Source organism: Vicugna pacos, chromosome 17 (genome assembly GCF_048564905.1).
Source record: "Vicugna pacos chromosome 17, VicPac4, whole genome shotgun sequence".
Classification (NCBI taxonomy): Eukaryota; Metazoa; Chordata; class Mammalia; order Artiodactyla; family Camelidae; genus Vicugna; species Vicugna pacos.
In genome coordinates this window covers 52751421-52892744 of record NC_133003.1, presented here as the reverse complement: position 1 = coordinate 52892744, position 141324 = coordinate 52751421, and the positions used below count along the sequence as shown (strand labels likewise).

The 141324-nt window shown below is 49.5% G+C and overlaps 4 protein-coding genes and 1 pseudogene across 8 annotated transcripts; 3 read left to right on the top strand and 2 right to left on the bottom strand.

The window, feature by feature from the left end:
- Nucleotides 1–37285: 37285 nt before the first annotated feature.
- CHCHD4 (coiled-coil-helix-coiled-coil-helix domain containing 4) lies at nt 37286–45641 on the bottom strand. The gene is made up of 3 exons (XM_072941938.1): nt 45403–45641; nt 39100–39198; nt 37286–38342 (listed from the first exon to the last, which is right to left on the bottom strand). The coding sequence occupies exons 1-3, from the start codon at nt 45422–45424 to the stop codon at nt 38047–38049; spliced, it is 417 nt and encodes a 138-aa protein (XP_072798039.1). The 5' UTR covers nt 45425–45641; the 3' UTR covers nt 37286–38046.
- Nucleotides 45642–45732: 91 nt separating this feature from the next.
- TMEM43 (transmembrane protein 43) lies at nt 45733–60649 on the top strand. 2 transcript variants are annotated; one of them, XM_072941935.1, is made up of 12 exons: nt 45733–45946; nt 50007–50156; nt 50847–50981; nt 51418–51512; nt 52273–52322; nt 52584–52653; nt 53408–53499; nt 54358–54479; nt 54675–54749; nt 55107–55208; nt 56830–56947; nt 58881–60649. In XM_072941935.1, the coding sequence occupies exons 1-12, from the start codon at nt 45935–45937 to the stop codon at nt 59081–59083; spliced, it is 1224 nt and encodes a 407-aa protein (XP_072798036.1). In that variant the 5' UTR covers nt 45733–45934; the 3' UTR covers nt 59084–60649. The 2 variants fall into 2 exon arrangements, with proteins under 2 accessions (XP_072798036.1, XP_072798038.1); XM_072941937.1 differs by having other exon boundaries at nt 45736–45946; nt 53429–53499.
- A 1075-nt stretch (nt 60650–61724) lies between these two features.
- On the bottom strand, nt 61725–91688 carry XPC (XPC complex subunit, DNA damage recognition and repair factor). 4 transcript variants are annotated; one of them, XM_072941931.1, is made up of 17 exons: nt 91550–91688; nt 84196–84391; nt 82436–82540; nt 82207–82325; nt 79692–79815; nt 78680–78764; nt 77589–77746; nt 77057–77177; nt 71998–72087; nt 70354–71196; nt 69166–69326; nt 66834–66915; nt 64568–64702; nt 64324–64493; nt 63732–63825; nt 63259–63348; nt 61725–62540 (listed from the first exon to the last, which is right to left on the bottom strand). In XM_072941931.1, the coding sequence occupies exons 1-17, from the start codon at nt 91650–91652 to the stop codon at nt 62325–62327; spliced, it is 2892 nt and encodes a 963-aa protein (XP_072798032.1). In that variant the 5' UTR covers nt 91653–91688; the 3' UTR covers nt 61725–62324. The 4 variants fall into 4 exon arrangements, with proteins under 4 accessions (XP_072798032.1, XP_072798034.1, XP_072798033.1 ...); XM_072941933.1 differs by lacking the exon at nt 91550–91688 and adding an exon at nt 91418–91546; XM_072941932.1 differs by lacking the exon at nt 82436–82540.
- Nucleotides 91689–91827: 139 nt separating this feature from the next.
- LSM3 (LSM3 homolog, U6 small nuclear RNA and mRNA degradation associated) lies at nt 91828–101530 on the top strand. The gene is made up of 4 exons (XM_006206772.4): nt 91828–91958; nt 94146–94256; nt 96456–96551; nt 101125–101530. The coding sequence occupies exons 1-4, from the start codon at nt 91938–91940 to the stop codon at nt 101203–101205; spliced, it is 309 nt and encodes a 102-aa protein (XP_006206834.1). The 5' UTR covers nt 91828–91937; the 3' UTR covers nt 101206–101530.
- A 22250-nt stretch (nt 101531–123780) lies between these two features.
- On the top strand, nt 123781–124122 carry LOC140686532 (large ribosomal subunit protein eL33 pseudogene; annotated as a pseudogene).
- The last annotated feature ends 17202 nt before the right edge of the window (nt 124123–141324 follow it).

Here is a 141324-nt window from a genome sequence, read left to right as displayed (position 1 = left end):
TTGAGGATATGCCGGAACCCATCTCATTAGAAGGAAAATTTGAAACAAAATATGTTCATCTGCTCTGATCTCTACGCTTGGGTTTTGATTTTTTCCCAAACTATATCTTATCATGAATTTATTATGAGATAAATGTGAACTAATCTTCTCTTCTGTTACTAAAATACAAAGAAGAGGATAATAAATTAAAGTAAAAACTGTTAAGCAAGTAAGCCAGACTGCTTTTTTGTCATTAGTGGGTCGATCGTGGAAACCAGCTTTCCCGTAGGACTGTTTGGGTTGCCCAGTAATGACCATTTAGTATTTGTGGTAAAGCACCTCTAGGGGGGTTCCTGTGTCTTTACAGATTTAACGCAATCCCTATCAAATTACCCAGAACATTTTTTACAGGACTAGAGCAAACGATCCTAAGATTTATATGGGATCACAAAAGACCCAGAATTGCCAAAGCAATATTGAAGAAAAAGAACGAAGCTGGAGAAATAACCCTCCCAGACTTCAGACAGCACTACAGAGCTACAGTAATCTAAACGGTGTGGTACTGGTATAAAAACAGACATAAGGTCAATGGAATAGAATAGAGAGCCCAGAAATAAACCCACAGACCTGGGGTCAACTAATCTTCGACAAAGGAGGCAAGAGTATACAATGGAGAAAAGACAGTCTCTTCAGCAAGTGGTGCTGGGAAAGCTACATCCTGTTTAATAGCATAATGATTGCTTTATCAAATTATCAAGTTCTGGTATTATTTCAGTTTTTACAAAGGAAATTGAATCATTAAAGTTATTATATAGCATAATGCTGAAGCAATACAGAATGCACACATCATCAAGATCTCTCACAGTTTTTTTCTGCAGTACTTTACTTGTGTGCTGTGAGTCTGAGAATTCTGTTCCTCATGCATATAACTTAGTATTATTTTTCTAGGTGACAAGCAAATGAAATGTCATTCTCAAAAATTCCCTGGATTAAGATAAACTATATAGGGGTACCAAAATCTAAAATTGCAGATTATTACAAAACCTAATTTCTGTAAAAATTGAAGAGGAAAAAATTGTTTCCAAAACTACAGATATTGGAATAACCATAAATGTAATATAAACATGACATATATTAAAGAAATTTTTAAAAGGCATGAAAATTCTAGACATGAAATGAAATTTTTAGAAATTGAAATTTAAAACTGCTGTCCACTTCTAGTCCAGTGGAACCCATTCTTTTGTTAATTATAGCTAAAATATTTGGACAAGGTTTTGTTCAGAACTGCTTGAGGACTCTGAAAAGTAAACAAAAAAAGGCCCGTTGTAGAAGAAGTCAAAACTTGGGGACGCATCCTACATAGGTGTCAATTTTTCATTTCTTTTCTGACATGGACTTTTAAAAATCTCATGAATTTACGTGGCAGTGATAATAGAAATCATACACTTCTGGCCAGAGGAAACAGGGTAAGGGGGCTTTGCAGGTCAGAGACTGTTGGAGGGAACCCCAGGGGGAAGACGAACAGAGAGGGCCTTTCTAGTTCTGTGTGTGCCCTGCACAAGTCTCAGCCTAACCCCAGACACATACTGGACAGATCTAAACCAACGTAGCTGAAATTGGAACAAACAGAAGATGAAACAACTTTTAGTTTGCCTTATAAAACTCAGCATTCTCCAGAGGATTGTAACAAGTCTAAAAGCAGCAAAATATTCACAGCAAATGTCCAAGATACAATTTAAAATTACTCATATAAAGAACCAGGAAAACTTGACCAATACTAAGGGATAGTAAATACACAGAAGCAAAACCCAAGATAATACAGATATTGAAATTATAGACTCAAAGAAGCTCTTATGAATATATGTATTATATATTTATTTATATTATAAATATTTATAATATAATACATTTCTAATATAGACTACAAGTGTGACCCATAAGGTAAGAAAAATACACTAAAAGTGAATGAAGATATAGGATTTCTCAGTAGAGAAACAGAAATTATAAAAAATAACTATATGGAAAATTTAGAACTGAAATATTTTATTAATTGAATTGAAAGATTCCTTGATAGTCTCAGTAGTGACTGGAGATGACAAAATAATCAGCTAACTTGATGACAGACCAGTAGAGAAAAAGAGAAAATAGGTGGAAAGAAATGGACAGAGTGTCAAGGTCCTGCCAGACAATTTCAAAAGATCTAAAGTATAAATAATTGGTGTCATGAGAAGAGAGGAGCAAGAAGGGAGAAAAAATAATTGAAAAAAGAAAGTAGCCAAAAAACTAAACAATTGTGACAAAAAATGTAGATTTATCAGTTTGGAAGTTCAACAAATTCCAAGTAGAATAAATTCAAAGAAAACCATGCCTCAACAGATCATAATAAAACTAGTGAAACCCAAGGATATAAATATCTTGGAAGCATCTGGAGACAGAGTATACATGAAATGTGAGAAAACAATGATTTGAATAACATGGGTTTTCAGTAGTGACAGTGGATGTCAGAATGCAGTGAAAACATCTTTAAAGTGCTATAAGGAAAAAAAAAAACCTGTTAACCCAGAATTTTGTATCCAGCAAAATTATCCTCAACTGAAGTAAAACTTAAATAAGCATTTGCAAGCATGTGTACTCTACAAGATATGCTAAATGAAGTGTTTCATTCTGAAAACATAAAGAAAACATGGATCTTCAGAACTTAATGGATAACACAGAAATGGTAAATGTATGGGTAACTAGAAAACACTACTTTTACCCCTTCTTAGATTTTTCTTTAAAATACACATGCAGATTATTACAAAACCTAATTTCTGTAAAAATTAAAGAGGAAAAAATTGTCTCCAAAACTACAGATATTGGAATAACCACAAATGTAACCCCATTTTTTGATTTTTGCTCTTATTGTTTGTGCTTTTGGTGTCATATCCGAAAAATTGCCAAGATCAATGTTGAGGAATTTCTTCCCTATGTTTCCTTCTAGGAGTTTTATAGTATCAGGTCTTATATTTTAGTCTTTGCCCACTTCAAGATAATTTTTATGAGTGCTGTAAAATAGAGGTGCAATTTCATTGTTCTTCATGAATTTATCCAGTTTTCCCAAAACCATTTGTTGGAGAGACTAGCCCTTCTCCATTGAATGCTTTTGGTTCCCTTGTTGAGTATTAGTTGACTGTATTAGCAGGCAATTCATTTAATTCTGGGCTCTCTATTCTATTCCATTGATCTGTTTCTTTTTTGTGCAATGCTGCTTTAATTATTATAGCTTTGTCATATAGTTTGAAATCAGGAACGTGATACCTTTGGCTTTGTTTTTTTCCCCCCTCAGAATTGCTTTGGCTATTTGAGGTTTTTTGTCACTCAATACAAATTTTAGGATTTGTTTTCTGTGAGAATGCCATTAAAATTTTGATGGGAATTACATTGACTCTACAGATGGTTTTGAGTAGTGTGGTCATTTCAGTAATGTTAATTCTTCTGCTCCATGAACATCGGATGTCTTTCCATTTGTTTGTCTTCTATTTCTTTCAACCAAGTGTTGAAACAAAGTGTTTTTTTCACTGTACAGACCTTTCACTTCCTTGGTTAAATTCATTCCTAAGTATTTTATTGTTTTTCATGCTATTGTGAATGAGGTAGTTTTCTTTACTTCTTTTTTAGGTATTTCATAATTAGTGCGTAGAAATGTAACTCATTTCTATATGTTGATTTTATTCCTGCAACTTTACTGAAGTTATTGATTAGCTCTTACAGTTTTTGGTGGAGTTTGGGATTTTCCATATACAAAATTATATTATCTGCAAATAGCAACAGTTTTACTTCTTACCTTCTGATTTTGATGCCTTTTCTTTCTTTGTCTTGCCTATTGCTCTTGCTAGGACTTCCAGTACTACGCTGAATAACAGTGGTGAGGGTGGGTATTCTTGTCTTGTTCCTAATATTAGAGCAAAAGCTTTCGATTTTTCTCCTTTAAGTATAATGTTGGTTGTGAGTTTGTCACATATGGTCTTTATTATGTTGAGGTATGTTCCTTCTATACCCAGTCTTTGAGGGTTTTTAGTCATGACAGATGTTGTATTTTGTCCAGATGGCTTTTCTGCAACGATTGAGATAACTATGTGATCTTTAGCTTTCATGTGATTACCATGGTATATTACATTTACCGATTTTCATGTGATGAACTATTCTTGCATTCCAGGGATAAACCCCACTTGGTCATGGTGTGTAATACCTTTAATGTATTCTTCAATCCAGCTTGCTAATATTCTTTTTGAGAATTTTTGCATCTTTTTCATCAGGGATATTGGTCTATAGTTTTCTTTTCTTTTGTTGTTCTTATCTGGCTTTCTTCAGGGAGTGGTGGCCTATATATAGGAAATCCCAAAGTGTCTATCAAAAAATTATTAGGACTAATAAATGAATTCACTAGATTACAGGATGCAAGATTAATAGACAGAAATCTGTTGCTTTCCTATACACTAATAGTGACTATCAGAAAGAGAAAGCAAGAAAATAATTTCATTTAAAATTACATCAAAAAAATAAAACCACCTAGGAATAAACTTAACCAAAGAGTTGAAAAAACTATACCATGGAAACCATGAAACACTGATGAAAGACACTGCAGATGATACAAAGAAGTATAAAGATATCCCGTGTTCATGGACTGGAAGGATTAATATCATTAAAATGTTCATACTACCCAGAGGAATCTACAGATTTAATGCAGTCACTATAAAAATATCCTTGACAGGGGAGTGATAGTCTCTAAGGCACTAGGCTGCTGAGACTCCCCTTTGCCTGGCAAAGCAGTAAAGTTGTTCTTTTTTGATTCCTCCCCCACCCCCACCCCACACCAAAAAATCCCTATGATATTTTTCACAAACCTAGAACAAATAATCCTAAAATTTATATGGAACCACAGAAGACCCCAAGTGGCCAAAGTTATCCTGAGAAAAAAAGAACAAAACTGGAGGTAAAACCCTCCCAGACCTCAGACTATGCACAAAGCTACAGTAGTCAAAACAGCATGGCACTGGCACAAAAATAGACACATAGATCAGTGGAACAGGATAGAGAGCCCAGAAATAATCCCACACACTGTGGTCAATTAGTCTATAACAAAGGAGCCGAAAGAATATACAATGGGGTTAAGACAGTCTCTTCAATAAGTGGTGCTGGGAAACCTGGACAGCTACATGTAGAAGAATGAAATTAGAACGTTTTCTCACACCGTATACAAAAATAAACTCAATGTGCATTAAAGGATTTTACAATATGCTTACGTAGGATTATTCCAGGAATGCAAGGGTGATTTAACATTTGGAAATCAATCAATGTAGTACCCCACGCTGGTAGAATGAAGGGTTAAATCATATGATTGTCTCAATTGATGCAGAAAGTGCGCTTGACAAAAGCCTCTATCCTTTTAGAATGAGAGCACTTAACGAACTAGGACGAGAGAACTTCCTCCCCCTGGTAAAGCTCATCTGCGAAAAACTCACAGCTCACATTGTATCTAATGGTGAAAACGGAAAGCTTTGCCCCTAGTATCATGAACAAGACAAGGGTATACATTCTTGCATCTTCCATTCAGCATTACGATTGAAGTGGTAGTCAGGACAAATAAGCAAGAAAAAGAAATACATATATAGCCTGACTGGAAAGGAAGAAGTTATACTACCTTCATTTGTAGGTGAAATGATTTCGAATGTAGAAAATCCTAAATATTCTAAAATTTAAACTCTTAGAGCTAATAAATGAATTCAGCAAAATTGGAGGACACAAAATCAATGTAAAAAAATCTGTATTTCTGTACGCCAGTACTGAAAAATCTGAAAATAAAATCAAGAGAACAATTCCATTAACAACAGCATCAAAAAGAACAAAATGCTTAGGAATAAATTTAATTAAACAGGTACAAGACTGTACACTGAAAACACTGCTGAAAGGAACTAAAGAAGATTTAAATAACCAGAAACGCATTCCACGTTCATGAATTGGACGGATTAATATTGTCAGGATGGCTATATTCTCTCAAACTGATCTATCTCTTCAATGCAAACACTATCAAAATTCCAACTTCACTTTTTTTGCATAATTGGAATAGATGATCCTGAAATTCGTACGGAAATTCAAGGGACCCTGAATTGTCCAAATAATTTTGAAAAAGAAAAAGTTGGATCAATCACACTTTCCAATTTCAAACTTATTACAAAACTGCAGTAATAAAAGACAGTGTGGTCAAGAGACGGAATTGCTGGGGCCAAGAATAAAAACATCTGTAAGTTTGGTCAATAGGCCAAATTCATATTAACTTTTAATTTAAAAAATTTAACAATAACAAGAAAGATACACATGCCTTCAAAATGAAAAAATAAAAAAATCATCACCAGAATGGCACTGGTATAAGGAAAGACTTACAGATCAATGAAATAAAATTGAAAGTCCAGAGGTTAATCCATACACTGATGGCCAATTGACTTTCAGTGAGGGATTTAAGACCATTTACATGGAAAATAGTATTATTTTCAACAAATAATGCTGAGACAACAGATAGCTACATACAAAAGCATTAAGTGAGCCATGATCTCACACCATATACAAAAAGTAAGTCAAAATGGATCAAAGAGTTCAATGTAAAACCTAAAGCAATAAAATTCTTAGGAAAAAAACATCTGGGTAAAATTTCTTGACCTTGTATTTGTCAGTAGATTTTAAGATGTGACATCAAAGACACAAGCAAAAAAAAAATAGATAAATTGGGCTTCATCAAAATTAAAAACTTTCATGCATCAAAGGACACTATCAAGAAAGTAAATAGCCCACACAGTAAGAGAAAATATTTTAAAAATATATATCTAAGGGTCTAACATTCAGATATATAAAGAAGTCTTAAACTCAACATAGAAGTAAAATAACCCAGTTAAAAATGAGAAAACGATTTGAATAGACATACTCCTAGAGAAAACAGAAAAATAACCAGTATTACATGAAAAGATTTTCAACAGCTTAGAGAGATTAGAGCCTTCATAGGTTACTGTTAGGAATGTAAATGGTTCAATTGATGTGGAAAATAGTCTGCCAGTTCCTCAAATATACAAACACAGAGTTAATTTATGACCCAACATTTGTACTCATAGGCACATATTCAAGAGAATCCAGAACACATGCCACATGAAAATTGTACATGAATTATTCCTAGAGCATTATTTACGATGACCAAAAAGTCGAACCCACCCTAATGTCCATTAGCTGATGAATGGATCAATAAAATGTGGTATATCCATTTGATGGCTGTACTAGTTTGGTCTGGGTGCCTTAAACAACAGAAGTGTGTTTCCTCGCAGTTCCAGGGGCTGGACGTCCAAGGCCCAAGGATCGGCAGGTGTGGTACCTTGTGAGGCCTTTCTTCTTGCCCTGGACACGGTCCTCACACGGCACCGTCTCTGTGTGTGCGCCCCTGGTTTCTCTCTGTGTGCCCAATCTCTTCTCACAAAGACACCAGTCAGATGGGAAAGGACCACTCAAATGGCCTCATTTTACCTAATTTCCTCTTCAAAGGCTCTGTCTCCAAATACGGCCACATTCTGAGGTACTAGGGTTTAGGACTTCAGCATATGAATTTGGCGGGGGGACACAATTCAGTTCATACAATGGAATTTTATGTAACTATAAAAATATTTCAATAATGATACCTGGGAAAACATAGATCAACCTAACAGTATTATACTGAAATGAAAGAAGCCAGACACAAAGGCCATATATTGCATGACTCCATTTATATGAAATGCTCAGAATCAGCAAATCCAGAGAGACGGAATATCAGTTAGTGGTTGCTAGGGCAGGAGGGGCAGGGGATGGGGACGAGTGCTGCGTTCCTCTTTGGCGTGACGAAAATGTTCTGGAGTTACATAGCGCGAGTGCTTGTGCGGCCTTGTGCGACTTACTTCACACAGACGGTGATGTCTCTCCAGGGCTCTGAAGCCCGGCTGGGAAATGCGCGTTAGAAAGTTCGGGGTGAAGTACTCATTGTTTCTATGGATTGCAGGCTTGAGATTGTTTATCTCAGTGGAAAAAAAAAACAGATCTTAAAAACTGGGAAATAGATGGTAAAGCTGGTCATCTCAAATTTCATCATCTAATAATCAAGGGTGTAGGAATTAAGTATTTTCAGTTTACCTGAAGTTCGGTAGTTCGGTAAGCATGCATCTCTAAGTGAAAGCAGAAGTGTTCCGGTGTCATGGGCTTGGCGTGATGTTCAGGAAACCATAGGTGGCGGGTATAACTGGCTTAAAACCACTAGAAAATTATTTTTCTCGTGAAGAAATATCCACAGTAGATTCAGGAAAAGGTAATCTCTGTTAGAAATACCAATCAAAAAAAGGGAATCAATTTGGTCTATTCACTAGTACCAGATACCCGACTGAAACATAATTACCGCCCTCTTTGATTTGGGTTTGCTCCCATGGAATGTCCAATAGGAACAGCAAAAGACAGGACTCTGATCATTTAGCTGTCTGCAAGCATTATGAATCACACAACCAAATTTAGATACGTTAGACTTGCATACTTACATATTTGTTTATGTGTTTATATTTGTGTTGCTTTGTGTTTACAGTAAAACACACCAGAATTTTTAAGAGTAGGTCAAACAGAATGGACATCTTATCCTTGTATTCACCCTCATGATTACCCTTAGACTTCATGCCCACCATTGAGGAAACCGGGGAACAGAAGAAAAACTGTTTGCTTTCGGCAGGATGGTCTAGGTGTACTGTCCACAAATGAATCCTTAGGGACGCTTGGTGCTGAGCTGGTCCTCAGCTTGCCGAAGGCCCCAGACAGGGTATCTTCCCTTCAGCCGCAAGAGAGAGCAAAGCTGCCCTCAGAAAGGATGTTTAGTACTCAATATAGTGATGGAAATCGCAGGGAAAATACATTGGAAGAACATTCCCAAGCAGGTAGCACTGGGGAGGCCACATCGTGAGAGTAAGTGTATAATCATTAGTTAGATAAAAACAAACACAAAAGCAAAAAACACACGTTTGAGTGGAGAGTCAGAGTTACTGAACAGAAATCTGAGCGTTTATTTTGAGGTTTAACTGCCAGGAGGTGTTGGCGCTAGGGGAAGAGTGCGATACCAGTAAGATGCTCCTCAGCAGCCTCATCGCTAAGTGTCTTGCTGCTTCGCAGGGTGGTCGTCCTGCAGACCCTGTGCACACCCCGTTATTAATTCACCTGCTGTGTTAGTTTATGCATGTGGATACAGTTACTGTCCACTCCCATTTACCCCGAAGGACGCCCCTGAGCCTTTTTCCAGGGCAGCTCTACTGCTAATGCTCTCTCTCAGTTGCTTTTTTTAACCTGAAAATATCTGAATTTCTCCCCTTTAAAAAAATAAACTATTTTTTAAAAATTGGGGGGAGGTAGGTAGGCTGGTTTGTTTGTTTATTATTTATTTTAATGGAGGTACTGGGGATTGAACCCAGGACCTCGTGCGTGCTAAGCAGGCATTCTACCCTGAGCTATATAACCTGCCCCCCTAACAATTTCTTCCTCTTGTTTAAGGACAGTTTATTTTTTTGAATGACAGTCTACCTGGATATGGAATTCTTGGCTGGTATTTTTTCTCTTTCATTACTTTGAATATGTCCAAGTTATGCCTCTGGAATCAGAGGTTTCTGATGAGAAATCACCTCTTCACCATAATAAGTATCCTTTGTATGTGGTGAGCTGCTTCTCTCTTGTGCCTTCATATTTTGTCCAGCTATACTGAGATATGATCAACAAATTCAAGTTGTATATATTTAGGTTGTACAACATGATTTTTAAGGTGTGCAATATGATGATTTAATTTACACATACACTGTGAGATGATAACCAGAATCAAGTTAATTAGCTCATCCACCGCCTCACATTGCTAACATTTTTGTGTGGGGTGAAAACACTTAACATCTAGTCTCTCTATTACCTCACACCTGTCAGGATGGCTATTATTGAAAAAGGCAAGAAATAGCCAGTGTTGGCAAGCATGCGGAGAAAAGGGAATCCTTGTATGCCTTTGGTGGGAATGTAAATTGGTACAGCCATTATGGAAAAACAGTATGGAGGTTCCCCCTCAAAGTTAAATATAGAACCACCATATGATTCAGCAATCCCAATTCTGGGTACATAAGGAAATGAAATCAGTATCTTAAAAAGATATTTGCACCTCCATGTTCATTGCAGTGTTATTCACAATAGCCAAGGTTTTTTGGGGTTTTTTTGGGGGTTTTTTTGTATTTGTATTTGTATTTGAAATGTTTGGCTATGATGTCTTGGACTGAATCTCTTTGATTTCTTTTATTTTAAACTACTTTGAGTTCCTTGAGCTTCTTAGTTGTGTGAATTAATGGTTTTCACCAAATTTGGGAAATTTAGTCCATTACTTCTTGAATTTTCTTCCTGCCACTTTACTCCCACCTCTTTTGGAGGGACGCCCGTTATGCATGTGTTGGTGTACTGGCTGGTGCCCCACAGGCCTCTCAGGGTCTATTCATTCTTTTTCTTTTTTTCTCTCTGTTCCTCACACTGAATAACCTCAATTTATCTATCATTATGTTTGCTGACTCTGCTTCCTGTGAAATATGATGTTCATTCTCCCAAGTTAATTTTTCTTTTCAGTGAGGAAAATTTTTGTCTCCAGAATTCCCATTGGTTCAGTGTTTTGTTTTCTAGCTTTCTTGTTTTAACAGCTTTAATATAAGTGATATACAAAGAACTGTACATATTTAATATGTACAACTTGAGGAATTTAAATATTTTCACTCACGATACTATCACCACAATCAAGGTATCTATGTATATCCAAAATCACCCACAATTTCCTTGTGTCCCTTTGTTTTTGTTTTGTTTTCTTGTGAGAAGAACACTTAACATGAGATCTGCCTTTTTAACTAATCTTGACATTTACAATACCGTATTTTTAACCACAGGTACTGTGTTGTTCAGCAAATCTCTAGAGCTTATTAATTTAGCATAACTGTAGCATTATACCCCATTTTCCCAACCCCCAGCCCCTGGCAACCACTATTAATTCTCTGCTTCTATGAATTTGACTACTTTGATAATTGATATGAGCAACATCATGCGCATTTGTCCTTCTGTGTCTGTTCCATTGGTCTGTGTGTCTGCTTTTATGCCAACATCATGCTTTTTTTTTTTTTAATGGAGGTACTAGGGATTGAACCTAGGACCTTGTGCATGCTATGCATGCATTCTACCACTGAGCTATACCCACCCCCTTATACTTTTTAAATTACTGTTGCTTTGTGATGTATTTTGAAATCTGGAAGGCTGATTGCTCTGGCTTTGTTATTCTTTCTCATGTTTGCTTTAGTTATTCTGGATTTTTTGCAGTTCTATGAACCTTCAGATTGTTTTTCCATTTTTGTAAAAAATGCCACTAGGATTCTGATAGGGATTGCATTGAATCTGGAGATCCCTTTAGGTAGTATGATATTATTTCTTATGATATTATTTCTTCCAGTCCATGAGCACATGATGTCCTTCTGTTTATTTGTGTCTCCTTTAATTACTTTCAACAATGATTTGTATGTTTTAATATACAAATCTTTTGTGTCCTTGGTTAAGATTATTCTTAAGTATTTTATTCTCTATGATGCTATTGTAAAGTGGGTTTGATTTCTCAATTTCCTATTCACATAGTTTGTTGTTAGGTTTAAAAATGCAACTGATTTTTGTATGTTGGTTTTGAATTCTGTGACTTTGCTGAATTTATTTATTAGTTCTAACAGCTTTCCTGTGGACCTTTAGAGTCTTCTACATATAGGATCATGTCATCTTCAATATCATAGGTAATTTTACTTCTTCTTTACAGCTTAGGTATCTTTTATTTCTTTTTCTTGCCCAATTGCTCTGGCTAGAACTTTCAGTATTATAATAAATAGAAATGGTGAGAATGGGCATCCTTGTCTGTTTCTAGTCTTAGAAAGCATTCCACTTTGCACCGCTGAATATGATGTTAGCTATGGGCTTGTCCTGTAAGGCCTTTATTATGTTGTAATGCATTCCTCCTGTGTGTAGTTTGTTGAGCACGTTATCATGAAAGGATGTTGCATTTTGTCAAATGCTTTCTATACATCTATTGAGATGATCATTGATTTTTATCCTTCACTCTGTGAAGTCATTTATCACATTTGTTTATTTCTGTATGTCGAATCATCCTGCATCCCAGGAATAATCCCACTGGATCATGGTGTATGATCGTCTTAATGTTCTGAAGAACTCAGTTTCCTAGTATTTTGTTGAGGATTTTTGCATCTAGTTCATCAGAGAGTTTAGCCTGTAAATTTTTTTTTCTTGCAGTGTCTTTGTCTAACTTCAGTATCAGGGTAATAGTGCCCTCATGAAATGAGTTTGGAAGTATTCCCCTTCAATTTTTTGCAATTGGTCTTTTTCTTTCTTGATATTATCTATTTGGGGAGTAATATTCTTACTTTTGTTTGATTTTTAAATGTGATGTCATTTAGTTCTTTATCTGTATTTAAAATAGCAGATTTAAAGTCTTTGTCTAGTAAGTCCAATATCTGTACTTTCTCAGAGACTATTTCTCTTGGTTGCTTTCTTTTTTCCTGCAAATGGGTCATACCTTGAAGTTTTTATTTTTTCTTTGTGTCTCGTATTTATTGTTGAAAATGGATAATTTAAATAATAAAATGTGGCAGTCCTAGAAATTGAATTCTCCCCACCACCAGAAATATTTTTCACTTTTGCTTGTTTTTTATTTTCTTTTTTACTGGATTTTCTAATCTGGTAATGTTTGTTTTCTTTGTCATTTGTGACACCTGTAATCTCTGTTAGTTAACTTAGTGACCAGTTATGTTTGAATGGAGGTTATGTTGAATTTCCTAGTTTTTACCAGGTGGCTGTGTGTGCATGTTGGGGTGTGTTTGCAACCCTTATCCTTGCAAAGTTGACAGCTCCTGCTAGAGCTGACAACACTTCTCTTCCAGCCTGAAAAATGGCTTAAGGTCCGTCAGAGGTAAGAGTTTGTGAACCACTCAGGTCTCTTCTGAACATGTGCACAGACCCGGGTGCACACACTTTCCTACGTGTGAGAGTGGCCTTCTGGACACCTATGATATGTTGGAGCTTTTAAAAGCCACTACAGCCATTTCATACCACAGCTTTTTTTTTTTTTTAACTTTTGGTTATTGTTTGCCCCAAATTTTGTCCACTGGTTCAGGAAGCTTCTAAGTGAAACCATTGTCTCTAAATCCTTTTGACAAACGCCCCTTAGAGAAAGTCTCTTCTCGTTGGAAGAGCTCTGAGTCAGGCCACGTAAAAGCAGCTTTGTGGGTGGAGTTTTTTGGGGACCCACCGGACAGGTTAAACATCAGCAATTCTCTGAGAATGAGGTTCTGATGGAGCTCCCGCGCTGTGCTGCCCTCCCCAGATTACCGTGGTTTCGGGCTGTTGGTTTCAGGGCCATCTCAGGCCTAGGAAGTGGGTTTGGGACGAAAGAAAATGAAAACTCCGTGAAGCTTTCTGTTCTTACTGAGATACAGCCGTTTTTCTTGAACAAATGTTCTTCGGATTATTAAAACCTCTGATTAACTTCCAAAGATTTGCATAAGTTTATTTTGATAGCGTTTGCTGCTTTTCTCATTGCTTTTATGGAGGGGGATAGTTTCCAGAGGTCTTTTTTTGCACGTTGTCTAATCTCACTCCTTCTCTAGCATCTTGCCAAATATTCTTGATCTGGGTCAGAATATAACCTGAGTGACAGCATATGAACTTGCACTAGGATACTTCATTTGTTGTGAATATCGTGCACCTCAAAACAGCCATCTGTGTGAATGATAATGCCTTTTCCTCTCCTAAATTCTCTGAGGGTAGGTGTTGATTTGTGACTCCTGGCAACTTATAAGTCTCGGTTCAGGTCCCCAGCTCACAACCTGGTTGTCTCGTCGTGTGTAACTTTCGATCATCATGCAAATAGTTTCCCATTTGGTGTGTCCCACTATGCTTCCCAAATAATCAATTCTTGTGATGTGTGTTATATAACTCTAAATTATAAATAGACTCCATTACAGGATGCTTTGGGACTGGTTTTTTTTTTTTAAATAACATCCCAAGAACTTTTAAAAGCTCAGTAAAATCAGAAGAAAGGGAATGTCATCCTTACTTCTGGAAGAATGGTTTCAGAGTAGAATCCAACCGGCCTGTGTCAAGTCCATTCCATCTGCTTACTATGGCCAGGGCAGTGGAGAGCTTCTATTGTCCAGAACTGTGTAATGTGCTATCATCTCTGCTAATGGCTGGGCAACTTCAGCAGGAAACAACCAAAGAAACAAATTACCCATCAGAAAGACGGGTGCTAGGAAAACTGAGAAACCATCCTGGGAGACAGAAACAAAATAGGAGCTAATCCACCCAGTGCCACTGCACAACATTTCATCAAAAGAATACCAGTATATTTAGCCCTAAAGCTGCCTGATGGATCATGACATACAGTGCCCTGATTACGCCTCCTAAATCACGGTGAAATAATCGTAAGAATTCTCGTTTACACAAAAATGGGATATATGAAGGATCCCGTATGATTTCACACGTGTGGAGAAAAGCTGAAGAATTGCTTTAGAGTCTATTTCCTTTAGTATTTGAGGAGTCACCGGAGTGGCCCTTCTTGTGTAGACAAGTATGATTCAAACATGATTTCCCCGCCCTAGACAGCGTGATAGGTCACAAGGGTGTTAATGACTACAGACATGACATCAGGTCACTTGGAATGCACAGACCTGGAAACAGAGGACCGTTTCTGCATGAGGCGGGCACAGTAAGAAATACAACACTACTACAGGGAGGAAACGCCATGGAAATACATCATGATGGCCAGTGTTGTGCTGCAATCAGCTGACCGGGAATGAACTCGAATCTTCGAGGGTAAACACTCTGAATACAGAGACCTTTAGACAATCTGATCTTGAACAGCTCTTAATGTTTTATTTTTCAAAATTTTTAATAGCATGGGCACTAGATAGGAAGACAACTGAGCCATTGTAAAGAGGGTTTTAAGTGGGAAAATTAATATACGCAGGAAAATAAATGTCTACACACCTGGTTAGACTAAACGCAGATCGCTGTAGGCTTCTTAAAGAGCACCATAAACCGACAAGCGCCTGTAAGCGGTGCGGCTCAGCCTAGGCTGTGTCAGCTGAGAGCCACCTCACAGGTGAGCTCTCGGCTTTCCCTGATCGGAAGTATGAAAATCGTGTCATCTCAAATAAGGATATGCTTAAGTTATCTATTCTGAATTTGTCAACATGTATCAAAGTAAATAGGCTTAACAGAAACAGCATACCTCCATAGAATTTAATTAACTGAGCATTTCATATATGCCACAAATACCCACTGGGAAGCCAGTGAAGTCCCTCATCTTGAGAAGTGACCATCATTGAATAGTGCAACAGTTAGCATCTTTCCCAACATGATTTTAAGAACTTGATTATTCGTTTTTCAGTGCTGATCAGCACCAGGGGACTGACGGTGGCATAACCATTGTTCACCAGAATCTGGGCAAGGAGACGAGCTGGGTCACTGAACCACACCGTCCTCAAGGTGGAGGTCATGCAGTCCATGAGGTACATGACCGCAAAGAAACCCATGGGCAGCAGGACAGCCTGGGTGGCCGCTGGTTCTGGGGACGCTTTTGGAGAAAGCTTGGTGCTGCGACGGTGTCAGGTCTGCCTCTTATGTCTGCACGAGAGGCTCACCACGTACCCACTGGAGAGGGTCATGAGCCCTGTAAGGGAGTCATCCTGGGAGGTCATCACTGTGACAAATATACGCTTGAGGAAGAGCTTTGGGGCCAAAGAGAGCAGGAATCAGTGACAAGTGGAAGACAGGCCCAGGTCGTGTTGCGGGCGGCAGTGAAGGTTAAGAAGCGAGCACTAGTGAGCGCACTGAGGACGCACAGGGAGAGAGAGCAACACAGGGTCTGAGCAGAGGATCTGTGCTTGAACTTTGCCAGACAGGAGCTGCTGGGGCTGAGGCCGACGGCCTGGAGGACACTGAGCAGGCAGGTGGTACACATGGACAGGCCCCGCGTCAGCCTGTTCAGGTAGAGAACTGATTTACACTTGAAGTCATTGCAAACATGCCTGTAGTGATGAAACCCATGGTGATCAGCTTGACTGTATGGATTAGGGCCAGCTGAGCGACCGTCAGGTCCGTGGGCTTGGGGCGGTGCCCGAGGAGGAAGGTGAGGACCTGGAAGAGGAGAAGGACGGTGTTGGCTGACACCCCGAAGCCAACTTCAGGGGAAAAGGCGCTTCTCATGGCGGTAATACCAGGAAGTTTGTTTTCATCCATGTTGAAGCCTAGAGTAAGTAGCCAAGGAGGCACACAAGAAAACGATCTGTGTCACAGTATTAGCTTCACCAGTCGCAGGCAGCACTCTTGCTGCCATCAAAACACGTGGGTTAACCCCCATGCCTTTTTTAACCCTTTGATCCTCAAGTCTACCTTGACATCCCCTGGAAGCATCCCCTGTCTCTCCCTCGACTAGCTACGTCCCAGCTGTGGTCGGGTCACGTGCATCAAGGCTGGGCTTCCCACAGTGTGAGAAGTTGCCATATATCATAGAAAGCGTTTTCTGATTCTTAACCTGTCTTTTAGTTTTTCCAAGGGTAAGTGCAAGGCTTACTCACTCTTGTGTCTGTATCCAGTTGATAAAGCCCTGAATGTTAGTGAGAGCTCTGTGACTCTGGGTGGACCCTACTGAGGAGGATGTCAGAAAAACAGGGGTAAGACCCTCCCCAACAATGAGTACCAGCCGGGCAGCCTCGCACATGACTGCTGTTTCAGTACCCCCGTCGTTCTGCGTTTCTGACTGCCGGACGAATGTTCTTAACACGTAACAGCCCAAATGGTGGTAAGTGGGGGCTCTGAGGCCGGCCTGCTTCCATTTGCATCTGTGACTTGATTAGCCAGTTCCTAACAGGGTGACTCTGAGCGGTCAGCACATCTGAGCCCCACTTAACTCCTCTGTAAAACACGCACTGTCACGTTAGCCTACAGAGCGTGTGAAAATATTAAACTATAAATAGCAAGCACAGAAGCGCTTCTGGCACATGATGCTCTCCATTGAAACATTAGCAGTTATCTTTATGATGATGTTAGTTCTTTGTACATACGATACGAGACACGATAAGTCAGTTCCGTTACGGATTTCTTAACTGCATTCCTGCCGAAGGAGAGAGGAGAAATAACTTCCAAAATAGTTGTCATTTAACCGCCTCTGTTCATAGGACTCTAATGAGATTTTAGGTCTTTTCCCTGAATCACCAAAGATAATGATTTGACTCACATACTTAAATTCTCCTGCAAGGAAACGAAACTCGTTTAACTGAGCAGAGTCAAGTTATTGATCACGAGCTGTGATACATTCAGAATTTCTTTCCTCTCCATTCTGAGCCATGTGATAACATATAGTGATTATAACCACACTTTAATTCGTTTGGGGTCATTTCTTTTTAAGGTTTTAATAGAAGACAGGTGCCCACCCCCATCCTAAAGGACAGTTTTCATAGATGTCCAGAATGTCATGTCTCCTTCAGGGGAGCAGTGATGTTTCGCCAAGTCATGAGCCCAGGTGTAAAATTTTAACAGAAAGTTTTGTGAAGAACTACACATGGACTAATTCCCTATGGAAATCCAGTGTGCGCCTTAATCCACGCCTTAAAAAATAGGAGGTACAGGATCTGGGTCCCAACACAGATCCTCACAGATTTATCGTCTGAAAACCAAGGATCTGAGACTACGTTGTCTTCATAGCTGCTTAGAGCATCATGGTTCTATGATGTAAAGGACTGAGGAGGTGGGAAATGGTGAGCAGCTGTGACCATGACATGGCAGCTGTGACTTGAGAGCATACGTGGATATTTGGTTTAAAAACATCTGGAAAATTGCTGTGAGCTACCACAAGATCTTGTATGTATTTCCCTGTGCTATACAGTATAATCTTGTTTATCTATTCTGCATATGCCTGTCAGTATCGACAAATTTTGAACTCCCAGTCTGTCCCTTCCCACCCTTGGCAACCTCAAGTTTGTATTCTATGTCTATGAGTCTGTTTCTGTTTTGTATTTATGTTCATTTTTTTTTTTTAGATTCCACATATGAGCGATCTCATATGGTATTTTTCTTTCTCTTTCTGACTTACTTCACTTAGAATGACATTCTCCAGGAGCATCCATGTTGCTGCAAATGGTGTTATGTTGTTGGGTTTTGTGGCTGAGTAGTATTCCATCATATAAATATACCACATCTTCTTTATCCAGTCACCTGTTGATGGACATTTAGGCTGTTTCCATATCTTGGCTATTTTAAATAGTGCTGCTATGAACATTGGGGTACAGGTGTCATTTTGAAGCAGGGTTCCTTCTGGATATATGCCCAGGAGCGGGATTCCTGGGTCACATGGTAAGTCTATTCCTAGTCTTTTGAGGAATCTCCATACTGTTTTCCACAGTGGCTGCACCAAACCACATTCCCACCAGCAGTGTAGGAGGGTCCCCTTTTCTCCACAGCCTCTCCAGCATTTGTCATTTGTGGACTTTTGAATGATGGTCATTCTGGCTGGTGTGAGGTGATACCTCATCGTAGTTTTGATTTGCATTTCTCTGATAATTAGTGATACTGAGCATTTTTTCATGATTTTCTGAAATGAAAATTCCAGGGTGGCATTAGAAATAGTTCATCTTTTTTTGAAAGTGTTGACCAAGTGAAGTAAAACAATTTTCTCCATGTGTATATTCAGAGTAGCTGGAATTTCTCCCTTAATAAGCCCAGGAGAAATAACAGAAAAATATGAATTTAATTGACCAGCCATCCCCAACCTTTAGGGATTACACACTTTCATTAAGCACATACCCTACAAGGACTGCTTTGTCTCCTGTGGGCTTATAAATGGCACATACCTATTTCTGGACATCTATTTCTTATACACTGATAATGTTTTAAAATAAGTATTAAATAAAAAATAACTAGATAATTAAATAGATATACAGTAATATTTTAAAGCTAACATTTTAAAATGAGATCACTTAAAATTCTAATCAACTCCACTTCAATAAAATTGTTTTAAAAAAATTCTATCATTGCCTTCTCTCAAGTTATTTCTGTGAAATAGGAGCTTGCTTTAATTCAGTTTTAAAAGCTGAGACTTAGAAACACACAGCAATGGAAAACTGGTCAAGTCGCATGTTTTAACCATTTTTAGATTGAAGCATAGGATTAACCTTATTTCCAGCATCGTTTAGAGGACTGAGGTCCTCCACGTGTAAATGTGTAAGGAGAGCGGGAGTGTGCAGACGCCACGCAGTGGCAAGAATATTCAGGGAATCACGGCCTGGGTGGATGATTGCCCCACAAGCAGTGGAAAGTCTTACTTTTCTCAAGGGTGAGCTCCACGGTAGATGAGGAACACGTTACCCTGCTTTCGCAGAGCAGTAGTCAAGGAAGGTGACACCAGCCGCGTGTCCACGAGCACCCACTGCATTTGCTTCCCTGGTGAGCCAGGAGAGACAGCGGGAATGCTGACCCTAATCGGCCAGCTGTCTCCAGGTTTTGCGGCTCACAGCAACTGTATCACTAAGACACAGACCCTGAATGTCCATGTTCTATCATTTATGAATTTAAAATGTGAAGGCGTCACGGAGGCCACTTCTGTGCTGATACGTTATTTTTATTAGGAAACGCAGTCTGGGGAACGTGAACGTTTTATAAACATGTCTGGCAGGTGTGGGAAGCAGGCTGTGGGTACCAAAGGGGAAAGGACGAGCAGCGGGTGTCAGTCACGGGCCGGGGGTTCGCCCACACACTCCTACACACAGAACAGACAAACAAGACGGACCTGCTACAGAGCACAGGGAACTATGTTCAACTTCTTGTAATAGCCTATGAGGAAAAGGAACATGAAAAATGTATGTAGAAGCATGTGCATGTATCACTGAATCCCTTTGCTGTACACCTGAAAGTAACATTGTAAATCAACCACACTTCAGTTAGAAATTTTTTTTAAACACAGGCTAAATAAATGCTATGAGTATGTCCGCTCTCAGCCTTGCTTTGCCACACTCACCGCCTGAAGGGCACGCCGCTGGGTGTCAGAAGAGAATGATCCAGGTGGACCTTCCTCAGCTCAGGCTCTGAGGAGTGTTTGATGCTGAGATGTACCTGGCTCGCCTGATGCACCAACCTCCACGTGTCATTTTACACACTGGAGAAAGCAAGCTATGCTCCGAGAGACCTGAGTTCTGCACCTAGTGAGATAAATCACAGAGATAGGAACACGCAGGAGGGTCCTGAGCCAGGCCATGTCTGGCGAGGCCGCACTGCGAAAGGGGTAGGAAAGGTGAGTGAGGCGTTAAGAAGTACTTACAAAGAGTAAGAAGTGTCCAGCAGAAATGTGAGATTCTTGCTGAAAATCTGCCTCCGGGAGCTCTTCTGGTTAACAGTGAAGCCTGTGTCCTCCAAGAGCAGCGCAGTGAAGACTCCCTCAACACTCTGACCGAGGAAGCATCCACTTGAGACACTAGGTCCTTGATAATTCCCCAAATCCTGGATAATCTTGTGATGTGTGCTGTCGTTCGATGGACCGCAAACTAGTGAAGATGCCTGAGGTCAACGCACTTGAGCCAGTGGTCAGAAGAGAAGGGGAGAGAGAAACAAGAGCGGAAACCCCCACCCCAGGCCCCAGTGCAGTGTGGGCGCTCGTGGCCTTGTGGGTGCGACAGATGACAGGGCGAGGGGGAGCGAGGGACTCTTACGGCCGTCTTCTCGTCTGCAACAAGAACAGAGCAGGGCACACCTCTGAGCCGAGAGGAGTGTAAACAGCACGGTTTCTGCCCACCACTTAGGGACGTGAAAGAGCGCATTTGGTTTGTGACTGTAGGGCAGGTCAACTTCACCATCGTTTTCACCCCCAGCATCCTTTGCCATAAATGAACGTAGAAAGAGACCACGAGGATCTGGGAGGCGACACTGGCCACGGGTTTGGGCTGTGGGTGCACCGGCAGCGCTGCACCAGGCCCTGCTGGAGGACCCGGGGCAGAGCGGTGGAGGAGCACTGGCACATCCGGGGAAGGCAGGCCGTCACCACCCCGCTGCCGGGCTGTGCCCTGAGGTGCCCGTGAAGCGCGCGAACTCCAGGAGGACGAGGGAGGAAACTGAGGGGCACTGGGCAGCGGGTGGGAGCTGCTTCCCAGCACCAAGTGAGACTCACTCGCTGCTGGAGCCTGAAAGGACGTGTAGGGCCACTCAGGACCCTCACTTGCCCGTAAGGAGTTTTTACTGCCAAGTGTTGCAGATCGATTTCAGGAAAACTCAGCAGAACAAAAGGTGTTTTTCCGAAGTATATAAACCAGAAGCCCTGGAGGCTCTTCATCCGGAATCTAAACTGTCACACTGGGAAACCCAACAGTCCCGGATGGGAATCTGTTGGCCAGTCAACCCACTAATGAAATAAGAGCAAAGTCTAGCTTTCTTTCAAAACAGTTTTTACTTTTTTTTTTCAATCCTATTCTTTGTTTCTTAGTAACAAGAAAATATGATTAATTCACATTTGTCTGTTCACGGTAAGTGCATAACATACAGGCTGAGAAACATATTCTAAAACCTACACATGGGCCACAGGCAGTTCACCTGGTCCTAAATCCTCCCCCTCACTAAATGGGTCCCGGCAGATCTATTACCAATAAAAGGGGAAAGGGTGTTTTACAAGAAGTAGTACACAGAAGATAATACATGGACACAAATATTCTGTCTCCTTGCCAAATGCCATGAGATTATACTCTTACGTCCTCCGTGCCAGGCAGAAAAATCACTCCCTTTGTTTTGTTGTTTTTAATGTAAGCGCAGCTTCGTTATCACTGTCCCCTTGTAAAACTTCCTGTTAGAGCACCGGCTTAAGTGCTGACATCATTAATGTGAAACTTGTGAAATTAAAGCTGTGGTGAGAAGAGTCTTCATTACTGTTAGATATTTTTTGGAATGTGAGGTTAAACTCCGTTGTAAGGTGATGCTATGAACAAAAAAACCTCATTTCCTTGTAAACAATTATGAATTACTAGTTTGTATTAATTTTTTAATTACACAAACTACTGGAAGGCACTTTAAAGTTAGTATTCTAATTGTTTTTCGAAGTTGAAACAAGCAGACTTGAGCATATTTCATGAAAACTTAGAATTAAATGAATCTGATGAATATGAGTCGGGGTATGAGTTACTGAAGCTTTAGGCCTAACATGACTAGATGAGAATATGTCCTTAAGAACAGATACAGCAAGTAAATGAACTTCATTTTATTCAGAGAAATAAATGTGAGCCTAAAATCAATTATTTCATATAAAAATCACCTAATTTTTATGAGTTGCCAAATTAGATGATGACTATATTAAGAAAATATCCCCATTGCGTTCTAGAAAACAACTCTCCTTTGAGCTGAGAAGGATTAACCTCCTTCAAGGTTAGATCTGAATGGCTAATCTGAGGATACAAAAGCCTCGGAATTAGACCCAACCGCCTTCCTGCTGAGGACCCGGCCGCACACGATGCTAAGTGTGCGGAGTAAAGGGCGCCTCCTGACCCGGCGGGCGGGCGGTGGTCTGTGCCCCTGAGAAGAGCCCCCGCAGTGTTAAGGCAAGGAGGTCATCAGCTCATCTCTCTGCAGGCCTGTAATTTTAGCGTCTGCAGGAAGGTGACAAGCTCCGCCTGGGGACAACAGAACCACAGCGTCCCCAGTGGAACAGTTCACCTGTCTCTTTACTCTGTTCTCTCTGGGAAAATAACAATCTGGGAAGAGCTGAGCTCCAGGCTCTTCCACTGGCTCCCTCGCTCCGTCTGTGCGGAGGGGCAGAAGGGGCACGTCTCCGTGGAAAACACCAAGTTCTCTCATTTGATCCTTAGATCAGCTCAGTGCAACCCCATTTCAGACTTTACAACGTCACTCTCTGGGGTGTGAGATCCCCGAAGCCTCCCATCAGCTGACAGCGGGTCTGCGTGTCCTCTCTCTGCAGGGTGTGACGGACGCCTGCATCCCTGGGTCGATTCTCAGGTGGAAGGTGTGGTTTCCAGGCGTTACTGGTTTTGTAGGCCATGATTTCTGGCCTCACAGGTTACATGCTAAATAACATATAAAAATAGCCCTTACGGCCACAGGTGAAGACTACAAAATCCTGTTAAAGCCGACTTCGTTTCGTTTCTCAGGAATCCCTAATGTGGCCCAAAATATGATATAAACATGTCTCCCCTGCGTGTTGATGCCCCCAGACCCTTTCTGAGACGGAGGACCCGTCTCTGACCGAGCTGCGAGTCTTGCATTCTGGGACTGAGGTGCTGAGAAATCCAGACCCTGAGCCCTGCAGGGAAACAAGCCCATCATGATGGCCCAGTGTGGGGCTGGCCAAAAGGATTTCTGGCAACAGAGGAACCTCAGGCTTCAAATGTCAGCAGCCTATGAAAGAAAAAATGTTTCTCACTTTGATGCTGAGCAACTCTCAACTTCAGTTTTTATTAAATTCATTAGGAAAGGAACCAGAAAGGAGACAAGAATTTCTGCCCATTCAAAGAATTAGAGATCGGTCGATTATACCACAGTTAAAAAAAAAAAGAGAGTTAATTGTGGGTTTATATGCAGTTGTGAAAAATAGTAAAGAAGGACCCTACGAACCCTTTATCCAGATCCCCCCAGGGTAACATCAGGCAGACTACAGGACAGCATCACAAGCAGTGTACTGCCGCTGACACAGTCAAGACTTAAAACATTTCCATCATCACACTTACCTTGTGGCCCATGCACTCCTTACCCCTTGAGAACCACTTATCTGTTCTCCATTTCTCAAATTTTCTCATTTCAAGAACATTATATAAAGAGAATCATACAGTATGTTACCTTTTGAGACTGGCTGTCTCCACTCAGCATAATTTTCTGGAGATTCATACAAGTTGTTCCATGTATCAGTTTGTTCACCCCTTTTCACTGCTGAGTAGTATTCCAAACTGTGAACATACCACAGTTTGTTTCACCATTCACCTTTTAAATCACATCTTGGTTGTTTCAGTTTGGGAATATTGCAAACAAAGGTGTTATAAATACTTACATACAGATTTTTGTGTGGATCGATTTTTATATTACACTGGAATAAATAGCCAGGAGTGCAATTTCTGGTTCTATAGTGGTCTTTTAGTTGTATGTTTAATTTCTTTTAAAACTGCCAAATTATTTTCAAGAGTGGCTGTAATATTTTATATTTCCACCAGTAATGAACAGTGATTCCGTTTTTCTACATCCTTATCAGCATTTGGCATTGTCGCTAGTTTTTAGTTTAGCCACTGTGAGAAATATGTAATACCATCTCGTTGTGGTTTTAATTAGCACTTCCCTAATAGCCAGTGATGCTGAACATCTTTGCATGTGCTAATTTGCCATCTGTACATCCTCTTCAGCAGTAGGTCTTTTCATGTCTTTTGTCCATTTTCAACTTAGATTTTTAAATTGTTTTTGCTGTTGAGTTTTTAGAGTTTGTTATGTGTTCTAGATATTAGTCTTTCATTGAACATGCAGTTTCCCACTCAGCAGCTTGTCTTTTCATCCTCTGAATAGTATCTTTCACAGAGCAAAAGTGGTTTTTCTCTATTTTGTCTGTCTCTAATCTTCATTATTTCCTTTCTTCTGTGAGATTTGGGTTTGGTTTCCTCTTACTTTCAAATTCCTTATTGTATAAAGTTAGGTTACTAATCTGAGATCTATCTTTCTTTAAATGTAGGCTTTGAAGCTGTAAATTTCTCTGCTTTCTGTGCATCCCACAAGTTTTGTCTTCTCGACTTCCGTTTTCATTCACGTCAAAGTATTTTCCAACATCCCTTGTGATTTCTTCTTTGACCCATTGGCTTTTTAGGAGTGTGCCTAATTTCCACGTGTGTTAGTTTTCTAGTTTCCCTTCTCTCACTGATTTCTAGCTTCATTCCATTATGGCAGGTAACGAAACCTTGCATGACCTTGGCTAAGCTGGAATCTCCAGTGGCTGGTCAGATTATTTCAAAGAACAGAGTGGACTGCTGTGGTTTCCATAATGGCTTTTCTCTTTAATAATGAAAATATATCAGCTAATCACTATAATCAATCTCCTGTATCTTCTGGAAGAAGATAAATTAAAGCTCGATCTAAAGCCTCCACTGGGTCAAGGTAACCCCTTCGGCAAGCACGCTTCACAGAGGCTGCGTCACACCACACGTGGAGGCCTCCAGCTGCGGCTGCCCGCGCCCCGGGGCTGGGGTTGGTCTGCTGGGTGGGCCGGTCTGCAGCCAGCTGGCCGTGCGCCTTCTGCTGCCTGAGTGCCCCGGTTCTGCAGTTTCCCCTACACATTTCAGCTAGTCGTTTTGGCCCCGTTTTGGCCCCAAAGCTGAAGTACTTCTCTCATGAGGGACTCCCAAGTGGCCACTAGATGGCACTGGTTTTTTAACAGCTTTCCCTTGATAGCAATGACTGGTTATCCTGAAGCACGTTTCACTCTGAAAAGGTAAAATGAGTATCTAATAGTTCCCTTTAAGTATTAATTTTAAATATAAATATAAAGCTTTTAAAATAATTAAAATTATTAATTTTAAATATAAAAATGTAATATTCACATGTAATTATGACTAACTTCCTTTCTTTCATGTCTTTTTGTGGATATTATTTTAATATGGACCTCAGAAAATATATATTCAATGTTGATTCGACAAATTCTAGTCATTTTCCTTAGGATATTCACATTTCCCCAGATCAGGCCCTTTAATCTATCTTTACATCCTTTTGAGACAATCCCATTAGTGTTTGGATGTCTTTCTTTTTGGCACAGAATGTCCCAGTCCAGTCTGTGTATTTCTTGCTCAGAACCAGGGAATTTGGAAACCAAAATCTGGACAAATTAACACAGAGCTTTTGGTGAATAGAATAAAATTGCTAAATTGAAAAAAAAACCTGGCTGTGAGATTCTGCTCACTGATGTTGGGGTGCTTTTAGCTATTTCCAGTGGACAGAACTAAGAAATAGACATAGTATGTATTTCAGAAACACATGGAAGTGTCAGGTGTGCAGTGCTACAGCTCAGCCTCATATGCACTACAAAGTGGCCACCACAAGCCTGGCTGCCATCCGTCCCCAGACACATGACCCTTCACACGTTTCACCCGTCTGCACCCCTCTGTAACCACTAACCTGTCCTCGGTATCTGTGAGTTTGTTTTCTTTTGCTTGTTGGTTTTGTCTTTTAGATTCCAAATATGAGTGAAGTTGGAACCATGGGTTAAATCCATTTCACCTGCCTTCAACTAATCAAGGTCGCTTTAAGACTTGGCATGTCCTCCAAGCACGTACACGTTTGCCCGAGTTGTTTTCTAGGAGCTCGGAGCTAGCTGCAGTTAGTTCGAGCTGAGCTGGTTAAGACTGGTTAAGACGGGACCACCAACCCTCCAACCGCGCCTGCATGAGTGTCTGCTCAGTGACCTCCTGCGCGTGCAGAGACTTACCGCGTAGTCACACCTGCGCAGAACCACGATGATCACACCTTTCTCCAATCACCGTTCCCCTTGCTCCCCACACCTCAGGCTGCCCTGATTCTTTATTCCTTATCCCATAAATACCCCGAGCCCCTCCCCTTTGGGGAGGTTGATTTGACATTTGCTCTGCTCACTGGCTGTCTTGCAAATAGACCCTTGCTTTGCTGCAAACCTCAGTGTCTCAGCATTTTGACTTGCTGTGTGTCGGGCAAACCTGGTTAGCTGACAAAATCATACGGTATTTGTCTTTCTCTCTATGACTTATTTAGCATAATACTACTTCAAGGTCCATCTGTGTTTTTGCAAATGGCAGGATTTCATTCTTTTTATGGCTGAATAGTATTTCATTATATATATACCAAATATTTCCAAAACAATCTTGGGAAAGAAATACATTTTTAAATGTGTTTTCATTCACATACAGCGGTGCATGGCTTTGAGACTGCTGTATTTTATACCCAGCCCCATCAGCTTGGGGCCAATGTGAGGAAACTTGGACAGTTTTCCATGATGGGCACCTGAGGAACAGCCCAGGCTCGTTTGTCATGGACATTGAGAACCACACACAAAAAAGTTTTCATCCAGATGTTGCTTGTTTACTATTTTCTGAGAATGAAAAAAGTATTTTTCTTTTACTTTGGGGACTCTCTCTTTCCCGATGACATGACAGGTACTATCAGACTTTAGATGCAACAGCAAAATTATTGGTCTAGGGAGGGCGGAGCTAAAGGCGTCTTTCCATGTAATGACATGGGGTGGTAGCCTCAACTCAAATGCGCTGATTCACGGCAGAGACCCAGCTGGTAAGGGTCTCTTGATTTTTCAGATCTGGAAAATCTGAGTGGAAGCGGAAGTGGAGGAGGCTCTAAATTCTGACTTCCACTGAATCATCCCCAGGACACAGGTATTGACCTCTGATGTGCTGTGGAACTTATTTCAGCTTTCATAGCATTATTATTAGTGACTCTCATCTGAGATGAGTGACTCTTCTTGAATAACGACTCACATAAGTAAAATTATTTTTAAAATCCAGAAATTCCTAGGCTTACGTTCATTTCTGTGACTTAAAGCTTTTCTCGTATCCTGTTTGGGTAATTCTCAAGCTCAGAGATACACCTGAAATACTAAAAAAATCTATTAATCTGATTTTTAGCAGGTCAAATAAAATGTCTAGCATGTATTTACATGAAACTGATATTGCTTTCCTGTAAAATGTTCGTGGCTACTTTATCTCAGCATGGCTGTCTTCCTTCTCACTATCACAGAGGTATTCTTTTAAACTTAGGTACATTTTATGCTTTTTAAAACATTCTAGGATGGAAGGAGACACTAAAACAGTAGAACAAGTTTAAATTTCTGATAAAGTAAAACACGGTGTTTTTCATGGCTTGGCAGAGGGATGTTGTTACAGATAACCACAGGGCCCCGTTTATCTGACTGACTACGGTTGGCATCTCCTCACACAGGGTAATTTTTTCCCTTGAAATCTGACATAGACCTGGAATCACCATCTTCTCTCAGCCAGCCTGTTAACTTTAGAGTTATTCTTTACTAACTCATAATCGTGGAGGAGAGGAAATAGGATTTAATTCCAGATATTTTAAAAAAATCTTTTGTTATATTAAATTTATTAAAGCCTCAAGAGCTAAGAAGTTTCTTTGTTGTAGCTTCACTGAATATTATGCGATAAACAAGGGAAGTTCATAATAATTTAGAGAAGCCTATTGGATCTCTTGATCAATAATATTTTATCTTCTAGAGGACTTCTCACTGCTCCTTCCCCCCACATTGCCAGTGATGATGCTCTCATTGAGAACTTTCTTCTCAGGATATTTGCCAAGGAGAGTTTTAATCCAGTCATTGAATTATCACAGATTTCAAATTTGGTGCATATATATATGTATGTATGTATATATAGTAAGTTATGCGTGTTCTCCCTCTTACTTGGAGGGTAGTACTGAACTCTGCATACACATACATACCTATGATGAAGCTGAATTTATAAACTAGACACGGTGAGAGCATCTGATTTGCCAGCATCACTGCTCTTGCACCTCGGGGCCGTCGTTCAGTGGAGTGAGGGTTCTTTGAACACAGCACTGCATGGGATCTGATAGCGGAGACTGAGTGACGCCGGCAGCTCCCCAGCACGGACGTGCTGGACACAGGGATGATTCACATTCCAGGCAAGAGGGCGCGGGACGGCGCAAGCTTCTATCACGCTGCTGGGAGCAGTACACACTTTAAAGCTTACCAATGAGTTGTTTATTTCTGGAATTTGTCATTTAATAGTTTTGGACTGAAGTTGATGGGGGTAGTAAGTAAAACAGCAGAAAGCAAAACCCCAGGTAAGGGGGGGGGGTGTCACTGTAAGGGTGTCATCGTCACGGAGACTTCCCTTCCTGGTCTCAAACATCCAGGAGCCTGGATGATGGGTTGAAGGAGCCCTGAAGGCTGGGCTCCTGGGCGCTGAGTGTCTCTCAGGGCGTGAGTGGACCCTTTACAAGGAATGCCCTTCAGATGGTGGCCCCGTGACCGAGGGGACGTCCGGCCCTCCCTATTCGTGTTGGAGCACCCCCTCGCCCTCTCGGTGATGTGTGGGCAGCTGCAGCTGCGAGCAGAGCGTGATCGGTTGAATTTGGCCCTGTCACCAGCACCCGGATGATAGGTCTTTAAGTACTCGGTTTTCCTGGAAACAGACTGCTTCATTCACTTGTTATAGAATGTGTGGGTGACCTGTTCCCTTCTGCTGTCTGCTGAGAGGCAGAAGGACTGGCCAGTTGTTTGATAAAAGTCCCACCTGTTCTTTGCTATAAGAACGTCCTCACACGGACGTTTGGGTCTCCAGCTATATTTAGCACTGTCTTTACCATACAGCTCCCCGTTTCCCACCTCCCAACTCCGCAGTACCATTTCCATGTTCCTGCTTCTTCACAAAACACATGTAAATGCCTCCGGGTAGTAAACTTCCCAGAAGCAAGGACGAGTGTTACCTGCATTCAGCTTTATTTGTTTAACCCAAAGATGTCTCGTGGCTTTTTAAAATATAAAGATACATTCCCTAAAAGAGTTTGGCAGACAAAAGCATCACACTTGCTACAAACAGAAGCATCCTTCTCGGGCACGTGGCATTCGTTTTTCCCACAGAAGGGACACTCGGTCTCAGCTGTGCCCGATGTCTGTGTCCCTCTTAGCAGTGTTGACGGTGGGTCCGTGAGCATCACATCAAGGACACGGGCTCTCGGTATCTCTGGCGTCCCTTGGAAATGAGGAGTGTACTGACAAAGGTGGAGCTCTAATAGATACTTAGAATCCTTTATTTCATCATTCTGACTTCACACAGAGGTTCTAGGGGGAAGAACGAGCACTTTCACGGGATGATAAGGATCCAAAACCTTTCACACACACATTACATTACGTTCAAGAGATTGAGTGAAATGCGCGAATTCAGTCGGTGCCCCTTGGGCGTGATTCTTAACCTGTAGTCCAGATCTCTGGATACATGTTAAAGATTTTAATGGAGGGAGACGAGGGCGTGGGGTCCTCCTCCTGACCGGCACAGGGTCTCTCGGGCGCGAGTGGGCTCCTGTGGGAGACGCTGCAGGTGAGGAACGCCGGCAGCATTGACGCGGTGGAGGCGCTCTCTCTAATCCACAGGTCTGAGAGAAAGCCGGATGGTGACACGCGGCACCTCTTCCGGATAATTGAGAAGGAGTCCCTGTCAGGTGTCTCCCTGTTTCCCTGGAACGGGTTGTGAATGTGGGAAACACCCAGAGCTACCTCCTGGGGAAACTGGAAAATCAAAGAAGCTAGACTACTGTGGGCGTCCGAAGGTGGAAGCCTGACCTTTCCTCTCTTGGCTAAGAAATCCCCAGTGCACGCTGCTCACTCTCTAGCCAAAGTTAGGTGGTGAAAAGTAATCAATAAAAACACTTCTGCAGCGTGCCACGTGTCAGGCATTTTCTAAAAGTCTTGCGAGTATTTACCTCGGCATTCCTCCACACGTACGATGCTGGAGGTCATGTTATCCCCCTTCTCAGGAGGCTAACTGAGACCAGAGTGCTCCCAGCTAGTGAGGGGTGGACTCTGGGTTTAGACAGAGGCTCTGTGGATCGCGGTGCAGACTGTGAAGTCCCCCATGATTCTGCCGTCCACAAAGACAACACAAGCATGGATGGTCCTGTTGGGATTGTTCAACCGAAGATTCTTGTGGCCAGTTTTTACATCAACCGGCTTTAGTGAACAGTTGGTCCAGGTGCTGCGGATCCAAAGGCAAACCAGCAGCTTCTCCGAGGAGCTTGCGGGGTGTGTGTGGGGGCTGGAAAAGTAAGCCAAAGCTCCCCGTTGGGGATTTCACAGCCCAGGTTGGCGTGTGCGCCGGAGGCGAGCGCAGGGGCTGCAGGCTCCCGGGGAAGGTGTGGTGCGAGCGCCACCGCGAGGCGGAGGGGAGACGCGCACAGTGCTTCCCTTGGAGCAGGAGTGATTAGCAGAAAGGAACGCCGAATCCGAGGAAGTCATGTTAGTACGTGGAGTTGTTCTGGTTAAAATAATGATCATGGAGACCGAAAACGGTGATGTGATGGCTAGAAGCCTGTCAGATCCCCACACACCTCGTCCTGGCGGCCGAGAGCCTGGAGGGGCCGCGTGACTCTGAGCACCGCTGCTGGCTGGCGCTGCACCTGCCACCGACCCCAAACTGCAGCCGAGTGGTGGGCGGACCGCGGGATGAGAAGCTGTTTCCGACCGCGTGAATTTGTATCCTTGTGAACATTTTTCCTTTAGAATTTTTTTGTTTTTAAATTTTCAATGAGGCTCTGAAGTGGTAAGATTTCGTTGTTTGTATATTTGCAAATACTCTTGGGTTTCCCAACCTCCACCCCTCGGTTTAATTGTATGTAGATTCTATTGCGAGCTCCCAAATACAATGACCCCTCTGCCTTTTGAAGGTAGTCTCAGTCTGTTTTCTGCAGTCTCATTTGCTGATGAGAGATCCACTGTCTCTCTCTCTCTTTTTCTTTCTTTCTTTCTTTCTTTCTTTCTTTCTTTCTTTCTTTCTTTCTTTCTTTCTTTCTTTCTTTCTTTCTTTCTTTCTTTTCTTTCTTTCTTTTCTTTCTTTCTTTCTTTCTTTCTTTCTTTCTTTCTTTCTTTCTTTCTTTCTTTCTTTCTTTCTTTCTTTCTTTCTTTCTTTCTTTCTTTCTTTCTTTCTTTCTTTCTTTCTTTCTCTTTCTTTTACTGTTAACTCGTTTTCAGCAAAGTTTCTTTCCCTGGTAACTAAGGATATTTCTTATCCTTGACTTTATTTTTTTAAACATTTTTTATTGAGTTATAGTCATTTTACAATGTTGTGTCAAATTCCAGTGTAGAGCACAAATTTTCAGTTATACATGAACATATATATATTCATTGTCACATTCCTTTCTCTGTGAGCTACCATAAGATCTTGTATATATTTCCCTGTGCTATACAGTATAATCTTGTCTATCTATTCTACAATTTTGAAATCCCAGTCTATCTCTTCCCACCATCCCCCCCCCCCCCGGCAACCACAAGTCTGTATTCTGTGAGTCTATTTCTGTTCTGTATTTATGCTTTTTTTTGGTTTTGTTTTTTTGTTTGTTTGTTTTCTTTAGATTCCACATATAAGCGATCTCATATGGTATTTTTCCTTCTCTTTCTGGCTTACTTCACTTAGAATGACATTCTCCAGGAGCATCCATGTTGCTGCAAATGGTGTTATGTTGTTGGGTTTTATGGCTGAGTAGTATTCCATTGTATAAATATACCACAAAACTTCTTTATCCAGTCACCTGTTGATGGACATTTAGGCTGTTTCCATGTCTTGGCTATTGTAAATAGTGCTGCTATGAACATTGGGGTGCAGGTGTCATTTTGAAGCAGGGTTCCTTCTGGATATATGCCCAGGAGTGGGATTCCTGGGTCATATGGTAAGTCTATTCCTAGTCTTTTGAGGAATCTCCATACTGTTTTCCACAGTGGCTGCACCAAACCACATTCCCACCAGCAGTGTAGGAGGGTTCCCCTTTCTCCACAGCCTCTCCAGCATTTGTCATTTGTGGACTTTTGAATGATGGCCATTCTGACTGGTGTGAGGTGATACCTCATCATCGTTTTGATTTGCATTTCTCTGATAATTAGTGATATTGAGCATTTTTTCATGTGCCTATTGATCATTTGTATTTCTTGGAGAATTGCTTGTTTAGGTTTTTTTGCCCATTTTTAGATTGGGTTGGTTTATTTTTTCTTATTAAGTTGTATGAGCTGCTTATATATTTTGGAGATCAAGCCTTTGTTGGTTTCATTTGTAAAAATTTTCTCCCATTCCGTAGGTTGTCTTTTTGTTTTACTTGTGGTTTCCTTTGCTGTGCAGAAGCTTATAAGTTTAATAGGTCCCATTTGTTTATTCTTGCTTTTATTTCTATTGCTTGGGTTGACTGCCCTAGGAGAACATTTTTGAGATGTATGTCAGATAATGTTTTGCTTATATTTTCTTCTAGGAGGTTTATTGTATCTTGTCTTATGCTTAAGTCTTTGATCCATTTTGAGTTTATTTTTGTATATGGTGTAAGGGAGTCTTCTAGCTTCATTGATTTACATGCTACTGTTCAGTCTTCCCAGAACCATTTTCTGAAGAGACTGTCTTTATTCCATTGTATATTCTTGCCTCCTTTGTCGAAGATTAGTTGACCAAAAGTTTGTGGGTTCATTTCTGGGCTCTCTATTCTGTTCCATTGGTCCATATGTCTGTTTTTGTACCAATACCATGCTGTCTTGATGACTGTAGCTCTATAGTATTGTCTGAAGTCTGGGAGAGTTCTCCAGCCTCTTTCTTTTTTTTCAGTAATTCTTTGGCAATTCTAGGTCTTTTGTGGTTCCATATAAATTTTATTATGATTTGTTCTAGTTCTGTGAAATATGTCCTGGTAATTGGATAGGGATTACATTAAATCTGTAGATTGCCTTGGGCAGTGTGACCATTTTAACAATATTGATTCTTCCAATCCAGGAGCATGGGATATCTTTCCATTTTTTAAATTCTTCTTTAATTTCCTTCATCAACGGTTTATAGTTTTCTGTGTATAATTCTTTCACCACCTTGGTTAGATTTATTCCTAGGTATTTTATTACTTTGGGTGCTATTTTAAAGGGGATTGTTTCTTTACTTTCCTTTTCTGTTGATGCATCATTAGTGTAAAGAAATGCAACTGATCTTTGAATGTTAATCTTGTAACCTGTTACCTTGCTGAATTCTTCAATCAGTTCTAGTAGTTTTTGTGTGGACCTTTTAGGGTTTTCTATGTATTGTAACATATCATCGGCATATAGTGACACTTTTACCTCTTCTTTTCCAATTTGGATCCCTTTTATTTCTCTCTCTTGCCTAATTGCTGTGGCTAGGCCTTCCAAGACTATGTCGAATAGAAGTGGTGATAGTGGGCAGCCTTGTCTTGTCCCAGATTTTAGTGGGAAGCTGTCCTTGACTTTATCTGTGGCTTCTCTCCTTGCACACAACTTCTACCTGAGGACAAAGTCTGTCTTCCTTTCTGAGCAATTCTCAGCAATTGCCTCTGGATGTTTCTCCCAATTATTTTGCTCTACTCTGTTTTGGGTTTGTATTAGACTTACTCTGAAGTTGCCCAATTTATTTTCAATATCTAATAGTTGTTCTTAGAAATAATCTATTCAAGACCTTTGTCTGTTTTTCAGTTGAGGTGTTGTAAGAGTTCTTCATGTATTCTGAATACTACACCCTTATCAGGTATATGGTTTGCAAAGATTTTCTTCCATTTTGTAGATTGCCTTTCACCTGATATCCATTGATGCACAAAAGTTTTAAATTTTGATGAAGTCCAGTTTATTTATTTTTTTCCTTTCATTGCTCGTGCTTTGTTATGAATCTATTACCAAATTTCTTACTTTTGTGTACATTACTGCTTCCTTTATCTACTTGACATATTTATTTAGAGAGGAATTTGAGGCTACTCTGTTGCATTTCACCTGATGATTGCCTTAGTTTTGACGCTGGCAAACTCATCTTCGATGGAGGTTTTTTGTAGTGCTTCTCCCTGCGTCATCAGTTTCCTTTCTGCAGTCACTTAGACCGCGGGTCTCCAGGCTAGCAAGGGGTCTTAGGCAGGTGCCTGAGAGCTCCGATGTAGTTAGAAAATCCGAGGTGGTACAGATCCAGTCCAGGAGTCAGAGGGTGGGAATTTTGTTTAAGCTTTATGCCATTTGCAACAAACATTAAGCTCTGAGGGGGAGAGTGTACCTCAAGTGGTGGAGTGCATACTTGGCACACACAAGCTCCTGGGTTCAATCCCCGGTGCCTCCCCCCAAAATAAATAAATAAGTGAACCTAATTACCTCCCTCCACCAAAACAAACAAACAAAATATTAAGCTCTGACTATAATAAGGGTTGGCAAGAACAGGGGTAAACAAAACATTCTCATTTACTGTTGGCGGAGGAGTATTAATTGGCAGAGCAACTTCAGAGGGAAATGAAGGAAATCAAATAACATAGAAATGCGCACATTCTACAGCTGAGGATCTGTGCAGAGGGCCTATGCTAGGGTGCTCCTCCAGCATCAGGAGGCGTAGAAAGTGCCTAAAGCCATCAGTAGGAAAAATAAACGAATAATAGACAACAATCTAAAAAGTAACAAGATAAAACTTACATCATGTTGGAAGAATGCCATATGATATTCAAAATGACCTCGCACTACACAAACTTCACAAATAACACTGAATGACAAAAACTGGTTGCAGAACATTGGCTGTCTAGCATGTTACTGGGCCACATTTAAAAAACTTTAATATTGGAGACAGATAAATGTGTTTAAAAAGAGATTGGAAAGCATGCAGCCACGTCCACAGCAGCACCATTCACAGTAGCCAAAGGCGGAAATTACCCACATCCACGTGACAACACGGATGGACCTTGAGGACGCTGTACCACGCGAGATAAGCCAGTGAGAGGAAGACACGCAGCGCATACTCCCATGCACGGGAGCCCCTGGAGGAGTCAGAATCAGACACGGGGAGGGGGTGGGGATGGTGTTTAATGGGAACAGGGTTTCGGTTTGGGAAGGCAGAACCGTTCTGGACAGCTCATAGCTGCCCTGACTCTTTTTCTTCACACCCTAATTTGATGAACTGAGTCCTGTTCCTCCACTTTTCAGGTGAACAAAGGAGAAGTCCGTCTACTTACCACACGGACGACAGGCGTTTTCCAAAGCACACTCCGGGCCCCCAGGGGATCCTGAACGTTACCTGTGAAACTGTCCAGACACGCATGACTTCTCTTTGTTTCTTCCAGGTGAGTGAGGAACCTTGTTTTTACATCTGGCCCAGTTTCTTGAGCTGAGACGTTATGGGTGACTGAAATGTTACTGTTAAGTTAAAATCTGTGCAGGCCCAGAACTTACTGAGGACCGAGGCACCTGGCTGAGACACCACACTTGCCTGCATCACAGAATAACCAGACACCAAATACCGGGCAGCCGGCACTTCCAAGTCAGTGTGACACTCAAGCTGCCGTCTGCTGTGTGAGGTCACCCGGGCGTCTCTCTTTACCTCTTGAGCCTGTTGAAGGTTGTTGTTGTTTTTAATTGAAGTAGAGCTGATTTACAATCCTGTGCTTCTGGTGTACAGCACAGTGGTTCAGATATACAAAGGGTTTTTAGCTTATAAAGATACTTGGCAGTTTAGAAATGAATCATCTGAGGGGAGGGTAGAGCTCAGTGGTGGAGCACGTGCTTAGCACGCATGAGGTCCGGGGTTCCATCCCCAGCGCCTCCATTATGTAAATAAATAAATAAATAACTCCCCCTGCCCCATGAACCAGTCAGCCCCCTGGTGTTGAAGCACAGTCTGTACCCACCTCCGCCACTCATGCAGTGGCACTTTCTTATCCTCAAAAGTGGGAAAGAATGGAGTCTTTTGTCTCACCAAAAGGACTGGGGCAAGGACAGTTTAGAGATCTCCGCTCTGAGGGCGGCCACGGCTGGAAGAAGACGGTCTGCCCTGAGACCCCAGTGCCATTGTGCACATACCCCCACTGTTCCTCCCACTTTCTAGTGAGTACTGAGCCCTGGCTGGACCGTAGCGTCCCACAGGCAGGGGCCAGACGGGTCGCTTTCCTGTGTCCCTGGGACCCAGACTGCAGAGGTTCCCTGGGTGCATCGAATGAAGGGAATCCAGGACACAGTCACAGACCAGTGACACCTTAATCAAAACGTTTTCTGCAAAAGTATGTTTGTTAAACATGCAGGGCTCTGCATGCGGCTCAAAGAAGTCCCAGGGCTCCTCTGTGCATCATGGTTTTCTGCCTCCAGGCAAGCTTTGAAAAAGTGCTCTCCCTCCTCACACTGAGCTGTGCCTTCGGGCTCCGGGGGGCCGACACCTCACTCTCGGTGTGGAAGGGGCCTCCGGTGCTCTAGCCTCGGTGTCCCCCTCTTGAGCGTGCGCTGCGACCCACTCCTAACAGATACAACCCGGTAACACTGACAGCGATGTCTGGGCGAAGGCATCTGTTTGCTTCCTAAGATTGCAACACGGACAATTTTAAGACTCACACTGATCTATCAGTATCTTCAAAGAAGAATTTCAATTGAATTTTTCATAATTTATATTTCCTTATATCAAACAAAAATTTTAATTAGTAAAAACAAAGAACACATTCAAAATCAAGTAAAAATCATCTTTTTCTTTTGACACCATTTCCTCTCTGGGCTGCTACTTCGGTAATAATTAGGTCCCACCTCTCAGGAACATTGCCTCTGAACAGGCCGAGACAGAGCCAGGGTGCACGCAGGCCCCAAACCAGGGCTTTCAGAATAACAAGAACAGCAAAAACCAGCCTTTCTTCACTTACACAGGGGTTTGCGCAGAGGGACCAGAGCTCTGCTTTCCAAACTAGAAAACCTGGAGCTCAAGGCCAAACTGGAAGCCACGACCTGTCAGAAACGAAGCACAGTGCTTCCTTAGACACCAGCGTGTGGTCCTCCGGCCTCTTCCAGCAGGGGCGGCCCCACTCCAGCACTTTTAAAGGAAAATGTTTTGTTTCTATTTCACCTCACAACGGGGTAGAAAAATCTACTAAAAGGGATACAATGTCTGAATAAATCAGCTCACTCACAAGAGACACTGCCAGATAATTTTTGGTTGCTGAGATTATTCAGCACATTATTTCAGTGGCAAAATTCAGGATAATCTAAGAAGAGAATTCCAAAGGGGTTCATGTGAGACACACACACATACAAGCCCATCTTTTCAGTGTACACGTCAAGGGGCCAAGACCCTGATCATCACAATAAGTTACTTTGTACATCACAGTGCACGGAACAGCAGCGGGAGAGACACTTTCTTGGACAGTGACTGGAAGGCATTTCGCAAGAGGTTCATGTCCCTCGGAAGGAGGGCTGGCACCCCGAGCCTCGGGCCTTCATTAGCTAGACCTCTCCTCTTCTTTGGTCGCGGTGGCCTCAGTGGCGGCTGCTTCCTCCGCAGGAGCCGCCGGCTTCTCCTCCTCATCCTCCTCCTCCTGCGGGTAGAGGTCTGGGTATTTCTGCATGCACTCCTGCATGGCTCGGAACTGGTCCACACAGTCCGAGCCCTTCACGTCCTCCGTGCTGTAGTGGAAGCAGGAGAAGGCCGACTTGAACTGCTCCCCGCAGGGGCCGCTGGCCATGCCCCCCAGGCACGGGCAGTTCCAGTTGATGTCCCCGCTGGGCAGGATCAGCCCTGGAGCAGGAAGACGGGCAGGGGAACATGAGAGATGCTGTCTACACTTCAGAAGAAGCAACACCCAGTGCCGTCCTCACAGGCCGTCAGGAGGCGCAGAAACGGCAGCCCCACCGCTGCGGCCCGGCAGGACTCGCCCGTGGGCCTGCCTCTCCCTCTGCGTTGGGCTCAAGCCCGGCACAAACCCGCATCCCCGGCTCAGGTGCGGAGAAGTCACCGGCGGTGACTTCCTCCACGCGCAGCACTGGTCTGGGTTCTGGCCGCCTCCCAGTGCCAAGGCCGTGCCCGCGCTCCAGGAGCTGCGCGCTGAGCAGGGGGCTGAGTCCTGCCACTGGAAAGCGGCCCCTCTCTCTCGAGGGAGCTTTCCACGCAAGGTGTCTGCAGGGAGCTCACCCCTCGGAGTCAGGTGCGCCTCTTACGGGCCTGCCTGCCAAGAGTCTGGGCACGTGGCAGCGTTCAGCCTGGAGCTGCACTTGGCAGGGGGCCTGTCACCTGTACCAGAAACTGCCGGAATCCACTGACACTCCCCCAGAACGTGGTCACGAGGCAGCACCCGACCCGCTTGTCAGTGCAAATACTTAGAAGAAAAAGAGGCAGATGAAGGGAGGAGCTCCTAAGTTCGGGTCTGAGGGCCAGGGAAGTGTGCGGGAGCAAGGCCTGGAGAGCCCACAGCCCTCACACCTGAGGGAGACGCGCTCGCCGTCCCAGAAACCCAGCCTTGACCAGGACAGCGGGCTCCTCCCGGGGCGGCACTCACCGTGCTCCTCGTATGGGTCGTTGGGGTCATCGGCCACCAGCTCCGCGCTGCTTGGAGTTTCATGGTCTTCTTTGGTCACAAATATGATTCGATCCTTCCCTAGTGTTTGGAGAGCAGAGGGAGAAATGTTTCACCCAGGAGCTGTGAGTCAGCCCTGAACCCACGCAGCCACGGAAGCCCCATCTGAAGGTGCATCTCACATGAGGAGGCCTCCTGGATGGACCTGGAGATGGTCACACTGAGTGAAGTATGTCAAACAGAGAAAGACAAATATCATACGGTATCACTTATATGTGGAATCTAAAAAAATGACACAAAAGAACTTATTTACAAAACAGAAACAGACTCTCAGACGGAGAAAACTAACGTACAGTCACCAGGGGGAAGAGGGGAATGGAGGGATAAACTGGGAGTTGGGACTTGCAGACACACTGCTGTATGTAAACCAGAGAGACAGCAGGCCCTCCTGGACAGCACAGGGAGCTGTATTCAATACCTCGTAATGGCCTATGATGAAAAGAGAATATGAAAAGGAATATATATAAGTACAACTACGTTGTACACCAAAAAGCAATGCAACATTGTAAACTGACTACGTTTCAATTAAAAAAAAGAAAGATGAAATAATATATAATAAAGCAACAAACAAACAAAAATAAAGTCAACCAGCTGGAAACAGCGAGGCCAACACTTTACCTGTTGGGCCACTGGCTCTCCCCCGACACCCTGCAGCTGACAACACTCACCTGACTCGCCTCCCTAAAACCCATGCCCTTCAGCTGCCCACACAGTCCCGGCGGACGGGGCTGGCCCATTCCTGCCATCCTGCCACTCCCGCCAGGAGGCTGCAGGAGCCCCATTTCCCGCCATGGGTCTGAGGCTCCGGGGATGACCAACTCGAGCACACAGAGCCCAAATTTGAACCCAGCTCTGTCTCCCACGGCCACGCCATGGAGATCCTTGTACACGGCCACATGGCCCCAGCACCGCCCCGCCCCCCACCCGCAACAGGAGTGACAAGAGCGCTGTCCTGGGCACCCACGTGCTCGGGCACGAGTAAATGTCTCGGACAACAGATCCTGACCCAGTCCCGGCGCCAGGAAGCCTGGACTCTAAGGACCGTGTGCTGCGAGAACGATGGAGCTTCCTTCCCAGCCCCCAGGTGCCCAGCGGGGGAAGGGCAGGGACAAATTCAGCTGCCCTGGTGCCCACCCGCGCTGGCCCGGGACTCGGGGACCACGGCAGCACCTCGCTTCAGCAGGCTCCTCAGGCACTGTCCAAGGACAGGGCCCTTGTCAGTGGCCTGGTGGGGGCCGAGCGGCCTGCAGAAACGTCTCCCAGAGCTCCACGTTTGTTGGATTGGCCCACACTTCTCTGTTTGCCCTTTCTATCTAGGAATTCTGGTCACAGGGGCGGATGCTAAGGTTTGGGTCCACACTGGGCTGGAGCATTTAAGGAAGAGGCTCGGGGAAAGCGCAGGGTGACAGCAAAGACCAGAGAGACACACCAGCCAAGGGGACAGAGAGAAGGCACCTGGGTGCTCTCCCCTCCCCACATGTGCGGGTGACAGTGACGATTGCGGGCCCCAGCACCAGACTGCCAGCCCAGCACCATCTCAGACAAGGCGGCCAGGGCCAGCTCAGGAGCCCGAAGACCTAGGTAATTCCAGCCAGCATTCAGCACCTGGGAAAGCAGTCTGCAGAAGTGCTGAATGCTGAGCAGAATAAATAAGCTGACACAGACTTCTCAACTCAGCTCTGAGTTTTGTTTACCCAGCCAGGCTCGGCCCAATGAGGAGGCCGGTTCCCAGCCCAGAGGCCAGGGGTCCAGGCCTGGCTGGGTACAGGAGGCACCCGTGGGGCGTGTGAGGCAGAGGCCCGGCCTCGCCCAACAGAAGCAGAATCAAGCTCTCTGCACGTCCACGCCGCGGACGGGTTCCCGGGTGACTGATGCACAACCAGGCCGGGAACCACATGGCAGTGCCGACAAGCGGGCCAGCCAGCCAGATTGGAAGTCTCGTTACACTTCTCAGGAATTTCTCTAGAGAAACAAAATATAAAATGCTGGTTTTCACTTCCAAGATGACCTAAAAAAGTTGATGTGAGCATATGCAGAAAGATGTGGATGACCACCAGATGCCCTCTCAGAGCCCCAGATCAGGGCTGAGTGACCACCACTGGCGGCAGGAGGAAGGGGCGGGGCAGGACCCCACTGCTAGCCAGCGAGGGCCGCGGCTTCCCAGTCACCCAGCGGGGGTGCCTCGGTCAGAGATGGGTCCTGAACGCCTGTGGCCGTCACACGGGGCACGGAGACAGTGACCTGAAGGGACCCCTCCGCTGGCCCAGAAGCATGTTCTCCACGCAAGGGGCAATTCAGTGTTCAGTCCAGCATCCTCTACCAGATGGAATTAATGTGGCAAACTGAAGCATGTTGGAATTCAGCCCATTCATCTGTCTGGTTTTAGAGTCAGTGCAGACCACAGCCTACTGTTCATACCTAAGAGCAAGTTTAAAACAAAAAGAAACAAAACAAAAATACCTGACAGCAGGTTTCTTAGATATTTACATAAAAGTAATACAAGAAGAATTTAAAAATGAATACAAGAATATTTTTCTCAAATTCAGGAAGCTGTGATTCCTTGATGCTGGACTCACCTATAGGAGAATCAACCTTTTTAAAAAGCCTGGAATGAATCCCATTTTGAGGGCTCCACCCCCCTGACTTAAGCACCTCTCAAGGGCCCCACCTACTACCATTCACTCTTGGGGTTAGGGTTTCAGCACATGGATTTTAGGGGACACATTTGTATCACAGCAATGGGAAAATAAGGTCTCCTCAGTGACTTGGCTGTGCTTTCTGGGCAGGGACTCATCTTTGCATCCCCGACCCTGGTACCCAGATGGTGCTCGTGTTTGCTGAATGGACAAGTAATAGCAAGGACTCAAAACCATCTGTCGGGAGAACACAAGCCCCGCCCCGGGCCTGCGGTGTAGGCAGGCTCTGGGAGGTCGGGCTCCCGGTGCCATCGCCATCCCAGAGTCCTGGGACTGGGGTCCACACACAACTGTGGACCCACCAGCTCAGCCTCCGTGGCTCCACGCTCAGGGCAAGGATCAAGAGACTCAAACAAAGGAGATGAAGTAAGTTTCTGTTCTCACCTGAAAGTCCACACAAAACACAGTAACTTTTTAAATGGCATCAAATGACAAATATAAAATCGCCCACGAGAGATACTCAGAGGCTGGAGATGTCAGTAAGTGTCGGAAGTGGGAAACTGACGGAGCAGTGCTCTTGCTTCAATGACTGGAGAAAGCTGCCCCAAAGAGCCGCGGGAGGGGAGTCAGCTAGGACACGAGCGGGGCCCACCTGGACCCCCAGAAGGACTGGGGGTCGGAGGCCCCAGGACCCTCTGAAAGCAGGGCTTCAGGGTGGGGCTGAGGGTAGATGGACTGACTGAGCAGTTAGACACCAAGACACCCCCGTTCTGGGGTTTTACTCTGAGCAGCCATCCTGAATGCCTGTCTTTCTCTCACCCATCCACCATCCAATCTGGTTGACTCTGCCTTCAAGCACGTCGGGAAAGACCTGCATCCCTCACTTCCATGACCCCATCTCCCACTGCTGGCTCCCTCCATCCCAGCATCCCCTTGCTTTTACTTGACTGTGCTGTGCACACAACGACCTCCGGGTCTTTGCACAGGCTGCCCTGTCCTCCAGGCACACAATCCCTCAGATACCCTCTCAGCCCCTCTCACCTGACTTCATACCTCCTGCCCAGATGCCATCTTCCTTCATCGCTCCCCATCACCCTGAACCTGCTTTGTCTCCAAGGTGCTATTTTTCACCTAACATATTTACCACCTGTCTCCCCCACTGAAATGTCAGCCTCTTGGGGGCAAGGATTTCTGTCTGTTTCACTCAAAGCAATATCCCCAGAGTCTAGAACAGCACCCAAGACAGAGTGGGTAAGCAGTGTTTACTGAAAAGTGGAGAACGTGAACTCTGGATCGGGCTATGAAGATCCCAGCCCCAGCAGAGGGCGAGAAGACAGAGCGGTTACCACCATGACGTAGGTAAGAGAAAAACCCTGTGGATGGATGGTCTCACTTCCCCCAGAACATGTGTGGGTCTTTACATCAGAATTCTCAGCACATCCAACCCAGAAGGGGTGCCCCTGCTTCCACCTGCGCCCCCGCCGTGTGCTTAGGGGCTGGCACATCACAGGTACTCAATAAATGTTGGTTGACTGAACAGGAGAGAGCAGGCTCAGCATTAGAAAAGGAGGAACAAAAGACAGGAACAGTGCGGCCCAAGTCCACCCTGGGGAACACCTTGGACGCCAAGCTAAGGCCTTTCAACTGCAGGCTGGGTGGGCGGGGCCCTGAAGTCAGCGTGCACAGGCTCAGAACAGCGGGTAGGATAAAGGTGCTCGGTGCCAGGGGAGTGGCCCATCTCACGCTCTGAGCTTGGTGCAGGAAGACAGGGAGTCACATGATAAAAATCAAGCAGGTAATTTCAGAGTTTAGGATGTGAAAGACACCAAGGGCCAGGACAGACCTCTCTGAGGTGACATGTGAGCTGAATCCTAAAGGCTGAGGAGCAGCCAGGGGAAGAGCTGGAGGAAAGGTGTGCCAGGCCAAGGGAACCAAGGAGGCTGGCGTGGCTACGCAGTGAGCGGAGGTCAGAGACCAGCTGGGCCCCACGAGGCCTGTGAGGCAGAGGCTCCATCACATAAGCCCTTATAGGGGAAGGAGTTTGGGATCCTTTCTCAAAGACCCACGGGAAGCATAAAGAATCGGTGGGCAGAAAGGCAAGAAATTGGTAGCCTGGGGGCAGTGACATGGATAAAAACTAGGGACCGAAAAGTGAGTGCTTTCATTTCTCCTCCCCAAACGGAGACATATCTTTGACCCAGGAAAAGATGAGGATCTACGGTTTGGTGGTGGATAAACATGTGCCTCTGCTTCCCAGAGAACCTGTGAGTCCTACAAATCTTCAAGGACAAGGAGGGCTGTATTTATGTCACAGCCTCATTAGACCCAGAGGCTCCAAAACATTTGCTAAATGAAGAAAGAAATTACAAACAAAAGCCCTGCTGTCTAGCCCAGTGCGGAGGCCAGAGGACTTCTGCTCCTGGCAGAGTTCAGTATCAGTGGAGATGTCAGTGAACATGAGGGCTTCCTGACCCAGGGAAGGAGGGTTCCCGGAGAACGGGATACTGGGGGGATGGCTCAGAGCATTTTAGGTTGAGCTGTTCTCCTAACTGAAGCATGGCCATTCAGGAGGTCATCTCCTTCTCTGGGCTTCAGATTCCCTGAATTAACCGAGGGGGCTGGACTATAAGGAATCTCTGGATGGGTTCCAACTCTCTCTGGAGCTTTACAGACCCAGGTGAACACCATCCCCGACACCTGGCACAGAGAAGGTGCTTCAGGAGTGTCTGCTGAGTAAATGAAGACCAGCTTCCCATTTTACAAGACTGGACTCTGGGGCCTGGAGGGGTTGGGTGGCAGCTTGGTGTGGGTTAATGGTGGTGTGTGCCAAGGCCCCGGGGCCTCAGCCTGGAGCCTTCCGAGGCCTTCGGGAAAGGTAACAAGAGAGAGGGAGACGGTGGGTGGAACCCAACTTTGTTTTCTTTTCTGCGGGGCTGTCTTCCCAGCCAAGGGCTCCCTGGAATCCACTGGGTACCAGTGGCACCTGGGCAGCTCTGGAATCAGACTGCGGGGCTCCAACCCCAGCTCTACACTTGCCTGCAGCGTGGCTTTAGCCAATTCACCTGTGTGTCTCGGTTTACTCTCCAGAGACGAACAAGGGCTGACTTAGGCGAGATGGGAGGGACAGGCCACACCAGCTCCCAGAGCAGGGCCTGGGCCGTCCCCGCGGGCGGAACTCCCACCCCAGCACAGCGCCAAGCGAGGGGCGACTTTCCAGGAGAGTGCAAGGCGGCGCGAACCGGAACACGTGGTGTGGGGTAGGCGCCGCAGTAATAATTAAAATCAGTAAATTCCCCGTTACGAGCCGGGGCCACGCGCTCGCATCTCCCTGGCCCCAGGCCTGGTTTACGAGCTCCCCGACGTGCTGGTCCCTCTGAGGTCCGGGTTCGAGCCTCACGGTGACCTTGGACAGCCGCGCTCCTCCCCGGGCCTCGACTTTCCTACCGGCAACGCGGGGGTGGCGGCCCCGTCTCGGGGGTCCCGAGGCGGGTCCTCCCGCCGGCAGTGGGGGGAGGGTACGGGGGGCTGCACAGACCGCGGGCCCCCTGCAGGCCCTCGTAGGCCGCCTCCGCGCAGCCCGCCGCCCTACCTTCCTGCCGGCAGTAGGCCATGGTGCAGCCCGGCGCTCCGACCTCGCGGCGATCGCGGCGGCGGCCTCCCGCGGTGACCTCTCCCGACCGGGCGGGCGGCTAGGAGGCCCGCGCGGACCCGCCCCCTCCAGGCCTGCCCGCCGCGCGCCTGCCTCAGCGGTCCCAGCCCGGCCTTCTCAGCCGGGAACTACATTTCCCAGCAGGCCGCGCGCCGCTCGGCACCTCCCGAGGCAGCAGGAACTACATTTCCCAGAATGGCTTGCTGCGCAGGCGCATCAGTGAGGTACCGATGGGAGGCAACTTTCGGAGAGAGCGCCTGACTCCGGACTACATTTCCCGGGGGACCTTGCGGCGCGGCGAGCAGGAGGTGAGAAGCAGCGGCGGGTGGGGCGGGAGCTCTGGCCGCCTCCCGATCTCTGGGCTTCGCGCGGGTTCGCGGCTCCGGGCCGGCGAGAGGCCGCGGGACTGCGCTTCGGCTGTAAACCGCTTTCGGAGCTAAGCGAGCGAGGCGGACGGCGAGCCGGTCCCGACATGGCCGCAAACGTGAGTGTCTCCTGGTCCCCGGCCACACCCAGGCCTCCCCATCCCCTGGGCTCCTCTCCCGCAGGCCCTCGGCGGCCCGATGCCCGGCTGACCCTCCCCGTGCGGCCGCCCGGTCTCCCACTCACGCCCGCGTCCGGGCCCTCCGGCGGCTCAGCTGCCTGCTCGTCTCTCTCGGCGCGTCCGGACCCCGCTGTCCGCGTTCCTTGGTCCACCTCCTCCTCGGGTCGAGCGGTTGTGGGGACGGGGACTGGGGGGTGTGGCTCCCAGCCTCGGGAGTGGTTTGTGCGCGCCTCCTCGCAGCCCCTCCTTTCGTCCCCACTCCCGCCTGGGCTCTTGGGATTCTCACAGTTGCGGACTTTGAGGGCTGGACGGGACCTCAGAGAGGGGGCCGGTCCGCGGGAGCGGTGGGGCAGCGGGTACCGCACGGGTTAGTAGAGCCACGCGCTGTCCGGGAGGCAGTGACCTCCCCGCTCTCCGGGGTATGTACACCGACGCTGTGATGCTGCAAAGGAGGCGCGGACTGGGTTGGGAGCAGAGGAGTTAGGATGACGATGAGAGAGAGCAGTTCCCTACTGGCGGGCCCCTGGTCTTCCTAGCACGTATTTGGCTGGAGAGCCCCTGGCTGAACGTGGTGCCCTTGGAAAGGCTGCTGTTTCTTCTCCCTTAAGCTAGCCTGTCTCAGGAACCTTTCTATTTAAGCTCAGCATCACTCAACAAACGGAGCAGCACCTCTTGCCAGGGTGCTGGGTGTGGGAGAGGCTGGTGACTCACTGCACCCCTCCCATGTGAAAGTGCTTCTGGGGCCAGCTGGGAGCCCTGCCAGTCCCACACACTCCCTCCCTCCCGCTTTGGGGGAGTGCCCTGGCCGCTCTCCCGAGGCCTGCTGCACCCTCTTTCCAGGCTCCTCCTCTGTCCCCAAGCATCCTCTCTGCCTCCCACACCCCCTGAGAAGGCAGGCTTTGTGTCACCCATGGCCCTAGCACGCTCTGCCTGGATTGGAGTTGTCTGGGAGGCCAAAAAGCCTCAAATGGAGCACCTAGAAAAGCCTCAGAGGTGGTCGTGAGCCTGGGGTCTGCGTGGGGAGAAGGCAGTCGGACCGGCCTGCGCCCACACCTCCGCTGCCATATTTTACAGATGAGGAATCTCCCCAGCAGGGAAGGCGCTTGCCAAATCTCACAGCCAGCCTGGCAGGCTGTGTCAGGGGATGGTGGCAGGCTTGGGAATCAGGTTTACCTGCTGGCAAATCCAAATTCTTCCTCAGTTGCTGTGTGCCCATCACCTCTTGGGGTTTATGTTTCCTTGTGGGATCAGTTACTGTGAAGTTGAAGGGAAACTGTGCCTAGCACAGTGCCTGGTGCATAGTAGGTTAAAAAAAAAATTTACCTTCACAGCCCTGGTGTGTAGAGGCCACTTTGCCACTTTAGGTATGTTGGGTCCTGACCTTTGCCAAGGCACATAGATGAATTTGGGTGTCCTCTGGTGTCAAACCTTTGTTGAGTCACCCAACAGCGGGGCACCTTCTTCCTTCCGTTCAAGGCTATCTTTGAGCCCCTTATCTTGATGTTGGCTCCTCGGTGTGTGCTGAGAGGAGACCCCTGAGGAAGCCAGGCCTTCCCACCCCCGAGTTGGGGGCAGTGAGACTGGCTTCTTTTCCTGTCCTGCCTGCAGTAGGCTCCCATATTCAACTCCCATTACAGCCCAAGAAGTGAGGAACGCAGTCCAGAGCAAGTGGTAGGACAGTGGCCTCCAGTCGGCCTGGATTTGAATCCTGAGTCCCCTCTTAGAAGCTGTGTGATCTGGACTGGTGATGTAACTGCTGAGCATCTGTTTTCTCATCTGTGAAATGGGGTCATGATAGTGTCTACTTCCTTGGGCTTATCCGTGACTAGCCTGTGATAGACCAGGGTGTTTGTCATTGTCATCATTATGATTGTTGATGGTCACCTACCTGCCTACAGCAAATTGCTCCACTAATGTTTCCAAATGGCATGGAAAGTGAAGACCATTTCTGAACGCAATGGACAACTGGTCCCTGGCAGGCCTGGGCTGGTGGCATTCGGGCACAGTCAGAGAACATGGCACCAGCCTGTTCAAACAGAAACTGACTGGAATCTCCTCCAATCCCCCAGTGCCAGGATTGGCTAGCTCACCCTGAGTGCTTCTCCAGGAACCACTGAGGTCTTTGTGGCTTTTGTCAGCCCAGCCCAGCCCAGCCTTGGTGTCCATGACAGAGAAAGCTGGTGACATTCCCACCAGCCAGCACAGGCCTCGGCACTGAGCGTCCAGTGATCACGTCCTCTGATTTTCGTCACCACCTGTGTCCTGGATAGCTGGCCCCACTCATCAGTGACGAAGTGGGCACAGAGGGCTGAAACTGCTTGCCCACGGTCTCCTGGCTGTTGTGTAGCAGGTCCTACGTTCGCACCCAGTCTTTGGCTCCACAGCAGCACTCAGGATCGGCAGTGGACACGCTCTAAAGCGTGCTTCTGTTACCGGCCAGACAAGGCCCGACCCGCTGACTGGAGTTTGTGGTCTACCATGGTCTCCCTATCCGTGCCCAGCCCCCTCCCCTCTCCCCATGCCCCCCACAACCCGGCCAGAGCGGATAGGCAGCCGTTCCCCCAGAACCACTTCCTACTTCCCCACCATTGCCCAGATGGTTCCCCCTGCTGGGGATGCCCTCACCGCTGGGTTTGCCTGAGTCCCACTCAAATGCCCCCTCCTCCAGGGAACCTTCCTGACCCCCAGCTGGAAGGGGTCACTCCTTTAGCACCGGACCTGCCCCTCTCACCAGGCACTCAGGAACGCCAAGCCCTGTTTGTGGCTGTGACTTGATGGCCCTAAAGCCACTCACCCCTACAATCTCACCCCTGCAAGGCCTGGCACTGTCCTTGAGCAGCTCAGCCACTATTTGTTGAGCTGAATTAAAAACGTATCGTTAGTAACCTGTTTGTAAAACAGTTTGCTGGTTTCTTAAAAAGCATACATCTTCCCTATGATCCATGAGTTCCACTCCTGAGAACCCGATGCCCGAGGGAAATGAAAGCACGTATCTCCGTGAAGACTTTGTTGACGAAAATTCAATTAACAATCAAGTTCAGAAGGAAAAAAGGGTATTTTATTTGCGCCAAACAGGATTATAACCCTGGAGACAGACTCTCAGAAGCTCTGAGAACTGTTGCACCTGCTGGAAGTTGAAGGCACGGTCGTACATTTTCCAGTCGAAGGGTCGTGCACAAAGTGACACACTGATGTTTTACATAAAGTTTCCCAAGGACACACAGGCCAGGTGGGCAGGCACAAAGCGAGCAGTAAGTCACCATGAGCCCTACAGAGCTGGGAAAGAACGCTATTCTTTTATGAAGTCACATCGCTAGAATCAGAAAAAAAAGGAGAAAAAAAAAGAACTTTACAGTCGAGCAGGCACTCCCATCTTTGAGGAGGTCTGGTCACTGTGTGATGCAGATGCCCACTGCAGGTTAGGGAGGGAGGGAGGGAGGAGGCCCAGACGGACTGAGAGAATTTTATGTTTAAATGTTCTTGTCCTGCCTTCAGATGCACATGTTATTTCACCAGCTTACACATGAGTGTTCGTAGAAGTTGTTCGTATTAGTTCGGAACTGGAAACAAGCACAGTATCCATCCATCCACTGCTGAGTGAGTCAGTACATGGGTGTGTGGTGGACGGAACACTACTCAGCCATGAAAAGGAGTGGAGCGCTGACACACAGCACAGAGGACCCTCAGAAGCACTGCTGAGTCAGAGGGTCTGGACAGAAGGAGTTCATGCTGTGTGGTGATTCCATTCATGTCTGGGTCTAGAGGAGTGATACAGATACAAATAGTTGTTACCTCTGGGCCGGGGTGAGAGGGGAGTGTTGGCAGGAAAGGGGCACAAGGACGCTCTGGCATGCACCCGTCAGAACTGAACACTTGATGTCTTTGCATTTTTAACATGTATAGTTAAAATCATTAAAAAACCTAGTATAAATAAATAGTGAAATTCAGTTTATTTTTTAAAAAGCAATTTCATTTTGGTTTTCTTAATGTCCTTTTTCAGTATTCTGGTCTGAGTACCAGGAAAGAACATGTCAGAGTAACAACCAAGCCCCAGCCAGGCTTCCTGGAGCGGCTGAGCGAGACCTGGGGTGGGATGTCCGTGGGGCTCGTGACCTTCCTGCTCTCCTTCTACTTAATTTTCACCAATGAGGTAGGCTGTCCGGGGCCCCTGTGTGCAGAGTGAGAGTTGCCGCAGTTTGGAGGGCCACAGCTGTGAATCCAGGGGTTGGATGTGGTGATAAGGGCCTAGATTCTGTGAGGGCGGGGCTGAATTGATCAGAGTGCTTTCTGTTGTGACTCACCTCACAACTGACACAAGCAAAGAAAGGGAATGGAATGGGTCACACACCTGAAATCCTGGGGGTAGCTTCAGGCATGGCTGGATCCAGGTGTTCATGCTGGGTCACCAGGAATATCCATTTCTCCACCTCTTGCCCATTTTTCTCTGTTGTGGATATTTCTTTGGCAGGCTCTTCCTACGTGGTGGCAGAGTGGCCCAGCAACTCCAGGGTCACATCCAAGCAGCTTAGCAACCCCAGAGAAAAGAGGAACCATCTGTTTCTAAATCAATTTAGCAAAAGTCGCAGGGCGATCTCAGTGTCCTGGCTTGGGTCACAGTCCTCTCGCTGAACTACTCCCTGTGTCTAGAAGACACAGATTCTGATTGGAGAGGCCTGGGTCATATGATTTAAACAGTGGAGCAGAAAAAGTGCATGGACTGAGAGGAAGGGAGGGCAGGGGTGCAGGGCAGGGATGCCTGCCTGGGAAAGCGGATGCCCTGGGCAGAGCACAGCTGAGTCCAGCCTGAGAGGCTGAAATCCTTGCTCCCCACTGCGCACAGGGCCGAGCATTGAAGACGGCAACCTCGCTGGCCGAGGGGCTCTCCCTGGTGGTGACCCCAGACAGCATCCACAGCGTGGCCCCGGAGAACGAGGGCAGGCTGGTGCACATCATCGGGGCCCTGCGGACGTCCAAGGTAGGCTTGGCGCTCACTGCGGGTATGGCCTGGTTGGGGATTTCGGAAGCGTGGGCCTTGGAGACGACACCCTGGGTGTGGTACCCACCCACCCCCGCAGCTGTGTGGACCCATCACTCCTGAGTGTCAACATCTCTCTCTGTTGAGTGGGGAGAATAATTGTAACAACCTGGAGGCCAGTTCTGAAGGTCGGGCGGGACTCTGGAGCCTGGCCTGAGCTTCACAGAGAGGTGCTTGGACAGTGACGGTGGGTGTGTGTGTCCAGTGCAAGATCTCCACCGCGTCCTTGGGTTCCTGGCCAAGCAGCCCCGGACTTCTCCCTGCTGTCCTGCTCTGCACCTGCTTCTCCTCCAGCTCAGCTTCCCCTGAGCTTGTGTTCTGGGCTGATGTGAATCTTGTCCTTTATTTTTCTTGGTTTGCTTGATTCTTTTTGAAGCTCTTGTCTGATCCAAACTACGGGGTCCACCTTCCGGCTGTGAAGCTGCGGCGGCAGGTGGAGATGTACCAGTGGGTGGAAACCGAGGAGTCCGGGTGAGGCGCCGGGCAAAGAGTCAGCGGGGGGTGAAGGAGCTGCGGGTGTTGGGTGAGGTGCAGGTGGCTTTCATTTTGACACTTCGAAACTTAAAGTCTTCCTACCGGAGAAATACAAATTATCCTCTCATTGTTAGCCGATGGCCTTTTGTTTGGCGGTGGCGGGAACCTGCTGCAGGGCGGCTCCGAGAAGAAAGCGGGCTTGATTAGCTCCCTGCCTGGGAACTTACCCACGGCTGCCCCAGCTCATGGCGCAGCTGATCTCGTGTTTTGGTTCCATCTTCTCTCCCATGAGGGAAGGAGGCAGAGGTGGCCTCCTGGGATACACCCTATGGGCTTGAATGGGAGCCCCAGGCAGACTGTCATCGGCCAACCTGGGATCACCTGAGCTGAGCCCTGTGGACTGAGTGTGGGTGGAGAGGTTGGTGGTGGAGCCAGGGGCATCCACAGGGCTGACCCGGAGCAGAGGTGCAGGCAGATGACCCCCCACAGGCAGGGCTGGGACCCTGGTGTCAGCCAGGGGAGACCGGTTTCAACTCAGGATGAGAAAGCTCTTTTTTTCCAGTGAGGGCCTTCAAGGGCGGGAGCTGGCTGTTTGCCAGGGAGACCCTGTCCCTGGGCTGGTGCAGACCAAGCCTGCCTACCTGGGGAGCCAGCCTGACCTGGGAGCCCCAAGGTTGCTTCCAGCTGGAGATGCTTAGAGATGGGAATGCCTCAGGAGTAATGGGCTGACTCCGGGCTGCCTGTGCTTTCCCCGCAGGGAGTACACCGAGGACGGGCAGGTGAAGACAGAGAGGAGGTACTCCTACAGTGAGTACCGGGCCCCGTCCCCCTCTGGGCACCTCTCTGCACACCTGTGGTCTCTGTCCTCAGCAGGAGTCGGGATTTCTGGGTGCTGGTCCTCTGCGCCCCGCTCTCCTGTCTGTCCCTCGAGGCTCCAGGAGCTGCCTTTTTGGCCCTCGAGTGGTCACAGGCTTAGACAAGAGAACGGGGGTGGGGAGTGGGCAGTGGGCCTCAGACCTGTGGCCAGTTTTACCTTGGTTTCTGCATTGTTCCTTCTCTCTGCAACAGACACTGAATGGAGATCGGAAATTATCAACAGCAGAAACTTTGACCGAGAGATTGGCCACAAAAACCCCAGGTGAGAGCTGGGTCCCCAGGCCTGCGCATAGCCTTGGCTGCCACTGGCAGGTTCCCAGCCTCGGCTTCCCCATTGAGCAGTGGGATCGAGTTACTGCTGTCTCATGAGCTGATGGAAATGTGGGACTGGGGTCCGAGGTCAGCTCCTGTGCTGGGCCCAGGAACACAGAGGCCAAACCCGACTCCCCTGGCCCCAGGCGACCTCCCTCAAACCGTCACAGGGATGAGGCTGGACTGGTGCCTGGAGGGGTTGTCAGCGGTCGGGGTGGGTGGGAGGATGGTGAGCAGGGGCTCTCAGGAGGCAGCAGCACCTGACCTGGGCCTTGTAGGGTCTAGCAGAGGAAGGTTAGCTCTGGGGTGGGGAGGGGGTGGTGAAACAGGTGTGACAGGAGAGCCGGAGTGTGCAGTGCCTGCGGTGACCGGCTGAGTTGTGTCAGTAACGCCTTGAATGCTCACAGTGGGGCTGGGATGTGGCCTGAGGCAGGGAAGGGGCAGTGAGGGTGTGCAGTCCATGGAAGGGCCGGCTGGTGGGCAGGGTGGGACAGGCTGGGAGGAGTCCAGGCAAGAGGGTGTGAGGTTCTGGGGAACAGAGGCAGGAGGAGGGTTCTTCGCCCAGGGAGAGGGCGGGCCGGGGGCAGAGATGAGATTTCTGCAGGGCTGGGCTGGACTGGACCTGCAGGAGCCTGTTGGGTGGGGACCTGGCCCCACAGAACCCAGGGGACCCAGACACCCTACCTGGCTCCCCCTTTCGCCAGTGGCCCCCCTCTCTCCCACAGTGCAATGGCTGTGGAGTCATTCACCGCAACAGCCCCCTTTGTCCAAATCGGCAGGTTTTTCCTCTCGGCAGGTGAGTCTCGGGACCCTTCAGATGAGCCAGCTCCGGCCCGGAGCCGTGTGCGTCCACTCAGTCGGGGCCCCAGCACTCGGCCCTCAGGTGGTTAGAGGTGCCCCCCGCCCCTGCCCTGGACGCAGGGCCAGGGGGGAGGTGCGTCCTCAGGAGATGGGGACCTGTGGAGGATGCCCCACCAGGGCCAGTTTCCCTGGAACCTGTTCGGGGAAGCAGCTGTCAAGCACCACGACCCCGTCAGGCCGCCACGCTGGTGCCTGTGCTGACCAGGCAGGGCCGAGAGCCCTTCCTCCTCCACTTCTGAGCCCCGCCGGCACCAGCCCTGTGCCAGAGGGGCTGGTTCACCACAGGCCTCGCAGCACCCCCAGAGAGAGGCTTCCAGGGGGCTAGGCGGTATCACTGGCCATGGAGACTCCTGGGGCTCTGTCCTGGGCCTGTGGGAGCGACGACACTCAGGGCGCCGATAGCCAGGGAGGGAGGAGGCCGGGTGAGCCAGGGCCTGGCTTCTCTGCCATCTGCTCTGCCGCTCAGCTGGTTCCAGCCAGGCCTGGACAGGGATGACCGGACCCACGGTGGTGTGCCTGCAGGGTCAAGGCCCTTCCAGAGCCGTGGTCACTGACTGACGGGGAGAGGGGGCGGGGAAGGCTTCCTGGAGGAGATGGAGACGAAGTGGGGCTGGCAGCGTGGAAGGACAGAGCCGGAGGAGGGAGATGTGTGCGGAAGCGATGGGTGGGGAGCTAGGGGAGCTGGCCGCAGGGCTGGGTCCCGTGAGGGCGGCGGGGAAGGCTGTCGGGCTGAGGGCTGCAGACAGGAGTGCCACGCAGACGCACCACTGCTTCTGAGCCCTGCTTCTCTCAGGCCTCATCGACAAGGTGGACAACTTCAAGCCACTGAGCCTGTCCAAGCTGGAGGACCCGCACGTGGACATCATCCGCCGGGGGGACTACTTCTACCACAGTGAAAACCCCAAGTATCCGGAGGTGCCTGGTGGGGCTTGGCGCTCAGATAGCAGAGTCCGGGCCCCGGAGTCCCGCCCCCAGGGACACGGGCTCAGAGCCCTGCTGCCCGCTCTGATGGGGCTGCCGGAGGGAAGAGGGCGCGATCGTGGTGGGTGGAGGGCGCCGCGGGTCCAGGCTGAAGGCTCCCGCCTCCCTCTCCGCTTCTCCCCCTCCCAGGTCGGAGACCTGCGCGTCTCGTTTTCCTACGCGGGGCTGAGTGGCGATGACCCCGACCTGGGCCCAGCTCATGTGGTAAATGCTCCCTGTGCAGACTCACGGGTCCCCCGGCCCCCCTGGTCTCAGACACAGGGACTGTGTGAGCGTGGGGGTCTGCTTGTGCCTGGTGAGAGCTCTTCCCAGCCCCCAGTGTTTGCTCTGGGAATCCTTGGTCCCGGGTTCCTGACCTCACGTGCCTCCTGCGGTTCCCAGCCCCACCCTGCCCGACCCGCACTTGTGCTGGGTCCTCCCTGGGTGGAGAGGGAGCTGCTGTGCCCTCCAGGCCAATGTGGAGGGAGAGGCTAGGGGGGCCGTGGGTCTTCCCTCTTGCTGCCTCGGGGGCACAGTGCAGGGGAGCTGGGCCCCTGGCTCTAAGCCTTACTCTCTGAGCAGGTCACTGTGATTGCCCGGCAGCGGGGTGACCAGCTGGTCCCCTACTCCACCAGGTCGGGGGACACCTTGCTTCTCCTGCACCACGGGGACTTCTCGGCAGAGGTGAGAGCCACTGCGCACCTGTGCTCTGCCCTCCGGTGGCCATGTCACCAGCTCCCAACACAGAGCACACCGGGCAGCGCGGCAGGGAACAGCGCTGGAAGGACTGAGGCGTCCCTGTGCGTGCGGGCCGTGCTCCCTGCGCAGGAGCGAGCAGGGAGGGGCAGGCTCCCCAGCGGGCTAGTGTGAGGGGAGGCAGAGGATCGGAAGTAACAGTGATAGGAAACCTCCTGCGACGGCGGTCAGCGAGTGACATTTTTGCTGAGTCCCAAGTAAAGAGAAGGGGTCAGTCGGTCATTCTGGCAGGATGGGGCACCAGGACCATCACGCTGCCCTGCCCAGGGAGGTGAGAGGTGAGCGTCGGTTGGGGTGCAGGGCTTGCGCTGTGCTGTCCCAGGACTGGGGGTTGAGCACAGGCACCCCAGACAGTGGCCCCAGAGCGCCCTGGGCCCTTGTCCCATCTGTAAAACGGGGGTCACACCTCACCAAGCCCCACGGAGGGGTGTGAGGGTGTGCTGGTTGGTTCTGTGCCCTCCTTGGAAGTCAGCCTCTCTTCTCCAGGCAGGAAACCTGTCTCTAACAGAAAAACAGTTTTACATTGTTGATGAAACCAGTGTACCCCTGAAGGGACATTGTGAACCTGCCCTGAGTGGGGCTGTGGGACCTCTCAACCCGTGAGGGTCTGGGAGGCACAGGGGGCAGGTTGGGGCTTAGCTGTGACCTGTTGACCCGATTGTTGGCCCGCAGCTGCCCCCTCACTTAGGCCCTGGTGGTGCCGGGCTGTGCCTTTTGTGGCCTGGGTGTGATCAGGCTGTGGCCCAGGACCCAGTTACCAACTGCAGGGTGGGGCTGGCCCCTCCCAGCCTGGCAGACCAGTTGTCAACCTCCCCACAACCAAGGGAGTTTCTAGAATTAGGAGGCCCAGTCCAGGTGCATTTTCCCTCCTGGGGCTCCAGCCTCCTGCAGGTGGGGCCTGTGTCTCAGAGCTGTCCCCCCCCAGGAATCCCCAGGAGGGAAGGAAGTGACTGGAGCGGCAGGTGCTTCGTGACCATGCTGGGCCCCAGCGTAGTGTCGGGGGTCCCTGCCAAGGAGAAACGCCAGAGCCGCAGTGCCCCCCGAGGGGCACCAGCAGTTAGGTTTCCGGGGAGTGGAGACTGAGTGCTAGCATTTCAGCGCTGAGAGGACAGCCAGTGGGAGGGAACAGCAATGGGGACGGAGAAGCAGGAGGGGAACAAGGAGAGCGGCGTCCCAGATGAAGCCGGGCACCACACATGAGGCAGTTCCCGTGGGCCCGGCCAGCACGCTCGGACATCAGCACCTCTGTAGGGTGGGGGACAGATGACCCCAGGAAGGTGCCGCTGCACATGGAGGGTCAGGTTCATCGGACAGGACAGCAGGCTGGTGGCTCTTGGAGGAGGTGGGCTGTGGTCTGAGGGGCCCCCACCTGCCTAAGATCCCTTACCTGCTGTGCGGTGCAGGTAGACAAGGCCTGGGTGGGAGGCATGCCCTTCCCTCCCTTAGGTCTGCTCAGAAACACCGGCCCCTTCGGCACCTGCCTTGCCGACCGGGTAGGCTAGTGACCCTCCGACACAAGCCGTGACGTCCGTCCCTGCTTATCCTGCAGGAGGTGTTCCGTCGAGAACAGAAGAGCAACTCCCTGAAGACGTGGGGCCTGCGGGCAGCAGGCTGGGTGGCTATGTTCGTGGGCCTCAACCTCATGACGCGGATCGTCTACACCCTGGGTAGGTGAGGGGAGCTGGGTGCGGGCCTCCTCTGCTTCTCCCTGGCCTGAGGGGTGCTCTGTGGGGCGGAGGCTGGGCCCTCCGCCCGCCCCGTGTCCCCAGGGAGCAGAAGGGCAGGACGCCTCCAGGCGCAGGTGGTGGGTGCCAGCTCCTGAGGCCGCGCGGGTCTCTGCGCTCCGCCCACCCCTCGCCCCTTCACCCCACAGCTGACTAGCTGGCCTGTGCGGGGACCAGACCAGAACGGAGCTCGGGGGTCCTTTCCTGCCCAGCTTCAGTTACCTGGCACCTAGTGCACAATTTTGTGAAATGTTTGGCAGATAGGAAGCACTTGGAAAAGGCTGAGCTTCGTCCAAACCCTGGGCTAGACTCGGGACAGCCTCCGGCAAGTCCAGCGCACAGTGGGGAGTGTCCCAGGCAGCTCGCGGGGCTGGCCTTTGGCCCGCTGGAGCCCAGTCATTGCCCGAGTGGCCCAGCCTGGCTCAGGACTGGGCACCCAGGGTGACCAGTGCTGGGCTGGCGGATGGGGCTTCTCTGGGACGCTCTGTCCCAGCCTCTGCCCCCACCCCGTCGGATGGTTCTGTCCAGCCATCTCTGGCCAGGAGCCCCCTTTCCAGCTGGGGAATCTGGCTGCAGTGCGCCCCAGACGGGAAACATGCAGGGAGGGGAAGGCATGTCCTTTCTTGGACAGCTTGCCACCTTGGGCACAACTGGGAGAAAATGTGAAGACTCCCCTGTCTTTGCACTGAGCCCATCGTGGCTGTGACCTTGGACAGGCCGTTCCCCTCTCAGAGCCTCAGTGCCCCCATCATCAGGGTGAGGGGGTTTGGTCTGTCTCAGAAGGCCCTCCTGTGAACCTCCGACAGCCTCTGACCTGCTGATTCCCCGACACCAGAAGGCTGGGCCTCCAGAGGACAAAGGCTCAGTGCAGGGAAGAGGGGGTGGGGCGCAGAGCAGCCGTTCACGCCTCCCCTTGTGCGCAGCACACTCACTGAGCGCCTGCTGTGTGCAGGACCCTGGAGGCCACGCAGCAGCAGGACGGACGAGGTCCCTGTCCTCTCTGGGCTTAGACAGTGGCGAAGGGCTGGGCTCCGCACGCAGCCTTGCGTTTAAATCCTGGCTCGGGCACTTTCTAGGTGTGAGGTTAGTTAACTCCTGGACCTCAGTGACCCCGTGGGTGAACCGAGGTTAAGAGTAGTGGCAGCCTTACGGGGTGGGCAGGGTTGATGAGATGCACAGGCGCGTGGCCAGTGCACGGGTGCGTGGTCATTGCCCAGGCATGGCCCCGGCTTGTCGGGGACACCGAATGGGGGCCATGTGGGGCGAGACCAGGATAGGCCACGAGGCGGCCTGCGCGGGGCCTGCAGTCAGGGTGGGCACCAGGTGGGCCCTGCAAACCTGGTGGCGTCAGACCCCTGGCCCCTGTGGATGTCTGCTCCAGAATGGTCGTTTGCAGAGGCCAGCGGCCAAGGTCAGGGTGATTCCAGAGGTTGATGGACCCGAGACCTAATGACTTAATCACTTAACCATGAGGGCAGTGGCCTGCGGGCTCCTGGGGATGGGGCGGCTCGGCTGTTGGCCTCCTGCAGCCCTGCCGGGAGCGAGGGGACTGGCACCTCCGGAAAGGGCTGAGGGGCTGGAACAGGCCCCCGCCGGGTTCGGCCCGGCCTGCTCTGTGAGCTGGCAGTGGGTGGGCACCCTGGGTGTCTCTTCTGGCCCCACACGGGTCTCAACACCCGAGGTCTAGGCAGCACGTCCACTCGCCGTCCTGGGCAGTGGCGGGCACAGCTCTTGATGGGGCTCCTCCTTGTGTGAACCCCCCAGACCCCCAACCCAGGAGGCCATGTGCCCCCCACCACTCCCCCCTGAACCTGGTCCAGCAGTCCTGCCACACTTGTGGGGCATGGGGGCCTCACCGCCTTTCTCTTTCCCGCAGTGGACTGGCTCCCTGTCCTCCGGGACCTGGTCAACATTGGCCTGAAGGCCTTTGCCTTCTGCGTGGCCACCTCGCTGACCCTGCTGACGGTGGCGGCCGGCTGGCTCTTCTACCGGCCCCTGTGGGCGCTTGGCCTCGGCTGCCTGGCCCTGCTGCCCATCGCCATCGCGCGGACGCGGGTGCTGGCCAAGAAGCTGGAGTGAGGCGCCCGGCCCCAACGCCGCCTGAGCTCGGGAGCCCGCCCCCCTCCTGACACACTCGGGCGGCTCCCGGGCCGGCGTCCGTCCGTCCGTCAGCACCTCCACGCCTTCTCTGGGCGGGCAGCTTTGGTGGCACGAGGGACTCCCGTCCGCAGCGCAACAAGCGTCCGCCCGTGTGCTTCCTCCTCTCCCCTTGGGTCTGTGTGGCCGCTCACCGAGTTGGTGTCTGCACAGGTGGTGACACTCAGACCTGCCGCCTCACCTGCCTGGCGTCCTTGGAGACAGGGCAGTGGGGGCCAGACCTGCCCTGCGCTTAGCACTTGACTGAGACAGGTGCCCGGGGCCGTGGGGAGGACGGACGGACGCTGCTGGGGCTTCGCGGGGCCGCCGCGGCTCGGTGGCATTTTCGGGTGCAGCCGCCCCGAAGGCCCGCTCGCGCTTCTCGTCACTGCACTTCCGTGTGGAGCTCCCCCACCTACCCTAAGACTGCATGGTTACAAGATTGAAAAAACAAAACACCTCCGGAGTGATTCACATCTGTTACAGGACATCACCTTTTAGATCTGTCCGCTGAAGTCAGTTGACAGCACAGAGCGCGAGGGGTGACGCACCTGGTGGAGACAGGCTGCTCTGTCAGTATTCTGTGTCCCTGGGGAGCTTTCAGGGCTCTGAAACCAGTGTTAGCAAAAGGCCTGCTTTCTCTCCGCGAGGAGATGGGGGTCTCCACTTCGGGAGAAAGGTGTTTCATCCTCCGGCATCAAAATCCACCCATTTACTTGAAGGTGATTGTGAGTTTTCCAGTTGGTTCTAGGTGGGCTCCCTCGTGGTGACCCCCCACCCCGTCCACCAGATCGCGTGTCAAGGCTGCAGGTTGGGACGCTGTCCGGCCGGCTCCTTCCTCACGGGTGTGCTTCTGACACCGGCATCCAGGCCTCAGCTGGCCACTTGTGGGCGATGCGTTTCACGTGTTCAGTGTCCACAGCTTCACTTCTAAGTCAAGTCTATCCACACTTAATTCACGTGGTTTCTAAGTGTCCCAGCTCCTCACACCATTTGAAAGACACAGTATGTTGTAACCTTGATGTCTTTAAAGATTCTCTGTATGCCCTTCGTGTTTTTACTATAGGAAATTGTTATGCCTTGCTGGGAGCGGCTGCTTTACGAATAAGTATTTGGTAGTTGAATTGGGCTCGGAACTTCTGAAACTAGAAGTTAACAATCTCTCTTGTCCTGGGGTATTTGTGGTATAAATTGAAATTTTTTGTGTTCAAAACAGCCAGCCCCAGGTATGAGCTATCTGGGTTTAAGGACTGAAATTGTATTCACTATTCCTTGTTATATGAACAGTTTCATCTAATCTCTCAACTCTTAAAGATGCTTTGATGGCAAAATACAAAATCCTTATGTTTGTGTGATTTTTTTTCTAGTACAGATTTTAAATTACTGCCAATTTCAAGTATCCTCAAAGAGCAAAATGTTAATATTTCAAGCCTTTCAAAAATCATCATGAATCTTGTATTCTTTGTATTTTTGATAAAAATTCAAAATAAATTTCTAAACATCTTTTGATATAGGGATTTGCCATTATCCTTTTTTGCAGTCTCGCTGAAATTTCTATCTTAAAGAATTCAGCCATAGAATTTATTAAGAATCCTACTGAACTTTTAAAACTCGGTTCCAAATTGCTTTTAGTGGTTAAAATAGGTTTCAATTTTTTTTTAAATGCAAGTCAATATTCCTAGTACTTAGAACTCTTGTTTTGTGTGGCCTTAGAGTGAGGGGCTCACACTTCTCTGTTGGCAGGATGTGCTAGGAGATGGGGAGGGAGCCGGTGGGACCCAGTGCAGAGGCACCATGGGCTTCGGGCTGGATGCACCTGCGCTGTGGTCCCAGGTCTGCACTGACTGGCTGTGTGACACTGGGCAAGCTGGTGTTCCTTGCCTCGGCGTCCTCGTCTGCAACCTGGGGACAGTGCCTTTCTATCTCCAGTGTGGTGGTGAGGATTGCCTGGCACCTGCTGCACGTTAATTTTGCATTCTTTCTGCCTCTTGTTCTGAAGCAGTGGACTGCTGTGAACTGTCCACTCTGCACCCAGAAATGAGTTTTTACTTATTGCCAGATTTGAAGCAGGTGAGTGGTAACTTCTCAAAACCTGAGGTTTCATTCCATTTCCATAGTGCCTCCTGGGAGCTGACATTGGTCTGAATAACAAGTTGTTTCTGCAGAGACAGGGCAATGCCCCTGACTCAATTCCCAGAAAGTAAGCCGCTCACCTCCAGGAGGGTGAGCGCCAGCTCTGGTGCAGGAAGTGCCAGGCCCAGTGGTTTCCATGGCAAACCCCAGTTTGTTTCACAACAAAAGGCCTTCTGCCAGTTCCTGCCCCGTATGAGTCACACACCAAGTGTTTTGTTTGCCTTGGATAAAACTAGGTTGAATTTTTAATGGCTCCTATCAAAGACTAATTAACATCTCCTGGATTAAACAGACCAAAAAAAAAAAAAAAAAAAAAGCCAAGCGTGTAACGGTAAGTCTCCAGCCTATGGGAAAACCAAACCTGGTCTTTAATGTAGTCTCGACGTCCGCACCCATCACGGTCACTGGGCGCTGAGACGACGTAAAATCTGAAAGAAAATGTAAAGCCAAGCCTGTTTAGATAAATCCTTTATTTTTTCCTCAAAATGTTACAAAAGTTCTTGTAAATATCTACAGTGCATAGAGCTTTATAAACGTATCCAGGAATGAGTAAAATCTAGTTGAACGCTGACCCACTCCTAACGTTTAACTCAGTGTTTTTCCTTTTCCTTCCTGATTTTAGCTCTTTGTTAGTCTTCTGCCACCACAGGATGTTACTTGGAGAAGCAGCTTGTCACCCGAGATGAGGCGCACTGGCCTGCACGCTCCCCACGCACAGGGGGCAGCAGCAGGGACCTGACGGAGGGAACCCGGGGCCGAGGGCGCGTGTCGGACACACGGAGCGCCTGTCACCGCCGGCTTGGTCTGGCGCCTTCCTGAGGGCACCGCCCCCACTACAGAAGAACGAGGTCGAGGTGGCAGGAGAGCCTCCCGGAGAAGCGTCCGCTCACAGCACGGGGTGTGGTGGCGGCCAGGCAGGGCCGGGCCCGCAGCAGCACCGGTGGACCCGCTGTGCCCCCTCGCCCGCCGCTTCTGTGCCTTCGCAGCCGAGGAGCCACGGCCCCCAGGGCCTGGCGTCCCCACGGCCGAGCCACCGAGGCGACCACTCACATCACAGCTTCTCAAATGGGAACAGGTGGGACTCGGCCTCCTTCTTCTCCCTGCTGCTCTTCCTGAGGCGCCTCCCCTTCCGCTCCTCCTCAGCCTCTCGGTTCTGGGGCCACGAGGCCGCCAGGATCCTGGCTGCTTCCGCCTGAGAGCTGGTCCCCTCCTCCTCGTCTGACGAGAGCCCACCTCCCGCGTCCGCGTGGGGCGCCGCTGCCGTGCTCTGGGGGGTGGGGACAGCGGGGGTCAGCAGCACCCTGACCTGGAGGACAGGGCTCCCCCAGAGGTCCTGGGGCGGCTGTGTGGGCTCACTGCTGGGACGGACACAACAGTGTGAGGCAGGAAACGGCCCCAAGGAGCTACAGCCAGTCCAGGCGGCCACTGCCCTTGCGCCTTGCGTTTATTACTGCGTTTCTGAGCAAAAGTGCCAGGCGCTCTGAGAAGCCCCCAGAGGCCAGGAGGGGCTGGGAGGCCAAGGAAGAAAGCACTGTGGGGGGAGGAGCCAGTGGGAACATAAAGCCAGGTGAGGGGCCACCAGGGGGCCCTGCGGGGGCAGCAAAACACAGGCGGTTTTGCAAGGCCAGGAGGTGGCCGTGAGGTGGGGAAGGGGCTGCTCCCAGAGCACGTCCCTGCATCTCTGCCCCACGACCGACCACACCGCTGTGTCTGGGGCTGTGGGTGCTGGGAGAGATCACTCGCGGGCCTGGGGATGGTCGCCGCACTGGGAGCACGAGGCCGGGAGAGCGGGGCAGCTGTCCCGCTGGCGGGCACTCAGCACCAGACCTGACCCGCAGCAGCCCCTCTCGTGCGGACGGCGCGGGGCTGGGCCTCCAGGAACACCGGTCCCCACACAGAAAGGACTCAGGTCTGGGGCGTCTAAACAGCTGTGACTCGACATCTGGGCAGAACCGGCCCGTCCTCCCCTCGAGGACCACACTGACCTGGGCCCCGTAGCGAAGCTGCAGCCGCTCCCTGATGAGCAGCCCTCTGACCAGCAGCTTCCAGTTCCCCAGTGCCCGCTTCTCCCTTTTCTGCAAACAGAACGCAGCATGGTGAGCCCGGCCTCTCAGGAACACAGGTGACACAGATGATGCTCCTGAGTTTCTCACCCACAGTCTGTTCTTAAACGGGCGACGCACACAGTGATACACATGATGGCACCAAAAACAAAAACCTCCTGTTAACCGTCACCAACTCACAAACTGTGCAGGGGACCGGGTGACCTGGAACCGGGACCCCGGGCGAGTCCCTTTCAGAGGCAGAGGTTGTGCAGGGGCTGCAGGCCTGGAGCCCGGATCCAGGTACCCTGGGCAGTGACAGGGGTTGGGGGGGCAAGGACGCTGTTCATCCAGAAGCCAGAGCCGGAACAAGTGCCGGGCACGCAGGCCCTCCCGCCCCCCGGGCCCCCCGTCACCTCCTTCTCCTTCTTCTCCACGAGCGCCTGCTCGTTCTCCCAGGCGGTCAGCAGCACGTCTCTGTATTCCTCACAGACGATGTAGCCATCAGTTCTGCGGGATCAACATGGATGGTCTTCCTGTGCCTGCCCTGGCCTGCACGCCTCCCTCTGCAGGGGACAGAGGGCCACTCCAGAGCACTCAGGGCCCTGAAGGGCTTCCTGGCTCAGCTGGTCCACAATCCTGGCCGCGGCTGCTGGCGGACATCGCCCGCACAGAAGGCAGGCCTGTGGGCATGGGGGCTGCGTCCTCTTCCCCAGCCCCTCCCCGCCCCCACCACAGGGCAGGGCAGAGGTCACCAACCAGGAAGGATGATGGCCCTGTTTGGTCACCTTAGGGTTTCACTGGTTTTGCAGCTTCTGCATGGAAGCCAGAGTAAAGGTGTAGAAGTAAACCACTGAGGGTTAAGGCTGATTTTGCAAATCCAGAGTAAAACCTGGACGGTAACGGCCACGGGGCCTCGCCCCCCACCAGCCCCACACCCACCTCCTGCCCTTACTCCCTCCCCACGCCCTCCTCCCGGCCTCCACGGACGGACGGCCCCTCACGCACATGGGGTGGGAGTAGCCTTTGTGGAAGTCGAAGCCCGTGACGGCCTGGGCGCAGTCGATACCCAGCTTGCGGGCCACGCGGTGCAGGTTGGGCAGGTTGAGCTGGATGCAGCCGACAGGCATCATGCTGGGCAGGAAGAGGTACACGTTCCCAAACTCGTTCCGGGGCACCTGCGGGGGCACACGGTGTCTGGCCGGCCGCAGGGGGAAGCGGCCCGTCCCGACCCCCCGAGCGCGGCCCTCACCTTCCCGTCCACAGCCACGGGCGGCTGGTACTCCTCTGTCTGCCAGCGGCCAAACAGACCCAGGTCATTCTGGTCCTGCAGCTGCGGCTCCGCCAGGCGGGCTCTCCGGGCCCGGTTGGAGTAGCCCTTCACCATCTGCATCGGGGGCAAGTCCACAGTCACCAGAGGCGGCCATCTCCTGAGCACGTACCGCCCACCAGGCACTGTTCCCAGTGCTTCTGTGTATTAATTATTTCACTTTTTCAACAAGCCCAGGACGTAGGCTCTATTTTCACCTTCATTTTACAGGTGAGCAGCCTTGGAGGTGGCAACAATTCACCTACAGTCACATGGCCTGTGGGGCTGGAGCCCGGGCACTGAGCGGCTGTGCTGTGTTCTGCATCCATCACTGATGGGAGACTGGGACTCAGAGACAACCACGTGGCCAGAGAGCGACGGGGCCAGGATTTAACCCCCAGGACTGCTGCAACATGCATCCCCGAAGGCGCTGCCAGCTTGGAACCCCCTACCCGCTCCCTGCAGACACCCAGCGGCCAACACTAGAGCCCCAGCCAGGTGAGGGGTGAAGAGTGGAGGGGGCGTCAGCGAAGCTCCTCTGCCACGGGTCAGACAGCCCGTCCCGTATTCCTCCTCTCTTTTCTACAACCCTTCAAAGGTATAAAAACTATTAAGGAGCAAGAGCCCCACCAGCACGGACCCAGGTGGGGACAACCTGCGAGCGTTCCTGCCGCGGGCCCAGGGCACCCATGCCGTCACCCCAGGGCAGACAGGCCCTCTCTGAGGAAGCATCCGGCCAGAGGTGACCGCTCACGACACCAGTCACTGGGGGCAGAGAAGGTGGTCTTTGTCCTCCTTGGAAGACTCAGAAGACGACGCCAGCATGGGGAGGCCGGGGTGTAACGGGACCCCCCGCCAGGCCCGAGGAGGGCGAGGTCAACACGGGCTGCTCAGGAACACGCCGCAGCCGAGCTGCATCTGAACGGGAGCGGGCGGCCTGGGGGCCGTGGGGGCGTGGAAGCGCAAGAACACAAGTATCTGGGGGGCCCTGAAGTCGTCCGGCTGCGGGCGGAAGTGTGGCCAGAGAGGAGGTGGGCACCAGCGCACCGCGGCCTCCACGCCATGAGGGCGGGCCACACGGGGAGGGAGCACCACCCGGGGCTCTGTGTTTCAGAGAGACCCCGACTGCGGTGCGGGGGCTGGGCTGGGGCTGGGCCAGAGGCTGGAAGGCAGCTGTGACCCAAGCAAGAGGTGAGGATGCGGGACAGCGGGAGCCAGAACACGGGGGAGCCCTGCCGCCGGGGGCTGTTCTGCAGCTGTGCTGACACCGCCCGTGCCGGGCACACGTGGCCACTCCACGTCTGAAACGTGGCTAGAATGAACCGAGACGCGTGGGAAGTGAAACACACCAGATTTCAAAGTCTTAAGAAGAAACAGAAAGTGAATGTAAAATACCTCATTAGCATTTCAAAATATTACATGTTAAAACAACTGTTTTAGAGGTATTTGGATACTTTCAAGTATGTTAAAATTCCACCTGTCTCTTTTCAAGTTTTTAATCTGGCTGCCAAAAAATATTAAGTCTGTGGCCTACAGGAAGTTTCCGTCAGTCTGCAGAGCGAGGAGACCCACGCAGCACCCGCGCCTGCTCCCCGCGCCTCAACGCCTCCCCCCAAGCGGAGGCCCTTCTGGTCGCACCAGCTCCCCCGGCTCCACAAACCACAGGGTCCCCCTCGGGGGTCTGATAAAGTGATTCTGTCCCCTGACCGGCCACTGCCCTCCCCTGGCTGACTCGGGCCGTGTGTCCGGTGACAGCCTGTGCGGGTCTGTGCTGAGTCCCCACATCTCCAGGCAGCTGAGCGGCCTGCGTGGCGGCAAGCGCACAGAGGCAAGCGGGGTCGGGGCAGGGACCCCGGGCTGTGCGCGGCCGCTTCCCTAGCTCAGGCCTTGGACAAGCCACCTCCCATCTGGGCTCCCAGTTCCTCATCTGTAAAACGGGCACCGTCACGCCATCCCCTGAAGACTCAGCAGAGACCGTGCACCTGCGAAACAGGGCAGGACCATGGGCGAGCGTGTCCATGCAAAGCAGGGCGCTGGCCTTAGAGCAACTGGGAGCACAGCTCTGACCTACCGAGCCTTGGGCACACACCAGGGGCCTCGGGGCTGCTTTCTGGCCTCGATTTCCTGCGTACTCTGGAAGGGCCCCTCTTACAAAGTCCTAGTTAAAGACTTAAGTCACCTGCGCACAGCAGCCCTCGCCCCTGCTTACCTTGTAAGGTACCTCTCCAAGCCGCACCACTCTTGCCTGTTTCAGCCACGTGTCCCTGGAGTGCAGGGTATGCACGCAGTCCCTACAGGGGCCCACGGGAGACAGGAGACAGAGTTCACACCCCTGCATGAAGCACCACATGCACCAGAGCCCACAGTGGAGGGGGGAGCATGGCCCTGGGTCCTCTCCCAGACCATCAGGGACCTGCGTCAGGCCACACAGCCCACCCTCCCACCACGGGGAGGCCCCAGGCAGCCCACAGGGGCGAGCCGAGGGCCCAGCAGCGCAGGCGCACCTCCCACTACCCAAGGGTCTGGTTGGCCGCACACCAGGGACAGACGGGTGACCACAGAAGGGGTGGGGAGCCCCGAGAACGACACGGACACTAACAAACTACAGGGACCAGGACTCGTGCACACGGAACTGCCGGGCCGGGCAGCCTGTGACACTGCGCCCCTCTGGCATCACTCTCCCTCCAGAGCCCAGAGCTGCACCTCCCACAAGCTCCTGCTTCCTGCGGAGACCGGTCAGTGAGCCAGCCCTTCCCCGGGGCCCCGGGAGCAAGGCGTGGAAATCAGGCCCCTTCCCACCGCCTCCCCCGAGCCTGAGGCTGACGGCCAGCACAGCACCGCGGGCGCGGGCACAACCCCTCCACACCACTTCCCAGCGGCGTGACCCCGTCCACGTCACTCTCCCTTCCTGAGCCCCGTGTCCCTCTCTGTCCAGCAAGGACAGGAGTGCTGCCTCCCTGCCTCACAAGGCTGCTGGGGACCAGACAGTTTTGGGAGCTGAGGGGCATTCCTGCCGGAGTGAGGGCTCCATCCGCTCACCCTGCGGGGCAGTCCCCGCCCCGAGGTCACGGTCCTCAGGCAGGAGTGGGGAGGGCAGCGGGCAAGCAGGTGGGCATCGTGTGACGCTCCTGAAGAGCACAGAGGAGGTGGACACGGCAGCCCTTTCACAGTAAAGGTCAGCTCCTGACCACTTCACACCCATTAGGATGCAATTATCAAGGAAACAGAGGACGAGTGTTGGCGAGGACGTGGACACTGGAACCCTTGTGCTCTGCTGGGGGAAGGGAATACGCGCAGCTGCTGCGGAGAACAGCACGTCAGCTCTCCACCAAGTTAAACCATGACCACATGATCCAGAAATCCTACTTCTGAGCATGTATCAAAGACCTGAAAGCACAGTCTCAGAGAGATGTCTGTGCACCGTCCACAGCAGCCACAAGGGGAAGTGCACAGCGCCCACTGTGGAGGCCAGACGCACAGCGCAGGGCCCCCGCCCACGAGGTGCCCGGAGCAGTGAGCTTCACACGCGCAGAGGGCAGGACGGGGCTGGGGCGTGGGGTGGGGAGTGAGGGTTTAATGGGGACAGTTCGGGGGAAGATGGAAAAGTTCTGGAGACGGTGGGGATGGTCGCACAGCAGCGTGAATGTGCTCCCCCGGAAAATGGTTAAACTGTGCACTTTGTTCTGTGTATTTTACTACATTAAAAAAAGGTCCTCCTCTTGGGCGTTCCCCATGCAGGTGCCCCGTCCACCACGTGAGGAAGCCTGGGCCGTGTCACCTGCACTGAGATGGCCGGCCCCGGGCCAGGCAGGGACACACAGCTCCCGCCCAGACCTGGACCGGGGGTCGGGGCCACGCGCAGGGCACAGCCCCGGGCAGGGGACGCCAGCCACCTCTCGCGTGAGGGAATTCCCTAGGCTTCCTTTGTTCTCCTTTTCTCACCTACTGAGAACGCCCTCTGGGTTTTGGTCTTGGGTGTCACTGTTTCTACAAATCACTTCTTTTGTTTCCTTTCTTTTGCTATTCCTTTAATTTCTGCTTCTACTGTCAATTTTTACTAAGTTTATATTGTTAAAATATTTTCAGTTTTTATCTTGTATGTATTTTACACTCTTTTCAAGGCTTATTCTCTGCCCACTTCTTCGGTTTCTTTTTACTGTGGATAAAACACGTAACATAAAATTCACCCCCGTAGCCATTTCCCAGTGTGCAGGTCAGGGCACTAAGCACACGCACACTGTTGTGCAACCATCACCACCACCTTCTCCAGAATGTTTTCACTTCCCAAACTGGGACTCTGGTCCCATTAAAATATCTATTTATTTTAATTTTCAGTATCAGTCCTCGATTCCTTCCTTCCGTATGTTTTTATTTTGGGGGAATGTTCTCCAATGCCCTATATAAACCTTATTTGTCCTGTTCTTTTCCCCTAATTTTCCCCCTACTGATCTTTTAACCACTGTCACATTAATTTTTCAAGCCTTCATCTCCCCTGCACACCCCCAGCCCAGGGCAGGCTGCTCACCCCGGCCGCCCCGCACCTGGAGTAGACGGCTTCGCCGCGGCAGTACCCAAGGATGGCGGCCGTCTCGGGGTAGATGGCCTCGTACTTCAGGAGATGCCTCTTCAGGGCGTACAGAGGGTGGTTCTTATATGTGCCAATGACGGTGGGCAAAGGCTGGTCCAGGTGCTTGGCCTGAAACTGCAAAGGCCAAAGAGGCCATGTCAAGCACGTTGCTCAAAGGGGAAGGAGGCCTGGGGGGCGACCCTCAGCTCGGTTGGTAACAGCCAGTGTGGCTTCCAGGGTGCCCGCTGACCCACAGCTCTGCAGAGTCGAACAATTCTGCAGGCGACATGGAAAGCCATTCCTCGCCCCTGGACACCTCAGCCGGCTGGGGCAGACCCGTCCTCGGGAGCCCCCCCTCCACCGCCACCACGATCCTGCCACCGCACGACACTCAGTACACTATGGCAAAGACCTGTTCTTTCGGCTGCTCAAGGGCTCTGAACTCTGGTGGGCAAACCCCTCTGATCTAACCCTCCCCTCAGCATCTCTTCAGATCCTGACAGACAGGCGAGGACCAGCCCGCGCGGCCGGCTTCCACGACTGGTTCCTGAGCTCGGTCAGTCAGGATACCCTCTGCACGGGGCCTGTGACCCCGCATCCCTAAGTCACACCCCAGAGGGAGCTCGCCTGTGGGGTGAAGTGCACCCCACAAGGATGGCTCCCCACCCCAGGCACCAGGAATAATCCCGCGGCAAGTTGGGCCTGCATAGGGGCTCCAGCCCACACCTTGGCCAGGCCAGCGGCTATCCCAGGACCAAAGGACCACTTCTGCATCGGAGGGCGACCTCGTGTGCCCTCGACAGACAGGACATGTCTCAGCCCGAGCCACCCCAGGAGCGGAGTGTTCTGCGTGTGCACTGATGAGCGTGCATGCAGAGAAGGGGACGATGACACCGGTGAGCCTTCTCCTCTTCCACTCGGGACGACTGAGCTGACTCACAGAGAGCTCCAAATTTATAACCGGGCAATAACTGAAAGCACATGGGCTGCGAAGCCAGACCAACCCGGGTTCAGTGCCAAGTCAGCTCATCTCTCAGATTCTGCGTGTTCAACTGGTGGAGAGAAGGCAACCACCCTCACGGCTCCATCCTGCTGCTGGGGTCACTGACTGAGAGTGGTCTGCACACTGGGACGACCGCAACCCCCCGCGCCCAGGCCTCACCTCCATGTCCTCCTTCCGCTCCCTCTCGGCCAGCGGGCTCCGGTAGGGCCTCAGGGCCTCGGCCCACCAGGCGGCGTCGACCCGGCACCTGCGGGTGGCTGTCAGCCAGGCGGGGTCATACCGCTGGGTGACGTCGCGGACCCAGCCATCGCCGTCGATGCCCACGACGTAGGTCACAGGTTTGCTGGCGTACTGGTAACAGATCAGAGGCTGGCCCACCACCCCGTGCACACAGTCCACACACACCCACTTGTCCTCCCGCTCACAGAACACCTCCAGCCACTGGTCCACGCCGGCCGCCTCCTCTCCGGGGCTGGCCTTCTTGCCTTTCCCTCTCTTCCTGCCCGATGCGCTCGCAGACGCTGCTGGGGAGCCCGGGGGCTTCGGGCGGCTTCCTCGCGGGGGCTCGGAGTCCCTCCTGACATCCCTCCTGGAGCCCCGCTCTGTCCTCGGAGGCGCCGGGGCCCTCCTTGGCTTCGGGAGGCCGGGCTCGGAGTCCTCGTCGGAGGGCAGCAGGCTGTCCCCGCTGGAGAGCTCGAAGTCAGAGCTGCTGCTGGCCCCGCCGCTCCCGCTCTCCTCCTTGTAAGACACCCTGGAGGCCACCCGCCGCTCCCGGCCCCGCAAACGCCTCGGGGGCCCCTCCTCGCTGGCGGGGGACGCGCCCCGCTTCTGCCCGGCTGCAGACCCCCGGGCGCGTGGACTGCCACGGCCCCCAGGAGGGGCGTCCTCTTGTCTGCTTCCTCCACTGCTCTTGGCTTTGGTTTGCTTTCCTGGAACTTGGCTGGATGTTTCTGAGGAGGCTCCCGGCCCCTCCGCGGCCCTCTCCTTGGAAGGTTTCTTTCCCTTAAACAGAGAAGAAAATTTTTCTGTTTTCTTTTTTGTTAATGATACAACAGGGCTGAGCCCCAGCTGGAGAGCCAGTGGAGGTGAGACGCCCCCGGCTCAGGCTGACGGGCCAGCCCCCTCCAGGGCTGTGCGAAAGAACAAAAGAACTCGCTCGGATCTGCAGCGCCCCAGGCCAAGGCCACAGCCGCGCTCCTCTCACTACGAGGTGCAGCACAGGGTGTGCAAGCACACACCTGGGCCCAGACTCCACTTCTGCTTCTCATTCGCTACGTGATTTGGGTCAGTTACGCAACCTGAGTCTCAGGGTCCTGAGCAGTAACACCCACCCTGCAGTAAGGCGGTCCGCAGACAAGTACTGGCGGACTTGATAAAGCTGGAGTAGCGAGAACTCAGAAATTATTAAACCTGACCTCTGAACCATCAAGTTTCAGACACCAGCATCCCAGGGAGCACGTGTTCAGCCTCCTTCTTAGAAGATGGCAGAGCTCAGAGCCCTCACCTCCCTCACTCCACACCGCCGAGCAGGACAGGTGCCTTTTTATTCCACTGTTTTATAGAACAGAAACCAGACACCGAGGAGCCCAGCCTCTCCCAGGCCAACCGCACACGCAAAGCCCGGGATGCTGGATACCCACTTGTGCACCTGGTCTTCCCGACTCGGCCCGTGCGAGGCAGGCCCAAGGGAACCTGCTCCGTGAAGACCGACCACTAACAACAGTCTAATGACCAGATCTGTTTACGTCTGATAATTTCTCACTCCTCCGCGACCGCTTCTTCTGGAAGCCCCAAGAACCTCACCTTCGCTGCTGGTAACTTCAGGGGAATTGGCTGTAGAGACAGTACCAGTCGGGTAGGGAGGTGCAGGGCCCGGAGAATCAGTAAAAATATCTATAATGAAAAAGAATAACCTGCTTATTCTCAGAAGAGAATTAAGAATTTGAACTATTCCATGTTGTTGAGAGCCCAGAAATAAACCCACATGCCTACAGTCAACTAATCTTATGACCAAGTAGGGAAGAATATACAGTGGAGAAAAGACAGCCTCTTCAACAAGTGGTGGTGGAAAAACTGGACAGCCACGTGTGAAAGAATGGAATTAAAACATTTTCTCATACTACATACAAAAACTCAAAACGAGTTAGGGACCTAAACATAAGCCCTGAAACCACAAAAGTCGGAAGAGAACACAGGCAGAGCACGCGGATGTACGTCACAGCAATATTTCCTTGGCTCCGTCTCCTAAGGCAGAAATAAACAAAGAGGAACTAATTGAACTTACAAGCTTTTGCACAGTAAAGGAAACCATGAACAAAAATACAATCTACTGAATGGGAGAAAATATTTGCAAATGATGAGACTGACAAGGGATCAACTTCCAAAATAAACAAACAGTTCACACAACTCAATATCAAAAAACCAAACAACCCAATCAAAAAAATGGCAGAAGACCTGAAAAGACATTTTTTTTCAAAGACATACAGATGGCTAAGAGGCACCTGAAAAGATACTCAACACTGCTAATTATCAGGGGAATGCAAATTAAAACCGCAGTGAGGTCTCGCCTCACACCTGTCAGAATGGCTGTCCTTAAAAAGTCTACATGTAACAAATGATAGGATGTGGAGAAAAGGGGACCCTCATACACTGCTGATGGGAATGTAAATTGGTGAACCCACTATGGAAACTAGTATGGAGGTTCCTTAAAAAACTGAAAACAGAATTTTATCATATATGATCCAGCAATTCTGGATATATCTGGAAAAAAACAAACACTCTAATTCGAAAAGACACGTGCGTCCTAATGATCACAGCAGCACTATTCCCAACAGCCAAGCCACGGAGGGAGCCCCGCTCCCCGTCACAGAGGCTGCACCAAGAAGCCGTGGCGCAGACACGGGGGCTCTCGCCCAGCCAGGAAGGAGAGCGAAGTGCGGCCGTGTGCAGCAACAGGCATGGGCCTGGAGACTGTCACGTGCAGTAAAATGGGACAGACAAAGACAAATACTGTACGATGCCACTTATGTGTGGAACCTAAAAAAAAAGTATATGCAAAACAGAAAGACTCACAGACACAGAAAATAAACCTATGTTTACCAAGAGGTAGTGGGAAGGGGGCGGGGACAAGTCAGGGTGTGGGACTAATGGATACAAATCACTATGCATAACACAGAGAAACGAGGATTTACTGCGCAGCACAGGGGATTATACCCATCGTCTTGTGATGGCCTGTAAACAGCATAATCTGCAAACATACAAAGTCACTATGCTGTACGCCTGATACTAACACAACACTGTAAATCAACTGTACTTCAATTATAGCTGAATAAATAAGTGGAAAAGTCCATCAGTGCAATGCAGTATATTAACAGAATGAAGGGAAGAACCACATGATCATCTCAGTTGACACACAAAAACCACTTCACAGAACCCAACACACATTTCTATGATAAAAACACACTCAGGAAACTAGACATATGGACGAGAACTTCTTCAACATGAGAAAGAGCATCTGTGCAAACCCACAGCTACCGAGCTGCTCGGTGGTGGAAGAGTGAAAAGCTTCCCCCCAGATCAAGAACTGGACAAGGATGCACGCTTCTGCAAGGATGCATGCTTCTACAAGAATGCGCTTCTGCAAGCATGCACACTTCTAACAAGGATGCACGCTTCTAACAAGGATGCATGCTTCTGCAAGGAGGCACACTTCTGCAAGGATGCATGCTTCTAACAAGGATGCACGCTTCTGCAAGGATGCATGCTTCTAATAAGGATGGACGCTTCTGCAAGGATGCACGCTTCTGCACTGCTATTCTGCACTGGACTGGAAGCACTAGACTGAGAAATTGGGCAAGAAATTGAGCAAGAAACAAAAGGAATCCAAGCTGGAAAAGAAAAAGTAAAACAAACTGTATTCACAGACGTCAAGATCTTATATATAGAAAACCCCAAAGAATGCACAAAAAAACTGCTAAATGAATTCAGCAAAGTTTCAAGGTGTAAGATCAACACAATCAGCTGTTTTTCTATACACCTTCCATGAACAGTCAGGAAAGGAAACAGCACCACTTACAGTAGCATCAAAAAGAACAAAATACCTAGGAAAAAGCTCAACCAGGGAGATGAAAGACGTGTCCACTGGAAACTGCAAAATACAACTGAAAGACACTGAAAAAGCAAACAGAAGGAAAGACAGCCATGTTTATGGCTGGAAGATGTAATACTGACCAGATGGCAACTCTACCCAAATCAATCTGCAAGTTCAGTGCAACCCCTATCAAAATTCCAGTGGCCTTCTTTGCAGAAATGGAAAAGCAGACGGTCAAATTCACATGAAACTGCACGGGGCCTCCAGCAGCCAAACAGCATTATGAAGCTGTACTCGCACTGCCGGATTTCAAAACTTACTAGATTCACAGTAATCAGAACAGTGTGGTACTGGCGTAGGACAGGTATGAAGAACAACGGAACAGAACAGAGGGCCCGGAAAGTAACCCAAGAGTCTATGGCCAACTGATTTCTGACGTGTGCCAAGACCGCTCATCCCCGTTAAAAACTTGACTTTTCAACAAATTATGAAAATAATACAGTACAATGAATAGCTGAAAGCCTAGTCTCAACACATGGTGCTGGGACAGGTGGATATCTGCATGCAGCAAGGATGAAGCTGAGCACCTACCTTACATCACATGAAAACATTAACTCAACATGGAGGAAAACCTTAAATGCAAGAGCTAAAACTGTAAAACTCGCAGAAGCAAATACAGGAGGAAATACTCATGATCTCAGACGTGGCAAAGAATTCCTGGTAAGACAAGGAACACAAGAAAAATAGAAAACTGAATCCTGTCAAAGTTAAAAACGTTTGTGCATCAAAGGACTTTATCACAAAAATAAAAAGACAACCTATAGAATGGAAGAAAATATTTGCAAAGCATGTATCTGACAGGTGTCTAGTATCCAAAATATGTAAGGAACCCTTACAACTCAGACAGAGAACCTATTTAAAAAAATAGGCGAAGGACTCAGACATTTTCCCAAAGATAAACAAACGGCCAACAGGCACATGAAAAGATGCTGACCATCGTGAGTCATCAGGGAAATGCAGATCAAGAACACCACGAGATAATGAGATACCACTTCCTACCTGTCAGGATGACTATGATCCAAAAAAAAAAAAAAAACAGGGAAAATTACCAGTGAAGACCTGGAGAAACTGGAACCCTTGTACATTGCTGGTGGGAATCTAAGATGGTGCAGCTGCTGCAGGAAACAGCCTGGCAGCTCCTCAAAAAGTGAAACGCAGAGTCGCCATAGGAGCTGGCAACTCTACTCCTAGGTATGTACCCAAAAGAACTCAAAACAAGTACCCGAGTGAATAGGTGTTCACACACGTTTACAGCAGTACTCTTCACAGCACTCAAAGAGCGGAAACCCGCCTAGATGCCCATCCAGGTGAACGGGTAAAAGGAGTGTGGTCCATCCCGACGACGGAGTAGCATTCAGCCACAAAGGGAATGAGGTCCTGACACAGGCTACAAACATGAACAGAACTTAAAAACACGCTGAGAGAAAAGCCAGACACAAGAGGTCATGTACACTGTCCCTCTGCTGGGGATGCCACAATCCACAGAGGCTGCAGCCCCTTCTACAGAACGGCAGCGTTCAGCCGGCCCTCCAGCCCGCACGCCCTGCATCTGTGGATGCAGCCAACCACAGGCGGACGTCCGCCTGGCAGGCGGCTGAATCCTGGAACATGGAACCTGCAGATCAGAAGAGCCAGCTGTGCTGTGTGATTTCCTTTATATGAACATCCAGAGCATGCAGCTCCATGGAGACAGAACGCAGACTGGTGGCTGACAGACACCTGGGGTGGGAGGAGGAGGTCGAGTGGGGAATAACTTTAACAGGTACAGGGTTTTCTTCTAGGGGAGTAAAAATGTTTTGAAAATAGAAGTGGTGGTTGCACACACTATAAATGCACCCAAAGTCACTGAATTGTTCACTGTAAAAAAAAACAACTTTTTTTGTTGTTTAACAAAACCTCACAAATAAATCAAACATACATGCGCACAGACGCAGAGGAGCAGGTCTGGGAGGACAACACTGAAATACTACTTTTCTCTGGGTGGGTCTGACAGCACAGCCACCGGCAGGGCCGGCTGTATCCGACTTCTCAAGTCAAGTCAGAAGAGAAGCAAAGACGCCAGGTGGCTGGCCTTTAGAGATAAAAGTCTCTCTTTCCCTGAACAAGCAGAACCTGAGGCGCAGATACGAGGATATGCAGTCGCAGGAATCTTCCAGGGATAAACTGCATTTCTACCTCCTCCTGCTTTGTTCAGAGGCTTCATCGAGGGCATTTTAAACACAGGACAAACCCTGTCTGCACATAAGCCCTTCACCCTGACTCTTTCAGGACGGAGCCTTCCTCCCTGCACGGCCGCCCGCCAGTTGTCACCGCCCAACCTGGAAGGTTAGGAGACACTTTCTCAAGGATTTCAGCAGCCAGTTTGAAAGAACGTTTCCTTGGGACCTTTAAACATGTTTTCTATAGTTGATGGAAACAACCCTAGGGCACCTGACCCCCAGATTAAGTGCTTTAACACACCCGGACACCGAGTTACAGACAGGTGAGAGTGCAGACTTGTGACTCACACGCTGGTCCTAATCCTGACTCCAGAGCTCACCACCTGAACGACCCTGAGAAAGTGAATCAGCTTCTCAGAGCTGCCGTGCCTGTCTGTATGAAAACTGAGTACAGAAACACACGTTAACAACTGCACTGGTATCCGGGACGTGACTGCGGCGCCACTAGCTAACAGTACCGACGAAAACAGTGCTGCTGGGAGGAGTCACTCACGTGGACCAGTTCTTCAGCATTTTTTGCCGAGTAAATAGCAAATCTCCTTTCCAACGTCGTCTGCAGGTCATCTTGTTCACTGGTTGAAAGGTCCTCATTAATTGTAAATGTTCCGATGAACCTGGAGAGAAAGCAGGCGTCCCCTGGTCTCAGAGGTCACGGCCAAGAGGAACTCCGATCTTCTACAGCCAAAATTCAGAGCAGGGGGTCTCAGGAGTCCCTCTTCCCGGCCTGTCTGCTAACCCCTAACTCATCATTGAAGACCCAGCTCAGACCCCACCCCCGGGTCCCAGCCCCCGCTGAGGTAAGCGCTGGCTTGTGGGCCCAGCACACATCTTCCAGGACAGGCGTCACACCACGGCAGTGACCTCAGGTCTCTGTCTCCCCAACCAGCCCGCAGCTCTTCCTGGGCAGAAATCACGTGCCCACAGCCCGGCACAAGGTCCCCTCAGGGAGGGTCTGACAACTGACCTGCACCCAGCCCCGAGACGCTAACCCTCACCAGGCTCCGCGGGACAGGCGGAGGCCCTACCATTTCACCAGGTTTGACAGGTAGCCCGTGTCCACATCCTGAGGCGGCACTCTGGTGAAGCGCACGGGGGTGATGGAGAGGCCGATGGCGCGCAGGTCGGGCTGGTTGCAGATGCTGTTCCTATAGAAGCCATTTGCCAGCAGACACAGAAGGTGAACCTGGGAAGAGGGAAAAGGCTGAGGACCAGAGGAATTTTGCTACCAAATTCAAGCCCATTCATGGACAAGAAGTATTTGCTGTCACTTCCACATACGAGAGGTGAACACACTAACACTGCCGTTTCCCAAGACTCTGTCTTTCACCCCCTCTTCTCCCCACATTTCTCCTCCCCTCAAATAACACTCACACCTCAAAGCTGCAAATTACAGGCTTCTTTCTTCTTAAGAGGCCTTGGCTTTTAGAGATACATCCTGAAGAATTTATGGATGAAATGTTACAAAGCCTGGGGTTTGCTCAAAAAAATCAGGAGAGAACAGAGTTGGGGAGAGCTGCTGTTGGTGCTGGGGGGATAGGCTGTCTGCACCCCCCGGCTGTGCCTGAGCCCAGCCCCCTCTACTGCAGACCCCACCTGTTTCCACGTCTGAGCCCAGCCTCTCCCCCAGCCTCCTGCAGTGACCTCGGCTGTCTGCCCTCCTCACATGCAGCTTGACATCATTTCCCCTCGAGGTGGGTCCCTTCCCTCCTGCTTACAGCCTGCCTACTTCAGTCTATGGCCCGCCCCTCCCTCGCTTAAGCTTCAAGTCTTGGCATCACGGTCATCCTTCCCTTTCTTTTGCCTCCAACACCAAGAGATAAGAGAAGCAGGGCTGGTGCAGTGCCCACGGCCCCTGGCCCCACCTCCCCGCCCCTCCTGCCCGCCCACCTCCGCGGCGCTGCGGGCAGGGTCTCCTCCATCCGTCCCACCGCTGAGCTCTCTCCAGCCGCCTGCTGCCCGTCAGAGGACGCCACTGTCCTCCCTCCCTCACTCTCCACGGGGCCCAGGGCACACTGCCCCCTACCACGCAGGCCGCCAGGCTGTCCCACCATCCCCCCAGAACTCACAGGACTCGCGACAAAGAGGACACGTCCCACCTCTCCCTCCCGGCCCCTACCTTGTGTGTGTCTTCGTGGACCTCCTTACTGAAACGTTTCATCAGCCTCCGAAGATGCGTCTCAAATTCCATTTTCAGCTTTTCACTGCAACACGTGGGGACAAATCCGAGGAAGAGGTGGGAGACTGAAGCCTGACCCCACCCCGTCAACGCTGTTCGGCCGCAGGGACCCGGGACCCCACAGGCCGTGCCGCTCAGCCAGACCTGCTCCGTCTCACCAGCGAACCGGCTCAGCACACAGCCCACCCCGCCCGCCCGCCCCCCAACCCGCACCCTTCACGCCTCGCGGACGTGCTTCAGGTCCCACCCTCCGGGACGTCTTCCCGGAGCACCTGACCTCCGCTCCTCAGCACCCCTCCCTCTGTGAAGTCAGCACGCTCATTTGCAGGACCCTGTCATGGTGGAAGATCTTGCGGGTCTGTGCACCAAGCATCCGGACGAAAACCTGATGCTGCTGGAATGACTCCCACTTCTCCCCACTTCGTGCCTAATAACCTGCCCATCACACAGGGGGGCTCAGCAACCAGTTAACCACCTGCAGGTCCGCTCCAGACCACCAAGCCTACGGAGGCCACAGAGCTGCCAGAGAACCTGGGAAGGAGTGGGGGACCCCTACCACGGTGGGGGCTGCCGTAGTCCTGTAGGGGCTGTGGTGGGAAAAGCAGGGGGGTCGAGCCTGCCTGACCAGGAGGGATTCAGATCTTGCCTCACCCGCTCACGGCTGAGTGACTCCTGAAATGTTGCTTAACCCCTCCAGCTCCTCATTCACCTGCTGTCTTAAACATTAAGTGAGACACGGCCAACCTGCGGGGCCCCCGGCACGCCTCCTGGCCTGGCCAGACACAAGGTTCCTCCGTCAGGTCCCAGAGGGGAGCCCGGGGCTCCCTCACCCAGGTCCTGACAACCCTGACACCCAGCCCGGGCCTTCTCCATGTTCCTCCAAAGTTGTCACCACGCAGCAGCTGCTGCTGATCATACGTGACAGGACTCCAGAGGCCAGCCTTGATCTTACCTCCTTTCCCTTGCTTTCACTTGCTCCGGTGTTTCAATTTCTATCTCCACTGGCTTCACAGGCAGAGCGGATTCAGAGAAGGCTGTGTTTTCTCCCAGGTCGCCTGGCCCAGGCTCACCAAGTTCTACCAACAGTAATTTTGCAAGTCAATAATTATCATTATTACAGGTACTGTACTGAACAGAACTGAGTTCTGCTGGGCTGGAGGACGTGAAGAGTGGACGTGAGGAAGGAAACTGCAGGGACCAGTACTCCTGCCACGCTGAGTACCCAGAAATCACCAGACACTGCTCTTACATTTACTTGTCTCGTGTAACCTGCACAAGAACCCAAAGAAACAGTCCTAGAGGGAACAATCTAAGGCACAGAGACAGTGAGATGAATTAGATACAGACTCCTAGTATCAAGGAGCTGATGCGCATGTGTGTGTTCTAGCAGACTTATTCTTCATCCAAAAAAAAAAAAAAAACAGCCAAACGAGAACAATTCCCTGTTCTCTGTGTGACTACAGTCACGCTCCTGACGACCTGCTCTGTAGAGAAGCACGACTTGGGTGTCTCCCAGCTCAAACGTAAACTTGGTCACAACACGGAAGGCATCTTTTCCATCTCTTTACCTTCTACGTGGCTTGTAAACACTAGTTGAAATAAATTAAGTTTGCTGACCTGGATGTAACTGAACTTCATTAGCAAAGGTCCTTTCAGAGCAGCTCTGGGCCTAGAAGCAATGACAGCCCATTGGCAGTGAGCACACCCGTGCCAAAATCTCGGTGTCTATGGACCAGTTCCTAGTAATGAACCAGGGCTTCTTGGAGAAAAAAGGGCGGGTTCCAGGTCCGAAGCAAGGAAAGTAAAGGGAGATCCTGGAATATCTATTGCGCCAGGACAAAAACATTCTCAGAAGCTAATGACATTGTGTCAAAAGGACACAGCAGGGTAGCCAGCCTCAAGGGCCTCCTGCCAGCCAAATGGGGGACAGTCTGACGGTCAGAAAGTACAATGATGGTAATGGATTACAAGTCTGAATTTCTAAGCCTGCAATGACACTCGAAATAAATGAACAAGTAAGTCCAGTTCTCCAGAGGGAGGGCTGTTCTTCAGAGACCACAGCCAGCCGACAACACACATGGAGGGCCAGAACCAGGACACAGCCGCTCTGCAGCGCTCAGTGTGATAGCCTCGGACTCAGTCAAGACCATCAATGCGCTAAAACTAGCAAGAAAGAAGTGACCGGGCAGCAGGACACTCACAGAACCACAGCCCAACCGAGACGGTAACTTACAAGAGGACAGCGCACCTTAACACGGGTACCAACGGGTGGTGCCACAGACACGGCCAAACTGAGCATCTCCAGCAGGACAGCCTGACGTGAGGTGCCTCTTAATGGATGCAACGTGAACTAGAACGTGTTCTTGACGCAAAAAGTTTAATCTAAATGCAAGCAAGTCTTTGCAAATGCAAGGACTTACCTCAGTTTCTAAGAAATCCAGGGGACACTGAAACAAGTTTACCACCACTGTGAGATGTCTGATTTTTCACCAGACAAAACCAGAACGAGACATTCTACAAGAGGCCAGGACTCCGCAGAAAGGAAAAAGCAGTGCTAAGAAATGCCAAAAAGGGTGGTGGGCGGGGTCCCTGCTCTAGATTAGAGACCCAACAGGGAACCAAACACCTGGATTAGATCCTGCACTGGGGGAGAGAAAGATAAAAAAACAGCCACGGAGGATGGTTTTATAACAATTAAGGACTTAATATTCATCCTCAGGTGCGACAATGGTGTTTCATAACACGGGAGAACGTCCTCCTCTTAGGAGACGCACCTGCAGGATTTCAGGTGGGAGTCAGGACGGCTGTGACCTTCCCTCACCAGGCTCCACCACGCATGCTTCTAGAGACAAAGGTACGCTCGATGCGCCGCCATGGTGAGCCCGTGGGTCCAGATGAAGAGTGCAGGGACGACATTTTCTATTTCTTTGTAGGTTTGAACATTTCCGAAGTAAAAGGCAGGGCAGAAGCCAAGCCAGGCAGAAGGAATCGGGGACGGTGACACTGGTTATTGTGAGGACAGGATGCACTAGGCCCATCAGATTTGCAAAGTTTCTTTCCCACAACATCCTGGAGCCCACACGGTGCCCAGCTCACAGTAAGCATCCACTGTTTACTGAAGGTCAGCAATGAAAAGGCGGAGTTCCGCTCCCACCCAGCTGTGCGAGCTGCAAAGCTGGGCTCTGGTCCAGGTCTAAGTTCTCTCAAAGCCTGGGCCCTCTCTACGGGATGACACGGCCTGTGTCTCATGATCCCCTCTACTGCGGCTGCCAGGAAGAGACCACACAGCCTTCCTTGGAAACCCGGCCGTGAATTTTGCCTTACATCAGAGCAAGTCCCAACTGCAACCGTATCCTTGTCTTATTAGAGTCACACGGAAGTGACAGGACTGTGCTAAGTGATGTGACTCCAGACAGAATCAAACAGAAAACGGGTCCAACTTTCTGACAACAGAGGAAGACGCTTACCTTCCACCTCCTCCCAGTCATCTTCACTCTCCTCCTCGTCATCTGCCTCGCAGCCACCTCGGTCCACGGCAGCCTGTTTCGTGGGACGCCGAGCCTTCTTGCGGGCACTTGGGAAGCCCCTGTGAGAAGGGCACAGGAAGGAAGATGAAGGCTCAGATATCCTAGGCTACAGCTAAGCTAAACAGACCTTTAAGGACTCCTCCTCCTATTTACTGAGAATCTGCGGCACCTCGTGGAAGATGGTCTGCAAGGTCTGAGCCTCATTTCCTCCATCAGCACAGGCCTCAAGTTCCCAGCGGGATGTGCGCTGATCATGGATCTAACACCAGGCGTGCTGTCAAAGCGGGAGGAATATGGTGAACCTACAACCCAGAGCCGAGTGAAGGGAAACAGCTGTGTCTGCAAACGTGCGCGGAAAGTCAGAAGAAACTGCGATGAGGATGTGAGTCCCAGAAGTAAAAGCGGTGAAGTCTGGGTGCCCACGTGTGCGGCTGGACGCCAGAAAGGGGAGGAGGGAACTCATGTCTGCTGATCCTCCCATGAGCCAACGCAGAAGACTCCTTCCCCAGCTTTGAGGCTGAAGCTGGTACAATTCTAACCTCAAGGTGAATGGGGATGTGGCTACACAGAGGAGCGTCATACGTAAGTACAGGGGCATCTGGCTGGGCTGGGAGACGCTGGGTAGCCGAGCAGCAAGCTAAATACTGGCTCAAGACTACATGGTTGCTAATGTGTGATACACTTCTGCAAATTCACACATAAAGTGTGTTTAGAGTACTGAGTTACTTTTAGTTTTTGGGAGACTTGACACATGGTATCCAGTGAGAATATCATCCAAGATTTTAGCACAGACATTCATAATAACAAGTTTCAGGCTTCAGCTCTAAAAATACACATACTCCCTTTTTGGCCACTTTCTCTCAACACCACAGAAACAAAGCTTCTCCCAGAGAATAAAGGCAGCAGAAATGTCGACTCTCAGCCGAGAGGCGGAGGGGGGCCAGTCTCCCCCGGCGGCATCCTGGTCTACCTACCGGTGGAGCTCCCTCCGGAAATGGTTCAACTAACGGGGAGAGGCACCGGGAGCAGCAAGCTCAGAGGCCTCTTAGGCAAAGTCTCAGGCAGAAGAAGAGACGGACAGGGCGGAAAATCCACGAGCCTTCTCGTGCTCCCTCCTGCTGCTGCCCTGGCCTGCACCACCTTCCGACACTGGAAGAGCCGACACTAAGAGTGAGGGTTTTATTTCTGAGCAAAGAAGGAACAATGCCCCTGCGTCTGTCCCTCCTCCCCGCTGCCCCCGACGTCCCCTGGAGGCCGATGACCCAGCGTTCACCGCTCACCACACGTTACTATGTTCACTCACTGCGAGAGGCCCTGCCCTAGATGCCCGGGGGCTCATGGAAACGTGGTCCCAGCCCTGAGAGCCACAGGGCACACGGCGTGGACACAAGCAAGTGCAGCACAAGGCAGGCAAGTCACACTCCCAAGAGATGCAGCAAGAAATCAGAGGAGGAAGAGGGGGAAGAGCCAATTAAGCCTGTGGCGCAGGTGACGAGTGCTCTGCATCTTCCAGGTGGAAGGAAGGGAGGTCCTGGCTGGAGTTGAGGCACCCGAGGAGAGCGGGGGCAGGGGCAGCTGGAAGGGCAGGGAAACGCCCTGTGCACATAATGTCTCTGTGCAGCAGACATAGCACTGGGCCAGGCATCAGAAGACCTAGGTCCCAGCCTGGCTCCTGCCACCACCTAGCTGTGTAACACGAATAGATCACTTTCTGCAAGCAGCTGTCCTCATCTGGGGAGTCTGGGAGGTGAGCTGTAGCATCAGCAAGACTCTGCCCAGCTCTCACTAGCGGCCTGAGCTCTGCCTAGAAGAGTGTAAGCCTCCCATCTCGTCCACGGACCCTAGAGACAGGCAGAAAGAGCAGGTCGTATCAGTCACGCCTCCCTGACGGGAGCAGTCAAGACCTGGTCAGGTTTCTGGCCGTCTCACCTGGAATCCTGCCCATCACTGAGGTCTTCGTCCTTTACGACCTTGGGGCCTTCAGATGTGACCGTCATTCTGGCCACCTTCTTCCTCGCTGGCCCATCCGCTGGGCCCCCAGAGCCACCGCAGCCTCTCTTCCTCCTTCCTCGGGACACTTCTGAGGGAAGGCTCTTCTTGGGAGGTTTCTCCTCTTCAAAGACACCTAGACGGCCACGTGGAACACGAGAGGGGGGACAGCGGGAAGGGGGGAGACACCGTGGGTTCGCAGGTCATGAGAAGGCCTCTTCTGTGACCTCCCTCCAAGCCACGTCCCTGTCACCAGTTCACACCCCAGGTTTGCTCAGCAACCAGCTTTCCGCCTCCTCCCACCTCGAGTCTGGTCTACACTCTACAGCCTTCCTCCCTCAGCATCTTATTTTACTCCCCCAACGTCACAGGGACAGTTCCAGGTGACCCGAAAAACCTAACCGGCGAACCTGACACTGCAGCTCACATCCAGCAAGGAAAACGCACTGATTCATTCACACCTTGTCTGTTTATTACCAGCCAAGACTGTTTATTCTCGGGATAAGCCACTCCTACTAAGCGAAATGTTCCCAGTTCGCAAACAAGTCTGAGTTTCCAGTTTACCACAACTTCATGTCCACTAGTCTATGTTTCTGCCATCTTGCAAACCCAGACTCTGCTCAAACCACACACTTTATGAAACCTTCCCAATATGACCCAAATGGCACTCGCATACCAACCGTCCCAGCAAGCTTAGGGTCGGAATAAGTTAGCAGTAATTTAAAAATAACTTCATTTTCTTAAAACAATTATTGTTTCTTTTTTGTTGTTGCCAAAGGGAAATACAAAAAAGGCAGAAGCTGTTGGCTTTTGTTAAAGTAGGGTATCTGAAGCATGGTCTCTGTAATTTTCAAATTTTATTTGTTATCGAAGTGTAGTTGGTTTATGATGTTAGTTGCAAGTGTACAGCAAGGTGACTCAGTTTACATATTCATTCATGTATGTATTTTCTTTTCAGATTCTTTTCCATTATGTTATTATTATAAGAAATTAAGTACAGTTCCCTGTGCTGTACAGTAGGTCCTTGTTGTTTATCTATTTTACATATAGTAATGTCTATCTGCTAGTCCCAAACTCCTGACTTATCTATGTTAACATATAACTATATTAATATTTTGTATGTTTTTATAGTATGTCAGAGGAAGACATTTTTCTATTTTACAAATATATTCATGCAAATTATCTTGAATCTGAAATAAATGACCTTCTTTTGCCTATGCATACTCTACTTCAATTAATTTTGGAAAACAAAAATGCTCTAGCCTTTATTGAGGTTCCAAAAGGAGCTGCAATATTAATCCAAAATACCAAATTAACTCATTCCTCTCACTTATGGTTTGTCCTGCTGACTCTCTGGGTAGGTATTTACATCCCCCAAGAACATAACTTTGCATGGGGGAAAACGCCTCTCCCTTTTGATCTAAATAAAATCATAACTTAATTTTAGTGCATTTCACATTTGTGCAGTGCTAGTTAAAATTGCTGATTCAGTTGTTTCTTTAAAATATTTTATAGAAGAAATTTATGCATCTCATGTTTTAAATATTTTAATGAAAACATAAAATATTTCAAAATTAGTTATTTAGAATCTGGAAATAGATTTCTTATTTCAAGGCCAGAAGTTGCTTAATGGTTTATGACCTGACAGTCTGAGAAGGGTGCCCTTAAAATCAGGATTTCTAGATCTTACAATGGTTTTTTTTAGCCCTCTGCTAAAAAGGATGCTAAATGTGTCACTTTTACTAACCTAAAACTACAGCTGTGTATTTCTGAGCTTTGAAAAGAGTTAGGAGTTAAAATAGGAGTTAAAAGTGGGAACCAGAGAAGCAAACTGTGAATCCAAAAAATGTTCATAGTATCATTCATATTATCATATTCATAATATCCAAAACTTTAAAAATCTGAATGTCCAGCCACGAGGTAACTATTAATTATGGTACAGTCACACAACGATATGTAATTCAGTCATCTCTGGAGACAAAGGAAAATCATATACGATAAAATGCTGCGAATGCAGTTTTTTTTATAGTGTAGTTTCTACTGCACAAAAAATACAGACTGGAAGGAAACATTATGATGAAACAGTGGTTACTTATGGGTGGTGGACGTAAGCATGAAGTTTTCTTTTCTTTATTCTTTGCTGTGTTTTTTTTTTTCTTTTGGTCCCAGAAAAATCAAGAGGCTATTATCCAGCTATTCCACACTAACGGAAACAAAAAGGCAGCTGGGGTAGCAATACTTGTATCAGACAAAGTAGACTATAAAGCACAGCCTGTAACAAAAGGCAAAGAAGGACATGATATAATGACAAAAGGATCCATACAAGATGATAAACCAGTCATAAACATACATGCCCCTAATACAGGAGCACCTAAATATGTAAAGCAAATATTAACAGAAGTAAAGGGAAAGGCTCACAGCAGCACAACAATAGCGGGGGACTTTTACCACCACGCTTGCATCACTGGACGGGTCACCTGGACAGAAAATCAATAAGAAAACACGGGAGACCAGATGGACGTAACAGATGCCTGCAGCACATTCCATCCACAAACAGCAGGATACACATGCGAGTGCACACGGAACACCCTCTAGGATAGATCACATGCTGGCCACAAAACAAGTCTCAACAAATTCAAGAAGATTAAAAATACATCAAGCACCTTTTCCAACAACAACAACAGTATGAAACAAGAAATCAATTACACAAAGAAAAATGGAAAAAACACAAACACATGGAGACTAAACAAGATACTACTAAAAAAAAAAACCAATGGAGTAATGACGAGATCAAAGAGGAAATCAGAAAATACCTTAAGACAGTGAAAATAAAAGCACAATTCTCCCAAATCTGCAGGACGCAGCAAAAGCAGCTCCAGGAGGGAAGCTTCCAGCAACACAGGCCCACCTCGACAAACAAGAAAAATCCCAAATAAACAACCTAACCTACCATGTAAAGGAATTACAAAGCCCAAAGTCATCCGAAGGAAGGAAATAATAAAGATCAGAGCGGAGACAAATAAAGACAAAAAAAAAAAAAATCAATGAAACAAGAGCTGGTTTTTTAAAAGATAAACAAAACTGGCAAGCCTTTAGCCAGGCTCATCAAGGAAAAAAGAGAGAGGATCCAAATAAACAAAATCAGAAATGAAAGAAGATAAAACTGGTATCACAGAAATAAAAACAGTCACAAGTAAATGCTATGAACGGTCATGTACCAGCAAGTTGACGTCCAGAAGAAACGGATACGCTCCCTAGGAACAAGCACTCTTCCAAGGCTGAATGAGGAGGAAACATAATCTGAACAGAATGATCACTAGCATTAGGATTGAATCAGTAAAAAGAAAACTCCCAACAAGCAAAGTCCACAACCGGTGACTTCACGGGGGAGCCCCACCAAACGTGTAAGAGGTAACCCCCTCCTTCTCAAGCTATGCCGAAAACCTGAAGAGGAGGGGTCGCTCCTAAACCCATCCTGTGAGGCCGGCATCACCATGGTACCAAAACCAGACAGGCACACTGCAAAAAAGGAAATCACAGGCCAATGTCCCTGATGAACTCAGACGCAAACCAAACTGGACCATGCATAACAAGGATCACACACCACGATGAAGCGAGATGTACTCCCAGGATGCAGTGATGGTTCAGCACCTGCAACTCACATGGACAAGAGAAAGGGTGACCACAGTGCCAGCAGAGAGACAGCCTCTGCAGTAGGTAAGTGGTGCTGGGAGGACCGGACCGCTGCATGCAACAGAACGAAATCACATTTTCTCACACCACATATAAAAATAAACTCAAAATGGATCAACAACCTAAATGTAAGACCAGAACCACAGAACTCCTGGAAGGGAAGTATACTCTCTGACGTAGGTCTTAGCAGTATTTTTTTGGATCTGTCTCCTCAAAGAGAAATAAACAAAAAGTAACAAATCGAACCTAATTAAAGTCATAAACTTTTGCACAGTAAAGGAAAAAAAGAAAAAAAGAAGCCATTTCCAGGACACTCCAAGACCTAGAGTTACAGTATAGTCAGCCCTCATACTTCTGGTTCTAAATCTGCAGATTCAACCAACCTTGGATCGAACTTTGGTTGAATCTGCAGATTGGAACCCAGAGATGTGGAGGGCTGGTTGTATTTCGCTGTGTTATGTGACGGACCTGAGCATCGGCGGATCTGGGTGTAGGCAGGACTTCTGGAACCAATTCTCTGTGAATACCGAGGGGTGACTGTATGTCTAACCAGCCTCCTTGACCTTAACATGGTTATTTCAGCAGGGTGTGAATTACCACTGTGGCTTGCTTGGCCATCTATTGACTTTACATACTCCTTAGTTTGGTCTCCAAACGAAGGGCCCTGCCCACCTCGCCCCTCAATTCCTACCACTTGCCCCCTTGTGCACTGTGCGCTGCCAGCTGGCCAAGCTCATTCCCTCTGAAGAGTCTTTCAACTTTCTGATTTCAACTCTCTTCCCCTAGAATTTCCTATGTGAGCCTCCTTCAGGACAGTAATTGACTCAGTCAGCCACATCCTCATACACGCCTCCTGTGACCACTGCTTCTTCCCCATCCCCATGTCAGTTTCATTACAGCAACCTGTTCTGCCTTCTTCACAGCTCTTGTCACCTTGTGGATTTACTCTTTAGCTGATCTGCCCTACCTACCATTTCCCCCAAATTATAAGCATCATGAGAGCAGGGTCCTTGGCTGTCCTGTCCGCCACTATAATTCTAGTGCCTAGAACAGTGCCTGAAAACAGCAGGTGCTCAGGAAATATGTTGAGGGAGTTAATGAACTCCATCAATAAAGGCATGAGCACAGAGATTAAATATCCAGAAACAAGTGGTGCCTACTAGAAACAAGGAGATAATGTGGAAGACTATTTTCTCTCTCCCGAGCTGCTGGAAGCAGCCAAGTGTCCCCTTCATTTGCATGCACTGAGATGCTATTAAAATTACACCAAGGAGTCGCCAAATCAGTGTCACCTGCAAGCAAAACCACAACCAAAGTGCTCCTCCACTGAACCGCAGCAAAGAGAGCAGCTCTCCCGGAAGCTGCCTTGGAAACTGGCTGCTAGCTGCACCGGCTCAGAGTCTGAGTGAAGCCCACGTTCACCCTTATCTTCGTTCAGGCTGAACTGGTATCAGGTCACCTGACCACCTAACCCAGGCCATGCCAGGAGCTTCCACAGCACCTCAATGAAGACTCACAGCCACCCTGCAAGTTAGTATGATGTTTCAGATGAGGTTCAGAGAGGCTGAATTATTTGTCCAAAATAATATCCCCAAGTGCATGTAACTACTAAGCATTGGAGCTACACCAAGCCGGTGCCCAGGTGAAGTGTTTAGCAGGGAGGAATGCTACGAGGCAGGTGGCATTTCCAAAACTTTTTGAATTCAAAAAATTTTTTTCAATTGCCACATGCGCAGAACATGTTCCCTCTGACTAGAACAATGCCCTTTCACAGCTGTTTGCTGACATACTGCCTATTCTTAACCTTGCAGACCAAACAGCCCCTCCAGAGAGCAGTTCCCAATGTCCCGACTGATCCTCTGGAAGCCACAAAGCCTCATACCTTCTCCCATGATACCACACTCTGTCTTGGATATTTTTCTGTAAATGTCAACACTACCATACTCCAAGCTCCTCCAAGAAATCTCTATCTCCCATGTCACCTAGCTCATGTGCAGCACATACTAGGTACTCAAAACTGTTATTTGAACGGATAAATGAATGAATAAAATGGAACTCATAGTATTAATTGTGAGGCAAATCACCTTCTAAGCTTAGAAACGGTTACCGCCTGTTCCTTAATGGCTGATGACCCTGTATGTAAGAATCACAGAATTATTCAACCTAGTGTCATTGAGCCCTTTCTTGTTACCCAGTCTGTCTACCCAGTCGTACCAGGAGCTCCAGAAATCCCTTCTACAGCATGCAAGTATCATGCGATTATTTAAACTATTTACTGAGCACTTTGTATGTGCAGGGAAGAGGGGGAGACGACAAGACAGGCTACAGCAAAAAATAAGACATGTTTTCATAAGCTTAAATTCTGGTAAGAGATCAAAAAGGAAGCAAATAAATTAAGATGATTAAAGACTGCGACAGAGGCTGTGAGGGCCTCTGTGATGAGGAGACCCTGGGGAGGGCCACCTTAGACAGGACACTCAGGGAGTGTCTGGGTTGAGACCTGGAGGAGTTAGCAGTCAGCCGGGGCCAAAGCCACGGAAGGACATTCCAGGCAGAAGGCACATCAAAGGCAAAGGCTCAGGTGAGAAATAACATGTCGTGCCTGTGGGACAGAAAGACGGCCAACGAGGCCGGTATCCGGCAAAGAAAAGAGCGCTGGTGCTAGGAGACAAGGGGAGAGGTAGCAGCAGCCAGATCGTGTAGGGTCTTGCGGCCGTGGTGAGGAATTTGGACTTTATGCCAAAGAGCAATGGGAAGCCACAGAGCGTTTGAAGTAGCGCAGCAAGATCTTGTTTGTTTATTTTTTTAAGTCACTTGCGCTGCAGCGTGCAGAACTCTTGTGGGGGGCGGAGGGAAGAAGAGAGACCAATCAACAGGCGACGGTAGTCGTTCAACCGAAAAGGGACGGTGGTTTGTTGGGGGATGTGGCCACGGAAATGAAGAGCAGTGGAGAGATTTGAGATAGAGCCCTGAGGGTGAGCTGGCAGGGCTCCCTGAAGGCTGGGAGGTGTGCGCGAAAGGAAGAGGAGGGGTTTGCTTTAACAAGTCGTGAGGGGCAGGGTTAAAGGGGAACCTCAACAGTTTTGTTTTGCCCATGACAATGTAAGGAGCCTATTCCATGTCCACGTGGGGAAGTCAGGTGGGATGCGAATCCGGGGCGTGACGTGAGATTTAGCTGAAGGTATTATTCTGGAGGCCAGCACACGACAGCACGCTAAGTCCCGGTCCGCTCCTCTTGCGGGGACACAAAAGAACCGCGATGCCTTTCCCCCGTCCAGCCCTCCGCGTGTGCCAGGAGGCTGGACTTCACCCTGCGGGCAACAGGGGGGCAGGAAAGAGACTGCTACGCAGGGGAGCGCGCGGCCCGGCTGGGCTCCGGCGGAAGCGCTCCGGGCGCGCCACTCCCGGCACGGAGAGCACGGCGCCGCGACGTCGTGGGGGACGGGGCAGCCGCACACCGCCCGCCTACCTCGGCCACCGCAACACCGCTTCCTCCGCGCTGCTGCCTCGCCCCCTCCTCCGGGAGGCCGGCCTCCCGCTCGCCGCTTGCCCCCTGCCCTCCTCCAGCCGCTCCCTAAGCCTGGCTCGGCCTCGCTCTCACCCGCCTCCTTCTCCTCGCGCCGGGCTTTGCTCTCGCCCTTGGCCTTCCGGCCGCGCGGCTCGCGTCCCCGCGGCTGCCTGCCGGCCGCGCGCTTTCGAGCCATCTTGCCCGGGCAAAACTCGCAGCGCGAGTGACGCACCACGCCGACCCGGGACACCGCCTGCGCTTGACCCCTCCCCGAGGCGGGGCGCTGCCTGGCCACGCCTCCAGGCAGACCCCGCCCCAACCTGCGCCCCGCCCCAGCCCCGAAGGACCAATGCAAACTGCAGGAAACTAGAAACCGCGAAACCGAACTTCTACTTCCGGGGCACTGCGTCCTCGCGCTTGCAGACACCGGAGGGGCTTTCGTGCTCTCGCGAGAGGCGGGAAAGGGCGCAGGGTTTGAAACATGGCGGACGACGTGGACCAGGTGAGTGTCTTTCAAAGAGCGCGCCCCGGAGCGGCTTTCCCTCACCGCGGTGTGGCTCTGCCCGTCTTTGCGTCCCGGAGTTACTTTCTCCAAGCTCACGGGAAGGTGGCCAAGCATGCTCCTCCTTCCGGGTCATTACGGCCTTAAACTGCCTCTTGCTTAGCCGCGCCCCCTCCGAGTTTTGCCTCAGGCCCCGAGGTTTTTTTCTGTTCAAAGCCCGCCTGAGAACCAGTTCTTCCCCACTCTCGTCGCTTCCCTTCTCCTGCGTCTCACCTTTACCTGCAGGATGGGAATAATCATCCTTGCCTGCCTCACGGAGCTGTTGGGATTCTGATAGAAAGCCTGACGATAAAGTTAAGGAGTTGTTATCATTACTGAGCGCAACAGTTAGTACACAGTCAGCAGGCACCCGCGACCATCGTCCTTCTGTGCTTGGACACCGTTCTGGACACCAGAGACCCCGGCATTGACATACGTGGTCCCTGTCCCCGCCTGGAGCTTATATTCGGGGGAGGACAGATAAAAAGTAAACATAAATACGTGCTACATACGGGAACTGTGATGTGATATGAAGGAAGCAAGCAGGAAGCTGGTATTCAGAATAACTAACGGTCCTGCAGGCGTTATCACCCTCTCTGCCTTCTTCCCAAAATTGTCTTCCTCAGGTTTCTTTGTGGATCAGGCCACAACTTCATCTTTCTACTGAAATCTCACCTCATCAGAGAGAACCTCTGTGGCCACCTACATAGTACAGCACTCTCCCCGTCTGCTTTATTTTTCTTCGTAGCTTGTTATTTGTTCATGTTAAGTATATGTCTGTCTCCCTCAACTGAAATGTGAGTTCCTTAAGGGCAAGCGTTTTGTTTTGTTCGTTGTTCTGTCCTCGGGGTTTAGAACAATGTTGGAAACACTCAGCAGATGTTTATGGACTGAATGCATGGGGTGATCCGGGAGGCTTTTTTGAAAAGGCAGTATTTAAAACTACAGAATGAAAAGGGTGGACAGTGGGCAGTAGAGCTCTGTCATGTGTATATTCTTAGAGTGCTCTGATTACTTACTTACATGCCTGTCCCCACTAGAATGAACTCCTTGAGGGCAGGGACTGACTTCTGTATCATTGTAATCTGCTAGTCGGTTAGCTGGTCCTTGACAAACACCTGTTGAACCGACCAGTTGAGGTCAGGATTTTTTTTTCCTCTCATCTGTCCTGTCACATTCACTCATCTTCCTCCACTGGCCTAATGTACTCACTGAAAAAGTTCTTCGTGATTAATCTTATCAACCCTTCCAACTTCGGTGTCTTCCTTCTGTATCGACTTCGCCCCTTCCATAAGGACCCCAGTCATCCTAGCCCTGATTTCTTTGGCAGTTGTATTTCTGACAGTTCTTTAATAGTAAAAACAGGAACCACTTATAGGTACTTTCTGTTTGCCAGATACTGTTTTAAATACATCAAATACATTAGCTCATTTAGTCCCCACAAAATCGTGAAGGAATACATTCTCATTTTGTAAACAAGGAATACATTCTCATTTTGTAAACAAGGAAACTGAGAGTTAGAAACAACATAATTTTTAATCCCAGTTCATTAGTGTCAGAGTCAGGCGTTGAACCCACATGGCCTGATTCCAAAGCCAAGGTTTTCAATCTGTATTCTATACTGCCTCCTAAATATATTCATCTAACTGGCCAAATGGCTCTCTAAGCTCACCCTGCGTGTACTGAACCCATCATCCTCCCTCTTACATTCATCTCTACTTAGCATTTTGACTACTATGTGGTAGTGATTAAAGGAATGTTCTTCAGATTACTAAATGATATATGAGATAAAGCCAAAGTCCCTGAGAAAGTGACTCCCTCTACCCTGAAATGGGGTCAGACAGTTTGGATTTGCAGTAACAGGGTACAGTCATGATTATTTTGTCACATACGTCACTCCTGTGTATGTATATCAGCCCTCATTCATCTAGTACTTACTCATGCCAGGCACTGTCCTAAGCCTTCATATGCGGCATCTAAGCCTCGTGCCAACAGTATTAGGTGGGAATTGTTGTTAGCCACATTTTGCGGATTAGGAGACTGGGGCATGGAGAGGTTAAGTAACTCGCCCACAGTCACACAGGGTACTGATGGTTCAAACACTTCGCTCTCTAGTGCTGTTATTACTAAGCCTGTTTCTCTTATCAGCAACAAACTACCAACACCGTAGAAGAGCCCCTGGATCTCATCAGGCTCAGCCTAGATGAGCGAATCTATGTGAAAATGAGAAACGACAGAGAGCTTCGAGGCAGGTTGCACGTGAGTATGTTTGTTAAATCACCTTGAAATCAGATGTTTCTTTGCCTTCCCTCCTTACCCCTCCTCCCTGCTTTGAAATGTAAAAAACTGTCCTCCATGAAGAGTGTTTTGAATGTAGACAAGAGAGAGGTGGAAAGTCACCCGTATTTCTAAAAGCCAAATACAGCTGTGTTTTATTCATATTTTTAACATTTTTTTCTCTTTACAAATGATTTGTTTGTTAAAGAACATTTTTATTTCTTTCACTTTTTCCTTTCTGTTTATTTGTAAATGATATTTATTTGTTCTCCATTCTTAAGTTCTTTGAATTGTTGACATATATATAAATTTGTGTTCTGTTGTGAAAAATTTTAGACAGCACAGAAATACATGGAGTAAAAGGTGAAATCCATTTCTTCCATTGGGTCTGTAATCTCTCAGCTCTTTTCTGTATATTTACACACATATACATGATTATGTGTCTGTGTGTATATATTTGCACTATATACATCACTTCTGAAAAATAAATGGGATCTTGCTATGCATTTTGGGAGCATCTTTTTCACTTAATCTTTCTTGGAAATCATTGATCATGGGTACATATAAATCTTTTTAAATGATTATGTAGAAATCTATATGGTAGTAGTGATATTTAGATTGTTCTCCATCTCTTGCTACTGTAAGTAATGCTACAATATGCATTTTTATACATTTTCCTTTGTGTATATCTGCAAATATTCTATAGGATCAGTCCCTTGAAGTGGTTCCTTTTCTTCATAAAGAGGGTATACTAAAGGTTTTGCCTCTTTTTGATAACTTGTTACTTTCCTGAGTGCCTTGTTTCTACTACTGCCATTCTACCCTGAAGTGATTAAAAATAGCTAATTTTTATTGAGCATTAATTATATGCCAGGCACTATTATTTTCAATGTTTTGCATGTAATATTTCATTTAACCTTTATGTCATCCCTGTGCTGGCTGATACTAATTATCCCTGTTTTGCATTTGAAGAAGCTCAGGCTCAGAGAGGTGAAGTCACTTGCTGAAGATAACACAGCCAGTTAAAGAGCCAGCACAGGAGCCTAGGCAGTCTGACCTCAGCCCTCTCTTAAGTGCTACAATTCCAACTAAAACCTAAAAGTAAAGAACCTTCTGTGCTTTGAAAGGAAATAGGGACCTGGGGGACAGTGGTCTTAAAATTCAGAAAGGCAGAAGAACCCCAGGAGATGGAACAGTGGCAGCTTTGCAGAGAAAGCCAGAACTGAGCTTAACTACACGGACCAGTGGCCACAGACAGACACGCTGGGACAGACGTGTTGTCTTAGCTCTTGGTGGTATCTCCTGCTCCCTGAGAGACTCGTTGCCTCTCTGTGAGTGCCCCAGCCTTTTGTTTGTTTGTTTTCTGGTCTCATCTGTGGATTTTCACCCTTGTTCATGTGCTCTGCCGAGCAGTTCCCGTGTGGCTGATGGGCTGCTTTTATTTTGATGTGAGCTGGTGGACCATTTAACACTGGTTAGCAGTGCATGAGTGGGTTCTGAACAAGCCCCTCTCCCCCTCTGGAGGTTCACCTTTTAGTAAAATACAGGGGCTTTGGAGCTTGGATTGAGGACATCCCTGAATATCTGAGCTGCTGTGTTTATTGTTTGAGCACACAGGTGCCAAGCAGTCAGTTCTGGCTGGGTCATGAAGTGCAGGGTGCTGCTCTGCTTACTTCTTTTGGTGGTTAGTTCAGGACAGGAAGGGTTGAAGGACAGTACCTTGTGCCCTTAGGAGCCTGCAGTGCCATCATCTTAGCAGTTAAGAATTTTATTTCCTTTACTGTATCTTCTCATGCTGTTAAAGATCGAATTGAAAGAAATACACTGAAAAGTGATGAACTAGCTTTTTTCCCCATGATTAAATATTATAAATATTTATGAGACTGCCTTGTATAACAAATAGGGTGGACACTTTAAAAATAACTTCAAATCATTTTGAGTAAACTCATTTTTCACCATAAAGGGTTCTGTATTTGTATCAGGTCAATTAAGTTATCATTGGAAATGATCTGCGAAGAAACAGTGTATTTGCACGGCAGGACTATACTTTATTTGCGCATAAAAATTTGTGGTATGATTATTGCATGTTGCTTATAATTGAACCATTGCATATTGTAATCCCTAGTCATCATTTCCTAATTTGCCTAGTGAATTTCTTGGTCCCCTCCCCTCCCGCTTTAGGCTTATGACCAGCATTTGAACATGATATTGGGAGACGTGGAAGAAACTGTGACAACAATAGAAATTGATGAGGAGACGTATGAAGAGATATACAAAGTAAGTCATGTATTTCTGTTCATTGCTTTTAAAGTGTCATTTGTTCTCAGAATCCGACAGCTTAACACTTATGTACGGAAAGCTTGTCATGTTTTGGTACCTGTTCATGGACTCAGTAAAGTGTAGCAGTTAAAAGCAAATTGCTCTTTGCTTGGGGTCAGACACACAGGTTCCAGTGCTGGCTTGGCCACTCCTTCCTGGGGTACGTTGTACAGAGCAGTACCTCTGCAGACTTAACTTTCTCATCGCTAAGCGGGCTACTGTCAGTTCCGCCATAGGGTTGCCAGGACCCAGTGAGACGCAGCCGTGTCTAGTATGGAGCGGTGATTCTGGACAGTGCTGTTTTGTGTGGTGTGGATTTGGTCTATCGATACCAGAAATAAAACAAATTTTGAAAATATTTATTAGCTCATTAAAAATAATAATAATCCTATGACATGTTGACATAAGTAACGTTTTTATGAGTGGTAACTATATTTTCTAAAACAAAGTATTTCGTGAAAAGTGTCTTTATTTTACATTTTGCAAATTTCGTTACTGCCTGGCGTAGTTGGTGACGTCTAGATCGTCACATGTTCTGTTTGCATTTAATCTGTTGCGGTTGAAGAAAACCTGACCTCACACAAGTAGGTGGTTGGAAGAGGGAGGAGTATTTTTTCTGGAAACTTGCTTCTGATGCTACACCCGAACCACTCATAAGTGGGAGTTTCTTAAAGGCCAGTTGCAGTGTGGAAACTGAAACTGGATCAGTGAGCTTTCCACACTCCCGTTAGATGCCGGTTCATTGGTCTCCCCTGCACTTCGAAAGGCTCCTTTATGCATGCCTGATTTTGTGACATCGAGCTCTGGTCATTTGGAAAATACTAGTTCACGGAATTATGCAGATCTTCCAAATATTGGCCCATTTCATTGCTCAGTATAACAAAAGAAAATCACCTTTGTTCAATCTTTTTAAGTATTGGGAGGCCAGTCTCTGACTCTCCTAGAGCCTCGTGGTTTAAAATGTGGGCTTGGATTACAGGACTGCCTGGATTCACATCTTGACTCCCTTGCTTACCAGCTATATAATTGTACCAGCCTGTCTGTGACTCAGTTCCCATCTATAAAGTGGGGGTGTTAGCAGGACCCACTTCATACAGCTTTTGAGGAATCATTGGGGGGCTCTGAGACCAGGCCTCAGATCGGGACAGGCACACAGCAAGTGTGCGTGTGGTGCCTCCGTGGGTTTTGTGGTTCTGCTCTATCCTGGCTCTCCTCCTCTTTTCACCCACTCCTGACACTTTGACTAGTTTTCTTTCTCCCTGTGAACATGGGATTTTTTTTTTAATTGGCAATTTTTTTCCTCAGACGTCATTTAATAACTACTCTTTGTTCAGCCTTCGATCTGTAATAATAGTCAGTAGAGCATGAAAACTTGAGCTCTCGGTTAGCAGATCTGGGCTCAGATCCTGGCTGCTGGTGATCAGTTATCTGACCCTGGGCAGGCTCTGAAACTGTCTAAGCCTCAGGGACCTCGTCTCTAAAATGCTAATACAGTAATCGTGCCTTCCACCCAGATTATAACAGGGTGCACTGAGCTTGGTGCTTGTGGAGCTGGCGGCAAGTGATTGATTGGTGGTCGTCACGGTTATGAGTGAGTCTCTCCAGCTTGTTTTCTTTTCTGAGCCTCAGGCTCTCATTTCTGTCATGGATGAGAATCTGTGACTGTTACGTCAAACTCAGTACGTCTAAAACTGAACTCCTGGTGTTCTTCACCTTCAAAGCGAGGTCATTGGCAAGTCTGTTTCTTTTCATGTTTTTCTCACTTATCTAGGCCATAGATCTCAGAATTTTACGTAACAAGTCAGCCCAAAACTTACTGGCTTGAAAGCACACACTTTTATTAGCTCCCCCTTTCTGTGGGCCAGGTGTCACCTGAAGGCTCACCTAGGGAAGAAGGACCTACTTCTGAGTTCACTCCCGTGGTTGGCAGGATCATTTCCTCCAGGGTTTCCGGACTGAGAGCCGCAGTCCCTTCCCGCGTGAGCCTCTGTCGCCTGGCAGTTTGCTTCATCAGACCCAGCAGGAGTTGGCCAGCAAGGTGTGACTACCTCATGTAGCCTGATCGTGACGGTGGCATCCCGTTTGTAGTATTTTCTTGGTTAGAAGCAAGGCACAAGTTTACCCACATTCGGGGGGGTGGGGACTGCACAAGGAGGTGATCACCAGGAGGCAGGGGTCAAGGGGGTGATGCTCACAGAAGCTGTACCTGAATCTCCAGGAAACTGTAGTTGAATTAATAGAGAGTCATTTCAGATGAAGTGGTTTCTGTATGGAACATGACGGGTGAAACTTTAGTTCAGAAATAGGACCACCGACTGGAATTTGACACAACACTGTAAAATGATTATGAATCAATAAAAATGTAAAAAAAAAAGAAAAAAGGAAATAGGACCACCGAGTAAGGGATTTGAGTGAAATATCTCAGTTGTTTTGATGAGCACAGACTCCTTCGCTAGACTTGCTGTGCTGAGATTAGACACGCCTTTTGCATCTTGCAGGAAGCCAGTCCTGTGACATAGTCGACAGAAGACACGACACTTGTTTCTGAGAGTGTTTCTCGGTGTCCCTTGAACTAAGTGTGTTGGCAGCACCCTCGCACGTGTTAGAAATGCAGGTTCATGGGCCACACCCTTACCTACTGAGGGAGACTCTGGGCCTGGGACCAGGAAACAGCCTTAACAGGCTGTGCCACAGGTGATCCTGTGAGTGCCGCCTGGGACAGGGCTGGACACGTTCCCAGGTGCCAGGGGCGTGCGCCTGTTCGGCGCACTGAATATGTAAGTATTATTTGAATTTAGTGTTAGGAGTTCTTTTATGTTAGTTCCATACCCAAGAAGCTCATAGAACATGGTTTTTACGTTTTAAAAGCATTATGAAAACACAGCTATTACTAATAGTTTCTTCCTGGCAGAGAGAGAGTTCTCTGTCAGACCCACGTGTGGCCACCTGTGGTACGGATTCCTGTACAGCAAAAAGGGTGGATTCGTGGCCATTGCCCCTCCCACCTCCCTTGTGCAGAGCAGGGACGACCGCCCTTTCAGGAAAGGAAGGAGTGGGAACATGGAGCAGTTACGGGTCCTTTGCAGGGATGCATCTCTGGGGAGGCCAGAGCATTCCCTGTCCAGGTGGGAGAGGAAATCCCGGGGTTAGGTCAGGCGTGTCCCACGTGGTATTTGGGACATATTTACAGTAAAGAAATTATTTTTTGTTTATCTAGAATTCAAATTTAATGGGGCAACAACCTGTATGTTTATTTGCTAAATCTGGAGGCTGCCGAGCGTTCACAGAAACGCTCAAATAGCTTTTTTATCCGGGCAGTGGTTTCTCTGGCAATACAATTATTTTAAACCTTCGGACTTCAGAGGTTTCTGATCTGTTTATTTCCAGTCAGTTCTTTGGGCAGTGGCCTGGAAGCCCTTGTTGGACTGGCCCCGTTGGTGCCTCTGTTCCTTCAGCCCCTCCCCTCTGTTCCTGTCACACAGGTTAATGCTGGCTGCCGTGGCCATTTGCTAGAGAATCTGGGTGGGAAGGCAACACCCTGAATCAGATCTTCTCCTCAGGGCTGAGTGTGTTCAACTGAGAAATTTTATTGGGCTTTTTCTCTCAAAGCTTTTTTTTCCTGCTTAGCGTCCAGTTTGAGGTCTAAAAACAGGTGGCTTTTCTAACCTCATGAATTTCTTTTAACTGCTGCTTGAAAACCAGCTAGTTCTCACGTGAGCTCATCTCTCTTAGGCTGCCTTGCCAAGTGCACCAGATTAACAGCAACACTGCTAACTGGCTTTTCCCAGCCTCTTCCCCCACAACCTATAGGTCTGGGACGTGTTTGGGCTTCTTTTCTAAGTCCTTGCAGGCAAGTCTCACCTAGTGTTTCACCAGGGGATAAGAAGATTTCAAATCTTCCACATCTGTTTCCTTGCTGCCTAGGGCTTGTCCCCTAGGCTAACGCGAGGGTACCCATTCCATACACAGAGAAGCAGCGTGGGAAGGCTCAGCACAGTGGAGTTTTATTTCCACCCTCACAGTGGTCCTTTGTGAGGCTTTAGTTCAGTGCAATAGCTTTCTTCCAGGTGCTCAGTCAGGGACCCAGGCTTCCTCCATCTTATGGCTCAGCCATCCCCATCGTTCTCCATAATCTGAGCCCATGGGGCGGGGATACCACAGAGGGGCATTCGTGGGCGATTTATGGGTCAGTCAGCACTTCTGTTCACTGGCCATTGGTCAAAACCCAGTCCATGGCGCTGCCTGGTCAGCAGGGAGCGTGAGAACGTAGTGGAGCCAGGTGCCAGGAGGAGGGCAGGAGGGGCTTGGTGGACAGCTGTAGTCTCCGCCCCAGTTGTGTTCGGGGAAACAGTTAGTAGGTGGTTCTTTGTGCTACAAAGGTAAGTGATCAGATTTTCTAATCAATTTGTTTGTGTTATGGTGAATCTATGTTTGGTTTTTTGTTTGTTTTCTAATTTCTCTCTCAAAAAATAAATACTGCTACTACAAATTTGTATAAATGTGTTCTGTGTTTTTTTTTTTCTTCCTCCAGTCAACAAAACGGAATATTCCGATGCTCTTTGTCCGGGGAGATGGTGTTGTGCTAGTTGCCCCACCTTTGAGAGTTGGCTGAGACAAAGAATTTGTCCTGTGTGGAAAATAGGAGACTTTGTATCATTGCCTCTTTAAACGTAGAAGACACTCAAAAGAGAACCTGCGTACATTTTGATATTAAGAAATGACCAAGAATTCTTCCACTCCTGAAATAAGTTGATTTGCAGATAACTAACAAATTCTTAAGCTAAGTATCATTTTAATTTTTCTCCATCCCTTTTAATAAATGTGATCGCCAAGATGCAGAACTCTTTTTCAGGAGTTGATCTGCTCCATTGTTTTTTCGGACAATTTCTGGGTCTTTTTCTTTAAATTAAATTTGATGTTTCCTTTTTGATTTTTAATGCAGTCTCCTGTCTTGTGAATTCTTTAATCAAGTGTCTTCCGTTCACTTTATTTGTACACTTTTGTAATGCGTCTGCTGTGTTTGCGGCACCGAGTCGAGTCCTGGGAACCACAGCTTTGTCAGTATGCTTCCTTCCCTCAAGTCTTCTGGGAGGTCACTTGTTTAAACCAGTAACTGCAGGACAGTGAGGTCAGTGCTGATGGCATCAGGCACGTGTGGGATGCTGTTACAGCGCAGAGAAGAGCACCCAAATCGGAAGGAACTGCTGGGCGGGCATGGGGGTGGTGATGACGTCTCATTGTAAACGCTGGCGTTTCCGTCACTTCTGTGCGGCCTGGTTCATTTCTGAGGTCAGACTTCAGTGCTTCTGCACCCACGTGGCTCGGCTGGGTCACGTCTGCCAGTGCTGCACGAGCCTTGTGACTGAAAGAAACCATTTTGCACTCTTAGATCACAGGCCATTAATGATGAGAGGTCTAAAACAACATCTCAGTGCCACAGGAAAACAAAGTGGCTAAAAGCGAAGTGATTTTTATTTCTAGCTTCAGTCAGCACTTAATACTTGAAAGGTAAAGGGGAAAGTCTGTGTGAGTGTTGCGATCACCAAACTTTAAGACGGGGCTTAGAACCCAACACCCTGGACGAGGTAGGTGGTACCATTTTGAAACAAAATTTGATCTGTAGATGGCTTATCTGTAAATATGCTGAATGTGTGTAAATCCATTGTCTGGTACAGGGTGCGAACATGCACACCATTTTAAGCCACGTATAAGGAAGGTGCTTTCAGTAGACATTATGTAAAAAGGTTTGTTTTCATTATTTATCATACTTATTCCTGCAAGTTACTGGAAAAGGGGTCGCAAGGACGGGCAAGCGGATGGAGTTGGTCCTTACGTGAGTGGACAGGAGAGAACCCTTCACTCCGCCACCCCCACACTTTGTCCTAGGGCCTTAGTGGTCCCAGGATGTCACCTGTTTACAGCAACCCGTTCACTGTTGACGCAGTGGGACTGTGGTTCTGCCTTCAGCCAGTGGCTGATCCTTTGGGTCACCCTTTCTGAGTAGAGCACTCGCTGAAGTGTAGATGGTGGTGAAACAGGAAATAACTTCCGTCGTCTGTGGAACACAGCACGCCAGGCAAAGGCATTTTGTCTGCATATTCCCGTGCACTCCGGGCGACAGCTCTCCCGTGGGACGTTAAGAGAAACCGAAGCTCCACAAACATTCATCCAGCAGTCCGAGGCGTGTGGGCACGTGGGCCGGGCGTGCGGCGCGGCCCTGGCTCCGGTATCCCCCGGCCAGGGCATGACGGCCGCTGCAGTTCTCCCCATGCTGGTTTTTAGTGGCATCTGGTACCTGTGCTTAATTCTTGGATACTTTTTTTACTCCATTCTTGGTCATCCTTCTTTTTTCTCCTAGAATCGATACAATACACTAGAACTTTTTTTGCTGTTAAGACTACTGTTTACGCACATGTGTTTCTAAAATTCATGAGCCTTAAAATGTGCACATAAAATTCAGCAGCCCTGCACCAACCTCCGCTCGCTCCTGCCACTAAGATGCAGGGAGGGGGCAATGAAGGTTTAACAGCAGGGTAACCAGCCACATATTACCAGATGGAGGGGTGCTGTGAGCTCTTGGAGCTCAGGCTGCCTGCCTGGAAGGTCTGAGCCGGGACTCGGGCTGCCACAGTCCTCCCCACCCAGGCCTCCCCTGCAGGTCCGCAGGTGCTGCCCTTTGAGGGACTGCAGTCGGGGCCCTGGGAGCTGGGCCTCGGGCTTCCGAGGCCGCAGTGCACTCTGAGCCAGCTGGACGGCCGTGGTCATTGGAGCCGGTGACTCATGGTTTCTGCCACACAGTGTCCCATCACTCAGGGGGAGCCGTCTGCTTGTCTTTCCTCTGGATCCTCTCCAGTAGATGCCATCCCTGGATCCCTGCGTCAGTGGCTTCCTGGGAGAGATTGCTGTGAACTGTCGTGGCTTCCCGCAGAGAAAGCTGGACAGACGGAACCTGGGCCTGCACACTCGCTGTGAGATGACTGTGCCCAAACTGAAATCCAAGTAAGTTGAGTATCCCACTTCAGACTGAAAATCATTAGCTACAAGTGGACAATTTTCACACACTTTAAATAGTTCTGAAGGTCAGCGCAAACTAGGCTGTTTTCACACACCCTTTATCACATGCACAGGCATGCCACGGGATGTTGCAGGTTTGGTTCCAGACCACAACAAACAGCACCACAACAAAGCGAGTCACAGTCTGTTCATTCTCCCAGGGCACATAAAAGTCCGCACTGTACTGTAGCCTGGTAAGTGTGCAACAGCAGTACATCTGAAAAAGTACACGCCTTAATTTAAAAGTGCTTCATCGCTAAAAAGTGCTAACCACCCCCTAAGCCTTCAGTGAGTCTAATCTCTTTGCAACAGTAACATCACAGGTCTCTGATCACAGATCCCCATAACAAACAGAACAATGAAAAAATGGGAAACGTTGCAAGAATTACCAAAATGTGGCGGGGAGACGTGAAATGAGCAAATGCTGTTGGGAACCATGGCGTCAGCAGACTCGGTGCAGGGAGGCCACAGACCTTCAGTTTGTAAACACAGTGAAGTGAAGTGTGGTGAACGAGAAACGCCTGTATGGCTCACCTACGTTGCAGCCTGCAGTCAAGGGAGGGCCATTCCGCTGTGCGAGCAAGCGCCAGCTGGGAGCAGTGCTCACCGGGGGAAGTCACTGAAAATCCCGGGAGTGGCCTGCAGGACCGAGAGGCCCACTTCATGTTTGTGCCCCTCTGCTCTGCTGAGCTGTGTGGATTTCATTCTAGGGCAGGCCCTACCCAGGAGCAGACCCAGGCTTAGAGCCCCCCTGCTTGCCAGTGCAGACGTCTCATTCTGCGCTGGTTCACCTGCCGGTCCACAGCTAGTCACCGTGGCCAGGAGAGCGGAGGGCTCCCGCTGGCCGGGCCTGAGCCATGTGCCCATCGTGGAACTAGGGTAATTGATCCCTGCCTGAGCCTGTGGACTGAGCGTGCAGGGGGTGCTTCTCCAAAGGGAGCCAGAGGAAGGGTGGATGCGAGCTGGAGACAGTGCCCTTGTGTAAGGATAACTGGTGGTCTCTAACTCACAGGGAAGTAGACCCCTGTGCTCTTTGATCGTTAGTAACACGTTTTGGGGGTACACCTCACAGCAGAGACGTGATGATTGGAAGCCATTGCTCAGGGATCCAGCAGGAGGCCCTACAGCACCCTGAGGGGAGTCAGGGCCCGTAGAGTTCAGGCTTCTTCCAGGGCTGGGCCTGATGGTAGCTAGAGTCCTCCTGTGGGTTGAGGTGGGGGACCTGCAACCTGAGGGTAGTCGACCGAGTGTGGGTACTGGCGTCCTCGGAGCTCTGAGGAGGGCGGGACACATGGCCGTGTGCGTGGGAAACGCTGAGCCCCACCCGACAGGCTGCTGCTTGTGAGCAGGGGCCATCGGCACAGGCCCTGGCACAGGGCTGAGGGTGTGTCCCCAACAAACGCTAGATCTGAGTAATGAGGCCATAAGAAAGCCATTGGCAGCCCTGTGGGTGGAAGGGGTAGATGGTACTCTTTATTCCAGCTTTATTGCATAATTGATGGAATTATAAGATGTTTAAAGTGAGTGTTGTGGTGATTTGATGTAAGTACACACTGTGAAAGGGTTCCGCCCATCTGGTTAATTAACACATCCATCACCTTGTAGTCATCTTTTTTTTTTTTTTTTTTTGGTGGGGTGAGAACTCTGAGTTCTACTCTCCAAGCAGACTGCAGTTGTATAATAGTGTTGTCACCACATTTCACATTGAATCCTCAGACCTTATTCATCGTATACCTGAAAGTTCGTACCCCTTTACCTTCCTCTCCCTGTTTCCCCCACCCTCCAGCCCCTGGAAACCACTTTTCTACAAGCTTGCCTTTTTCCTCTTCCGGGTCTCGTGTGTAAGGGATACGTGTGGTGTTTGCCTTCAGCTGGCTCCTTCCCCTTGGCGTGCTGCCTTCGGGGTCTGTCTGTGCTGTCGCAGACGGCAGGCTTCCTCGTTTCTCATGGCTGAGTGACACCCCCTCATGTGCATGACATGTGTGCGCGTTACATATGTATGTCTCACAGCTTCTTTACCCGTTCGGGGCAAATGAGACTTTCAAAGGTGAGCTTTGCCCGTTTTCCCCAGGTACTTGCGGTGTCCTGCCCGAGTTGGACACCTCCTGCCCTTCCAGCCCTCTTGAGCCGGTTGCCTTTTACCTGAGAATGGCAGTGCATGCCAGCGGTGGACACCCAGCTAGTTATCAGGCTGCGTGGAAAACTAACACCAAGAAGCGAGGAGGCCAAGGCCAAGTGTTCCAAGTTCCTTTTAGATCCATGGCTCAATTTTAGTGCCCAGGGCATGCAGATTCTTATTTTCTTGGCTGCTTCCAGAAGTTCCCTGGATGTGGAAATAGCGTGCCCACCGCGGGTTCTGATACTGGTTACTGCAGAGGAGTTTTCCTCTTGGCTACAGTGCTGTGGGGATCTGGGCTGTGACTGTTGATGGGACCCCCCGAGTTGCCCCTGGTGGGCTGGAAGACGGACCGTAGAGTATGGGAACAAGGTCAAGTCAAATAAACCTGCTTTCAAACCCCAGCTGTGCCATGTACCAACTGGGCAAAGTATTTACGGCCTAAGGCCAGCCTGTGAGGATTGGAGAGCGTTTCTGTAAGAAGCCTGGGACAGAGCCTGGAGTGGCACTGACGTATCGCAGACCCCAGGGTCAGGAGCCACCCAGGTGGAGGCAGTACTGAGCTGAGATGAGTGGGCAGCCACCCCACTGAACACAGTTCAGTTTACTCAGGTCACTCATTCATCTTAACCCCAACCGTCCCCACTCTTTTTTCTCCCTGGAGAGTTTTCAGGAGGACCATGAGGGAAATGATTTAATTCAGCCAATTAATTTTATTATCAGATGTCTTCTCGGTGCCAGGCTCTGTCAATGAAGAGCTGAAAACACACTGAGTGCCCAGTGCTGGTTGCTGTGAGGGCCGCAGAGGGGAGGGTGACCGGGGGCGCAGCAGGGGAGCTAGGCGGAAGGTTGTCTATGGAGGTATCACTGAGCAGCCGTGGGAGCAGCAGGAGGAAGCCGGCCCTCTGGGGGTTTGGCAAAACAGCGTCAGTCCAGGCACTGGAAGCCGTGCAGAGGCCCTGAGGCAGGGGCAGCTTTGCCCAGTCCGAGGTCGGCCAGGAGACCGGCAGCTGCAGGAGAGGGAGCCGGGGCCCACAGGGTCCCTGGAGTGACTTGACATGCAGTCTGCACGGCCCTCCTCCTGATCGCACACTCACGTTTCACCTCCCGCTTCTTTCTTTCTCTCTGTTTTGTATTCAAAATGCGTTTAGTGGGCTGGTTTCCCACTCAGTTCAGCCGGCGTCTAGAGCTGCCCTCTGTGAGCCCTGCTTTTCCTCCTGTGGGCTGGGGAGGAGCGCGGAGCCAGGGCACAGAACCGCCATCCACGGCTCCGACAGGTGCCTCATGGCCGGCAGGGCACGCCCCCCCCCACCCTCAAGCAGGAACAGTGGCTGCCACCGCGCCTTCTCCTCCTGTTTCCTCTCCTCTGGAGCGAGATGAAGGGGATCCTGAGCCAGAGACATGTTGTCGCAGGGAGGGGTCACCGCCAGGAAGGGGTCTTCCACCTGAGGGCAGGCTGGGGACAGCAGGGAGTCCGTGACTGTCCACAAGGGGACACTCTGCTCTCCCTCCCCTCGGGGGGCCTGGTTGGAGATCAGCTCTCTCCTCCTGTGTCTTGTGAATTGGGGCGAGCCGCTCACCCTTCCTGGCCTCACTTCTCACCTGACAGGGAGTGCAGGGGGCAGTCTGACCCAAGGGGCTCCTGCTGTGGACCAGCTTCTCCCAGGGGCACACCTGCACCGTGTCCTTGCTGTCAGCAGCAGGTGGCGCTGTGCTCTTTGCTTTGCCGTTTCCACTTCTCGTGGTTGGCAGTCAGTGTCTGTTAACGTTGGCCAGCGAAGTCTGTGTCCTTTATTTCCTTAACGCCAAACGGTTTGCTGAGCTCATGTGCCAACCCCACGATACCTGTTGCTGCAAGGAGCGAAGCAGGAAAGAAAACAGCGTGCCGTTCAGGCCCCAGGGAGCAAGTTGTAGGATAAAATGCCCTTTGTGCCCGCATCTTGTTGCGTTAAAATGAGATTGTTGTCGACAAGGCCACATCCCAGCAAGATGACTTTTGTCGTCTGTCCTGGGTGTGCATGGAGTCAACTGGTGGTCAGAGGGAGCCTTTGCCCGGGTCTGAGGCTGGATGCCTCCACTCTGCTGAGCAGATCCTTCCACCTGCTCGCAGCTTCAGTTCCTTCATCTGTACGACGTCCTTTCAGCTTCAACCTTGTGTGCTGGGGGGAAGGCCTGGGTCATACTGTTACTGATGAAAAGAGCCTAAGTTTGGAGTTCCTGAAAAACCCTTGCTTACAGTACCCAAAAGCCAGCCACGTGTGTGCTGGGGAAGAAGTACAGACTAGGAGTCAGGAATCCGAGCGCGCACTTCCCAGCGCCACCGCCTGCTGGGTGAGCAGCAGACCGGCCCCTGAGCCTCGGTTTCCTCTGCATGAAATGGGGACAGCAGCAGTGTGGCCCCCTGAAGGGGGCTGAGCATTCAGTGATGTCCCCAGAAGACTGAGCTCGGGGCCTGCGCGCAGTAGGAGCTCAGCACACCTTTGTTTTCCTCAGTTAAACTGGCAGCGCCACGTAGTGCACTTCCTGTGTCGCCCTGACTGCCCAGGCTCTGTGGTTGGTGCGCAGGACCAAAGGCCGTCCGGAAGCACGTCTCTGTCTTGTAACGAGGATCAAAGCCGTCATTCATGATTCCGTAGCTTCTGCCTGGCTGAGTCCACTGCAACAGTAAAAAGACAACAAGGGTCTCACTGACCTCTCCCTGCACTGTTTCCCTCCAAGGCCTTTCCAGGCTGAGGAGCGCTAGAAACTGGAGTGGATGAAAGCTAACCGTGCTAAGGACATGGGAAGCAGACGGAGGGGCAGGAGGGCCTCCCCTTTGCGGTCTCGACCCTCTGCCGCCTCGGTTCTCAGCAGTGTTTTCCTCAGTTCACCTCCAGGGAGCGAGAGCAGTGAGCGGACCCGGCTCAGTGCGCAAGGTCACCCGTCGGCATCACGAGATGAGGACATCACTGTCAGCTCCTGCCCCGGAAAAACCCAGGGCTCAAATCACCGAGGGAAAGGACAGGTCACCCTCGTGGCAGGTTGACAGGGCTGGTTGCCGGCCTGGGCGTGTTGCTATAAATGACCCCGGGGCCACACCTGCCCTGCTCTTTGCCCTGGGCGGCCTCACTGCCCTTGCATGCTCAGGACAGCAGAGTATCGCCGACAGGTTTTTTTTTTTTTTTTGGTTCCACTTCCTAGAAGAAAGGTTACCAACTGCCAGAATCAAAATAGAACGTGGATTGTGTCACAGGAGTCCTGTCCGGTCCAAGTGCACTCATGTTGTGCAATGGCCTTGAAGGGGTAGGCAGATAAGCAGTCTCAAAGTTATTATCACTTTGTTGGCGCTGGCACCATGGAAGGCCTCTCGTCAGCCTCTCCCCGTGGGCTAGTTTGCTTCTGCCGAGCTGCATGTCAAGTGAAGCATGTTTTTAGTGCCCTAGAGGGACACCGTCACTTAGGTGAACCCGATGCCAGAACCCTCACATAAGGAAGGAATTCTTCTGTTAAAGTGAGCAGTTTTTCTCAGCTTGATCCATTTCCCAAGTTCACAGTTTCATGCATTTTCTATATTTTCTAATTGTTGGCTTAAATTCTTTATTATTAATGGCATGATAGCGTTTTCCATATAGTGAAGTACCCGTGGTAACTTTCTGGAAGAACAAATGAAAATTAAATCGAAGAATTCAGAGCTTCACAGATTTGCCCTTCACAAACATGATGAATAATACTATCTTTTTTTTAATGGTGAAAAACATGACATAAAATTTACCATCTTAACCACGTTAAATGGACAGTTCAGTAATGTTAAGTGTGTTGACGCTGGTGTACCACTAACGTGGAGTCTGCTTAATGCAAAGCCCTCCTGGATGTCTTTGTCAACAGCTAGAGATGTCCCCTGTGCTCAAGGCTTCCTCCCAGGACATAATACTTTATTCCTCTGCCTAAACTTACTTTTCAGAAATTTCAAAGCTTTGGAAAGAAATGCTAAATAAAATCCATGGGCACTGCTTAAAATACGGGAGCAATAAGAGGAGGTGTGAAGCTGGTTCACCCTTCATTCATCACAGTCCAGACTCATCTGGGTACAAAGCCCCTGGACCGGCGTAAGGAGAGCTCGGTCCCGGGAGTGTCAGGCTAGGGTCACCGCTTAGGTGTTCAGGTCATGCCATCCTTGCCTAAAGCCTCCACGGCCTCCCATCCCACCAGGGTGGCCTCCCCGTGCCTGGCCATCTCATCCCCTCCCACCCCGTCCCTGCCCACCTCTCTGACCTCACTTCCTTCTGCCCGGCCACACTGGCCTCCGTGCTGGGCCGTAGGCAGGTCAAGTTCCTTCCCTCTTAAAGGCCTTTGTATTTCCTCCTCCTTCTCCCTAAAACAATCTTCTCATCTGGTACCGAGCAATAGAAACACTTACGGAACTGATGCATTCTCAGTGCCCAGATCACATCATATACCAATCAAATCATAATCTCTGGGCTCTTAATGTTCAGTGTTTAAAAAAACAAACCAACAAACAAAAAAGCCCCCGGGAATTCCAACGTAGCCACATTTGAGAACCAATGTCCTAGATCAGCGGCTCTCCAAGTGTGGTCGCAGATCAGAAATGGTAGCATTGCCTGGAACCTGTGAGAAGTGCAGACTCAGCCCCACCCTAAACGTCCTGAGTCAGAAACTTTAGAAGTGGGGCCCCGGAATAGGTGTTTGAACAAACCCTGCAGTTCTGATGCCTGCCTAAGTTTGGGAACCGTTGTCCTAGGTCCTTGGGGCTCAGGGTGTGGCTTGTGGACCAGCAGCGTCAGCATCACTTGGAAGCTTCTTAGAAATGCAGGGCCTCTAATGCCATCCCAGCTGGTGGTTCCAGCTGACTGAACCCAAGTCTGCACTTTGAGGTCCCAGTGACTTGTGCATGTTAACGTCTGAGCAGCCCTCCAGCTTTGTCCCTTGCGAAAGCAGTAACATGCCGGCAGCAGGCGCCCACCTGGCACCTGGATCTTGGATTCTAACTGTCTTTTAACACCCAAAGAACCGGGCTCATTGGAGAAAAGGCTGATTCCAGGGCCAGTGTGGGGACAGTGCAAGATGAGCCTCAAACACCTTGCGCCGGAAAGCAGGCAAGTGCTTGCAGAGTGATGGGGACACGTTAGAAGACCCAGGGCCTGGTTAAGGGGCCCTCACTGCCCAAATCGGAGACACATCTGACCGAAGTGGATTATAACCTGTTGGATAAAGTAAAACCCAATGAGTCTATAGTGCTATAAAGAAATGAGTGATTGTGTGAGTAGGTGAAAGAGAAGGAAAAACTTCCTTGTACTGGACTGCCGGCTAATAACCACAGAGGGAAAGATGGAGCGAGAAAACCGTCCGTGATGCTAAAACTAACAGGTGCAAGTCTGAGGAACAGAGCTTCCGTATTCTAGAAGTGTCTCCCCACAAATGATGTGCTGACTGCAAAGGCAACAACGGTAGCTTTATAGTGAGGAGCCTGGCGGAGACCACCTTCACCCAGCAGTGGAAGTTAGCACCACCACGGGGACAGCCCAGCGACACGTGCCTCCTGCTGCGATGTGCTGAGAAGGGGCGCAGTGTCCCCACGGGGGCGCTCCGGCCCAAAAGGCACACCTGCACCTGTGCCCCAGGAGCATCAGGAAGCCCAGAGAGGGCATTTCACAAAGTCACCGGCCTGCACGCTGACAAAAGGTCAAGTTCGAGAAAGACTAGGAATTCCTAAGGAATTATTCCGGATTGAAGGAGACTAGAGACATGAGGACTAAATGCAGTGTGAAATCCTGAACCTGGGAAAATACATGTTGTTTTACAAGGTAATTGTAGGAGCAACTGACAAAATTTAAATATGGACTGTGGGTGGGTGAGAGAATGTTCTTATTTCAGGAGATACACGCTGGAATGTAGGGTAGTGGGGAGGACATTTGCTTTATGTATTCAAATGGTTCTGAAGAACGTCTGTGTGTGTGTGAGTGTCTGTGCATGTGTGTGTAACGTTTTTATTACATATTAAGACGGAGAAGAGAGAAGAGGGCGAAACGTGAACAGTTGGTGAGTCTGGAAGATTAGAGTTCCTTGTACTGTTTTGGAAAGACAGACCTATGAGAACAAACACCAAAATAAACCAAGGAAGAAGCACTGATCCAGAGCACTCCTGCTTCCAGGGTCAGTCTGAGTCCTGCCCTGGTCATTCAGGTCTCTGCTCCTCTCTCACCAACTCAGAGCCGCAGCCCCCGCTGGCCACCCTGTGTAACAGAGCCCCCATCCACCACTCTCAGACCCTCTCTTTTTCTCCTAGCCCTCTGTTGGCATGTAAAATTGTTCTCATTTATACATCTGTCTGCTCATTTACTGTCTCTCCCCACTGGAATGTAAGCTTAGAGTGGAGATTCTGTCCTGACACATCCCCCAGTACCGTGCCTCCAGCTAAGAGGCACCTCAGCTGCGTCTGCTAAATGAATGAACAAATGAACAGATCTCCATCTCCTTGTCTGTAGGACGAGGGGCTCTAGGAGGCGACCCCAGACTCCTTGGCCCTGACGCTGCCAGAGCGAGTCAGGCCATGGCAGAGCCTCTGTTTAATGAGCAGCTCCCGTGTCCTAGGTGTTTATCTACAGTCTCTCACTGAACCTTCACAGTGACCCTGCAGCCCTTCTCCAGTCATTCATTTAGCAGACACATACCGACTGCCTCTGACCTGCTGGGCACCAAGAAAACCCTAATTAACACGACAGACACAGCCCTTACCCCCATGGAACATGTCAGGTTAGCAAGAGCTGGCCGAGAAAAGCAAGACTCAGAGAGGTTGCCCCACTTGCTGAAGTTGCACAGCAAGCACAGGGCAGGGCTGGGAAGGTAACCAACATCTCAGTCCAAAGCCCAGGCTCTCCTGCTGCTGGTGACATGCTCCTCCGAGGAGCTGCTGCTGTCAGTCGGCCTAGTCCTCGGGTGGCTCCCTCGGCGGTCACACCACCTTTGCCCCGTTCCCTGGCAGAGAAACAGGGTGTGCTGTATTGCAGCAATTTCTGATTATGTTTTTCATCATTCCACGGCCTCCTGGTCCCACTTACTTCAGATAAGCAAGAGTCTGTCCTGCTTCATTGGGCAAATGTTCAATTCAACCCAAGAAGTAATCTAAGTGGGAGATGTGATCAAATACCCTTGCCAGGAAAATAACTGAAAAAGTGGAAAACCGAGAAACAAAATAAAAACCCACTTCAAAAATGTTTAATGAAGAAACTGAGCATGAAGAATTAAAACAATGTCAGACAGCTGGGAAACGTCCTAAAAGATATTCAGTTTTTCTTCAGTTCATTGATCCTTTCCCTCCTTGAAAGCCTTCTCTGCCAATTAATCACTCAACTTACTACCAGACCCTGGTTCCCTGTTTATCATTTTGAACCTCAGGAATCCCTCAGTGAAGACCACAATAAATGTCCCTGGTTAGCAAGACAAACATTTATCTTAGAGGATCCATGAGTGTGCTGGGAGGTCTTGGATTCCTGGGATTCAGTGCATGCCTTTGCCCTTGATTTGCTGGGTGACCTTGGCTTCTCTATGCCTGGGTTTCTGAAGCTACACAAGGAAAACAATGTTCCCCCTGAGCTGTACTCTGAAATTGCTCTGGGTTCCCTGCTGGAAAATGGAAGAGGGTATTTGGCCAAGGATACGATTTCTCTATGCCCAGAAATGCCTCCTCTCCTCCTTCTGGAAGCTAGCTAATTGCTTCTAGAATTGAAATGCATTCTCTGTGAGCATCTCAAGTAGATTCCAATGGGAATGTCCAGCGGGTGGGTGAATAAAAGCGACACATTAACAGAGTTTTGTTATTCTAGGGAAAAATGTCATAGCTCCATTTTTTTGTGGCCACAGTGTTCAGAGTTTGGGGGAGGGGTGAGAAAACAGTACTGTTCTTTGGAACTGTGATTCACAGTTGACTTACCCATGAGAGAAGCTTTTTTGACACTGTTGAATGGCGTTTTTCCAAGCAAGCCCAGCAGCTGACTGGCAATCGGGTGGGTGATTAAATGACCCCCCCCCTTTGTGTTTAGTGAGTTCCCCATCACTGGAGGTAAGTAGGGATAGACTGAAGGAACCCTCAGCAGAGGGTGGAGCAGAGAAAGTTCAAGCACCAGAAGAGGGTTTCAACTAAGAAACATTCATCCCCCTCTAATCCTGAGACTCGGGGATTCTAGTCCCTTTCGGTGTCACATGCTCTTCTGAAAGGACAGTCCTCGCTATGCAGCAGCACATGGGGACAGAGGGCGGTGACGGATGGGGTCACGGGAAAATTTGAGATTCAAATCACACAAAGAATGGATGGCTTTCTATCCACTACAAAGCATGAACCAGAATGAGGATCCCGGGAGAAGAGGGTGAGTAGAGTGTTGTGCGTTTGAGGACACAGCTTTCAACAGGAAGACCTGCACGGACCACAGACTCTGCAGCCTCAAAGGGATCTGGTGCGGCCACTGAGACCCTCTGGGTGCAGCTTCCAGCCACAGAAGCCCCATCAGTGATTAGGGGCCGGTGGAGCCCCAGAGAGGGTGAGCACGGTGCTGGAAGTTAGGGGCTGTACCAGCTGCTAATCAGGCCCTTATTTTAGAGTAATGACCACCGTAATGTGCACGTATGACGCGCAGTTTGCCTCGCTCAGGCTCCGGTTCTCCGGGAGAGCTGCTGAACGCCTGTTTCCCAGGTGAAGAAACTGAGGCTCCCAGAGAGAGTGCAAGTGGCGGCCCCAGTGCTCAGACTGCAGCCTGTTCTGCTCGGGATCTGTTCTCTCCGCTGTGTCAACGGCCTTGACTTACAAGTAGGGAGTATTAACCTCGCTCCTGCAGATAGAAGAACTGAGCTCCGGGAGTGGAGGTAATCATGGGCAAACCGAGGCTGGGCTGATCGCAGATGTCCGGCAGATGTCCTGTGAGAAGAACCTGGTAGAAAGCCAGGCCTGGGGGACGTCTGACCGGATCCCTTCCATCTGCCGAGGAGAACCTGACTCGAAGGGGAAGCGAACTGCTCGAGGGCAGGGGCGGGACAGTAGCGGCCTGGCAAAGAGCCCCGAGCCCGGGCCCACAGGCTGTGTTGTGAACTGCCTGCAGGTCGAGCAGGGCTGGATCTGTGCTGACCACCTCCCGGCCGCCTGTGGGCTGGCAGGGATGCCCGGCCCTGAGGCTGCGGTGGAGGCTTGACTCTGACCTTGGAGAGTATCTGAGAGGCCAGGGCAGTGGGACCGAACTGGACTTCCTTGTGAGGATGCAGACCAGCGGGCCGGGCCCTGTGGTCAAGGTGTCCCCAGCCCAGCAGCTGCCCGTGCTGGCAAACCTGGGCAAGCTGGGGGTATAGGTCGAGGGGCAGGGAAGAAACATGCGGCTTTGTTTGGGGGAGGGGGAGCCATTGTTCTCGGATGTCCCCGCTCATGCTGCACCTTATTTAAAGGCTCTGCCAGTAGTGTGAGGCCTCCCTGGATCTGCCTGAACTCTCTTCTCCCCCTCTGGCCGCAAGAGCCATGATCCTGATGGCCTTTTCTAGAAGCCATTTAGGCACCAGGCCCTACACTTGACACTACACTTGCAAAATCTGACCTAGGGCTTTCCCAGCTATCCTGGGACCAATGCTGTCATGAGCCAAGGCTCAGAGAGATTAATGACTTGCCCGGCTCACACAGCTGATAACAAAGCCAGGATGGCCGCTCTGCTAGGATGGGGGTTTCTGACTCCTCTGGTCGCTGTTGTATTCCCAGTGCTTGGCACATAGTCCTCGAGTGAGTGTCTGACGTCAGTGCCACGCCATTGCCCCACACCTCGCTGCCTCCTCAAAACCCCCATGATGGGAGAAGTCAAGTTTGAGTGAAAGCAGACTTAGAGGATTTCAATCAAGAATGAATCCACGAGGTCCTTTTCTGTGGGTACTTTTTATGCTCACCAAATATGACAATGAAGAAGGCTCCCTGAAAAGAGTGTAGATAACATTGTACACATTGTTATGGCCAGTAATGAAGGCTGCTGTGGGGTTCATTCTTCCCCAGGCAGGCTCAGTGAGGTGCTTGGTAGTTCATTGTGCGTTTTTGCTTTCCTGCAGACGTGCTCACTAACATACACGCTAACAGGCGTTCGCTTTTCCGTTTGGAAATGGTTCCTTTTTGAAATGGTTCAAAGCCATTTTGATCTTACAACTCAGAGTCTCTAGATCACTTTCCTCAGGCCATGAATCTCTGACTTTATAGCCAACCCAGATTCTGGGAGAACAGAAAGGTTAATCTGTACATCCTCAAATTTCCAAGAAGGAAACTCAAGACCAGCTCAGTTTACAGTAGAGTGCCCTCTGTTGACCAGCGTGGTCCAGGTTCACTGAATGTTGTTACTGGATCATAACCATCCACCCACTCATGAACTCTCATTTTCGGCAGCTGGAATTCTATAAATTACAACTGAACTCCATCTAAACTTTACTGACCATAATTATTTTTTCTTTCATGATTCAGAGTATCGTTTAGCATCTTGCCGAGCCCCACGCCAGAACAGTGGCTTTTGAATGAAAACTCAGAGCCGAAAGGGATCCTCAGATTCCCTAATCTAAGTCTTCCCAGAGTCTGCTTCACAAAACAGCTCCCGGGGAAGACAGTGCACCCAGAGAAGTCCCCCTTGCCAAGTCAGCTTGGGTCCCGCTACCGCTCTGCCTTCCTGTCCGAGGGGCACCGTGCGTGAGAGCAGGCTGACGTTTCCACGAAGTCCTGGAGGAAATGTACTTTTGCATAACTTTGTCCCAAATTACTGGACTTGGGGATGGGGGGATTTTTTTTTTTAATTTCTGAAAAGTGCCTGGGAAAACGCTTTGGGAGCTATCAGTCTAGTCAGACCTCCCCCCAACATGCACGCGCACGTGCGTGTCCACCCCCCCCCACCCATTTTACAGATGTGGGAAGTGAGGTTCAGAGAGGAAGAAAGTGGCCGAAGCCGGACATAGTTCATGGCAGAGCTAGGCCTGGAACCCCCGCATTTCTCAGCTCCTAGGTTCATAATTCATATCAGCTACGATGCCCAGGTAAGGTCAGTGGACTGGAGATAGCCAGGTAATAAGGGGTGGGTTGACCCAGCTTTTACTGTACCAAATAAACTGGCTTTGAAGCTTCTTGTGCTGAAAAAGATAACTGTGGAACAAGAAAACTTTGCACGCGCCCAGGTGACTTCCTCTGTTCTGTAGCACAGTGTCCTTACAGGGCCCCTTCACCACTTATCCAGCTGCAGATAACTTCTTATCCGGCAAGTTTGGAGTAGTTGGAAGATGAGGTGGGGCTGGTGATCAGGCCATCACGTTGGAGTGACTGATTATTAGTAACAACAATCATAGCCACTTACTGAATGGGGACAGGATACGTCAATGGTGACGGTGAGCTTGGGAGCCACACACCCTGGGTTTGAATCCTGGCCCTGTCACGAAGTGACTGCGTGATCATGGACAAGAAATGCAATCTCTCAGGGCCCCTGGTTCCCACTGGGAAGGGGGATATTAATAGCACCCACATTTTCCTGGCACCGCACTCCCGAGAGGGTTTTGTGTTGCGATTTCTTCATCGGGAACATTGGGTCACAAGCACAACAGCTCCTGTCTTGGAAGAAGGATGTTTTCCAAAAAGTCGCACAGACGCTCGCAGGCAGCTGCCTCACAGACCTGGGGGAGCTTGAGCAGACAGCGCAGGAGGTGCCTGCAGGCCGGCCCGCAGCAGTGAGGGGGTGTGGGGAGAGGTCTGGGCAGAGAGAAGTGAAGAGCTGCTCGGTCCACACAGCCGATGGAGGGCATATTTTTAAAGGATAACTGAGGCAAAGAGCAGCTACAGAAGACAAATAGTTTATATCAACCGGGACTTTTCATTGACAATTGATGAAAAACCAGCTCCAACTGGCCCAAGAAAAAAAAAGAAAGCTCAGCCATCCTGCCCCTTTCCGAAAATTTCAAACAGACTTCCAGGGCTCTTGATGGATGACGGGCCTGGCCCAGGTCACGTGCCCCTTTCAGTTGCTGGGACTGATTGGCCAGGCCTGAGCCACTTGCTTCCTTCTCCTGGAAATGAAGCAGATATGGGGCTGGGACCCTCACCCCTGCCTTTATTTCCTCCACTTTCTTTTGGTTTCCTGACCCTTGTCTCTGTCTTCAGTTGGCCCACCACTTCTCAGGCTTCACAACCATATCTCATTCTGGCCCCAGGTGAGAAGTGGCCACATCATCTGGAGGGGGCTTCAACTGACCTAGGCCTTTCTGTCGGCTCACATGTAGATTCAGGAGATGGCAGTTCAGATAGAGGGAGGCAGTGTGGTCTGTGATGCTGCTACAGCTGAGGGGTTTTCATCTTAAGTGCCAGTTATGATAGCGTGTGGCTGTCTCACAGAGGATGGTAAAGCTGAGTCCAGACTCAGAGGGAAAGGAAGCCATGGTTGATTAATAATGTCTGCCAAGAGCACTGGAGCAGGTAAAGGTGGCAGGCATGCCATGTATTTGCCAAGCCTCACTTAAGGAACAGAATGGATCATGGAATACAACAGCCCTGTTCACTGTCACCGCCACCTCTTAGTCCTGTGATCACAGTGCAATGACTTAGCTTTACAGGCAACAGTTCCCCCATTTGCACAGTAAGGACATTTTTCCTGCAAACTTTCTAAAAGAATCAATGGAAACAGTGTGCATAAGTCTCTAGCTATGTTGTACCATGAATGGAGCTTTGGGTTTTTTTTTTTTTTTTTTACCTACTGTCTTTATTTATTTATTTAACATTTATTGATTTATAATCATTTTATAAGTTGTGTCAAATTCCAGTGTAGAGCACAATTTTTCAGTTATACATAAACATATATATATTCATTGTCACATTTTTTTCTCTGTGAGCTACCATAAGATCTTGTATATATTTCCTTGTGCTATACAGTATAATAGATAATAGATAATGTTTATCTATTCTACATTTTGAAATCCCAGTCTATCCCTTTCCACCCCCCACCCCCTTCGCAACCACAAGTTTGTATTCTATGTCTATGAGTCTGTTTCTGTTTTGTATTTATGTTCTTCTTCTTCCTTTTTTTTTTAGATTCCACATATGAACAATCTCATATGGTATTTTTATTTCTCTTTCTGGCTTACTTCACTTAGAATGACATTCTCCAGGAGCATCCATGTTGCTGCAAATGGCGTTATGTTGCCAGTTTTTACGGCTGAATAGTTTTCCATTGTAGAAATATACCACGTGGTTTTTTTGTATTAGTAGAAAGAGCTCCTTTTTCCAGGAGTCCCCTCCCAGAGTTCTAGCATTGCCTGGGACACCTCCATTAGGGACATTTTCATGAGTCTGAACTTCTCTTTTTGAGAGATTGGTTCCTCACCCTTATCCCATTCAGCCTGAAGAATATGTTGTATCCAGACCCAACTTCCAGGAGCCAGTATCTGCTTCTCATTGCCTTTCCTGCCAACAGTGCCACAGCCAGCAGCACTGCCAGAACTTGCAAAGGGTCTGACTTGTCCCCATAAGATCCCACATTGCCTTGTCTTACACCAAGGGACCCACTTAATGACAAAGGATACATGACTGGGCAAGTGACCCCAGGACCATTGACCTTGCCATGGGATGCATCATTGGAAGCCACTGTTGGCCTGCTGAAACGTTGCAAGGGCCTCTAAGAAGCCAAGTTAAGATGCCAGCCTAAGGGTAATATTCTGCAAGATGAGGGTGCTGGGTTTTTTTTTTAATTACTAAGGTAGAAGTCACATAACATAAAATTCACCATTTTAGCCTTTTTAAAGTTCAGTGGCTCTAAGTTCATTTCTAATATGATGCAACCATCACCACTGTCTAATCCCAGAACATTTCATAGCTCCCCAAGGAAACCTTGTACCCATTCATCAGTCAATCCCCATTCCTCCATCACAGCCCCTTACATCCACTTTGATTTCTGTCTCTATGGATTTGCCTATTCTGGACATTCCATATAAATGGAATTGTACAACATAGGGCCTTTTGTGTCTGGCTTCTTTCACTTGGCATAATATTTTCAAGGTTCATCCATGTTGAAATATGGATCAGTGTTTATTCCTTTTTATGAACAAATAGTATTCCATTGTATGGATATGCAACATCTTGTTTATCCACTCATCCGTTGATGAATATTGGGTTGTTTCTGCCTTTTGGTTATTGAGAATAGTGCTGTTATGAAATTTTTGTGGAAGTTTTAGTTTGAACATCTGTTTTCAGTTCTTTTGGGTATATACCTAAAGGTGGACCACTGGACCACATGGTAAGTCTCTGTTTAACCAGGAGAGGAACAGCCAAAGCCTCTTTCTCAGCAGTTGCACCATTCTACATTTCCACCAGCAGTGTGTAATAATATGAGTTCCAATTTCGTGATGTCTTCAGTAACGTTTGTTATTGTTCCTCTTCTCACATCACAGCTGTCCTAGTGGGTGTGAAGTGCCGTCTCCCTGTGGTTTGATGAGCATCTTCCCTTGTGCTCATTGTCCATTTCTATATCTTCTTTGAAGAAATGTCTGTTCAAGTCCTTTGCCCATTTTTAAATTGGGTTTTGTGGTTGTTCTTGAGTTGTAGGAGCTCTTTATATATTCTAGGTGTCAGTTCCTTATCAGATACTGTCTTGCAAATGTTTTCTCCCATTCTGTAGGTAGCCTTCTCACTTTCTTGATAGAACCTTTGATGTACAAAGGTTTTGATTCTGATAAGTCCAATTTATCTATTTTTCTTCTGTTGCTTGTGCTTTGGTGCCATATCTAAGAATTTATTGCCAAATCGAAAGTTTTGAAGATTAAACCCTATGTTTACTTCTAAGAGTTTTATGGCTTTAGCTTTAGGTCTTTGATCTATTTTGAGTTAATCTTTTAATGTTGTAGGAGGTAAGAATCTAACTTCACTCCTTCGCAGACAGTTACGCATGAAGTTCTCCCTTTGCCGTTTGTTAGGAAGACCATTTTTTCCCAGTTGAGTGGTCTCGGAACCCTCGTTAAAAATCAGTTGGCCATTGATGTATGGATTCATTTCTGGACTCGCAGTTCTATTCCATCGACATGCAGGTCTGTTGTTATGCCAGCCCCATAGTGCTTTGATCACCATGGCATTGTAGTAAGTCTTGAAACTGGGAAGTGTGAGTCCTCCAATTTTGCACTTTTTTCAAGATTGTTTTGGCTAATCAGGGTCCCTTGCAATTACATATGAATAAGAGGATTATTTCACGCATTTCTGCAAAATAGGCAGGGGGAATTTTGATAGAGCTTGCAGTGAATCTGTTGATGTCTCTGGGGGAGTATTGCCATCTTTGGGTGGCTTTTTTCTTGACTAATTGCCCTAGGCAGAACTTCCCATACAATATGGAATAGAAATGGTGAGAGTAGACATCCTTGTGTTGTTCATGATCTTAGAGAGAAAGCATTTAGTCTTTTACCATTAGGTATGATGCTAACTGTGGGCTTTTCATGGGCGGACTTTATCATGTTCAGGAATTCCCATTTTATTCATAGTGTGTTGAACATTTTTATTATGAAAGGATGTTGGGTTTTGTCAAGTCCTTTTTTGCATCAATTGAAATAATCACTGTTGGATCTTTCCCCCTTTTTCTATTAATACGGTTTATTTCATTGATTAACTTTTATATGCTGAACCTTGGGATACATTCAAGTTGGTTATGGTGTATAATCCTAATACGCTTCTAGAATGTTCGCTAGTGTCATGTTGAGGACGTTTGGCATATTCCTCTCCCTCTGTAGGATTTATTCTCGCTGCTGTCACACTTGTTGTGTGCTTGGTTCTCTGTTCTGAATTATGTTTGTAAAGTCTACATTTTTTGTTGTATACAGCCCCTGAAGTCTCTGTTCGACAGCTAGTGATTTAACAAAGATTTCAGTGGCCATACATGGCAAAAAATAAAAATTTGTATTCTTTGCCTGAAACCACAACAGAAGCTCCCAGTGTATACAAATAGATTTCACGTATGTGTTGGGCCATACCTTCAAGTCTCAGCCAGGCATTCCACAGTTATGACTTAGTCTTTGCTTCCTGCTTGTGGAGAGCCTCAAGGTCAGCCAGGGGTGAGAGCAGGGGGCCATCTCAGGTCTTTCCTGCGCAAGCAGCCAGCCCTGGGCACGCAAGTGCTTCTAAATTCCCAGCAATATGTGGAAGCTTTTCAAAACCTGTATTCCTCAAAGTGTCTCAGTCTCTAGTCTTTCCTCCCAAGCCTTTTTTTTTTAATTTAAGTATAATTGGTTTACAAGTTTGTGTTAGTTTCTGATGCACACTATAGTGATTCAGTTATACATGCATTCCTTTTCATACTCTTTTTCATTATAGATTATTAAGAGATATTGAATATAGTTCCCTGTGCTATGTAGTAGGACCTTGTTGTTTATCTATTTTATATATAGTAGTATCTGCAAATCTCGAACTCCCAATTTATCCCTCCACCCCCTCCCTTTCTCCCTGGTAACCACAAGTTTGTTTTCTATGTCTATGAGTCTGTTTCTGCTTTATAAATAACTTTATTCGTGTAATTTTTTTTTAGATTCCACATAAAAGTGATATCACATAGTATTTTTCTTTCTCTTTCTGATTTACTTCACTTAATATAACAATGTCCAGGTCTATCCCTGTTGCTGCAAATGACATTATTTTATTCTTTTTTATGGCTGAATAATATTCCATTGTATAAAAATACCATAACTTCTTTATGCAGTCATCTGTCAATGGACATTTAGGTTGCTTCCATGTCTTTGCTATTGCAAATAGGGTTGCTATGAACATTGGGGGTGCATGTATCTTTTTGAATTAGAGTTGCTTCTGGATATGTGCCCTGGAGTGGGGTTGCTGGATCATACGGTAAGTCTATTTTTAGTTTTTTAAAGAATCTCCAGACTGTTTTCCACAGTGACTGCATCAAACTATGAACTCACGAGCAGTGTAGGAGGGTTCCCTTTTCTCCACACCCTCTCCAGCATTTGTCATTTGTGGACTTTTTAATGATGGCCATTCTGACTGGTGTGAGGTGATATCTCATTGTAGTTTGGATTTGCATTTCTCTGATAATTATCAGTGTTGAGTATTTTTTCATGCGCCTATCGGCCATTGGTATGTCTTCATTGGAGAATTGCTTGTTTAGGTCTTCTGCTCATTTTTGGATTGGGTTGTTTGTTTTTTTGTTATTAAGTTGTATGAGCTGTTTATATATTCTGGAAATTAAGCCCTTGTCAGTCACATCGTTTGCAAGTATTCTCTCCCATTCCAACTATATTCATTTCAGTTTCCTTTGCTGTACAAAAGCTTGTAAGTTTAATTAGGTTCCTGTTTATTTATTTTTGCTTTTAGTTCTATTACCTTGTTAGACTGCCCTAGGAGAACATCGCTAAGATTTCTGTCACAGAATGTTTTGCCTGTGTTCTCTTCTAGGAGATTTATTGTATCTTGTCTTGTGTTTAAGTCTTTAAGCCGTTTGGAGTTTATTTCTGTGTATGGTGTGAAGGAGCGTACTAGCTTCATTGATTTACACGTGGCTGTCCAGCTTTCCCAACACCACTTGCTGAAGAGACTGTCTTTTCTCCATTATATGTTCTTGCCTCCTTTGTCAAAGATTAATTGATCATAGGTGCACTCCTCCCAAGCTTTCTGATCTGTCTATAGTTTGTTCTAACTATTATTCTTTGCCTAAAGTGGCAGCAGATAATGCATTTGCCTTTAAATATTTCTGACAAATACTCCCTGATAGCTGCCTCAGTCCTGGGAGAGTTCAGTGGTAGTGGAAATAAAGGGCTGGTCTCAGGTAGCCACAAGACAGGTCAAAACCAACAACCACAGTTCTTTGAGAATCAGATCCATTCTGCTCCATTATGTGCTAGACATTATGCCAGGAATTGAGGTGGTTGTCTTCAAGGCGGCTGCTGAGTCAGGGTCAAGCCAAACACCGCAACACTCTCTTATCAAGATTCTGGTGGCTCTTTCAGCCATCCTGGAGCCGCTGGAGGCCTGCTGGGAGCCGGACTTCTGAAACAATCAATATGTCTGGAAGGCTGTGGTCCAAGGCCATTTTTGCTGGCTGTGAGCAAGGTCTCTGGAACCAGAGGGAACACACAGCTCTTCTTAAAATTGAAGGTGTTTATGCTCAAGATGAAGATGAATTCTACTTAGGCAAGAGATGTGCTTATGTGTACAAAGCAAAGAACAACACAGCAACTCTTGATGGAAAACCAAACAAAACCAGGGTACCCTGGGGAGAGATAGCTTAAGCTCATGGAAGCGGTGACATGGTTCGCACCACATTCCACAGCAGTCTTCCTCCTGAGGCCGCTGGACACAGACTCCGTGTGATGCTGTGCCCCTCGAGGATCCATGCTTACTGAGAATTAAATAAATCAAAGTTTGGATTTGTATAAAAAAATTGTGGTAGTTTTCCCCCTTAATTAAGCATTCTCCTGGTTGCTGTACACTTTTTATTGGTTAATTCTTTTGCAAGCTTGTTTGCTCCTTTTGTGAAATAATGAGGCTTTTACAGTTTATTACTCTGCCATTTTCACTCTGGGGTGCTGTCTTTTAAGATTCCGTGTGCACTTGGAAACAGCAGCCAATATCCGGTGATGGGGCATCCTGTGGACTAGGTGGGAGCCAAGGAGTGGAGGTAGAAGAGGCCCTGTCTGTCCTCATTCCTTCGAGGAAGCTTAGTATCTTGCTCCTGATTGTTTTCATTTCTTTTCAAGCATGAAATAGTGGGCACTTAGATGGGCAGAGTGGTTTAGTCATTGAGTGGCTGCCCGTTGTACTTGGAATGAACAAGAAAACCCCAAAGCCTCTTTAACACAGTCTGCAGGACCCTGCAGAGACTGACGCGGCCTCCCCCCAGCTCCCCGTGGCCCCGGCCCCCGTCTTCCTCTAGTTTACAGCACGCTATGCCCGGTCCCACCTTAGAGCCCTGGGCGATGTCTTCCACCTGCAGTGCCCTTCCCACCACCTGTCACGTGGCGAGGTGTCACTCATCCTTCAGATTTCAGCTGTAAGGCCACTTCCTCAGACTCAATACTTCTCTGAAACTGTCCATCAAGGACAGCAGTGACTTCCAAGTCGCTAAGTCCCATGGTCAGTGGTCACTCCTCATTCTCTTTTGACTCCTCGGCAGCCGTGGCCACTGCTCTGACTGTCTCCTCTTCCTGACCACCCTCACTCCCTTGCGGATCTCGTCCTGCCCCATGCAGAAGGTTTTAAATGCCCCCAGGAGGTTGACAACTCCCGCATCAGTGTCACTAGCTGGGCCTCCTCCCTGGACTCCACACTCTGTGTTCAGCTGCGGGCTGGCCAGCCCCACGTGGGGAAGCAGAGATGTCAGACTCAGCCTGCCCTGAACCAAACTCCCAAAGCTCTCGTCCTCCCACCCTGCCCCTCCTGCTGTTCCCCTGCCTCAGTAAATGGCGGCTCCCTCTGCCCACCAGCTCCGGCCAGAATCCCAGGGGTCCCCTAGACTCCTGCCTACACCCAGTCTACCAGCACTGTCAGAACCGACCCCGGCCTCTGCCCTGCCTTCCGCAGCCCTTTCTCAACCCTGCAGCCTTGAGGGTGTGAACGTTTTGCTTTTCTGCCTTTAAAACATATGAAGAGGTTAGTAGGGAGTCAGGGATGAGCTGTTCCTTTAGAATTCCAGTTGAAGCATGACTTTTCATTTACACCAAAAGTCTAAGTGACAGCCTAAGTGACATTTTAAATGATACGTCTGGTCATGTCAGTTCTTGGCTCAAAAAACTCTAGTGACTCCCATCTACTCAGAATAAATCAAGTCCCAACAACACGCACAAGGCCCTGCGTGATCTACCCCATCTCCCCCTCCTCTCCTACAGCCACCACCCACCCCCGCTGCTGGTTCCCCTGATGTTCCTTAGATATACCAAACTCACTCCTGCCTCAGGGCCTTTGCACTGTTTCTTTCCTGCCTGCAGGACCCCTGACAGATGCCCCAAGGCTTGCTCCTCTATGTCTTCAGATTTCTGTTCAAATGCCACCTTCTCTGCAGTACCTTCCTTGACCACCCTGTATCAATAACCCAAGTCCTTAGTCTCCCCTTGCCCGTAATCTGCTTTATTTTTCTAAAGCACAGATCACCGTCCAACATTCTCTCTATTCAAGATTTTAATTTCTCTGCGTTCTCCATTCTCATCTGTTTTATCCACCTCCCCCAGCTGGAAGGTGAGGTCTGTGACAGTGGGAGCCCCACGTCTGGCGACCCCTGCAGCCCCCACGCCTGGCACAGGGCTGCCAAAGGAATGGACGAGGCTGTGCCCAGCGCGTCAGTTCGACGGCATCCATGAGCACCTGGGTTTATCTTCATTTCCGCACGGGTCTCAAGGACATGTTCAGGAGCTCATATAGTAATTAGAGTTGTGGACTGAAAATGTTTGGGTTTTTTAATCATTTTTTGTCATGAAATTATGTATAGTTTTGTTCCTCTAATTATGAGGTTACCCAAACATTCGTGTGTTTAGCATTGCAGCTTGTGTTGGAGACGACTATGAAGTATGTGAGCCGCAATCAACTCTAAGCACGCTTCTGTTCCTCAGGGGCTTTGCTTTATTTATTCCTGTTTAGTAAGAACATGCTTTTATCATGACGCTGTGCTCCAGTAAAATTCTTATGCATGTTATCCTCTCAAAAACAAATGATTTTTTTCTCTAGAGTCACACTTTAAATTTACAGCAGCCTTCAGAATTATGCCCGACATACAACCTTTGGCTCAATGAATTTCAATGATTGGATTTTTAAAAACACATCATTGGAACCAACCGGTTTTCTCTTTGAATCACGTGACATCATTGATATAAAACTGCCATCATTTGATAGTTCTCAAGCTGCCTCTTCTGATGGAACCAATACGTATCATTGTCATTTTATTTTTCATGTGTCCACAAAGAATCTAAAACTGAAAATGAGTGAAATTATTTTTAAAAATACATTTGATGTAAATGAAAAGCCATGCTTCAACTGGGACTCTGCAGAGCTGGCTCAGCCCCGACTCCCTGCTGACCCCTGTGTAAGTTCTAGAGGCAGAAGAGCACACCGTTCGCGGCCTGGAGGACCGCGCTCCTCCTCCTGAAAGCCTGAGCCTGCCGCCGAGGGCGACGCACCTTCTTCCCGCAGACCGGAGGCTCCGACACCGCCTCCCTGCGGGGCCCCAGGCAAGCCTGCTCTCTGGCTGGGTCTCATTCTCTCCCTCTGTGAGGCCTCCGAGGTCTTCCAGCTCGGACATCCCGTGGTTTGTTTCTGCCGGGGAAGATGGTGTGGCGCTGACGTTTGACCTCACTGGGAAAACATGCCAGATAAGCAGCTGTCCCAGCAGCCTTCATCTTCACCTCCATTCGCTCCCGCGAAGCCCAACGCCAGAGCTTCTGGGACAGCCTCCCTCATTGATAAAGTGTCCCGTAACTTCTCAATGAGCCCACACGCTGTAGCTGCAGTGATAAAGGGCTATATCTGGCCCGCTCGGAATCCTGCCCGAGCGCCACGCGGTGCTGTGGCCGGGGGTTATCTGCTGAGCATGAATGGCCAGAGGCAGAAAAAGCACAAGGAGCCGGTGCTGGTGAGAAGTGGAAGTGATTAATTCACGTCGCATGCCCCAGCGCTGGTCTCAGCCAGTGATAGGCAGAATGTATGTTGACAGCTGCCTTGGAGTTCACACCACACCGCCAGCACCCTGCAGGAAACAGATGACTTCAGCGCGGCTCTAAAGCCTGTTGACAGCTCAAGCTTTCTGATAAGGTTGTCAGAAAATGAAAAGGACAGTCCTAGGAAGTCAGAGCTTCCTGGCCGTGGAGGTGTTCTGGTGGAGGAGGGCCACGATGGATGGGATGCTGTAGAAGGCGTCACAGCTGCGCTGGGTGGGAGCCACGTCTGTTGTGTTCTCCGTGACAGCCTCGCACTCCCCGCGGCACCTCTCCTCTCTGCCCGGGGGCTCGGCCGCAACCGTATACCAGGCAGCAGTGAGAGCCGGCTGGGCTGAGCCTTAGAAGGGGAACCAGGACCCCAGAGTCAGGATGGGGCCAAGATGATCAGGGAGAGGGAGGAGCTCAGGGCAGGGAACGTAGGCTGCACAACAGGGGACATGAGATGGAATGAAAGCTAGTCAGGACCAAACAGGATGGGAGGTCAGAGACAGGAAGTGGTCACTTTTATAAGCCTGACAGGGTGTGATGCTTGGTACTCTGGCCTGGCTTTAAAAAAAATGCCCAGAAGTTGGTGCTCACGGTGTCTTGCTGCTAACACTGCACCGTGGAGTGTGAGCTCAGAAAAACAGACACGACTAACATGAAACTACCTTTGTTACGTTCGTCTAACGTCGATTCCCCGCTTTACACAGCATCAGTGAGAGGATGGTGCTGCATTTAGCCACTGTGATGTTACTCTCTGGGCATAGGATTAGAGGAAGCCGTACAGTGGCAGCTTTCTAACCTTCCGTCTCAGCAGAGCCCAGGCAATAAGCTATACCAGACCCATGCGGGCTGCCCACGCGGTCTGTGCTATCAGAGTTCGCCTCGCTGAATCGCAGGAGTGGAGGACGCAGTGTGAGCCGCGCAGGTGCGGAAGGAGCCATCGGCGGAGCCACCCACCCTGCTGCTTATTCCCGGGACAGCCCCACACCTAATCTTTTCCACTTCGATCTGCATGGAGTTTCCAGTCAGGCCAGAAAGTGCACTAAACGCTCCACGTTCCACAGTCCCCACCGCCGAACCCCGCTGGGCTCTGGCATCGGTCTGAAAAGATCCTGTCCCCTCTTTCTACCCAGAGCATGTCACAGCAGAGAGCCTGACCTGGGCGGGGTGGTTTGAGGAAACTGGACGACTTCCCGGCCCCTCGTGGTCAGGTGTCCACAGCCTCATCCTTTTGTTTAAAGCAGATTCCTGGAACATAACTTGTTTTCTGATAACTCAAAAACACCTCCAATGCCAAGTGGGGTCCTTTGGGGTCACATCAGTGGACCCTCCGGGCAGCCCATCTTGACAACAGGAGAGGCCGCCTGGGAGAGGCAGACAGCAGCCGTTTTCCCGGGGCCTCGGGGGCAGTTTGGATTTCGAGCCATGGGCAGTTACTAGAGACTTCAGAGCAGGGCAGGGCATGATCTGATAATTCATTTTAAGAGGATGCCTCTGTCAGCAGAGTGGCTCTGGCATCGAGGGAGCAGGGTGTGCAGGAACCTGCTCTGGAGCTACTGGAGTGTCCATCCGTCCGTCCACTCATTCATTCATTCATTCATTCTCCACGCCTTGCTGCCCTCTAACTCTGCTACGCTTCCCCACCCTCATGGAGCTTATGGGAGAAGGACAGTGAAAAAGGAAACAGAGATCCATTCAAGTGGTGATAAGTGCGGTGCAGAAGACAGGTGCTGGGATCAACAGTGACTGGGGAGGGAGGCGACAGTCACTTCAGAGGGCTGAAAGGCGTGGCCCTTCTGAGGAAGTGACATTTGTGCTGAGACCCATATACCGGGAGTGGTGAGTCATGTGAACATGAGAAGTGGGGACGGGGGTGCCCCAGGAAACAGTGAGTGCAAAGGCCTGGAGGCAGCGACGGGCTTCCCGTGGGGCGTGGCGTCCAGGCAGCTCCTTGCCCGGGTTAGAGGGTGGGTTTTACTCTGCAAGGGTGGGGAGCCCTTACGGGGTTTCCAGTAGAGGCACCAAGGAACCACAAACTATAGCCCAGCCCGAGGGCCCAGTCCCACCTGCTGCCTGTTCTTGGAAAATGAGGAGTTATCAGAACCTGGTCTTGCCCATTCGTTCTTTTTCATAGTGTATCTGGCTGCTTTCAGGCTGCAACGGCGGAGCAGAGCAGGGTAGTCACGCCCGAGCCCACCGGGCCTACAAAGCCTAAAACACTTCATCGCTGGCCCTTTACAGCACAGTTTGCTGACCACTGATCTAATGGGTGCCTTCCAGATGCGTCATGGAGTGAAACTGGGGAGCTCGTGCAGGGCTCAGAGGAGGGTGAGGCCGTCCCTTAGCATCTCTGTGCACACGGCTCCAAAGACAGAGGCAGCATCTGGGGCTGCTGCCTGGCGCACCACGGCCAGCCCAGCCGCTCTGCTTCGCCCGCTGAACTTGGCGAGGACTTAATCGCCCTCCGCCCAAACCAGAACTGCCTGTCTTTTGTCTGCAGCACCTCGTCACCAATGTGCGGCTTAGAAACAGCACAAGCAAGCAGCTGTTCCCCATTACCTGCTCGTCCCATGTCAGCAGCCTGCTGTGACTGCCAAGAGTGCCCACGCTGCTCCCAGCAGACAGTGGGAGACACCGAGGAAGGCGCCTCGTTTCCAGATTTTAGAGCAGATCGGTTTTGTTTTGTTTCTTGAGAAAAACATCAAATAAGTCAAATAGTTGGATTTAGTGTTAGAAGCCCAAATGTCTGGGTTTTTTTTTTTTGTACTGTGGGGTCTTATTTTCATTCCTTTGGTTATAACTGATAAATATTCACAGAATAATTGAGTTACTTTTTTTTAAGAAGGAAAACTGTTCGTGTTATGTAAAGAAATGAATAGGATGCGGGCAGGGGCAAGGAGAGAAGATGTGGGGTGAACAGATCAGCAGTCCCCAAGGTGCTGTCTGCCGGTGGGAGGCCAGCATGTACGTCAAAGTTATTTCAGAAAGCATTTAATGAGTGTCTACTGTGTGCCAACCAGAGTTCGATGTGAAACTGTATCCATTTGCCTTTGGAGTCTCTCCGGCCCCTCAGATGAGTAGAACGAGACAGATCAGTGCCAGTTCCCGCAGGGTTTCAGCTCTGGAGCAGAAGGGGCTACTTGGGCAGGTGATGAGCTGTGCGTCAAGGGCAGTGTGTAAGTAGAAACTGACGGAGACATGGCTGGATCAAGAGCCTCGAAGAGTATTGTCAGAGATTAGTCTCCCTCTATGCCTCGGCTCCACTTTCCCCTGGTTTGGCTTCCATAACAACTAGGTCCTTCCCCATGGAGAGGCTGGGGTGCCTCCGCAGCTCCAGGCTGACCTGTCTGCTGAACAGCCTCAGCGGAAAGAGGGCCCCTTTCCCACCGGTTCCAGCAGAAGTCCCAGGATTAGCTCTGACTGGCCTGGCCTCAGCCATTTGCCCACCTCTGAGCCAACCCCTGCAGCCATGAATGTAAGGCTCTCAGTGGGTCAGCTCTCTCAACCACACGGACTGAGAGCAGCCCCCCCCCATGTCCCAAGTGCCCCCAGTGCCACTCCTCCCAGTGGTACAAAGGCACAGGTGTCTCGGGGTCTTTGGATGGGAGGTCATGTTCTCTAGCATAATGGAAACAGGTGAATTTGGAGCTCAACAGGCTTAGCTGGTCATTCACTATGTGACCTTGAGTAAACACTCTCCCCTCTCTGAAACTCATCTAGAAACTGGGTGTTCATAGCCCCTTCCTTGCTGGCCACAGGCAAGACTCAACTAGTGCTCACCACCGTGCCTGGCCCAGGAAATGTGCCCAACATCCCAGGGAGGGGTTTATGAGAGAGGGGGTATGAGCGAGTCCGGGTTATTCCCAGGACTAGGATGCGGGGTGGGTGGTCAGTGATTCAGCCAGGCGGGCCGCCACGAGGCCAGGTCCGGCTGCTGACGGGTGCTGGGACTCCGCACTGAGCTCCCGTGACAGGGGCCACTCGGACAAGGCCGTCCACAAAGGCCCAGCCAAGCCTGTTTCCCTCTCCGGCTTCTCAGGCTCCAGCCCGATCTCCAGGAGGCACCGTTCCCAGCATGAGCTGGCTCAGCTGCCGGCAGAAATGCCGCCAGAAAAGGACAGTTTGCTGCGGGCCCTTGGTGTTGGCACGGGTCTGCATCAGACACAGCTGGGTGGGAGGACAGGCACATCCAGGGTCCTCTCTGTGGCGTCTGTAGGAGACAGGCGGGCGGCGCCGCGGCAAGCACAGGCGGCAGCCGGGTCGCCTGCCCTCGGCGCGGGCTCGGCCGGTCAGCAGCCGCGTGACCCTGGACAGATCCGGACTTTCTCATCTGCAGAACAGGGGCGATGGTGATAAAAGTGGTGTCTGCCTCCCGGCTTGTTGTAAGGATCACACAGGTCACGTACTAGCCCAAGCCATTGTTATACGGTTGTGAGCAGCAGTTTCATGCGGCTCAAGCTGAAGTTCCTGACACAGAGCAGGTGTTGCCCACCGCCACGAGCTCTCTGTGGCGCCCCCAGAGGTCTTGCCAGGAGGGGACTGTTGCCCCTGTGCCGTGGGCACGGGTGTGCAGGAGCAGGGTGGCCACACACGCAGCAGGTGCCCCGCGCCAGCCAGCAGGAAGCCGAGCATCTGAGAGACGCAGTCCCGTCTCTGGGGTCCTGCAGACGTGACCTGGGCCTGAGACGAGTTTTACAGGCTTACACATGCCTGGCCCCTGCAGTGGATTATTTCTAGAAGACACTATGCTTTGTTCTAATCGGGGTCCCTTATGTGAGGATCCAGGTGATACAGGTCTCATAGAAGTCAGTGCCAGAGGGAAAAAATAATCCATCTCTCCTAGTAAACTTCTATCAGAGAAGCCTAGAAAGGGAGAGCAGATACGGGGCTGGGTTTCCAGAGATGAGTGAAGTTTTGTTATCATTTTTATTATACCTACCGTCATGGAGCATTGATTACGTACTAAGACATTGCACTAAATGCACCATATGAACCATCTCCTGGCTCCTAAAAGTGTGGCCCTTGGACCAGCAGCAACAGCATCACCTGGGTGCTTGCCAGAAAGACAGAATCTCTGGCTCCTCTCGAGACCTGCTGAATCCTAACCTGCATTTTAACAAGACGGCCAGGTGACCTGTAGGTACGTTTACTGGTTGAGTCATCCCGCGCCCTGGCATTTAATCCCCACCGCACCCGTGAGGTAGACTGTTACCTGCTTTCTGGAGAAGCAGTCGGTTGAGTAAGATGAGGTCACCAGGCTCCGACCGCATGACTGGGACGCTGACTGCCCAGCCCTTGGGGAGCAGGAGGAGACGCGGTGAGCAAAGCCCTGGGGGGGAGCGTGCTGCAGACCCTTGGGACAGCCAGATTGCCGACGGTGTTTCTTGGGCAACTTAAAGCTCTGGGCATCTTTCCCAGAGATTCAAGGAACTCAGAGCTGGCAGGCCTCCTAGGTGCTCACGTTCACGTGGCAGGTGGCAGCCCCAGAGCCAAACCCTACTGCAGAGGTGAAGAGGCTTTCGGGTCAAATTAAAACCTGCCTCTGTGCGTCCTCCGGCCTGTTGATACGTGCTCACTGAGCCTCAGTTTCCTTTCTTGTAAATGGGGCCAAGTGTATCCACGGAGTCCAATTACTGGGAAGATAAAACAATCTTATGACATTAAATTCCTTCATTCAGTGCATGATGGAATCTCGGGGGCGGGTGGGGTAGCTCAGTGGTGGAGTGCACAAGGTCCTGGGTTCCATCTCCAGTACCTCCATCAAGACAAACAAATAAATAAACCTAATCACCCACTCCCCCCTCCAGAAAACCAAAGCAAGACAAAAAGAAAGAAAAAAGAAGAAAAGAAAATCTCCAGACTCAGGTCGTTTGCTGGGGAATCTACAAACATTCAAAGAAGAATCAACACCAATTCTACGCAGTGTCTTCCTGTTCTCCACAGGAGTCAAGACGCAGTCAGTGAGGCAGGGTCCGAAGTTGTATCTGTTTCAAATACGCAACACACGCCCTAATCTCACCCCCAGGATTCACTTACCTTCACAGCTGGAAGTTTGCACCTTTGGACCACCTTCACCCATTTCCCCCCAACTCCACCCCCAAAATCTGATGTGTTCTCTGCTTCTATGTGTTCACTTTGTTGTTGTCGTTTCATTTTGTTTTAGATTCAACATGTCAGTGAGATCATATAGTATTGATCTTTCTCTGTCTGGCTTGTTTCACTTAACGACCTTGAGATCCATCCATATTGTTACCAATGTCAAGATTTCACTGTTTTTAATGGCTGAATAATATATATATATATAGATCGATATACAGACATAGATATCTATCTATACATAGATATAGCCAGATATATAGATGTGTCTGTACATAATCATGTTTCTTCATCCATCATCCATCAACGGACATCAGGTTGTTTCCATGTCTCGGCTGCTGTAAATAGTGCTGCATGAACACAGGAACACATACGCCTCTGGAAGTGATTTCCTTCCCTTCAGATACATGCTCAGAAGTGTAACTGCTGGATGATCTGGAAGCTCTATTTTTAATTTTCTGAGGAACTTCCATACTGTTTTCCATACTGGCTGTACCAATTTACGTTCCCGCCAACGGAGCATAAGGACCCCCTTTCCTCCACACCCTCACCAGCGCTTGTTGCCTCTTCCTTGTCATGACAGTCACTGGACCAGGCGTGAGGTGCTGTCTCATCGAGGTTCTGCGTCTCCCTGACGATTAGTGATGTTGAGCATCTTCTCATGTACCTGTTGCCCATCTGTATGTCTTCTTTGGAAAAATCTTCAGTTCCTCTGCCCGTTTTTTAATAAGATTGTCCACATTTTGCTGTTGAGTTGTATGAGTTCTTTATATAGTTTGCATATTAACCCCATATCAGATACACGTTTGGCAAGTATTGTCTCCCATTCTGTTGCGTTTTCGTTTTGTTGATGGTTTCCTTTGCTGAGAAGAAGCTCTAGTTTGATACAGCTCCACTTGTGTATTTTTGCTTTTGGTGTCAAATCCAATAATCCATTTCCACGACTGACACCAAGGAGTTTACTCTACTCCCTGTGTTTCCCCCTGCTGGTGCCCGCTGCTCCCCACACCCACGTCTCCCACCTCAGCGAGTATCTTCATCTCCTGCCTTTTCTTTAGAAACCTGCGGTCTCTAGCCTCCTCTCCCTGCAATCCATCCTCCACCGTGTGCAGAATCTAGTTACGTCACATGGCTGTGGTCCTGTCACCCCTCTGCTCACCGCCCGTCACGGCCCAAGGGACGAGGTGCAAGCTTAGGTGCACAGCCCATCACAACAGCCTCATTCTCCGCACCACGGCCACCCGGGCCTCTGTTCCAACAGAGGCTTCTGGGAGGCACAGTGGGGAGCCTGAGCCCCCGGTCCTGGCTCCAGGCCCCGCCAGTTAGAAGCCCTCTTGCCGGCATCAGTCTTAGAGGCCAATATGCCCCGTCTTCCCGTGTCACCTGGTTGCTAGTTTCCTCAAACAGGAGAAGCCTAAAGAAACCCATACGAAGCCACATTGTAATTAAACTTCCAAAGACAAAGAAAAATCTTGAAACTAGGTCAGAGGCAGTGTAGCTGATTCACAGAGTTAATAATAACTCCAGGAGTGAGCACAGAGCAGCACACCCTTCATTAGTGTGCTATTTCTGCCAGGTTTTCGGTATCAAAGTTATGCTGGTTTCATAAAAGGAATTTGGAAGCCTTCCTTTTTTTCTCTGTGAACTGAAATGCTTTAAATCGCGTTGGAGTTACCGTTTCTCTAAGGATTTGGTTGAGTTCACTTCTGGGCCTGGATATTTCTTTTTTTTTAATTGCATCTTAATTAAGCTGTTCCCATGAAACTCTCATTGCAGCCAACATGGCAGGCCCTCCCGTCACCCCGGAAGTCTCCTTCCACCCGCGTGCACTCATCTCCCCTCCACCCCGCCCCCAGGCAGCCCCGAGCCGCGTGCCGCTGTGACGGAGCAGGGGGCGTGCTCTAGGCCTTACGTAAATGGAATCGAACAGTATGTACTCTTCATCGCACGTCCTTCTTCCAGTGTAATCACTTTCAAATTCACCCGTGTTGTGTGTATCAATAGTTCGTCCACTGGCACTGCTGAGTAGAACTGCATGGTATGGACACACCGCCACTTGTCTACACACTCACCAGCTGAGGGACATTTGAGTTGTTTCCAGTGGAGCCACTGTACACGTTCACGTACAAGTCTTTGTGTGGACATACGGGGTTTTTTTTCCTCTTGGATAAATAGGTCGGGGCAGAGAGATTGGGCCATATAGTAGGTATATGTTTAGCTTTTTTAGAAACTGTCCAACTGTTTTTCAAAGAGCCTGTTCCATTTCACATTCCCACCAGCGGTGAATAAGAGCTCGAGTTGCTCCACATCGCCTCCAGTGCTTGGGATGGCCAGTCTTCCTGTGAGCTTTTGGGAGGATATGACTTGACATCCTCGGTGTCTTCTCTTTATCTTAGCCTGGGCTGCCTAGACGGGAGTTGGAGGCAAACAGGTGCCTCTGTTTCGTTGCTGGGAGGAGTCAGGAGTCCAGGTAGAGGGAAAATGGGAAGGGAAGCAGGAAGGAGAGAAAGCAAACACAAGGTGATACATGCTGAGCTGGTCACAGCTGCACAAGAACGTGCAGGAGGTCACCCAACCATGGCATGTCTCCCGAGAAGCCGTGTGGAACTAGAACACCCTGGAAGAGCATATGAGAGAGGAAGGGAGATGACTTTATCCACTGATGGTTTTCTATCTCCTGTCTTTCACTGGTCCAGAGTTACCCTATGGAGTCTTAACTCCCCTTAACAATCAACCACAGACGTATTAGAGAGACCACTCACTACCAGAAGAACTTCCCAACTGAGCCCAGCCTATATTATCAACCCACAGAAATGTAAGGTAAGTAGACAGTTGTGCTTATAAGTCACTAATTTAAGGCCATTTTGTTACACAGCAACGACTAACCAACACAACATGTAAATTGCTTAGCAGAGTAATCACAGCTTAATTAATATAAGCCATGCTGCTGCTGCTGCTGCTGCTGCTGCTGCTGCTGCTGCTGCTGCTGCTGCTGACAGTGCCCATGATCTTTTGGGAAACCTTGGTTTCATAACCTCTGCCCTAGAGGAGCTCATGGCATGACCTTATTCATGGAGAAGAAAGGCAACAAACAATTGCTTCTAATTCACTCTCTCACTCATTTATTCTTCAGAGTCCTGACAAATTAGAAGACCTTGGGCCCCTGCTAAGGAGATGTGACCTCATGGCCACCATGAATAGCCACTGACAGGTTCACAGCTGGGAGTGGTGGGATGAGAACTATTTTAGGAAGATCCTGCAGTGAGAGGAGGGGTCAGAGAGAGGCGGCCCGAGGGAGGGAGAGTGACGATGTCAGCCTCCTCCCTCCATCTCTCCAGGCACCCCATGGTCTTAGAACTCAGACTCCTCATGGCCCGGTGCGACTGGCCTTCCACCCTCTTGAGCCTCTCCCCCAGCCTCACTCTGTTTCACCCACACTGGTTCTCTTGGCTCCTTGGCAGTGCCCTGACTTGTCTTCCCCTAGTGCCTTTGCACATGCTGTTCTGATACCCGCCTCCCTCTCTGTGTCATACGTGCTCATCCTCCAGACCTCTGTGACTCAGATGTCACTGTGCCCTTAATCTAAACTAGGTCATCCTGATAACACATCTGAAGCCCTGTGCTTTCCTTTTGTGGCAGAGACGTGGTTGATACTTACCTGTAGTATATGAGTGAGATTTGAGGGGTGTCCGTCTTCTCCACCAGACTATAAGCTCTGTTAGGGCCGGCTTGCTCATTGCTAAGCCCCAGAGCTTTGACCAATAGCTGGTGTGTACCAGGCAGGAACAAAATAGTTGTAAAATGAATGGATGCCCTTGAGTGAAGATCCTTTGGGGCAGAATACCCACAGTCATCCAGAATCTCTCCATCCTGAAATGACATGGGAGGAGAGGGACGTCACAATCCTTAGAACTCTTCCCTCAGGAGACAAATCAGTCTCACCCTAGAAGTGTCGCCCAGGACTCCAGCACCAGTTTTATAGCCAGAGGACACATTTAATCCCGCTGATAATCAGTCCATCCCACCAGCACTGGTGGCTGAGCAGAAGGTTCCTGAGGAGAGACCAACACTGAAGTAGAACAGCGAGTTCCCCAACCTCAAGGACACGGAATTTTCCTGCAGGGTTTTAATCATCTATTTGAATAAGGAATGCTTTCCCCGAGCCTGGCTTCGTAAACAATCCTGTGATCAGAGGCAAACAAACAGCCCCTGTGTGGACAACAGACATCTGGAAGACTTCATCTGGGCAGCAGCAGACAGACTTCACAGAGAAACACCCAGAGCTGAAAGCAACTAAAACCCCTGTGGTTTTACTTTATTGCCCCCAAATGGGAAGTCAGTGACATCCCTCCCTTTCCTCTTTCAGAATCCCTCTCTCACTTGGGGCTCCTGGCTTATATATAGCTGTTTGTCCATCTTGCTATCTCTCCCACTAGATCATAAGTTCCGTGAGGACAAGAATAGAGCTTGGTCATTCATTGTTTTCCCACACATAGCTCACTGCTTGGCACAGAGTTGGCTCCAGAAATGTTTGCTGATTGGATAAGCAAAGGTGAAAGATGGAGCTATAAGTGGAAATGGAGAGAGCGAACAATCTGAGAATGGGCTCATGTATACAGAAAGGTTAAGTTAAAAGCTTCATGAGAAATGAAGTGCAGGCTGGTGAGATTGGGAGCCTCTGGATCAAGCCATACCTGAAGCCTTCCCTGTCACTGCAGTTTTCCATCACTTGTGCCAGGATATCCCCTTTGATTAACCCATGTCCACACAAACACACATAAATGTTCATAGCATCTTTATTCATAACAGCTAAAAACTGGAAACAACCTAAATGTCCATCCACTGGTGAATAAATAAACCTATTGCGATATATCCATACATGTAACAGAATACTACTCAGCAACTCAAAGACAAAAGGAGTGAACTGCTATAACATACAGCAATATAGACGACCCTCAGACATTCTGCTGAGCAGAATAAGCCAGATTCAAAAGATACATGTTGTATGATTCTACTTAAAGGAATTTCTGGGATGGGTTAACAAAACTATGAAAGATTCAGAATAGTGGTTGCTCTCAGAAGGGTGGGAGCTGACTGGGAAGGACATGAAGGAGCTTTCCGAGGAGCTAGATACGTTTCATGTCTCGATCTGGATGGTAGTGACATGCATGTGCTCATATGTAAAAGCCATCAAGCCGTACACTGAAGCTGCGTGCATCTTTATGTAACTTCTTTTCCCTAAGCTCAGTATTTTATCCTTGTTTATTTTGGGGGGGGAGTAATTAAGTTTATTTATTTACTTATTTATTATTTTTTCTTAATGGAGGCACTGGGGATTGAACCCAGGACCTGGTGCCTACTAAACACGTGCTCCACCACTGAGCTCTACCCTGCCCCCGAAGCTGTATGCATCTGACTGTATGTAAATTATACCTTAATAGTTTTCTAGTAAGTGTTGGATTAGATTCTCTCTGAAGTCCTAATTCTCTTGAGTTTAGGACCCTGGCTAGAGTACAGCTGGCAGTCACTCGTCTCCCTGGGTTCCCCTGGCAGGCGGTGTCCTGTAGCTAGAGGGGCACCAGGGAAGGACTCCAGGCCCTGGGCACTGGGCGTGGCCCGGCAGGCTGCTGGGGGTGCGAAACCGGGGAACGCAGAGCAAGTCAGCTGGTGACACCGGGCAGATGTACAAAGAGAGGGCCGAGAGGGAGGAGGAGAGGGACAGAGACAGAGGAGGACAGGAAGACCCAGAGAGCGCGGCAGGACAGGGACGCAGGCCGCTGCGCGCGGCCCCACGCCACAGCCGTCTTTCCCTTCGCTGGACTCTTGGCGCTCACGTCCACGTCCCTGCAAGGGTCACTCGGACGCCACCCTTGTCCTTGAACCTCCCCGACCTCCTGCTCCCAGTGAAGACCTGCTTCCCTTGTGCTGACTTGCTTGTGTGGCGCTGAAGGTGTCCCCAGAGCTGTGGGCTCGTTCCTTCGCTGTGTGCCGGCCTCAGCCCAAGGACCAGGAGCGTCAGAGGCGGGGAACCTGCCCCGTCAGGCTCATCCTCCAGCCCCCGACCCGCCCCCGCAGGCCTGGCTTCACGGGGAGGTGATTCCTGAGTTGCAAGGTGTTCACACCCCGTGGCTGTGTTTGGGACAGTGGCCCCCGCCCCCGGGCCTCCCTGCCAGCTCCTCGCTGTACGACTGGCAAGGAGCTGGTGCGGATGCCATCTGCCCCTGTGCTGTTTCACAGGACACAGGCAGCGATGAGACCAGGAAACCCAGGGCAGAAAGCGCAGGGGGGTGTCCTGTGTGCTGGCCAAGGCACGTGGCCCTGCGGGGAAGAGCAGTCACACGGTGGGCTCGAGGCATTCGGAAAGTGGAATCGCAGGGCTGAGACCAAACAAAGCAAAGATGTGGGAGGACCTCTCGGGGCGGTGTGCTGGAGAGACCTGTGGGTGGGCCTGGTATGTGTCTGTTGCATAATCTCCCAGGGGTCATTGAACTTGGACCCAGTGGCCAAAACCAAGATCCTCCTTGCTCGCCTTCCCTCCAGGCACCCAGCAGGCCCAGGGGCTCAGCTGAGTGGATTAGCTACTAAATCATCACATAAGAAGTCCCATTTAAGACTTAAGGGAGGTCACCAAGTCTGGGTTTTGCCAGAACTTCTCTCATCCACTGCCAAGACAGCTTCCTTTGAGGACAGGCCTAACCGCACGCTGGCCACGCCTCAGTCTGGTGTCCAGGATGGCGGGGCCCACAAAAGAGGATGGACTGACACTTGCCCAACAGTGCCGCCCTGAGATCAGGGACTTTTCCATCTCTTTATTCCCAGACTCCCAGTCTGAGCCCTTTAGGAATGTGTTTTGCCTGGGCCCCGGGGGCGCCGCTGATGAGGCCTGAGTTCCCTTCCGCTCCCTCTGGCTGGGATGTGGTTCCCATCCAGACTGTGGGTGGAGGAATTCTTGAATGTGGTTCTCGTTTGCATCTTTGGTGACCCTCAGACAAGAAAGGAGGCCAGTGCTCAATGTCTGTTCCAGCAGGAGCTGCACTAGGGGTTCCAGTCCGCAGGGAGGCGGGTCTTTGAAGGAGAGGGACGAAGCCAAGCAGGAGTTCGCGGCTCCCCCACCCCCAACCTTGGTTTCACAGGCCATCGCATGACCAGCTGTTGGGGACAGTCAAAATCATGGTTTTGAGCAGGTTCTGGTCCACCACTCACTGGGTGACCTGGGCCACTCACTTGCCACCTTGGGCGCAGATTCTTCACCTGCTGTGCCTCTTCCAACTTGGCGATTCGAGGCCCTCCGAGCTCCAAACCTGCCAGTCCTCTGCACGGACTCACAGTTGTCCTCGCTTTTCAAAAACCAAGGACAGAAACGGACTTCGAGGTTTCTCAGCATGACGGTCACCCCCTCCTCCCAGGCTGCAGAGGAGGAAACGGAGAGGCGGGAATCCCAAGCCTGAAAGGGATTCGCAAACGGAAATGAGCAACTCAGGCGGCCCGCCTACGGCTCCCAGGTTCCGTGCTCCGTCCTTTCCTCTGTTTGCGCCCAACACTCTGCTCCTCGGGGGCGCCCTCCCTCAGTGGGGCAGCTGCAGTGGCCAGCCCTTCTGTTCGGAGAGCTTTGGGCGCCCCGGCCCCGTGCTAACCGGGGTGTGTGATCACATCAAAGACGGAGAGATGGAAGCACAGAGAATTTGGACAACAGGACCCTGGTGCGCCGCGTCCCGAGGCCCAGCCCTCAGCAGGGCCATGTAGCCGGGGAGTGTGTGTGTGTGTGTGTGTGTGTGTGTGTGTGTGCACGTGCAGGGGTGGTGATGCCTGTGTAGCATGTTG

Bases quoted from the DNA above. Each gene is read 5' to 3' on its own strand.
- XPC (XM_072941931.1), bottom strand. From the start codon at position 91,652: ATGGCTCGAAAGCGCGCGGCCGGCAGGCAGCCGCGGGGACGCGAGCCG. The intron at 82,326-82,435 runs GTGCCGCAGATT...CCCTTCTCACAG, and splicing joins TGCAGACCATCTTCCACGAG to GGGCTTCCCAAGTGCCCGCA. The intron at 72,088-77,056 runs GTGAGTGACTCC...TTTTCATTATAG, and splicing joins ATGCTGAAGAACTGGTCCAC to ATATTTTTACTGATTCTCCG.
- TMEM43 (XM_072941935.1), top strand. The intron at 52,654-53,407 runs GTGAGAGCTGGG...CCCTTTCGCCAG, and splicing joins ATTGGCCACAAAAACCCCAG to TGGCCCCCCTCTCTCCCACA. The intron at 56,948-58,880 runs GTAGGTGAGGGG...TCTTTCCCGCAG, and splicing joins GCGGATCGTCTACACCCTGG to TGGACTGGCTCCCTGTCCTC.
- CHCHD4 (XM_072941938.1), bottom strand. From the start codon at position 45,424: ATGGCCTACTGCCGGCAGGAAG. The intron at 39,199-45,402 runs GTAGGGCGGCGG...TCCAAACACTAG, and splicing joins GGCCTACTGCCGGCAGGAAG to GGAAGGATCGAATCATATTT. The intron at 38,343-39,099 runs GTGAGTGCCGCC...TTCCTGCTCCAG, and splicing joins CGACCCATACGAGGAGCACG to GGCTGATCCTGCCCAGCGGG.
- LSM3 (XM_006206772.4), top strand. From the start codon at position 91,938: ATGGCGGACGACGTGGACCAG. The intron at 91,959-94,145 runs GTGAGTGTCTTT...TTCTCTTATCAG, and splicing joins TGGCGGACGACGTGGACCAG to CAACAAACTACCAACACCGT. The intron at 96,552-101,124 runs GTAAGTCATGTA...TTCTTCCTCCAG, and splicing joins CGTATGAAGAGATATACAAA to TCAACAAAACGGAATATTCC.